General features: G+C 35.7%; 12 protein-coding genes, 1 long non-coding RNA gene, 1 other non-coding gene and 2 pseudogenes across 27 annotated transcripts; 5 read left to right on the top strand and 11 right to left on the bottom strand.

Annotated features, from left to right (window-relative positions):
* Nucleotides 1-307: 307 nt before the first annotated feature.
* On the bottom strand, nt 308-1,367 carry LOC125199549 (uncharacterized; annotated as a pseudogene).
* Nucleotides 1,368-9,058: 7,691 nt separating this feature from the next.
* Nucleotides 9,059-10,612, bottom strand: LOC125210982 (1-aminocyclopropane-1-carboxylate oxidase homolog 1-like). The gene is made up of 2 exons (XM_048110682.2): nt 9,772-10,612; nt 9,059-9,381 (listed from the first exon to the last, which is right to left on the bottom strand). Exons 1-2 carry the CDS (start codon nt 10,594-10,596, stop codon nt 9,130-9,132), a joined length of 1,077 nt encoding a protein of 358 aa, XP_047966639.1. The 5' UTR covers nt 10,597-10,612; the 3' UTR covers nt 9,059-9,129.
* A 13,686-nt stretch (nt 10,613-24,298) lies between these two features.
* Nucleotides 24,299-36,219, bottom strand: NRPA2 (nuclear RNA polymerase A2). The gene is made up of 27 exons (XM_048098206.2): nt 35,857-36,219; nt 35,557-35,636; nt 35,347-35,466; nt 34,833-34,912; nt 34,686-34,749; nt 34,533-34,603; nt 33,996-34,073; nt 33,875-33,920; nt 32,980-33,160; nt 32,848-32,900; nt 32,550-32,623; nt 32,286-32,403; nt 31,410-31,497; nt 30,824-30,939; nt 29,830-29,957; nt 29,635-29,714; nt 29,060-29,298; nt 28,705-28,869; nt 28,396-28,560; nt 28,229-28,303; nt 27,166-27,269; nt 27,018-27,093; nt 26,044-26,172; nt 25,824-25,964; nt 25,383-25,595; nt 25,050-25,298; nt 24,299-24,961 (listed from the first exon to the last, which is right to left on the bottom strand). The coding sequence occupies exons 1-27, from the start codon at nt 36,071-36,073 to the stop codon at nt 24,557-24,559; spliced, it is 3,555 nt and encodes a 1,184-aa protein (XP_047954163.1). The 5' UTR covers nt 36,074-36,219; the 3' UTR covers nt 24,299-24,556.
* Nucleotides 36,220-41,097: 4,878 nt separating this feature from the next.
* Nucleotides 41,098-42,797, top strand: LOC148932866 (uncharacterized). Of its 2 annotated transcripts, XR_016135354.1 has the most exons (3): nt 41,098-41,470; nt 42,033-42,248; nt 42,507-42,797. It is a non-coding gene; the product is annotated as an uncharacterized LOC148932866 (long non-coding RNA). The 2 variants fall into 2 exon arrangements; XR_016135353.1 differs by having other exon boundaries at nt 42,033-42,797.
* A 1,940-nt stretch (nt 42,798-44,737) lies between these two features.
* Nucleotides 44,738-44,810, top strand: TRNAA-UGC (transfer RNA alanine (anticodon UGC)). Its single transcript has one exon. It is a non-coding gene; the product is annotated as a tRNA-Ala (tRNA).
* Nucleotides 44,811-44,968: 158 nt separating this feature from the next.
* On the top strand, nt 44,969-48,266 carry LOC125201730 (uncharacterized). Its single transcript, XM_048099965.2, has 6 exons — nt 44,969-45,185; nt 45,503-45,711; nt 46,448-46,528; nt 46,888-47,127; nt 47,586-47,663; nt 47,749-48,266. Exons 1-6 carry the CDS (start codon nt 45,071-45,073, stop codon nt 47,992-47,994), a joined length of 969 nt encoding a protein of 322 aa, XP_047955922.1. The 5' UTR covers nt 44,969-45,070; the 3' UTR covers nt 47,995-48,266.
* A 4,034-nt stretch (nt 48,267-52,300) lies between these two features.
* SDG25 (SET domain protein 25) lies at nt 52,301-61,728 on the top strand. 7 transcript variants are annotated; one of them, XM_048098330.2, is made up of 17 exons: nt 52,301-52,410; nt 52,499-53,036; nt 53,120-53,239; nt 53,664-54,368; nt 54,467-54,757; nt 54,936-55,475; nt 55,565-55,967; nt 56,062-56,154; nt 56,297-56,715; nt 56,793-56,915; nt 57,259-57,339; nt 57,806-57,859; nt 57,956-58,107; nt 58,758-58,904; nt 59,291-59,917; nt 60,056-60,117; nt 61,343-61,728. In XM_048098330.2, exons 2-14 carry the CDS (start codon nt 52,686-52,688, stop codon nt 58,777-58,779), a joined length of 3,354 nt encoding a protein of 1,117 aa, XP_047954287.1. In that variant the 5' UTR covers nt 52,301-52,410; nt 52,499-52,685; the 3' UTR covers nt 58,780-58,904; nt 59,291-59,917; nt 60,056-60,117; nt 61,343-61,728. The 7 variants fall into 7 exon arrangements, with proteins under 7 accessions (XP_047954287.1, XP_047954293.1, XP_088921506.1 ...); XM_048098331.2 differs by having other exon boundaries at nt 52,334-53,036; nt 59,291-59,506; nt 59,788-59,917; XM_089065379.1 differs by having other exon boundaries at nt 52,334-53,036.
* Nucleotides 61,729-62,080: 352 nt separating this feature from the next.
* On the bottom strand, nt 62,081-67,233 carry LOC125202404 (tRNAse Z TRZ4, mitochondrial-like; annotated as a pseudogene). Its single transcript, XR_016135800.1, has 12 exons — nt 66,651-67,233; nt 65,460-65,549; nt 65,330-65,374; nt 65,186-65,240; nt 65,017-65,060; nt 64,511-64,939; nt 64,151-64,419; nt 63,899-64,042; nt 63,784-63,807; nt 63,286-63,649; nt 62,672-63,203; nt 62,081-62,430 (listed from the first exon to the last, which is right to left on the bottom strand). The product of XR_016135800.1 is annotated as a tRNAse Z TRZ4, mitochondrial-like (transcript).
* A 1,197-nt stretch (nt 67,234-68,430) lies between these two features.
* On the bottom strand, nt 68,431-70,761 carry LOC125196949 (protein FAR1-RELATED SEQUENCE 3-like). Of its 3 annotated transcripts, XM_089066213.1 has the most exons (4): nt 70,411-70,761; nt 69,868-70,298; nt 69,174-69,775; nt 68,431-69,083 (listed from the first exon to the last, which is right to left on the bottom strand). In XM_089066213.1, exons 3-4 carry the CDS (start codon nt 69,666-69,668, stop codon nt 68,934-68,936), a joined length of 645 nt encoding a protein of 214 aa, XP_088922339.1. In that variant the 5' UTR covers nt 69,669-69,775; nt 69,868-70,298; nt 70,411-70,761; the 3' UTR covers nt 68,431-68,933. The 3 variants fall into 3 exon arrangements, with proteins under 3 accessions (XP_088922339.1, XP_088922338.1, XP_047951611.1); XM_089066212.1 differs by having other exon boundaries at nt 69,868-70,761; XM_048095654.2 differs by lacking the exons at nt 69,868-70,298; nt 70,411-70,761 and having other exon boundaries at nt 69,174-69,849.
* A 3,979-nt stretch (nt 70,762-74,740) lies between these two features.
* Nucleotides 74,741-75,703, bottom strand: LOC125199559 (protein FAR1-RELATED SEQUENCE 5-like). Its single transcript, XM_089065264.1, has 2 exons — nt 75,356-75,703; nt 74,741-75,271 (listed from the first exon to the last, which is right to left on the bottom strand). Exons 1-2 carry the CDS (start codon nt 75,701-75,703, stop codon nt 74,741-74,743), a joined length of 879 nt encoding a protein of 292 aa, XP_088921390.1.
* A 7,292-nt stretch (nt 75,704-82,995) lies between these two features.
* On the top strand, nt 82,996-91,149 carry LOC125202458 (uncharacterized). The gene is made up of 26 exons (XM_089065948.1): nt 82,996-83,287; nt 83,362-83,523; nt 83,657-83,822; nt 83,906-84,022; nt 84,098-84,216; nt 84,338-84,494; nt 84,710-84,777; nt 85,674-85,772; nt 85,857-85,972; nt 86,489-86,663; nt 86,759-86,869; nt 86,999-87,077; nt 87,161-87,304; nt 87,393-87,506; nt 88,250-88,371; nt 88,439-88,521; nt 88,601-88,725; nt 88,803-88,917; nt 88,993-89,130; nt 89,541-89,637; nt 89,719-89,844; nt 90,016-90,108; nt 90,197-90,302; nt 90,388-90,530; nt 90,611-90,688; nt 90,754-91,149. Exons 1-26 carry the CDS (start codon nt 83,126-83,128, stop codon nt 90,877-90,879), a joined length of 3,141 nt encoding a protein of 1,046 aa, XP_088922074.1. The 5' UTR covers nt 82,996-83,125; the 3' UTR covers nt 90,880-91,149.
* Nucleotides 91,150-95,849: 4,700 nt separating this feature from the next.
* LOC125200974 (histone deacetylase 19) lies at nt 95,850-100,152 on the bottom strand. The gene is made up of 7 exons (XM_048098827.2): nt 100,028-100,152; nt 98,980-99,513; nt 97,953-98,393; nt 97,311-97,541; nt 96,604-96,674; nt 96,465-96,522; nt 95,850-96,251 (listed from the first exon to the last, which is right to left on the bottom strand). Exons 2-7 carry the CDS (start codon nt 99,505-99,507, stop codon nt 96,186-96,188), a joined length of 1,395 nt encoding a protein of 464 aa, XP_047954784.1. The 5' UTR covers nt 99,508-99,513; nt 100,028-100,152; the 3' UTR covers nt 95,850-96,185.
* A 119-nt stretch (nt 100,153-100,271) lies between these two features.
* On the bottom strand, nt 100,272-107,467 carry LOC125201641 (uncharacterized). Of its 4 annotated transcripts, none has more exons than XM_048099836.2 (13): nt 107,292-107,467; nt 106,881-107,152; nt 106,135-106,327; nt 105,973-106,047; nt 105,017-105,123; nt 104,325-104,379; nt 103,218-103,277; nt 103,063-103,137; nt 102,111-102,260; nt 101,977-102,031; nt 101,357-101,479; nt 100,635-100,801; nt 100,272-100,539 (listed from the first exon to the last, which is right to left on the bottom strand). In XM_048099836.2, exons 2-13 carry the CDS (start codon nt 106,910-106,912, stop codon nt 100,516-100,518), a joined length of 1,116 nt encoding a protein of 371 aa, XP_047955793.1. In that variant the 5' UTR covers nt 106,913-107,152; nt 107,292-107,467; the 3' UTR covers nt 100,272-100,515. The 4 variants fall into 4 exon arrangements, with proteins under 4 accessions (XP_047955793.1, XP_047955791.1, XP_088919906.1 ...); XM_048099834.2 differs by having other exon boundaries at nt 100,635-100,867; nt 107,292-107,465; XM_089063780.1 differs by having other exon boundaries at nt 100,635-100,867; nt 106,881-107,221; nt 107,292-107,465.
* A 5,388-nt stretch (nt 107,468-112,855) lies between these two features.
* Nucleotides 112,856-114,840, bottom strand: LOC125209704 (protein PHLOEM PROTEIN 2-LIKE A10-like). Its single transcript, XM_048109291.2, has one exon. It carries the CDS (start codon nt 114,351-114,353, stop codon nt 113,148-113,150), a length of 1,206 nt encoding a protein of 401 aa, XP_047965248.1. The 5' UTR covers nt 114,354-114,840; the 3' UTR covers nt 112,856-113,147.
* Nucleotides 114,841-115,152: 312 nt separating this feature from the next.
* LOC125202627 (uncharacterized) lies at nt 115,153-118,561 on the bottom strand. Its single transcript, XM_048101069.2, has 3 exons — nt 117,867-118,561; nt 116,717-116,904; nt 115,153-116,173 (listed from the first exon to the last, which is right to left on the bottom strand). Exons 1-3 carry the CDS (start codon nt 118,492-118,494, stop codon nt 115,640-115,642), a joined length of 1,350 nt encoding a protein of 449 aa, XP_047957026.1. The 5' UTR covers nt 118,495-118,561; the 3' UTR covers nt 115,153-115,639.
* Nucleotides 118,562-119,468: 907 nt separating this feature from the next.
* On the bottom strand, nt 119,469-121,499 carry LOC125215269 (alpha/beta-Hydrolases superfamily protein). Its single transcript, XM_048116643.2, has 2 exons — nt 121,033-121,499; nt 119,469-120,478 (listed from the first exon to the last, which is right to left on the bottom strand). The coding sequence occupies exons 1-2, from the start codon at nt 121,425-121,427 to the stop codon at nt 119,551-119,553; spliced, it is 1,323 nt and encodes a 440-aa protein (XP_047972600.1). The 5' UTR covers nt 121,428-121,499; the 3' UTR covers nt 119,469-119,550.
* Between the last annotated feature and the right edge of the window lie 7,183 nt (nt 121,500-128,682).

Here is a 128,682-nt window from a genome sequence, read left to right on the forward strand (position 1 = left end):
GTGAAATTTATATCGAAAACTTTAGTGTGGGAAATTTGCACAGTATGAAAAGTTGGTGATTTTTAAGACCACTTTTAAAGGTTGTGGGAAAACTTTAGTGTATGTTTTTTGATGTTCCACGTAGGTGAAATTTATATCGAAAAGTGGGAAATTTGCACAGTATGAAAAATTGGTGATTTTTAAGATCACTTTTAAATGCGGTGGAAAATACTAATTTTTAGTGAAAATTCATGATTTTCTAAACAATTTTCCTAAATTTTTAGTGTACAAATATAATCATCATTATTACTAATGCTATGCTAATTACTTACAAGCAAGTATTGAATCTCTTACTCAAAATGGAGAGGCCTCCTGTTAATGACGTTATGTAATCCATATCATCCCATGATGTCTTTATGCTCTCATAGCAACTTAGGCTAGCCTCCTACATCAATTCAAGAATGAATAAATGAATGCAATCATCAACGTAAAATTGGTAAAATATGAATTACCTTGAAGTCTTTGGTGACGACGGAGAAATACCCATCTTCAACTATATCGTCGAAGTACAAGACCGGAGCTCATGAAGCTAGTGCGCCGAGAGCTATGTATGGGTATTTAAGGCGAAACCAAGTTGCTAGCACTGAAATTCAACAACAAATAATTATACAAAGCACACTAATAATTATATATATAAATGTATATATTTAAAACCATATTCACTTACTTCCGCCATATGATCCTCCGAAGACAATGATTGGAGAATCATGTTGCTGAAAATTCGTTCTTGACGTGTAATAAAAGTTAAGCGTAGTCGGCTAACACTTGAGCCGAATTAAAGTACCAGCGCGTTGTTTCATTTCGCAAGGCCTCATCCATCGTTCTAAATGGAGTTGATTCTACATAATATCGGTGCTGCAAAATATAATCACATTATCAAATGGAGTATTTGTTATCAGTATATATAATATATAATAAAGTGTGAGTAACAAAGAATGGAAACATGGAGTATTAATTACCTCTATAAAAATAGAGAGAGCCTAGAAACGAGGGGCATCATCATTGATGATGCCAATGGAGTTGATGCCGGAGGCATCGAGTGGCTGCTCGGCACCAAGATACGCAAAAATGTGGCGGCTCGAATTCGGACCGCCCCAATATTTGGTGTTGACAAAATATTTTTGGTTGAAGGTATTATAGCTTAAGGGTGCAAAATTGAAATGATTAAGTGATTGTGCGTAGTAATAGAGGTCAAAACCATCTATTGAGCTAAGCACACTCACTTGATGGGGGAGAGAAAGCCTAGGGACGTAGGGTGAGGTTCAGATAACATGAAGGGAGAAGGGAAGAATGAGGAGAAAAATGAGTGATGATTGAAATGAATTCATGGCTCTTAGTATGGATGGTTGTAATGATTAATGACTAGTGATTACACTACTTATAGCTCTCAAATATTCTGTTTGCTATTGTAGTAAGGTTATTACATTGCACAAGCAATGGTTTGTGAGTAGTTAAAATGGTATATGTGTGCATGCTTGAATTAATTGGAGAGACAAAGCAAATGTACGTACTTAGGTAATTTGGTCACATTATGCGAAAGCAAAAGTCCACAACTGAAAAAATATTCTTCTTGATGTCATTAGATAGAATGGAAAAAATTAAAATGAGATTGAAATTAGAGAAAAGTGAATAAAATGTGACATGGAGTAGTTCAATATAAACAAAAATATAGAGTATATCTTATAATAGGCCGTGTTTTCCAACGTCAAAATGATTAACATGTTTCTTAATAGGGCCATCTCTTCATATTTTCTTTAAAAATGAGATCACGTTTGTGAAAGTGGGTGAGTTTGCATGAGAAGAAAGTGATTGTCTTATTTATCCCTAACTTTAAAAATGAAATCAAAGTGTAACCATTCTTTGCAAATAAATTCAATGACTCCCCCGTGATAGAGATGTATACACCTAGTAAGTAATCTAGGTATTCCCTTCTATACAAATAAAATATTCTCAAAGTTGAAAAACAAACCACATGCAAAAAGAGTATAACATCACAAAATTGATTGTGATTCCCATAAGCCCTTATGATAATATAATAATATAGTAGTAGAATTTTTGACAATACACTATTAATTCAAACACTAAGACTATGTGATTAGCTTTTTCTTCTCATCTAAAAAAAGTAATAGTAGTATTTTATACTATGACCTTTCATAAAATTTTGGTATTTCCCACAATCTTTAAAGATGGTCTTAAAAAATATCAAATTTTCAAATTGTGTGAATTTTCCACACTAAAATTTGTGGCATAAATTTCAGCTACGTGTAATAGTCGGAGCTATATTCCATCTTGTTGGGATCATGAAACTGATGATAATATGGATGTTCTAGAATTAGTGTCAGCATTCCATGTAGACAAAACTTATGCCAAAAACTTTAGCGTGGGAAATCCGCACGATTCAAAAAGTTGGTGATTTTTAAGAAGACCACTTTTAAAGTTGGTGATTTTTAAGACCACTTTTAAAGGTTGGGGAAATTGGTCAAAAAAACCATGAACTTTCACAAAAATTAGGTATTTTCCACAACCTTAAAAGTGGTATTAAAATTACCAAGTTTTTATATTGTGCGAATTTCTCACATTAAAGTTTCAAGAATAAATTTTGCTTGCGTGGAATATAAAAAAACCTACGTGTAATAGTTGGAGTTATATTCCATGTTGTTGGGATCAGGAAACTGATGATAATATGGATGGCGTTCCTCGTAGCCAAAACTTATGCCAAAATGTTTAGTGTGGGAAATCCGCACGACTCAAAACATAGTAGTTTTTAAGATCACTTTTAATAGTTGTGGGAAATCTCAAACTTTTGTGAAAGTTAATAATTTTTCTGGCCAATTTCCTAAAATTATAGTATTTCTAGACATTAAAATTATAGTATTTCTAGACATTAAATAGTGTGGATGAGTTAAAGCAAATTTTGGTCCGTATGTAAGCGAACGCGGCTCAATATAACTACCCACAACAATAAGTGTGCGAAGAATGTGCCAAGCGATCGACGACGCTCCCACCGGGACTGATTCTATCGGCCGAATTTCCGCCGGCTACTTCGCTATCACCAGAGACATTGCGTGCTATTATAAAGAAATGGTCGATTATCAACTTGGAGAAATTCATCCAAAATTGTGACAGATCTTATGGTATTTCACCTACACCTCATTGGATCACAACTTACTATGGGGCTCATGTGAGTACTTGTTTATTTTTGCATTAGTTTGATAAAAATTGAAATTTATTTTAGTAGTATAAGGTAAAATTAATAGTTGTATTATTTATCATTTGCTGGAAATCAAATTGGTTCTTAAGCAATTTGGAAGCAATATAATTTATCGGTCCTCAAAATATAGACTAGCTTTACTATTTTTGGTCGTTCTCGAAAATTAGACAAAATTTTAATATGGTAAGTTTTTAACCAACTACACACCACTAATAATATGGACCCTACAATCCACTAACATTATTTCACTCATTTTTCCTTCTTTTTCTTACTTTATTAATTGCACATTAAAACTCATTTTATTTACAATTTTATCTATTTTTCTCCATTAATTACTTTATGGTTTGATAGATGAAAGTGTGCTCGAAGACATAAACGAGAGTATCGTTGCAGTCACTTCGGTCAACGGTACGTCTACAAAGAAAAAGAAAAGAATGAACTTATTTTGGGCTTCTCAAAGTTTGGGCTGCAACTAAAAAGAATGAACTTGTTTTGGGCTTCTCAGAGTGGCTTCATTTAATGGTATAATTGGGCTAGATGGAGTAGGCCCAATTATTAGATTTTGTTCCAAGTACTTGTAAACATTATTTTTATTTTTCCATTAACGATATCCATTGCACACATCAATTTCTTACTAACACGATTTTGGGGCTAAGAATTGCATATTGTTTCAAGTAAAAATACTACTAGTACTATTACTAATTAAGTTATAAACAAAATGTAACACAAATTTAAATTTTGTAAGTATATTTACAAAGTAACCATTGACACGAGATTAATTACCCGATATATAAAGATGAGAAAGTAGATCAAGACAATAAAATGTAATACTAATAGTACTATTTTTAGTTCTAGACAAGTAAAAAAATCATAAAGTCATATTTGATAGGGTAGATAATTTCTACGTCTTGAAATTATTTTATCTAAAATGTGTTCTTATCATATTTTACTATATCTACACGGGCGGCGACAAAACTCTACCTAGTGGGACCCCAACAAATGATGTGCATTATCTTTTCGGCCTTCTCAGCTTCCCTTGCTCTTCTCATAGCATAATCCTCATGCTCGGAATCAGGTTTTCTCGTACTCTCGCCGTAAACCCATCTAGCACGGCCGGCATCGGCTGATTCCCAAGCAGAGATCGACGGCGGAGAAGAAGTGATGCTGCTGGCGGATGCTGCCGCCATGTTATTCCTCTTCAACATTTTGAGCAAACTTAGCATATTTAAAGAGATTATGAGTGAAGAAAGTCTTTTTGATATTTGCAGTTGTAGTTGAATTGTGTGGAAGAAGAAGAAGGTGCATTTATATAGCTATGACACCCACTAAACAATTCTTGAGAAATGACATGAAAAACATGTTAGGGCACATATCATTTTTTTTAATCTACTATAACTATATAAGTACACCGAGTGAAATAATTTATGCTACAAACCAATCATATGCCAATCATATTAAAACATATACTTACTTTATTAAGAGAATGGAACCAAAAACACGTTATGACTAGTAAACATTTGACTGTTTTACCAGTCTTCCACTAACTATTTCTTAAACAATTCTTTACAAATTCTTAAAGAAATTAAATGTAGAACATGTTAGGTCACGTATTCGTTTGGCCATTTTTCATAGCTATCACTTCTACTAAACAATTCTTCAGAGTGAAATTAAAATCACGTTGCGATAGTTAATGGATCCCGGTTAATGTACATCTCGTAGGTAAAATAACAAAATGAGTAGCTATGAAGATTAAATCATTTGTATTTTTTGACTAGTTATTAAATTGAGTAATTTTTATGATTTTTAATTACAATCACAATAAAACTCAAATCGTCTTATGAAATGAATTACGCATATCATGATACTGCAATTAATTATTAAAATAATATTTTATCAACAAAATTACACTTAGATTGTCATTCGTCAATGTAAATAAAACCGAGGAACAACAGAATTACACTTGGTCATCAATTTGAAAAAAAGTCGTGGAACTTATATTACATTTAATTTAATTGGGTTTTTTGAAGATTAATATATATGGACAAAATGGTTAAGCAACCAAAAGTTGACTTATTACCCATGTCATAAACTTACTTACATTCAGAAGCAATCAATAAAAAATTAATCAATCATTTGGCATGAAATATAAGTAAACACAAGAGTGATAAAAATATCATGCCCACAATTATAGTGATTCATATTAAAAGAACACACCATTTTGTCATGAATCATGATCTGGTTCAAAACATTACAATTTATAATTTTAAATGCTAAACATTAAACTGGTTAGTTTTTATCCTAAAAGTGATTTTATTAGAATTTCATTTATGGGATGATTTGAACCCACTTTGACCCGATATCGAAACAAACAGATAAAATTTTGAAAAAAAATATATTAATTTGGTTTGATCTAAAACAGACACAAATTTTAAGAAACAAATTAAATACTCTTAAATCATGGTATTTTTCTCACCCTTACTTTCATTAGGTAGGGTTTAGGTGAATATATAGATAAGTCTTGAAAGAATCATTTATTGACAAACTAATCAACAATTCACCCGGTATTTTTTATCCTTATAGTTTTATTATAGTAGTAGTAATAAAATGTAGATAGGATGTAATTTAAAAATTGACTATTTGAGAAGAGGAAGTAGATCGCCCCATTTTATTAATTGCGTGATCCATTTGGGACAGTAGAAATAAACCCTGTCTTTCAAGGCTTTATACCAATTTGATAGAGAAGAAACTTATCTTTTGACACTTAAAGAGCTTGGGTTACAAGTTGGTGCCTCAATTTTCCCTTCTCCCAAGGCCTGAGTTGAGATGTATTAGAAAGTGAGCGAGAGATATGAAGACACACGGAGTCAGAAAGTTTGAACTTGATAGACCGATATTTAGTTTTGCGCGTGTTTTATTGTGGTTTCTTCCATCCTCTTACTTTTCCTTTTGCCTTTGTTTGTTGAGGGCTGTTGAGTCTAGGGTTGTTTTTGCATTTTTGGTTATTTGGTGAGTGTGTTGGTTTTTTTGGTTGCTGACATGTTTTGTAAATAGGTTGCTAAATAGCTTTCGTGTTGTTCTTTAGTCTTTTCTTCTGTAGTGAGTTTTATATGGACCTGATTGTTGACTTTTTTTTTTCATTTAAGCCTGTTTAAAATTAAAAAATAATAAAAATAAATGCAACTGACTAAATCCACTCACGATACTACTGTATTAATCTTGCAAAGGTTATCTAAAACTCTGAAAACAAATCGAAATTTGTAGTACTCCGTACTATTAAAATTCATAGCATAGTATTTAGGTTATTATAACAAAATGTAACAAAAAATTTTAATTTAAAAAGGTATGCTTACAAAGTTATCGCTGACACGAGATTAATTATGCTTACAATAAAATGGGTTAGCAATTAATTAGCTAACTATTGCTAATCCAACTAACTACTTTCAAATCGTAGTTGCAGGATGAATGCGAGTGAAATCAAGATGATGAAAAGCATTATGGATGGAACCCTCATTGTACTAGTTGGGGTTTTAATTTTTCTTTATGGCGTAGCCATAATATATAGAAATTGGCTATATATAACCTTGGCAAAAAAAAATTAACATGTTTATGAGTAGTAAATTAAAAGGCTAACTAAACCAACTTTCAATATTTTATGATTCTCCTCCCAACTCTTATATTTTTTATTTGAGTACATGAATTCTGAGTTTTTCAGAAAATGTCAAAAGATTGTGTATTTTAAAATCTAAATATATGAAATAATTCATAGAACTCTATCTAGTGGGGCCCCAACAAATGATGTGCATAATCTTCTCGGCCTTCTCAGCTTCCCTTGTTGTTCTCATTGCACTATCCTCGTGCTCGGGATTAGATTTTCGTGTGCTCTCCGTGCCACCGCCGTAAACCCATCTAGCACGGCCGGCATCGGCCGATTCCCAGGCGGAGATCGACGGTGGAGAAGGAGTGATGATTGCCATGTTATTCCACTTCAACATATTGAGCAAACTTATCATATTTAAAGAGATTACGAGTGAAGATCAAAATTTAGGTTTCACTCCTTTTGCTATTTGCAATTGTAATAGAATTGTGTGGAAGAAGAGGTATATTTATATAGCTATGACACCCACTTGACATTTTTAAAAATAATAAACCAAAAGCATGATGGGAAAAATATCATATTTTTTAACTAGTGTAATAATTGTGCTACAAGCCAATCATATTGAAACAGAAATTTATTAAAACTTAAAAGAATGAAATGGAAAGCACGTTATGACATGTATCCCTTTGACTGTTTTCTTAAAAAAAATGCAATGACAAACACGTTGCGATAAATATTTATAACTACCATCGAGCATAGGAAGATGCCAGGATGACAAAATAAGCTATGATTTTATTTTATTTTATTTCGAATTAGCAATCACATGTACAATCAGTACATATGACATACCATATGATTTAAATTTATAATGCTTTCCTAAATAAGCTACGTATATCATTAATTAATTGCAAAATGCCATATCAACATAATTACACTTTTATACTCAATTTAAAAAAACATCAAGGAACTTATTTTATTAGTATTTGGATTAAGATTAATTAATATCTAGACAAAATGGAGAAGCAACCCAAAGTTGACTGATCAAGATGCACATTATAAACTTCTGTTGCAAAACAAGGTTTGTATTATATTCTTCTAATAAATAGCAATCAACAAAAAAATTAATTTATCAACAAAATTACACTTACATTTGGAATTTTTTGGTACCATGAGATTAATAATGTCACTAACTTTGTGATTATGGACTAGAGATGCCACAACCAAGGGCTGTCTCAGCAAATCAATACTGAATTGCTCCTTATCGTCGGAGACAGAAGGAAGGATTTTGTGATTAAAAGCCTCATCTCTAGTCAGAAGGCGGGTTTTGTGGGGCTTGTGGAGAGCACAAGGAATTGAAGGAATACAAAGTAAAATAGAAAAGAGATAATAAAGTAAGAAAGAAATGTTTTAGTTTTTACTAAAGGGAACTAGTCTACTATTATAAAAGTTTGAAATGAAAAAATGACTAGTTACTTGGAACCAAGAAAGTACAATATTATTCTACTACTAATAAATATGCATTCTGGAGCAATCATTAAAAAACTGATTAATCATTTGACATGAAATATTGGGAAAAACAAGAAAGATAAAAGTTGCTTTCATGCCCATAAATACATTTATTCGTATTAAAAGAAAATGCCAAGTTGTCTTATTTAAAAACTCAACAATAATTTTTAGCAAAATCAATGTCAGATTAATATGTTTACATCTTTTTTCTGAAAGTTCATCAATGAACACTACGAATTGACGATCATGACTTATTCTGTTATTCATATTCATCTCTTATAGTAACATTTAAAACAAATGTACTTGATTTTAATGTAAGTATATTGTTATTTTGTCTCATCATATTTGCGAATTCTCTAAAATGTTCCAATCCATAAACAAAAAGTACCGAACATATCAATTTTAGGTTAAGAAAAGTGCCGATTTTCACTGAACATAGTTTTTGTTACAAATGTGCCGATTTTTTTTCACACTTTCAAGCATTGGAAAACCATTTAAAGTCCACATTTTCAAGTGCATGCATTACTAAGGATATATGCAATTCTCTATAAAATTCTTGGTTGAGGATTGAAGAGAGAGATCAAATGGATGAATTAGTTTGTGTTTACTGTTAATTAGCGTGCAGTTATAATGTTGTTCCTTTCAAAAATATAATTGGGATAGGTATTGATTCATTATATGAAAAGAAGATAACATACTCGAATACATTAAAAAGCCAACAATATATTGGTACAAGAAGCAAATGAGGCAAAAGCCAACGTAGTAAAACATTTGATGATTAAATCTTGAAATGAGGCAAAGCCGATGCAACATCTTCTCCTTTAATCTTGTAGTATTCAATGTAGTCAGTGAACATAACGTTTTTGTATATAGCCGGATTCTCATCGGACACAAGCTCTTTGATCGGACCAAATGGCTTTGTCATTGCACTTGTGCTCGGAGAGAAGAAGCACCCCACCGAGATCCTCGGCCCCACCCGTTGTGCTAACGCTCTGTGCTCCACGCTTTTGAACTTGTCATTGCTAATAATCTACATTTACATATATAGGGTTTTGATCAATTCAAAACTAGATCTTAATACAAAAATGCTGAACAAAATCATATGTAGAGCATTTTTATGTCATTGTTTGTATATTATTAGGTATTTTAATAAATGTGATCTAAAATGAGCTAAAAATGACAACAAACCCAAAATTTATAAAATGATCTAAAACTTATTAATAATGACCTTTGGTATTTTTGGTTAATTATTGACCATTAGATCATTTAGTCCTAGGGCCAAGATTTGGACTACGTTTCTTTGATTAGATGCATTCATGTGTTAATTATATATTTTGCAATTAAATTCAAAGAACAATTATTTAAATGTCAATAAAGTACTAGCGGTAATATCCATATTCCAGTAACTCATTCCACTAACCTGCATGAAATCGCCAATGTTGGCGACGAGGGCCCCACGCACCGGCGGCACATCCACCCACCGTCCACCATGGCGGACCTGGAGGCCGCCGGTGGAGTCTTGCAAGAGTAAATTGAGGAAGACCGCGTCGGTGTGCCTCGGGGTCCCGAAGGTCTTGTGGGGCTCGGGGCAGACCGGGTAGTAGAGGCACGGGAGCGCCTGGCTCTTCATGCACTCCATCCCGGACAGATACCCGGCCGGAAGCCCCAGCGCCTCCGACAAGAGCTCCGCCACCGTCTCCCTCACCACGATCATGTGGTCCACGTACTCCACCACCTCCCTCCGGCAGGCGAGAGGGATGAGGCGCGGGTCGAGGTGGTCGTCGGTGAAGGCGCAGGTGAGGATGTCCCTCCACGAGGCCGGGTCGCCCTCGCGGAGGGCGCTGTTGCTGTTGAACCTCACGGGCATCCGCCTGTCCAGGCTGTAGAGCGGCTTCTTCTCCTCCGCGGGGAGCTCGTGGAACCGCCGCGCTCCTTCCAGCACGGCGTCCATTTTCTCCTGCGGGATGCCATGGTTCACGATGCGGAAGAATCCCCATTCCCCGGCGGCCCGGCGGATCTCCTCCACCACCTCCGGCCGCCGGTAACGGAGCCCATCGAAGTCGATTGTGGGGAGCTCCGGCTGCTGCTCGGCGGTGGGGCTGCTCTCGAAACTCTGCGGCGGGTGGACGAAGAGGCGGGGAAGCTTTGTTATGCCGGCGTCGACGAGGCCCTTCACGCCGGATTTCGCTTCGTCGAATTCCTTCACTGCTTTGGCCCAGTCGAAGGCATTCATCGAAACCACCATTTTTCTTTGCTAATTAGTTGAGTGTGTTGTGCTATGCTAGGTGTGATAATAATCCTGAACTGTGCATCTATATATAGTTACACATTTACCTCAAGGGTTGTGGTTAAATGGTATTGATATTTGACTTTGGGTATGAATACGGCACACCCTCTAAATAATTAGGGCACGTAATTTTGTAATCTGAATACAATCTGTCCTTCGTTTTCTGTCCGTGGACGTAGCCAACACATGAAAAGTTGGTGAACCGCGTAAATTTCGTTTCTCTTTATATTTCTATTTGTCTCGATTATACAATTGCTCTATTGTATCGTAGCAGAAAATGAGTAGAAAAACATACTAGGAGAATATCACGAGCCCTATTTTTATTAGTTTTATAATAGTAAAATAAAATATGCTCGTATGAGATAATAGAATGTGAGATATATGTATTATTAAAAATAACAAAAGGTAAATGAGACACGAACACTTATTGAACGGACGTTAAAAGAAAATTTAAGGTACTTAATTATGGACATGGACGGAGAGTAAGTTTCTAGAATCGGCAGTGAATGCTCTTATTATAAACCAAATCAATATGGAGTATAAATTATTCTTTTTTATAGTCGACAAAGTACTGTCCACTCAATGCAATATTTCCTCTCTAATCAAACAATTTTTTATTTGAATCATCTCATTTGTCTAATCTTTTGCATGAATAGAGTTTTAATTCGATTGGCTTCAACAATTACACATATTCCCTCTATCCGTCCACGATTAAGTGATATAAATTAATTCAGCTAGACATAATTATAGACGAACTAAAATGAAAACTTGAAACACTTAATCGAAGGAAGTATATTTAAGGCTATAACACCATGGTAATTAGGAGTAGGGAAATGAATATTATGGTGTATATCGGGTATCACGTAATTGGATATTGTATATCACCCAAATAATCTGATTGGTGACCTAAATAAAGATTATTAAAAGAATGAAAATAAATCACATTAGGAGACGTATAATTTGCACACTTTTCATTACACTATTATTTCCACCAAAAAAAGTTCTGGAAACATTAAATATAAAACGGTTAGGGCACGTATACCCTCTGGTCATTTTTCACATGCTCTTACTTCCACTAAAGAAATCTTAAAACATTTTTTTAAAAAATACATTAGGACACGTATCCTTTCATAACTCCTACCTCTACTAAACAATTCTTTACACATTACATAAAAAATACGTTAGGACAGGCGATAACTAATAATCATAGTCCCAATATCGATATTTTGAGATTTGCTTTCTACAATAATGGTTGTTTTTTATAACAAATATATATGGATACGAAATGATCCTCCCACGTTTTCGATTGTACGACTCACCAAATTATTTATCATTATTATATTATTCTTATAGTAACATTTTTTTTCATTCATAAGATATTAAAATTTAAAATTCGTGTCACTTCACACCTATAATTAAGTATATTCTGTTGGGATGGATGAACTATTATTACTTTTGCTAAACAATTCTGAAGAAATTCCTAAAATATTGAAATAAAAAGCCTATGAAGAGACGTATATATATAATATATTCCTTATGAAAATTTTCATAACTATACCTTTTTTAGGAAACCACGTTAGTGCAAGTGATAGTATGTGTTAATTATAAAACTGTCGAAATTAATTCCTTACTATATTGACATTATTAATGACCAAGTTGTGTAGTAAAAAGTTTAGGTTTCAACTTTCTCCAGTAGTAGTAGAATTGTGTGGAAGAAGGTGTATTTATATAGCTATGACTAATTCTACTAAGATTAGGATGCATTTTTATCCTACCCAGTCAGAGATAAAAGAAGCTACTATGATTTATTTTTATTTTATTTTAGATTACCAATCACATATACATAATTACATACTAATGATATAACATACCATATGATTTTTATTTATAGTGTTTTACTAACTAATCAACGTATATCATACTATTAATTAATTTGAATACTATTATCGAGGAATTTATTTTATAGTATCTGGATTTTAATATTAAATAATATAGACGGGCAACCCAAAGTTGACTTAACAACCCATGTCATAAACTTATGTTCCAACGTGATTTGTATTAGTACACTATTATTCTACTAATAAATATACATTTTGATGCAATCAATAAAAAATTGATTAATCGGCATGGTATAATATGTATTAGTAAAAAACCAAGAGCTAGAGTAATTGTTTTCATGTCCATAAATACAGCTATGCTTATTAAAAGAACATACATTAAAGTTAAACAAAAGGTTGTCGTAGTTAAAAATTCAATAATAGTAGTAATTTTTAACAAAATCAATCTCTGATTAATAAGTTCAGACCTTTTTCTGAAAGTTCATCAGTGAGCACTGAGAATTTGTGATCGATCGGTTTTCATATTCATCTCCTATGATTGATTTTAATGTAAATTATTATATTGTCTCGACATATTTGCGAATACTCTAAAATGTCCCAATACTTCTAGCATTAGAAAGTAAAAACCATTTGAATAATATACTCTATTAGGCATGGTTTAGGTGAATATAGAGATAAGTATTAAAATAATCATTTAGTCACAAACTGATCAACAACTCGCCCAATATTTTTTTTTATCCTTGTAGTTTTATAGTAATATAGTAATATGTAGAAAGCATGTTATTTAAAATGCGACTATTTGAGAAGAGGAAACAGGTCACCCCATTTTATGTGATCGCATGATCTATTTGGGACATCTATAATAAATATATAAAATAGGAGTTTTGGGAATATTCACAAGATGGCCATTATAAAATTTTGTAATATTAATGAAAAAAAATGGCTTTAATTAATTTATGTAAAATTAAACATGGGACAAGTGGAGTTTTGGGATGTAATATTAATGAAAAAAAACAGCTTTGATTAATTTATGTAAAATTAAACGTGGGACGTGAGTGGGTCATGGGGAGTCTTTGCCTCTTCACCTCTTTTGTAACTGCCATTCCATTACCATAATTTTGTGGTGCAAGGTATATTAATTTTATGCAATTGTCCGTCATGGTTTACTACAACATGGTGGCCATTGCACCAAATATCGATCGAAACGTGGCGAGTGAAATTTCGAAATGTGGACATCTTCTTCTGACCCCAAATCCATGGAACTAGTCTGGAAAGACATAACCCTCGCCCCCTCCGATCTCAACCTCCGACCACAATATATTTTTGCGATGGAAGAATTGTCATGTACACATGGAAGTAGGAGATAGCTCTGGAATTTCAATAATTTTCGTAAGCAAGTAAGCAATAAAGAAGGAAGAGGACTTTCCTATCCTATTTGTGAATAGGTGTTGTTGTCAGTTTGTAGTAAAAAAAAGAAGACGAAGTGGAGATTCTACAAATCATAAATATGGAGAAGTGATTTTTTTTGTTTTGTTATTGTCTTAATTGGGAAGCAAATGGCTGGAAGAGGGGAAGTGAAATGATTTTTGGAAATCAATATATATTGAAAGTTTCATTGTTCAATTACAACATATTTGTGAATCCATTTTCAATGGTTAATATTCCATTTTCAATGGTTAGTTTCTTTTAATCGAGGAAATGTTAAAGTGCATTTTAATCTTAAAGTGGAAAACATTTTTTTGAATTGCATTATGGCGCTATTAATATCATACACCTTTTATATCATGATCTTTCTGGGCAGAAGTGAATCTACATTATGCCTAGGTAGGGCATTTGCCCCTCCTCATTTTCCAAACACATGTATGTATATTACCTATTATAAATTTTATTTCATTCAATCTCTTACTAAATGCCCCTCCTCAAATTCTCAAAATTCCTTCATATAAAAATTTGCCCCCCTCTCTACAAATCAATAATCTAGCAAAGGTTATTATTGATTCAAAACTAAAACTCTGAAAACAAATCGATTTTTAGAATTATTAAAAGCAGTGTTTTAGAAACCGGACCGGACCGGCCGGTTCAACCGCTAACCGGCAGGTAGTCCGGTCCGGTTCACCTCTAAAAACCACTAGCACATTGAATCGCCGCGAACTGGTGGAACCATCCGGTCAAACCGGTCCGACCGGAAACTGGTTTTTCACTTTTTCAAAATAATTTTTCTAAAATTTGTTGTTGCTAGGGCTTGAATACATGACATCCACTCTAAATACCAATTCCTTTACCACTCCACCACATGATCATTTTGTAATATTATGAACATTAATTATTCTTATATATTAAATCTGGAATTTTTTTCCACTGAAACTAATAATTTATTTTAATTTTATATAATTTTAAGAAATTATTAATTATAATATATTTCTTATATTTAAATTATACTTTTACAATCACTAATATTTTACAATATAGGAGTTTGAAGAGTTTAATACTAGTTTATAATATTGTGTATTATAATTTCTTATTGTATTTAAACTTAACGTCATTAAAATTATAATATACTAATACAAGACTTGTTTTCTATAATAATACTATTAAATGTATAACACTATAATATTTATTGATAAAATATTTAATTAAATCTTATTATTTATTACTAAATAAACATATATATATATATAGGGTCTTGTTAGGTTGAGATTATTTAGCTAAATTGAGAAATGAGATGTAATATGGGCCACTAATCCACAAGATTAACAAAATGTCAACAAATACCACATTATGTCAACAAGGGGGTATAATTGTATTTTCATTAAATTGTGTTTGAAATCATTTTCTAAAATCCTCTCTAAAATTCTAGCTACAAAGTCTTCAAATCTTCAACATTCATATCTTCAAATCTTCAAATCTTCAACATTCAAATCTTCAAATCTTCAACATTCATATCTTCAAATCTTCAAATCTTCAACATTCAAATGTGCAAATCTTCGAATCTTCAAATCTTCAACATTCAAATCTTCAAATCTTCAAATCTTCAACATTCAAATGTTCAAATCTTTGAATCTTCAAATCTTCAACATTCAAATCTTCAAATCTTCAACATTCAATAAAATAACACTTATAATTCACATATCAATACCGAGAATATCGAATGTCAACAACTCGTATTAAAATGTCAATAACTAACAAATAACACTTACAATTCACATATCAATACCGAGAATATCGAATGTCAACAACACGTATTAAAATGTCAACAACTAAAAAACAACACTTACAATTCACATATCAATACCGAGAATATCGAATGTCAACAACTCGTATTAAAATGTCAACAACTAACAAATAACACTTACTATTCACATGTCAATATCGAGAATATCGAATGTCAACAACTCGTATTAAAATGTCAACAACTAACAAATAACACTTATAATTCACATATCAATAGCGAGAATATCGAATGTCAACAACTCATATTAAAATGTCAACAACTAACAAATAACACTTAGGGTTAGTTTGGTTTGCCATATAGTGTTACTCCTGAAAAGGGATGGACTCATTAAAAAATGTGCTTTATTGAATCAGCCTCTTATCAGCCTATTGTTTGGTTTGTAATATTGCATTTCATGAGGCTGCCAAATTGGAAATTGAAATGACTTAATTACCCATTCAACTTTCTGCTATTGACAAAAATATCCCTGTTTGCCCTAATTTATATTTGGAGATATACCCAGCTTCAATTCAGATTGGAATTGCGCCGCACCCTCCTTCACTGGGTTGTCTGCGCTGCACACACCACCTTCCCAACCGTTCAAGGTGAGTTCTATATAAAATCTCCATTATCTCTGCTTGCAACTGGGGCCTCATTGAAATATCGATTATTTGCAGTCGCCGATTTGAAATGTATGTTGGTCTGTTAAAATGACAAGATCGATATTGATCAATTTGTTCTTGTTTTACTGATTGCAAACTTTCTCTAGTATCATTTTTGTATATATGTTATGTTTGTCTGTGATTCAGTGTTGCTTTGTAGATGTGGTGGAAAAATGTTGATCTTTAGTTCTGCAGAGTTTTGTTCACTGTTTATACTTGCATTCTGCAGAGTTTAGTTCTGTTCTTACATGCTATTGAACTTCATTTATTAGATGCCTAGATAAATGAAGAAATGATTTCAAAGGTGTGTGTAACTATTCTTGAAACAGATTTGAGGATTTCAAAGCTTAAATATGATTGGTTTCAGTAGCATTTGCTTCCAGTCATTTGTAATTGTTAATTCAAATCAAATAGATCCCCAATTACATCTGACTAAATATGATTTATTTAGGTAGTATTTAGCTTTTCATATATGCAAAGTGTAGGTACTCCAATGATTTTTATTTGTCCAAATACATCTGACTACATTCGTTCTTCATTGTTTCAGCAAGATGTCTGGATTACATCAGTCTGTGGCTTTGGGAGACAACAGTCGGGGTACTCGAAGTAAGGATTCAGCATTAGCCTACTTTGTTAGCCAATGTTTTTTAGTTTCTTAAATTTTCCTCAGCATCCGTTGACTCCATTATCATTTGTGTATGCATTGTATGTCTCCTTTCAGTGGTGAATGCCTGTCTTGGCCGCCGCCGACACAAGCCCAAGGGTGACCGCACACGCCGGAGCTGGACTGAACGGGAGGAGGAAACGCTAGTTGTCTGGTTGAAGGAGATCTCTGTCACCGGATGGAAAATTGACAATGGATTCCGGGCAGGCTATCTCACACAGCTTGAAAATGCAATGAAGCAGCAGTTTCCGAACACAGACATAAAGGGCACTTCGCACATCAACTCCAAATTAACCGCTTGGAAGAAGTTATACAATCGTTGGTATGAATGCTTGATCGCAGTGGAGTGGGCTTCAACATCGACTACAAGATAGATTGTGATGACCATCAGTGGGAGCAGATTGTTAAGGTGTGAATATATTGCATTTATTACATTCTATATTGCTTGCAATTTCTATATGTACTTTGACGTGTAGTTTGTTTATGCATAGGCTGATCCTAATGCACGTTTGATGAGGGACAAGAGTTGGCCGTATTTCGAGCATTGGCAAGTAATTTTTGGCAAAGACCGTGCTGATGGTACGTTTTCAGAGGAGCTGACGGACGCGGCCAACACTCTCTCCAGTCGTAACATTGTGCGCTCCTCACCAGCCATGGAATATGGCTCCTCGATGGGACTGGAGGATGAGAATCCCTTTGTGACTCCCACTGGGTCTGTGCCTCCCGAAGGTGTGCCTCCCGAAGGTGTGGCTGACAGTACTGGGCAGAGTACTCAGCGAACAGGATCTTCAATGGGAACTGGGAAGAAGCGCAAGAACGATGATAGCATTGACGGCTTGGTAGAGATGCTTGCCAAGATGCAAGAAGATACAAATGCTAGGCTCGACTGTCTCTCTCTTCGAATTGGCTATGAATTTGATTTGAGCAAGGCGCGGAAGGAAGTGTATGAGGTCCTTGGCCGTCTCCCTCTGACTCGAGATCAGAAGTTCGATGTTGGTGAAGTCATCCTCGAGAAGGTTCAACGTCTTGACTTCTTCCTTGGGATGCCAGAGGAGGACAGGTTTGCTTATGCGATCCGCCTCCTCGCAAAGTATGGATAGGTAAATTGCAAGTGATCCCATGCATCGGAGGGAGCTCTGTATTTTGCTTTTTACCCTCCATTCGGCATCTAACCCATTTGAACACTATTATGTGATGTTTTATTCTGGAACAAGTTGGTTGTCTGCACAAACTTTAAGTAGTAGTTATTATTTTTTTATGGGTATGACCAGTCATGGGATATGTCTAATTTAGGTGGAGTGTTGGTAGTTATTGAACTAATCCTCTAGAAGGTGCTATATTTTGTAAACTATTGAACAACTTATGTTCGAAGATATGGAGTTAGTTTCGGATCATCTTGCTCTATTACTTTGTTTTGCATTCATACATGCTCTCTTTTTACTTGCATCATCAACATATTCACTGTCTTATTTTGTATTCATACTCACCTTGATCTAATTAAATTTTTTGTCTTCAATGTTTCACTGATATTAACATATATAGAAACATTTTGTAGAAAGTCAGACTACTTTCATTTATTTGTTTACTTATTTATTTATTGCTAACACAAGAAATCAGTAACATAACATAAAAATGTACTAAATTTATGGAAGATATATTACTTGTTGATAGTGCTGCGAATTATTGCTTGATTTAAACTGTTTTAAATATTTCAGTATTTTGATATATATTAATCCTCTACTATATTTTAAAGCATTATAATTATTACGTTTGAATTTTTAGATTTTTTGCTCCTTGCCATTTAATTTTTTTATCATATCACTCTATCTTCTTAAAGTATTTTAATTATTATATAATGCATTTAATTTCAAACTTTTCGGTTTCTAATGCATTAATGTTTTTTAATTTGATCTATTTTTTAAAATTTAAAATTAATAGAAACATACAAGAATTAAAATAAATTGTCAATAATAGGGCTTGAGCTTGGTCTTTGGGTTTGAGCAAAAGATAACCATCTCAATACAAATTCATAGCACATAAGAAACGAAATACAAATCACACACACCACAAGTGGTGTCTTCTGGCAACAAACCTAGAAACTACAACACACAACAAACATATAATGATAAACCACTCTTAATTTCAGCTAACAAACCTACGGTGATAGTTCTTCATTAGGTACATGCATCCAATTTACTTGAAGTTGTTTCTCCACCATTGGTTTGGGCTATTGGACCCACAAGAGCTGCCACGAGGAGATGCAGCCGGGTTGAAAGGTTTTGAACGCGACTTCGAGCGGTCAGAAGACGAAGCCTTCCCCTTCAGATCACTTTTATTTCGTGGAGCTAGAAAAACATGATCACTTTCATTGCCAGACTCATTATCCAAATTTTGGTACGCATCAGCAAACAATTTGCGTCTTGGGGGTGCTACATTGTGAAGAATCGGGGAGCACACGGATTCACTTGCCGCTCCGGGTGGGTCATACTCCCCACCCCTAGGACTCGGTGGATATTCTTGACCAACAATGCGATTTACTACAAAAGCGGTAAGTAATAACATAATTTTAAGATCCAATCGGTTTTTGAAATTCAAAAGAACGAACCTTGGACCAAATTAAAAAACGAAAGCACCTATCTCCGTCGAATTTCGACCAACTGTGCTCGATTAGTAGCTTCTAGGGTTTCAAACGTAAGCTCGATAATCAAGCTCACCAATCTCTGCAGATTTTCGACCACTTCACTCTTCTCCTCGCAGCCTCTAGGGTTCCAACTTCTCTCTTGGTAGTTTGTGGAAAAGATCGACTTTGCAGCGTGAATGGGAACAGATAAGAGAGGGTAAAGTGAATTTGGTTTACTAAATGGACTACTGTTCAAACCCCTTTTGGCTATCGGAGGTTTTTACGCAGATATGTAAAATGTGCATTTCAGCATTTTTTGAGTGGGCCTTCACCAATTTGCCGGGTCAGACAGTTTTGTTATATTGCAAACCAAACGTAACTTATTCACATTTAAAATCACCTAAATGCCATTATATGGCAAACCAAACGGACTGTTATAATTCACATATCAATGGCGAGAATATCGAATGTCAACAACAAACATTATTTATGTCAACTACAATGTCAACAACAAACTTTATTTATGTCAACTACGATGTCAACAACAACTTTATTTATGTCAACTATTATGTCAACAACAAATATTTTCATGTCAACGACGTATATTATTTATGTCAACAGCAATGTTTTACTTATAATTCATGTCAACAATAATGTTTTACATATAATTTATGTCAACAACATTTTTCATAAAATTTATACCAACGATCTATATAATTCATGTCAACAACAAACGTTATTATGTAAACGAGCTATATAATTCATGTAAAAAATAAACATTTTCATGTCAACAACTTATATAATTTATGTCAACAATACTATTTTAGGCAATATCACAAACACCTTATCTACACAACTCAAAAATTCCAGCAACATAATCGAATTAAAAACTGCATCCATATATTTCACAAATTTCATCGTACAATTAAACACACGCAAATTTAAATCTACAAATATTGACAAACACCAAACCCAGCATGGCTTCGAACAAATACACAAAAAATACAACCTAAACTCAACCCTTCTCACCATCACCCACAGCTCCATCTCATCCACAACTCCCACACCTTCCACAACATGACTCTCCACATCTTTCTCCACCACCAATCCCACTATTTCTATTCAATTTTTACAGTGAACAAACACTTCATTTTATTGCTCAACATATGAACACAACAATCACTTATTATCTCTTTGCATCATCAACAATCATATACACAATAATTAATGTCAACCACAAATATTTTCATGTCAACAACCTATATTATTTATGTCAACAACAACGTTTTACGTATAATTCATATCAACAACAATGTTTTACATATAATTCATATGTCAACAACATTTTTCATAAAATTTGTGTCAACGACTTATATAATTCATGTCAACAACAAACGTTATTATGTCAACGAGCAAATGCAAGTGATTTACGAAGCAGATTTGAGAGGCATAAATCGAATTAAATAAAAAATTGCAAGATCTGTGCTGAAGTCGCGAGATAAAAGCGAAATTCAGCATTGAAATGAGCAAAAATCAGTATTTTTAGATTTTTTCCCAAATGTTCAAGCATTTTGATAAAAACAGCGAAAATCGTGAAGATGAACCTCAAAATAGTCGACTTTTACACAGAGCTCCGGCGAAAAAACAGAGGTAGCAATTTCTCTCACTAAAAATCAGTTCACATCCAACACAATTGATAATGCAAAGCTTAATACCTCCAAATCCATACTCGAATCAACAATTAAGCTTCCGGCGAAGCGACGGCGTGAGAAGCGAAGCTGTTCGGAGCTTCGTACAGCAGGAGCGGCGAAGCGCGGTGAACAGCGGCAGCGTTAAACCGGGCGCGAGAGAGAGAGAGGGCTTGTCTGGAGGCGTCGAGGATTTTCCTTTGATTGTATTTCGAGGATTTCCATCGGATTGGATCCGGCGGAGCTGGATTTGTCGCCAGAATTCGGCCACCTCGCCTCCTCCTCTTTCCGCCACCGTCCACATCATGATCCTCCGCCTTCGCCGCGCCGATCTCTATCTCCAGTTTCGCCTTCTCCGCATCGTCTTCTCCGAGCTTCGATTTCAGCTCGCAGATATGCTCAATTCAACACAAATTCAAAAATTGAAGCTCAGTTTTCCCTGCCGCCGTCCAGATCCTGATCGTCCGCCTCCGCCGCGCCGATCTTGATCTCCAGTTTCGCCTTCTCCGCATCGTCTTCTCCGAGCTTCGATTTCAGCTCGCGGATCTGCTCAATTCAACACAAATTCAAAAACTGAAGCTAAGGTTCGTGAGATTGAGATCTTCGTGTAATTGAGAAGAGGATGAATCTAAACCCCTTTCCTAACTAAAACATGGAATTACTATTCTACCCTTTCATAATAAATTAATCTAAAATTATTTTTTATGTGGCAAAATCTGGACCACTCATTTAATAAAAATGAGTGGCTGATATTGCATCTCATTTCTCAATTAGCATAAAAAATCTCAATTGATCACAATCCTATATATATATATATATATATAAACAGTATTCCGGTTCAACCGGTTCGACCAGTGAACCAGTAACGACGCCAGTTCGCCGGCCGATCCGATTTTTAAAACATCGATTAAAAGTCAGCATAGTATTTAAGTTATTAACAAAATGTAACACAAATTTAAATTTTGTAAGTATGCTTACAAAGTACTACCTCTGTCCCTGAAAATTTGATACATTTTACCATTTCGGTCCGTCCCTGAAAATTTGATACACTTCACTTTTATCATTTTTGGTAGTGGACCCCATATTCCACTAACTTATTCTTACTCACATTTTATTATAAAACTAATACTTTAAAAGTAGGACCCACATCCCACCAACTTTTTCAACTCACTTTCCATTACATTTCTTAAAACTCGTGTCGGGTCAAAGTGTAGCAAATTTTGGGGGACGGAGGTAGTATAATTAAGTAACCATTGACACTAAATTAATTACCCGATGTATAAAGATGAGAAAGTGGTCAAGACAATAAATGGGCTTGCAATAAATTAGCTATTGCTAATCCAATTAACTACTACCTCCGTCCACGATTAAGAGTTTCATTTCTAAATGGCGCGAGTTTTAAAAAATGTTAAGAAAAGTGGGTGGAAGAAAGTCAGTGGAATAGAGGTCTCACTTGTATATATTATTTTAAATGATATGTGAGTGCAATGAGTTAGTGGAATGTGGGTCTCTTTACCATTTATGGTAATTATGAACCGGGACTCTTATTCGTGGACAGGCCAAAATGGAAAAACGGGATTCTTATTCGTGGACGGAGAGAGTACTAGTTAGTGTGTTAACACACTTTTATTTATTTTACTTTATGGCGTGGCCATAATATATAGACAATGGCTATATATAACCTTGACAAAAAAAATTAACATGTTTATGATTGAGTAGTGAATTAAAAGGCTATATGTCGTTACACGAACTTTCAGTATTTTCTGATTTTTTTTCTCCAAATTTATGTATTTTAAAATCTAAATATAGTATAAAATAAAACTCTATCTAGTGGGACCCCAACAAATAACGTGCATAATCTTCTCGGCCTTCTCAGCTTCCCTTGCTCTTCTCGTTGCACAATCCTCATGCTCGGGATGAGATATCCTTGTGCTCTCCGCACCACCGCTGTAAACCCATCTAGCACGGCCAGCATCGGCGGATTCCCAGGCGGAGATCGACGGTGGAGAAGGAGTGATGATTGCCATGTTATTCCTCTTCAACATATTGAGCAAACTTAGCATATTTAAAGAGATTATGAGTGAAGATCAAAGTTTAGCTTCACCCCTTTTGCTATTTGCAGTTGTAGTAGAATTGAGTGGAAGAAGAGGTGTATTTATATAGCTAATTAATGCCACAAGCCAATCATTGTGAAACACAGATTTATTAAAAGAATGAAATGGAAAACACGTTATGACAATATGTATCCCTTTTGACTGTTTTCATAATTAATTATTACTTCCACTAACCAATTATTGTAAATTCTTAAAAAATGAAATGAAAAACACGTTGGGATTACTATTAGATTACTAAGGAACTAGCCAGGAAGATAACATAAGCTATGATTTGATATTATTTATTTTGAATTACCAATCACATGTACATCAGTACATATAACATACCATATGATTTGAATATATAATGATTCACTACATAAGCTACAATTAATTAAAAAAAGCCATACCAACAAGTAGTCAATTTAAAATTATCGAGGAAATTATTTTATACTACTATTTGGATTTAGGAGGTACCATGGGATTAAATAATATCTAGACAAAATGGATAAGCAACCCAAAGTTGACTTTTCAAGAATCAAGATGCACATTGTAAACTTCTGTTGCAAGACGTGGTTTGTATTATTAGTAAACCCACGAGATAAAAATTATCACTTGAATATCTTTTCTCTAATCAAGAAGCTATAATCCTAAATCATGTTAATACACTCTAGTCATATTATCATAAAAAAATTCATTTTTATTACTCATTCATTTAATTTAATGAGGTTATTAATTAAACTGTTAGTACATATCAAGTTAAGAATGTAAGGGAGCTAGCAACACTACAGACTTTCTAGATCCATACGCATTTAGCATGTAAGAACATTCATGATCAACTATCTTACAATTATCACCAGAAAAAATTAATGATTCAAGAATAATTCATCAGAATAAAACTAAACATAATGAACTCAGAGTTTACAATGTTACACTAAAAATCTGGACCTCATTACAGATCAGGACATACTGAATTGAGAATCCAGAACAAAATCGACAATGAGGCAAGCAAGGTTGAAGCAGAAAAAATGCTCATCTATTCTACACACTGCATCGTCTTCCTGCCATCATCGAACGGTGTAATAATACTGTTTCCAGGGAACATTAGGTTGCCCCGAAGCACTTGTGTCTTAAGCTCCGGCTCAGTTACTTAGTTCAAGAGTCATTTTGATGTTCATGCCTGCCAATTCCGCAGCTAAATATCTGAAGACGTAAGGCATGGCAACGGTCTCCATGCCCTTACTAGTCTTGCAGGAAACACACGTAACCTTTTTCGGAGCCTTGCTAGGCAGCCTCATACCAATCATTTCACGCACTTTTTTCTGATCCGACTGGATTAGTGATGTCGTCAGGATGCTTCCACAAATGGAGCACACGTCAGCAATGTGATAGTCGGAACTCTTGTGGAGCCTGTCGTGTAACAGGTATGCAGCACCGTGTGCTAGAAGGGAATCACGTTCCATTTCCCCAAAACGCACACCACCACCACGCTTCCTTCCTTTGATAGGTTGTCTCGTCACCTGGTCAATTTTTCCTGTGGAACGAACCTGAGAAAAAACAAATACGACATGACATTTGAGAACCGAGCCAGTAGGAAATATGCAACTGATTGTGCTCCGAGAGAGAACTTCATACCTGAAATTTATCGGAAACCATGTGACGGAGACGCTGATAATATACAGGCCCAATAAATATTTCGCATGTCAGCTCCGTCCCATAAACGCCACTGTACAGTACCTCCAGCCCGTGGTGATTAAACCCACGTTTAACCAATTGCGAACCAAGCTCATCTATAAGTGAACTGTCAGATTCTGACCCGTCAGACTTCTTCATTGAGCTCGAAAAAGGTGTAGCATCCACAAAATTTCCGTCCAAGGCGCCTCCCTACAACCACACACGATCACATACTCTAAAGTCAGGCCAAGTCTGCTGATATCGAACATCAGATGCCTCACTACGTGCACATACCTTAGCAGCAATTGATTCTAAAAGCATAGCAATTGTCATCCGAGAAGGAAATGCGTGAGGATTGATGATAAGATCTGGCCTCATTCCGGTGGCTCCAGAGAAAGGCATGTCAGTATCCTGCCAAAGCTGAGAGCAAACACCCTTTTGGCCGTGTCTGCTGCTAAATTTATCACCAATAACTGGATTTCTCGGGTGCCTAAAACGAATGTTTGCCTGCATAAAGAATGAGCAAACAGTTATCAGAGTAATACCTGTACAAGCTTACCATAAGGAATACTACTAGTAGGCAGATATGAGGATTTTCAAACAGTAACAAGTGATATGTTAAAATTTAGAGATAAAAACTGAACATGATATTTCAACAAAATGTATCCAACCTTTATCTGAAGATATATTAAGAAACAAAGAATATTTTATAAGTCGAAATTGCGTACTACTTACCTTTTGCAAGTGTTTTTTGTTTTTTGAATCAACAGCAACATAGTCCACATATGCGTGATCTGAACCTTTTAACTTATTAGTTGATACTGAACTTGTAACTTCGTTATAAACGCTACAATATGGATCACCAGGACCTATGCTCTGAAATTACAAAAAACTTATGTAAGATTCAATTAGTTAGCTGAGAAACTTAAAGGAAACACATCTATACACTATCTACCTGCCCAACAAATGGTAGACCATCAGAGTCAATAAACTGATGACTTGATTTATCCACATTGCTTCTCCCAAATGATCTTTGGAAGCGATCTCCCCTGAACTTATCTTCAGCCAAGTCAACTGTTTCTGTCTGCAATGAAGTTATCGTAAATGTCAGCAGCAAACTCCTCCTAGCTAAATGTGCTATGCAATCTTCACCATCGGTACATACACAATCTGAATTTTATGCAGCACAATTTCTAAAGCAATGACTTAGTGTGACACATCAGATCTATATGAACTAGTAACCACTCACTATTTCTAAAAGAATATTGGCAGTGGACTACAGAAGCAACCCCTTCATCTTTCATATGAATTGCTATTTAATTCTTTTATTTTAAGGATGATTTATTAACACATTATAATCTTTTTTAGTTGACATTTTTTTAATAGAGTCCTGGGGTTTACGTTGATTCTATCTTACTTCACAATTGTGCCTTGTCAGCTCATTCAGTGTAGAAAAGTTTAATCAACCTCGAGCCTCGCGACTAAACATAAATTACATTCTCAAAATATTTTGGCATGTGAAAGTAGCAAGAAAACATCAAATCCATACAACACGACGATTTTCAATGGGCAAAGACACCTACTCAAATAACATGATAGCCTATTCAAAATTGTTAACTCTTTCCATCCATGCCTTTCTATTTATTTGATTGGATAAACAGAAACTATAGTGGCAGCATGGAGGGCTTGAGCCTCATACCTTTGGCATGTCTTTCTGTGGCTGAACCAACTCACTTGCACAAAACAATTGTTCCATCTCTACCTTTGTTAGAGATTAACGATAAACTAAATGCTCTCAAAACACAGAAAAATAGTGGTTCTCTGAACTCTATTAAGCATTTTTGTAGGTGATTCTAAAAGATATCCTATTCAAACTAAGATATTAACATATTGCATTTCAGTAAATAAAATGATAAAGTCTAGGTAGACCTGGTATATGTATCCACGGAACATGCCACGATCCACAGATGACTTATTTAAAACCATTGCATCCTCCATGTCATATCTGAAATAAAGAAGATATTAAATGAAACCATATTCTAATAGGTGGTCCGGAAAAGAAGAAACAATATTTTACCCGGAATATGCTAAAACTGCTACAATTGCATTAGTTCCAAGTGGACAGTCATCGATATTGTACTTTTCATATGTCTTTGTCCGCACAATTGGTGTTTGTGGGGTCTGTAAAAAAAGAAATTCACAATTACAGTAGAAAGTGAAACTTAAGCATTGAGATGCATTTTCACCTACCATACTTCCACAACAGTAATATAGAATAAGTGAACTCCTTAGGCAAGAAGGCTCAATTTATTAAAAATTAAATTAAATTAACTTGCACAAGTTATTCAACAAAGTTTCTCAATTACAACTTAAAATAAAAATATTTGGGAAAATACCAAACTTTGTGTGACATCCATAGACATCATTCCATGTCCTAAAAAGGAATGATTGAGAAAATACCCCAACATTTAACCCAAATATGTGGCATAAACCATATTAGAGTAAGAAATTAATACAAAGAAAAAACTTCCTGATTAGTTAATGGACCATAATATTAGGATTGATGGAGTGACAGAATGATAATTCCGCTGCACATTTGCGAAGGAGTTCTTGCTTGTTTAAGCCATTAGCTATATTCTATACACTAATTCACAACCACGATAATAGGGCAAAGATCTTAATAGCGCATTTCCAGTTTCTTTGAATTCATTCTCAGCAGTTCTAGAAAGTAAAACCAATTGCAGAATATATAAAACGCTTCCCGGCCAAAGAAGAATTCCGAATTATGTATAAAAATGGATTGAGATTCATAGTTGCTGAAACTCTCAAGTGCTCGACCTTGCAAATGGGCTACCTGATCACTCTGCTAACTACTATACTTTGAAAATGCATATATACTTCAGAGGCACCAAAAATATTCAAATTTTATGCTAAACAAAGTTGGGTCAACCACAACAGCCATTTTGTAAACATCTATTTCTAGAATTAAACTAATATACAATTGAATTCAATGTAACCAGGATCACCAAAAATGTTCAAATATAAGACATAAAACCCTTTCATAAGTTAAGGATAACAGGAAAGCACATGGAAGAATTCACAGCCACCAATTTGGAGGGCATGAAAGAACAAGGGCTAACCTGAAGATGATACAGCTTTTGATCAGCTCGAGCATTTAGAGATTGACAAGAAAAACCCATTGTTTGTTTTGCCATCTGTTCAAGTTATTGAAAAGTTTAAAAATGCAAACTTTGCATGGGGAAAGGGAAAGATATTAATCCTCGTCCAAAATGAAGAGATGAAAAACCTGGCACTGGTACATATTACGAGGACTCTGATTGTGGTCAGACCAAGGTGTAAGATTTCCAACAACACTCAATATTCCAGTTGGATGAATTTCAGCATGAGTTGCAGGAAAAACATCCTTCCTTCCACCATTTCCTCCATCAGGACAACTTATTTCCATGTAAACCTAGACAAGCACACGAACATGTTATAGCTTGCAAAATCTTGATAGAGGATACTGCGGATAAAGAAGAAAATTTAAGTTTCAGCCTATTCATGTATCACAGAGATACAGACAGGCAATGCAATGTCACAAAGAGCTTCTACCCACCTGCTCAAAGGGACCTATGAGCTCAATATTATTGCTCTTTTCAGAAGGTATTTGGAGATTCTGCACTGGACGAACAAATCTAGATGCAGATGTGAACAGGTATAAGCCAGGGTAAGCCCCACCCATGCTCAAAGGAACATAACCAACCTCAAGATCTTCAGGTATCTGCAACATTTTAAAGAATAAAATGGTGCAATTCAAAATAAAACAGATAGATCAGGAAAAATTATGAACCCACGGTGAAAGGAACATAATCAACATCAGGATCTTAATTTATCTGCAACATTTTAAAGAATAAAATGGTGCAATTCAAAACAAAACAAAATAGATCAGGAAAAAATTATGAATAACTCACCTCTGAAGCTTCTGCCTTGAACCTCCGCATATGGGAGACAGCCTTTTCTATTATATTAGAAGCAATAGAACCCACTACACGACCATCTAGAAGAACAGGAAGTACTTCAGGAGGGCCAGCTAGCAGAAGCTTCGGCAATGCTGGAGTCATTCCAATGCTTACCAAAACTTTTGATATTGACTTCCGGATTTCTAGGAAGTCTTTTAATTTCCCTTTTGAATCATAATATGAAGTTAACCCTGCCAAAGAGTAATATATGCCATCACATTCAATTTATTTCCACAGAAGAATCACTAAAGTAGTAAGCCTATAAAACTCATTCGTAAGCAATCTTGTATCGTAAATTCTAAATTTTTGCCGATTGGTTGTCTTTGTTCCTATCTGCTGTGACTGTCATTAGACTAATTACAGAATAGTTTCTTAGAAACATAGTAATGGCAATTCTGGAACTAATTAAATCTTCATATACTTCTACTAATAAAATTCCAGTATGTTTTACCGTCCAATTCACTGAGTGGAAGGAATAACTCTTAATAACCCCCAGATGAAAATATAAATTTAAAGTGAGTACTTACGGCAAGAAGAAGTCATATGGTTCAGCAACCCACATGGCTCACCATCGGGTGTGTGAACAGGACACATAAAGCCCCAAGATCTGCACCGTACATATATCATTAAGTAGGAAACAGATAAAACGACATGAAGAGACGAAGAACATGCAAAGAAACTATATCCACAGAATCTCCAAGTAATAAGGTACTAGAGCATACTCAGGCAACAACTTCCGAACACTTGTTGTACGAAGCCCAGCAAATGCAGCACCCCGATGAACAGCTCGAAAGTGTGAAATGAAACGCAGATAGTTTAATCTCTCAGCCATAACTGTCATCCCAGCTCTCTGCAAGTAGCAACCGAGAATAGAACAAAGACCAACAGAAAATTAGTAATATTTCATGGAGTTAAGAATCAATAAAATAATCAGAGTAAGGTGACATCTAGTGCCCCATAGTCAAATAGAAGGTGGGAATTTGTGTCACTTAGAGATTCCCACCAGTACAAGCCATATGTAACGTAACAAAGATATATAATCTGATCTAAAATGCAGCCTCAAAAGCAAAATTTTAGACAAAAGAGGCTGGTGTAAAGCTTAATGAAGTTAGAGATACTCCAGGTTCTACACTATGTTCTAAGTAATAGTAGTTCATACAAGAGATAAGTATAACCAAGGAAGCATACAATGTATCAATGTGATTTTACAGTGGTATGGTTCTTATTCTCTATAGCCTAGAAATTGCACAAGACATTTTTAGCATGCTTATGATAATAAAAACACCAAAAGTTTGATAGATACTAGTACATATGACGTTCAGAATCTTAAGATAATAAATTAATCATGTATCCTTTCAAATCAAAACAATCAACTTACCAATTATTAATCTTATTCCCCATTTCTATTGCGAAGATATGTGGTACTTATCTTATCTGGCATGGTAAACTATATTATCTATAAATATTCAGCATGTGTTATGTGTGAAACATTTGAAAGAAAAGACTGTTATTTCAACAAGTAGATTACAAGAGTTTGCTTATATTTTCCAGTAGTTTAGGGGTAAATTACGAATTTATATTGAAAGAATATGATACTCAAATAACAATCACAAGATATATTTTAAGATGAAATGGTATATGAATACATTCCAAATGTTTTTAATGCGCATAAGTTGTGACTTAATACAATAATGGAGGGTCCTGTTGCTTCTGTACCTGCTGTAAATCTAGACCTGATTGTGTGTTCAACCTTCCAGTCTTCAGCAAATTTTCAATAGCTGCCCCAATTTGCTTCGGACCACTTTTATCAATGACTTTCCTAGCATCTGCCACTGCCATTAACATATTCAAAGCACATAAAATGTCAGGACAACAACGTATATTACAATTCTTAATATATCCTCAAGCTCTGAGCACAAGACACCATAAGAGTTCAAATGACAATAGCAGATAATTTCCAGATAATCATTGACAATTTTTGACTGATCAGCATATTACACAGAAGTTTCAAAACAGTGCAATGACATCATCACCACTCTATTCGTGGAAAATCTGTTATCCATTTTATTCCCATAAAGTTTACTACGGAAATGTAATTGTTTGTAGCAAATCTAACATCCATGTTGAATTTGCAAAATTGGTCAAAGACCATGATTTATCTGGCAATTAACCCCTTATAAAAAGCCTACAAGGAAGTTTTATCATCTGTACAAATGTAATGCTACATATCTATAAAACTACAGATACCACACAACAAAATCAAAAGGACACCAAGCTAAATTATATGGGAAGTGTAGCATACCACTGCTTAATTCAAATTTTTTGTCGTCTTTGTCTACTTCATCTTGTAGTAATCGTTTTGCCCTCAGTAACCAGTCTTGTAATTTTTCCTGTACGAATTACGATACCGAAATAATGATACCCTAAGAAACACCCAGGACACCAGAAAGATGCTAGAGAAATCAACAGAACAAATATTCTGAGACAGTGGATGAAATTTCTTTATAATGTTACAGCAAATAAGCCAATTAAGTAACAACACACTGTGTCAAGATCAATTTAACCAACTGTTTAGAAACACTCATTTTCTGCTTTAAGAAGGACGAAGAGGATAAGATAACAGTTACATATTACCAATATGAAGCTTCTTAGGAAATAAAGGCAGTGACAAAATTACAATTCCAGGGTACTTGCCTAGTACCAATTACAACTCAATTAAAGTTATACACCGTATTAAATACAGAATCGATAGAGGATAACAACAAGGGATTTATTTTATACTGTTTTGACTTATCAGGGTTGTCTGCTCATCCATAAAGAATGAGCATATCCTGCAACAGGTTCACAACTCAAGGCACATGTGAATGAAAGTTCATGAGTGAACATGAATATTTTCAAGAACAGTTCATCGCTCATACTAGGAGTACTACTATGGCATCCATGACAATTCGATTCACAGAGCAGTTCGACACATTCTTTCTCTGAGGAATGATATTATGATAATAGTCCTCTTTTTAGTTTTTACAGTTGGAATTGTAACATGTGGTCCTATATAACCAGTGATACATCAACAATTACATAGAAAGTGAACTTAAGGATGGAGTAAAACTAAACCAGATGGATATTGAAGTTATCCAGAAAATAATGTATCCATGGGTACTAAAAAACAGAGTTTTACCTTGAGATAAATAGTTATTAGGTGGCCAGGCAGTAGAACCTCATGGTGTTGTAAAGAATCAGGGTTGTCTGGTACTGATGTGTGGTCAACCAGAGAAAACAATTTCTGCAGCATTAAACTAAATTGAAAAATGAATCAGCAAGAAAATGTCGTGTGAGCCTATATAAATGTGGAATAGCCAAATAAGTAAAAACAAGACAGCAGATTATCTAAAAATCTGTCCATGTGAAAAACTAGAATGAGGTGAAAACAAGAGACACTAACATGAGTAGATTGAACTTGTCAATATTGTCATCTAGATGGACAAATATGTAATCTCTTAACACAGCATCCGCAACCTGCAAAACCAAGGCAGGCACGACTGAGAAGTGGACTTGTACACTCTTTATATTATATTTACAGATTTATAGAAGGGGTGCGAGCAGCTTGATAGCATATTTGGATACATGATTTTCTGAGTCTAATATGAAAGGTTTTTATTGCATGAGATATGTTATTTGATCAACTTTGTATCCTTTAGTGAGAGCAGTAAAAACAATTGCCATAGAAGAGATGAACTTACATCAGAGTAGCTTTGTTTTTCCAGTCCCACCATAACAGCCTGGAAATGCTCACCTGATAATATAAAAGCGTTAGAACACAAATGCAATAAGCTCATGTGGAACGCAAACAGGGTGTAGTTATCGCTCAGTACCAATATGTTGTAGACACTGAGTGCGAGTATAGAGTTTGAAATTCCGAAGCTCATTCAAAATAATTTGTGCTCTTTCACCAATGAGTTGAGTGCCAACAGATCCCTTTCCTCGGTCATACTTTTCATTGTAGCTGGATGTTATACTCGCAAAGATTTCAAGATCAGTCGTCTCTGTCAGAGCCTACATAGAGCAGAATGTGAGGAAAACAGAAGCAGTAGCAACGATTTGCCTATAAACTTTCCAAGAGCCTCCGAGTCCATGTATTAAGATTAACCAACAGATCTCATGCTTTAATAATTTCACAACAATTTACATCTGGCCTAAATATAAATCGTCTTGCACTGCACCCTAATTTCACTCCCGCAGTGTTCCTACACTAATCCATTATCCTTTTACCTAGTCTCTGATTTCCTAAACTAGCCTATAGAGGTATCATAGCTTGCATAAAAGCCAAATCAATAGTTGATTTTCAACCTTAGGACCAGAATCAAAACTTCGTACTGAAACATAGTGCAGAGTACATAGGCATGAGTCATGGCAAGCATTATGAGAAAGTTCTCTCATTTTGAGTTACAAATCCAATATTTATCTAAATCAGAAACAATATTTATTCAAATGGTTCTTTTATTCCATTCAATCTAAAATGACCAGTTGACCACCATACTGCAGGAATGATAATCAATAAAATGATTCTTTACCAAATTACTTACTCCATAGTCATTAGTCAATCATTTACAAACAGTACGAGCTGAAAGTTATCCACCAATGAATAGAAAACCAATGACATGTATAAGTTTACACTTATTTGTAACACATAATACGACAGGTACAGTGAAACTTCAAGAGCAAATCAGAATAATAAAAGCCCCAAAAGAGACAAGAAATGCACATTACCATTAATATGATTCCAACAGGAAGCAAATACTCCCTCCCTTGTATCCTAGCAAATAAAACAACGTTAGACTTTCATAATTTCACCATATGAGAAAATTTCACTAAGTACTGAAGTTCTCACCAGAACCCAAGCCTTGCACTCCCACTATTAAGGTAGTATAGTTTAACTGAAACGGCAGACTGGTCTTCTCTAACACATCTGAACGTTATAAAGAATACCAAAAAATATCAGAGTTCAAAAGAACTATACATAGGACAATAGATTTGCGACTGGAAAAGTATCAGGAAGTCTTCATAGAAGTTTAGAAAAACAATGAGCATGTGAATTTGAAGAACAACAGTAAGCATGTATCTACCGTACCCAGATAAGATGGAACACAAACAGATATTACCTTTTTTCATTTGGCATAATAAAAGCTAATAACATGCCTACCACAACCCCAAATATAGCTATGAGATAGACCAATGAGGCTGTCGACTAAAAGCTACACAAATTTCAAGCATCAAGTTCTGACATATATGATGGTCGATAGAAAGGGAAAGAACAAAAAATGACAAAGCATCATACAAAACCCCACTACATCTACTAAATCAGATTCCTAAACATGCACCTTGAAGCAATAACAAATTAAAACAGTCAGATAGAAAGGAAAAGAACCTTATGACTACTGCTTTATCTGTATAACCTTCACGCCGTTCACGAAAAGAATTCCGCACCATGCTCGTTGGCTATGCAAAATTACAAGAAGGTGAATAGACAGTAAAAAATCTACAGCAACGTACACTTAGGGAATAGGAGGATTTTACTTACATAATTTCTCTTTGGGAGTACCACAAGACGAATAACTCTCTCAAGTCCATTCAGGATAAAGTATCTGAAGAAAACACAATCATACGGTAAAGAGGTTAAATCATGTCCAGAACTTAAAAGATTCATTTAAAGGGGCAGCATACTTACCCTCCCATTTCTGAAGGCTCTTCTTTGAGTGAAACCAATTTCTTGGGAGTTTCTGCCGCCCTAAGATGACATTTTTTGGACTACACAAAAGCAAAAGTGTTGTGTCAAGTTTAGAAGCCTAAACAAATTCAATGAGAGCTCATACCTAGAGATCAAACCAATTTACATGCCTTGCTCTTAAGGAGTATCACACTATATCTTAGAGATAATCACCTATTTTTATTACTTTCTGTTTAAATCATCTCTTTCATTAAGTCTCTAATTTTAGAGGATTGAGGGAGTACTACTATTCAAACCATCTTTTACGTAATTTGTATCAACAACTTCTATGAGTATGGTCAAACAAGGTAATACTACATAGAGTTTCTCTCTTCTAAGAGTATTTTTCAAATAAGGATCAATACTAGTTAAAAACAAAAGATAATTTAATGTAAACTCAAGTTATAATATAGAGCTTAACACACATAAAACATCCCCAATTTAAGATTGGGCATCAAGTTATCATATCAATTACCTTTAACATGATAGGAAACTGCCCAAGATTAATTTGATCTCTTATGACTCCTCCATCACCGTACTGAAAATTCAAATTCGCCATGAATGTCCCAGAATACGAGAGTTTTGCTTGCCTACACTGCTCCAGCCACACACAGATATAGCATTAGCCTCTGGCATAGGGTTTGATTGGATATAGATACCAAAGCGTAACAATAACAATGCATACCTCAAAAGGATATAATGGATCTGTCATAACTTTAGAAAACTCCTTTTGAGGATTATATATTTCCGGATCAGAGAGCCAAAGTATGTCGGGGTTAAGAATCAACCAATAAAGATCAAAACTTGAACTATAGCAAAGCATAGTAAGCTCAAAACATGACCAAGAAAACAATTTTCCACCTCAAGCTACAATTTTTATGTCATATTTAATCAGAGAAAAGAAAAGCAACCAAAAATCAATCCCAAACTAGAAAACTCAACTAAAATTCAACGGAATTTGATTATAAATCAATCAAAAGGATATTTCTAAGCTTGAGCTTGGTTGCAGGATCGAGGACTTCGACGGGTTTGACGTTCTGCATCATGACATAGAGGCCTTGCTGAAGCATATAGTCGAATGATTCAATATGGTGGCGGAAAATATCGCGTAGAGCTTCATAGTCCTTCTCCTCCGCCAGGTGCGGCCGCCTTACAGCCTTTCCGACCTTGTCTTCTTCGTTAACTCCCGTGCTCGCACCCATTGGCGGCGTTGGAGGAGCTTCAAGTATTAAATAATTTGGATGGAGAAGGAGGGGGAAGAGACAGAGGAGTTGGAGAAGTCCGGCGCCGGAGAGCAATTTGCGAGGGAGAAAGGGAGAAGGAGGCGCTGGAGAATTTGTAAGGGTTTAACGCAATTCTCCATTAATATAGGAGTAGTATTTATTTGGTTTTTATTTGTTTTTATTATATTGTTGTTTTACCTTTATACATGAACAAATAATTATAAATAATACTGACATAAAATAGTCTCGGGAATATTTTTTTTCTAATTTTGTTAACTTTACATCTATAATATCGATACTCTCCTTTTTAGTGTGTTGCACACCGTGATATTCAATAATATAGAGTATTGATTTATTTTTGAAATATAATGAGATTGAAAGATAATTAATCCTTTTTCACTTATCTTTCCCTTAGTATAATTATTCACTAGGAGTAGTCTATAGTACTCCCGCCAGGAGTAAAAACTTAGTAGTCAATCCTCGTCAAAGTGTCAATCCTATTTGGTATGCTCCACTAATAGAAATTTGACAACTGGAAAATACATATAGTCATGTTTCCAACTAGATATATAAACAATGGAAACATTAAATTATATGGAAAGTTTCTTTAAATTCCATGTATAATAAATAAATACACTACATATGAAAGAGATATTCATTATTCTATTTATTTAAATAATTAATCATCATCACAATTATTGTAAGTCATTTTATACTTAAATATACATGACCTAGACAATAATCATGAAAATTGATTAAATATTGGAATATATAGTAGTGTTAACATAAATACGGAAAACGATCACGTCACCGTTTTAGATTTTAGGTGATTACTTTTTTTTCTCTTTATTTATATATACAAAAGTTTAGATAAATAAAACATGTAATTATAACTGCAAGTTTATTAGCGTTGAATACTTATAAATTAAATTAAAATATAAAGAATTATGAAGTGTATAAATTAAATTAATTATATGACTAATTATATAACGTATTTTTTTGTTTAATATTTTCATTGCACATTGATTGCATGAATATTATATACTGAGTGCTATGTTAAATTATAAAAATAATTATATAATAATAAGATGATCTAAAAATTAATACTAGTACATTTTATCCTTTTCAATATACAATCAAAAAATTCCATAAATAACATTTAAATTTAAAATTATAAAAAACTAAAACTACTATAGTAAAAGTGATAGTGATCCCCAATTAAAAAATTTAATTTTATCAAAGTTAATTGATAATAGTTAATACCTGAAATGTCACCATGGTTTCATAATAAAATAAAACAAATAATGTTCTAATATAAAACTACCATTTTTGTATATTTATGTATAAAATGACTTGACAATAATTGTGATGATGATTAATTATTTAAATAAATATAATAATGAATATCTCTTTCATATGTAGTGTATTTATTATACATGGAATCTAAAGAAACTTTCCATATAATTTAATGTTTTCATTATTTATATATCTTGTTGGAAACATGATTATATGTATTTTCCACTTGTCAAATCTCTATTAGCAGGGCATACCAAATAGGATTGACACCGTGGTGAGGATTGACCACTAAATTTTTACTCCTCCCGCCGGCTCCCAGTATTAAATATTGACAGATTTTCAAAAATATAATAAAAAGTATATTTATAAAAGTTAGTGGAATGTAGATCTTATATTATTAATTTTATACTCTATCCATAACAATTTTAGTCCATTTCACAAGAATATGCACTTTTTTTATTTTGGAACTCTTTTTTATTCTACTGAGAGGAGTTTATTCTCCATAACAATACTTTAATTACTTTTCCTTTTTATCTCCCTTTCACTTTTTCAATTGTGCAACTCGTGCTCAACCCTTAGTGCATATTATTGTGAGGCGGGAGAGTAATGAAATATAGTAAGTGGAATGTGAGTCCATTAACAAAAGTAGCAAAAAATAATAGTGTCAATTAATTGAAGATGGACGAAAAAATATTTGGTGGTAATTAATAGGGGACGTAAGGAGTAATTAATTGTACAGGGCCCAAGCCCAACTGAAGTCATCTTCCCCAATTTTATGTCTCTCATTCTCACAACTAGTGCTATGCACTGGTCATGTGATTTTCATTATTAAAGAATAGTAATAATTTTAGAAAGTGTGACATAAATAAGAATAATATCATATGTAATTTTAGAGAATAAAAAATATAATTCTCAAGTTACATTCTAAGTAAAGCATTTTGTATTCTGCATTAGATTTTATATTTTATGAGTTGAGAGGAGAAGGATAATGTATGAGATATGATATAGTGGAGATAATGATAGTTACATTATAAAAAAAACGATAATTAGGGTAAGAAATCCAATCCCTGACCCCCACCCTAAAAAAAGAAAAAAAAATTGTATCGCTTACAATGGAGCAGAGGGAGTAAATACTACTAATTCTTTATTCTCTTTGTCTCATTAAAAATGAAACGTTTTTCTTTTTTAGTTGTCTCATTAAAAAAGAAACGTTTCCTAAAATAGGTGTTCCTTATTGAGTTTTTCCTTATTACACTTAAAATTATTAATTAAATTACACTAATTACTCAATTCTTAATTTACGGTTCAAAAAGAAAATGTGCGAGTAGCATGGGATGGAAGGAGTACAATAATTGTGTTATCATTATAGTACTCCCTCCGTCCCGTTTAAGATGACACGTTTTCCTTTTTAGTTTGTCCCAACTAAGATGACACATTTCCTTTTTTGGTAACTTTCTTTCTCCAATTAATACACTCAACCACTTTTTCTCACTCATATTAAAATATCTATTTTTCTTTATCTCTCTACTTTAATACTTACACACACCTTCTCTCTCTCCAATTAAACACTTTAACCAATAACCACTGGCGGACCCAGTAACAAGAGAGGGAGGGCTTAAGCCCCTACCCAAAAGATTTTTTTTTGTATTTTTCTACTTATAAAATTTTCGAAATCATGGAAAACTAAGTTTAGCCCTCACTAAATTAACGCTGCAGAAGGTTAAATCGTTGAAAACTGAAGGATGATAGGGGCTGATTTGAAAATCTTAGAATTGCAGATATAACAACAAGAAATGATTTTGGGTGTCTTAAGGAAGAAGATGATGCAGGCCCTATAAAAATATCATTATTTCAATTATTATTGGTCTCGGCAAACGTGATATAGAGATATAAAGGCTATTATTGGTTTTCCAATTAATTCTTTATTTAGTTTAGCATTGGAAACTTTTTTTTAGGCTCTGACTTTTATAGTTAGTATTTTCAATTTTCCAATTCTTTCTTTGCTCAGTTTAAAACCAAAGTGCAGATTTGAGAACACCAAAATGAATGTGTAAATATGAACTATTTCATTATTTTGATTAGGTATAACCACATTTGTTGATTAGTAATTTTTCGAAAAATATGAAGGAATATTTTGAATCAAATCCACTTTTTAAGAAAAAAAAATCACTTTTTAAGGATGCATGGTGTATTTGCTAAAATTAACAAAAATGAAATGATATATGTATATAAGTCATTTCAAAATAAAAAGTGAAAAGTATATTTTGATTATGTAAAAAATTTAGTAAAGCTCCTATCGAAAAAAATTCCTGCGTCTGCCACTGCCAATAACTCCTAAAATCCCGTGTCGGCTAAGCAATGTGTCATCTTAGCCGGGACGGAGTGAGTAATAATTATATTGCTTACAAAATAATGAAGATTAAGTAATACAATTACATTACTACGTGAAGTAGTGGAAATGAATTCTAAGTTTTAATAAAATAAAAATTGGAACTAAGCATTGTTGGATTTTTTGGCCTGATTAGCCCCAAACCCGAAGGGTTAGAGACGGAAATTGCAACCTGTCAGAATAACCCAACAACCCGAGCGGGTTGGCCCGATTGACATTCCTATTTTCGATATTAGACTGAGATAAAAATACTAAAGTAGATCTTTGAAAAACAATATCTTGGGGTGAGCATTCGGGTTTCGGTTTGATTTTTTGCCAAACCGAACCAAAACCAGAATAAAACCGAAAAAAAACATATATATAATATAAAATTAATAATATATATAATATATATTAGGGGAGTCATCAATTGCTAACTCATAATTTAATTGCTAACTACAACTAATTTAAGACCATAGGATTTTAGAAAACTTGTGGTCTACAATTTGCCAAGTGTAATTTCCGGTTTTATTAATTAAATCAAAAAAGATAAAAAAAAAACTAACAAATTAGGGTTCTGGATGAAAATGTCAATATAGTGCTTCGAAAATATCAACACAATGTTTTGAAAATGTTAACACAATGCTTTGAGAATGTTAACACATTGCTTATATTGACATTCTTCATGTAATATAATTTATTAAATTAATAAATATAATAGAGGATTAAAACATTGATCTCTACGACAATTACAAAGAGAGCTAATATATTCTAAGAACATATAGGATTGAATAGTATTGCCATCACATCGAATAATTAATCTACGCTCTATAGTATTCAATTTTGATTTAATTAAAACTTCTTTTATCTTATTTAAATAAATACTACTACTAATTATTAGTTTATGTTTTCATAAAAAATATTTATTTCTTATGTAATGTTAAAGCACTAATACGTTTTAACAAAGAAATTACATAATTTGTGCATGATAAAGTAATTATGTATATTATCCTAGTGGGTAATCAAATGCTAACTAATTCCCAATCCAGAACCCAAAATTTCAATATTATGTTGGAAATTTCTCAATATATAGATATAACTTTATCAACATAATATGTAAATTTAAATCTCAACACAAAGATATAATTTTATCAACACAAATCTATTGAGAAAGTTTTGTCTTTGTATTGATAATTTTAATACATAATATTGAGATAGTTCTAGGTTCTAGATTAGAATGTTGATTTAATTTTAACGCGACCCTATTATCCCAAGCCTAATGAATTAAAACCCATATAAGAATCATTACTTAGTGTATTATGTTACAGCCCAACTCATAACCCTAAAAATACTAACCTTTTAAAGGAGAACACATAAAAAATTCATCTCCAATCCAATCGGCGCCTCCTAACCTAGTCAACACACCGCCGCCACGTCTATCTTACTCCATCTCCGATTCAACCTGTCTTGCTAGCACTCTCAATTCGGCCATCTCCAGTCTCGCCGACCTTCCCAAGACGATCCTCTGCCTCCCGACGCCACACTGTCAACGGCCCCATCCGCATGCAACCCAGAAACGCTCTTCTCTACCACTGTCAACGCCCCCATCACACCGTCCCGACTAAGATCTCGGCAGCACTCCGGCTCACCGTCGCATATATGGATCCGTGCCCGTTTCCTGACCTATTCTTTCGACAATTTTTCTTACTCAGGTTCGGTTCGGAATTATTACCTTTTGCATACTTGGCTTGTTCAATTCTATTTTGACTAAGAGTAATGCCAATATGTTACTTGTTCAATTTCTAAATCCAGTTTCATGCTGTAATCTTCAATTATTTGTAAATGGCAATGTCTGATACAATTTCCAGTTGAGCTTGAATTTGGGCTTTCATCAAATCAGTCAATACAACAAATTTCGTCCAAGACGAAGAATTTATTAAAGAAAATAAGCTTATTTACCTCTTCACTTTATTCTCCATTTTTAGTTGTATTCAAAGTTGAATTTATGCTGCATTTTCCTTGTGAAACTGCATCTTTTTCTCTTCTACTCCTTTGTGCAAAAGATTTTTAATACTATATTCTTTTCAGCTTTTCGACATCAAGAATGAATTCTTCTCCTCCCTTGTTGTCTGAAATGATTTTAACTTTACTCCTTTATGCTTTTTCACTGCAATTCTTCAACTGGCTGAGAAGATGTTGTAGCAAAGCCAAGTATATGCACACTGTTTTCTTTGAAAATTAGAAAAATACTAATGCCATTCTCCTTTTTTGCAGTCTAACAGATCTTAGGACTCATGAAGAATGAGTTTATCCAGTGAAGAAAAATGGATACGACACAAATAATAGTATAATAATATTAAATAATAAAGACAACAAAAAAAAAACTGAAAAAAATAGCCAAAATCGGATACAAATGCAAGGGAGAAGCAGAAGTATGTAATTTTGGAGAAGAGAGTGAAATGGACATGGAAAACTAATTGATGGTGATAGGTATTTGTAGAAAAACTTAGTGCCTTTGGCTCTGTTTTTAAATTTTAATCAAATAGTCACAGTTTTCTAAAATAAAAAACTTTCACAATAACCCAAAAATAAAAGCTTTCACAATAACCCATGCCATGCTCTGTCTTCTGGCGTGCGAGTAAATTTTTATTACTATCAACAGTTTTCCCGCCAAAAAGGGCATAAGTGGTATTTCTAAAAAGTTTCACAAAACTGTCTCTTTATATATTGATAGATTTTGCATCGCAGACAATGGGTGACGGCATCCATGAGCCATGGCGATGTGACTGATCTGGCACCGAGTCAAGAGAATAATTCTGGAGGCTGTGGGGTCAGGGACGGCAGTGGGGTTGGCCGACGCCACCTCCCTCCACGCTAGAGGTATATTCCTCCAAATCTAGACTCAAAAGATTCATTCAGAATTAAAGATTACTGACAATTTTTTTTTTGACCTGATTTTGGATATATATGTAATAATTATTTTTGCTCTCTTATTTTTATATACGAGAATTATAATAATGTTTTGAAATTTTTATTGTAGATTGTTGACAAGGACTTTATTATTACCAAATTCATCTACTATAACAAAAGGAACTCATAATTTACATTAAAATAAGAATAGATTAATAAAATGTGCATCCCTCATGTGTTACATTGATTCTTAGTTAGATTTCATCTGTTAGATGTCATATTTTTCTTTCTATATAATAGTACATTATTTTTTTTAATAAATAGTAATACAACCAATTACGTTTTATATCTCTCTCCAATATTACTCCAACTACTTTGTTCACCTTACAAGATGCTAAACAATAGAAAGTCATAACAATATAATGACTTATGCGTGGTGTTTGATCATACAAAAAATACTACGCATTTAGCTCAATAATTTTGTACCGCCATACTTTATGAAAGGATATGCGAGGTGGTATTCTGATTTTAATTTCTTAGATTTTAAATTCTTAATTTTGTATGAAAAGGGGCATTAATATACTCGTAACATTTTGTCAGAAGTATCTTGTTGTTATTTCAAATACTCGTGTGGTCGACCACAAACATATAGTATATCATCCCTTTAATTGATGTCGTAAGATAACATACTAAAATGTCAAATACACACACCATTATTGGATCTTCAATCAAAACTGATGGAATATTGAGTAGAAAATTGTCTCCATTTTCTTTCTAAATCTGTATTTTTGAAGATCCATTTATGAAGTGTGTATCATGTTTTATAATTGTGAAAGGGATTTACCCTAATTCTTTGCCAACCAGTTTGCAGTGATAGATGGTTTTCTGAAAATACGTATAAACTAGAAAGAAAAAGAAAAAAAAAACGAAATCTAACTAAGTAGCAATTGACATGAGATTATACAAACTACAACTCCGAAATTTATGATAGTATTAAAAGTCATAATTGAGCATACTAAGTCATAAAGAAATTGACACAAATTTAAATTTTGTAAGTAAGATTGCAAAGTAGCAATTGACACTAGATTATCCAATCGAAAAATCATAAAGTGTTCAAGGAAGAAACTGACATAATAAATCAAAACCTAGTTAGCAATTAGTTATTGCTAATCCAGTTAACCACATTAATTCAATTCTATTTAAGAACTAAGTAATGCTAGAAAAATTGATCCCACCATTAAAGTTGAAGAGGCTTTGAGACTTGTACCCCACGAGCACCGGTGGTAATAGCACCAGTACCACTTATTCGGCGGCATCGGCGGCAACGGCGGATTAACAACTTGCATAGGCGGTGGCTCGCAGCCTCGGCCCATGACAGGTGGCAGCGGCGGCGGCAAACCGTAGCCGGGGGATGAAAGTGAGGGGTGGAATATTAGTGAAACCATGGTGATGAAAAGCATGATGGGATAAACCCTCATTGTGTTAGGGTTTTAAGTTGTAACACACCTTTCAAAATTAGGGTGAGGTAGAAATTGAAATTTGAGACTATAAATAACCTTGGCACAAAAATTAACATGTTTATGAATATGCTTAATTTGATGATTTGTTAAATAATTTTTTTTGGTCTTATAAGTTTTATGGTAATATGCCAAACTTAATTAAAAGACAGTTATGGAAATTATTGGAGTGAAAAAAGTTACTAAACGGCGTTGCATTAGTTTGTTAGTGAAGTAAATAAAAAAAATATTTAGTTTCCGTATCAATTAGTCATCTATGTTAGTAGAAGATTGATTACCATCGAGACCTCTTTGATATACGTACCTCAAATTAAAGTAGTAACAAATTAAACCGGCTCTCAATGTAATGAGAAAATTAACATTGTTACAAATAATGATTGGTTTTTTATATTTTTAAGTAATAAGAGCATGAAATTACATGATAATTATAAAAACATTTTCCTTTTATTCAATAAATCGATGTTCGAGTCAAGGTAAATGAAAAATTACTCATATTGATAATTTGTAAAATAAACTTGCTATATAAGTGTAATTTCTGGTAATACAACCAAAGGGGATGTAGCTCAAATGGTAGAGCGCTCGCTTTGCATGCGAGAGGCACGGGGTTCGATCCCCCGCATCTCCACATTTTTTAAAAATTTATAAATTTTATATTAGTAGTAATATTGTGAAATTAATTTTTAAATATTCTTTCGTCAATAAAGTTGCTCTAAAAAATTTACGCACTAACATTTTCCCGCCAATTCGAAATTCAGTGATAGTCATTCCATTAATCACGCATCTTAGTATTAAAAATAAAACAATTCTCTGCAAGTGAATATCTGTCTTCCAATTTCCTCAGCGAGAAGGAGAAGAAGCCATTTCTGTACTCATCGTTAAAGAAAAATGGCGCCGCTGAGTTGGCGGCACCATACCCTAATACAGTCGCTGCTGTCGCGTGGCCCGCTCAACGAAGACGATTTCTTCTCTATTTTCTCGCAACTCACTGTCAAAAATTCAGGTTAAATATGTGGAGTATTTTCTTCGCTTATTATTTTGTTAGATTCAGCTCTCTCTCTCTCTAGAATATTACACCGTGATTGATGATAAACTTGAAGGATTTTCCTAGGGTTTCGGAGTATTTTTTAATTTTACTCAGTCTGAGAATTTCGTATCGGTATACTGAATTACACTTTCCTGTTAGTGCAAGTTTGCCGCTTGTTTATGAATCTGCTTGAGCTGCTGAGAATGTTGAATTTTACTTGATTTGGGGGAATATGTTTACCTTCTGACTTGAATTTCAGAATAGTGAAAAATTTCATCTTATGTTGTTGTTAGGGTCACGGCAGCAACAAGAGCGGAAACTGTTCAATGAGTTTCTCAGGAAGATAAATGCAGAGTTGAGCTTTGTGCAGTTGGAACTGCGAGCATGCCGGAACCAGTATGATGGCCATGTGTATTACGGCGTTGTCAACAATGTCGAGGATGACCAGTCCAAGCTTGGGACAAAGTACACAGTTCCTCAGATTGCTTTCTACAAAGGCATTGTAAGCTTCTTTATGTTTTTCGTTTCCTTGTTCATGCTTTCGGAATACTGTATGGACATTCAGCTGTAATTTGTTCTATCGAGGCTTGAAAATCACTGTCAAAAAATAGAAGTAAGGGATATGACAAAGTGACTAGATATTAGTATTCGAGAAAGCCGGGAGGATTGCGGTGCACATTTTCTTATGAGAATTTGCTGTTGATGGGCTGAACAGTTATAGTACTTCATTGGATAGCTTTTCTTAGTTTGTGTGTCATATAAGATGGCGGCATTAACACTCACCCCAAGTTTATCACAGACATTGACAAATCATCCTTGAGCCTTGATAGAATGTGGGATATATTTTCCTTGAGGATGTACATAACAATATTAATGATAATGGCCTTTTACATAAGTGAAGCAAGTTTAGTTACTTTGTTATAGCCGACATATGTGTCTGTGATTTGTTGCAGTGAACCACCAACCATGAAAAACAATTTCGAATCATGTACTAATAAACTTGTAATATGAGCTACAATTTCGAAATTTGTTCTGCTTCTGATGGATTTACTATTTCATAGTTATCTTAGAATATTAGGTGGATAATGCTGTAATATAATTTTCCTATGTTTGTGAATTGGCTCTTTATCTGCAACATATTTTACTATATATTCATATATGCTAAATTTGCATACCTACAATGAAATTGAGCGTTTTCCTTTGTGTCGTGCTTGGATTTTATTGGAAATTGATATTAGGTTGAAGCTATTATACACGATGCTGAAGGTGAAGGCTGCATTTTCAATACAGCTGCTCTATACATAAGGCTAGAAACACAGGTTTGTGTCTTGACGCCTACCCTTTTTTGTTATAAGGATGACTTGATATCTTGAGGAGCAAGTTCCTGTCAGCCATCCCTGTTCTTGTTCCAAGTATTTGTTAATTGTTTGTTGAAATATGATTACAATTAGAGCAGGAGAGCGAAGTCCAAGATATAGGGCAAATAAATTTTGAAATATAGAAACCTTGCTTCCTCATCAATTATTGACTGGATGAATATGATTACATCATGCATACATCTGGGATTGAACTCAGAACAAGATTCTGAATAATATCGTAATTTATTTAATTATGTTTTTCCCATAATTAATTTTTAAATATAAGTACCATCTATTGGCAATTTCTTGTATAACTGCAGGTTCATGGGGCAAACGATTCCCAATCTCAGGGAGTTGCTAGCCAGATCCCCCCTGCATTTAAGAATTTCTCCATGGCACAAAAGGAAAAAACTTTAGATCAACTAGTGAATGACCAGTGGCTTTGCTCAATGCCAGAAGGAAAAATTGGTATTGGAGTTAGATCATTTCTAGATCTGCGTAGTTGGTTTCGGACTAATGAGGTTCCTGCATGTGAAGTTTGCAATGAGGCTGCCATCAAGGTACCCTGATTTACATCTATTCTTCCTCCATTTTTATCAGTTAATTGATATGGATCATGCACTTAAAATTTTGGATCACTATGCAGATGTCTTCTGTTTCATAGTTTACATAAATGTTGGATATATATAAATCTCTTTAGCTATTTTGAACTATTACTGTAAAACAAACTATGCATTAGCTCATAAACATCATAAATCATCATTTTTCCTTTTTCTGGGAGACCGGTCATTGGTATGTTAAGGTTTACAGAAACTCAGCAAGGCTCTTGATTATATGGGCTGATATGTTCTCTTTGGAAGGTCAGAACTTGTCTTATTAGACACCAACACTCCGTGTAACAACCTTTATTACTGGATTAATCACAAAGTCTTGAGAGCCCGTCTTACCAAATTATATAGTAGTACTTACTTGCTTTTGCATTTGAAAATGATATCTCCGCACTGTTTACCATGAGCAGGCTCAACTTTGCCCCAATGAAGCTTGTAACGTCCGACTTCATTCCTACTGTCTGCAAAAGAAATTCTCTGGACAAAGGGTACCAAGATATCTCGTACTACTATATTTGCATCAACAATATTGTTGCTGAGGCTGTGAATTAATGCATGAACGGCGCTTTTCAGGTCGAAAGAGTTTGCTCGGGTTGTGGCACGCAGTTGCAAGGCTCAACAGTTAAAGAAGAGCTCATAGAAGAAATAAGCAATGCAAATGGTTCTTCTCAGAGACGTGCAGAATCTTCTAGAAAGAGGAGACGTAGACCAATTCAGGAAGCTAGTGCTGACATTGACACCGCAGGAGATGATTCTCCTCCTATGTCGAAACCAAAAAGAGCGACTAGAAGCTCTGCTCGGCTCAGTGCTGGTGAATGAGGATGCTGCCTATTTTTTGACTACTTTCCCCATATAGAACTAGTTCTGTGTGGTGCTGAAAGTTAATACAGTCTTCTGTAAATGTTTTATTTCCTTTTGAATCCTGTAAATGGTAGCCCGGTAGATTTCGTGGTATGGGCTCATTCGGCCCGACCCATTTGACATCACTAGCTCGAACTGGCGCCTCGAGTTTCATGTAGATCATCAGCGAACTTCGCTTCTAGAACCTTTCAAGTATCATTGAAGATTGCATCTCTTAGCTGGTAAAATAACTTTTTACAAATTAAGTAGTACTAGTAATTAACCACACGAGGTTGGCTGAAGTCTTTACAAACTTTTTTTTTCTTCAATGTTAAAATCAATTGAAATTATAGTAAGGGAATCAATTAGAAGACTATTAGCAATCTATTTGATGAAATAAGTAGTTTTAAATTTTGTTAACTGTAAGTTCATGTACTCCCTATATATAAGTACATGAAAACAAAATTGTTAGTTTAAGTTTATATTTTCATTTCAAATAATCTATACAATATATAAAAAGGGGAGTTTTGGAAAAATTTACAAGATTGTCATTTAAATTAAAAATTAAATTAAATTAAATTAAATGTATATAATTTAAAGGTTATTAAATATGTGATTAAATGGAGTGAGTGGGAGGTTTTACTATGAGTGGAGTGAGTGGGAGGTTTTACTCCATTTCTTAATTTTACTCATATAATTTGCATCGTTTTTGTGATTTAATTCACCGGTTTTGGTGATTGTGATTATTTTGTATATGATTTCTAAGGTACAGATCACTCTTTGTTGACATTAGACCAGCGAAAATTGTTCCAATTTTGTGTTATTTGTTGTTGATATTAGTTCTTCACCGAATATTGATTGCAGGTTCCTATATGGAGTTTAATTTTAGAAATCTTAGATGTATTGATCATCGAAGTAGGTTTTTTAAATTTCTGATTTGTTTGCGGTTTTAGTTTTGCTATGATGCTGTTGTGATGTTGTGATGATGTATTTATTCTCTACCTCACCATCTTGTTCTAAATGCAATTCAACTACTTGTAACTCAGTACAAGATAATTGGATAAATTCAGTCTGAATTATTTTTATGCTAAAATTACAAATTCGACTGATTATATAAATTGGACCCCATCTAAAAAAATTACCATTGATTATTGAGACTACAAAAAGAATTTGTTTATGTTGGCTTCTCAGCTACAGTTATTCCTCATGTTGATGGTGTTTTTTCTACACTTAATATTTTTATGTTTTTTGGCTTCAGGTGCTTCTGGGAGATGGGCTGGAAAATCGAGTTTAGTTCTTCGTTTCGTGAAAGGTCTTTGAGTGGCTATGATGGTACATTGTCAGTTAATTCTTTTCGATTGTTGTTCATTATTGATAAAGTAAGGTGACGTTGATGAATCTGGAAGTAGGGATGCCTAATCTACTTATACATTTTTTTCATTCTGTAGGCGTCCTTTGATCGGGCTAAAAAATGGGTCGAGGAGCTCAAGGCACAAGGTAGATAACAGTTGTAATGCAAATTTGACATTTGCTATTTCCTTTTATTTTCTGTAGCCCATTTAAATGTTGTGTTTGAGAGTGAAAACTGAACTATGAATGATGCTAAGAAGTCACGACTCATTTGTATTGTTAGCTGAAGAAAGTAATAGGAGTTGTTGGGGTTACGTTGCTTTAGACCATCTCCAACCGTACACCAAAACTCATTTTTGGTTTAGATAATTTCTCCAACCATACACCAAATTCAAACTCATTTTTGGGTTTTTCGATGGAATAACACTAAATTTGGTGTTTACTCCAAAATTTTGTTAGAGAAATACAAAAAATGGTATAAACTTAAAGATGGTGTAAATGGTTAGAGTAAAACTATTTTTTGGTGTGACATATACTCAAAAATGGGTTTGAGTTTGGCGTAAATGGTTGGAGATAGCATTAGAATGCTATAAGTTTTTAGTTTTTATTTTTATTTATTTTTCTTTTTGGAGACAAAAGTGTTGCTTAAGAAGAAATGGATATTGAATGGAAATTAAAACTCATTTTGTTGATTCGTGACAAGAGTTATTTCGCAGAGGATAGACAAGCAGCTGACCTCCCGATGTAAAAGGGTGATCTCGTGCCACAGTGCCCACTAGCCACTGCTCTCCCCTTCATCGACTCGAAAACTAAAAACTTAAATAGACGACAAGAGTCTTAGATGTCCATCTTATTGATTTTAATTTTAAAATTAATGTAGTATATAAAGAAGTTTCTAAATTAATTTGCAATTATTCATTATGTTTAATTTTTTATTGTGATATATTTTTATCTTCCTACCCCATGATTTAATGTTTAAACATTATATTATACAATTTGTTTCAAATTTATTATGCTTCAATGTTTTTGTTAGACTTTTTATTCTCATATAACATATTGTTCATTGTTAATATTGTTTCTAATTTTATTTAATTAATTTAAAATTAAAAATTAATATTTTAAAAATATATTAATACTAATACATATGGAATTTGTGAATGAGGTATTGAATAAACTACTAGGAGCATCATCAACGCCGGACTTCCGCTGGGCATCGGACCGCCGTCCCCGACGTCCGCGGCGGAAGTCCACCATTGTGCGAGGAAGAGGGGCGGACGGACGTCCCGTGTGGACACGGGAGTTCCGCGGGTATCTCGCAACGTCCGATAAATTATTATTATTATTATTATTATTATTATTATTTTCAAAGTCTATATATACGACTCGTTCAACTTCACTTCATTCGCACCACTTGTGTTAACAAGTTTCTATCTCTCTCTATATACATTTCTTTTGGCAAAATATGTTGCATTACGATAGTGATTCCCCCGTCACGAGCGAGTCACAAATGCAGAATATTTCCTCCTCGTGTATTCCATCTCGATTTGGGGGAAATGCCAGCGGAAGTGCACCGATGTCCGCGATGATGCCCGGAATGTCGACGATGATGCAGTAACCCCAGATGAGGGGGGATGATGTCTGGGTATCAATATGCCCGGGATGATGCCCGGGTACTACAATATGCCCGGGATGATGACGAACCAGATGCAACAGATGCCCCAAATGCAACAGGTGCCGGTGGATGATGCCCCAAATACAACCGGAGGGGGGGGGGGGGGGGATGCCCCAGCTGCAACAGGGAACCACTGCTGTTGCGGGAGGGAGCAGACAGAGTGTCCCTCAACCACACGGGGACAATGTCTATCGTCCCTATTGTGCAGTGATTCTCTCGTCCGCACTTCGCTGAAGACTCGTACTGCCTCGGAGACTCAGTTCCTGGACTCCGAGTTGTTATCTATTTATGATTTGGGGATCTCTCTGCGGAATACGCCAGCCACGCAGCCAACAGCGCCACTGGCGAGGACCCGGAGGCCGGGGAAGAGCAAGGCCACTACCTCGCGTGCAGCGACCGATAGTGGGGCGGAGGAGGAGGTAGGCGGCAGGAGAAAGAGGACTGTCTGGAAGGTTAAGGAGTGCGTCGCGCTGGCAAAGGCATGGATCAGTGTAGTCGAGGATCCATACGTCTCGGCCAACCAGGTCATCGACAGAATGTGGTACCGCATTAGCCAAAGCTACCTCAAATGGAAACCGGCCAACGGGAAGGCTCACGATGCACATGTCCAATCGGAAGTTCCTTCGCAGATCACTCCCCAACTGACCAATCTCGCCGAACCGCAGATGACGCAGTTCATGATTGAAACAATGGAGAAATGGCATGCAGCGACGGATCCCATGTAAAAGCGGATGTTGAAGGATGAGATCGACACTATGAGGAGAAATCTGAGGTTGCCACTCATGCCCGATGCCGACACCACAACCGCCGAAGGGGAGGACGAGTCTGATGCCGGGGAATGAGACGAGGGAACAATTTGTCGAAGCTTGGGTTTTTTTTTTGTTGGTTAAGTTTTTTTTAATAATTATGTATTTTTAAAAAATAAATTAGTTGCATTTTCTCCGTATTCGTGCCGAAATTTTAATACCGTACATTGTTTAATTCCGTAAATTATTTAATTGGGTGCATTTGTGATTTTTTTTTATTGCGGGAAGGCTATGGGATGTCCTCCATTGTGCAGGGAAGATTATGGGATGTCCTTATGACGTGGCAGTGCTGAGAAGGCTATAGGATGTCCTTGATGACATGGTAGAAGGTGTTTTTGGGAAGTCCGCCGATAAGGCTATGGGAAGTCCGCACCAACTGGGGATGCTCTACTGTTCCATCATAAAATAAAAATGTAATTTACTATTAAAAAATTATCTTAATTCATGGGTATATAAAAAAAATTTCAGCTGTGTTGGTAGCCCTAGATTTCTCTCTCCCTCTCTCTTCTCTCTCTCGATTTGTTACCTAGCTTCCTTCGCAGCTCAATTCTGCATTCTGTAACGGAGGTAAGCTTTTTACTCCACCCCTCTCCAATCTCATGAATCGAGAAGAATATAAATTGAAATTATCTAATTAAGGATTTCCTATTTCAAGTGATAATCAATCAAACGGACAGCTACTCGATTGAATCAGTTACGGTTTCGATAGCGTTGGAGCTTGAGGTGATTCATTGTTAAAAGCCAACATCTTGTGAGGAAGGGGGCGAATAATGGAAACAAACTCCACAAATTGCAGTTTTGTAGTTATCGTAGATTATTATCCGTCTTAAATTGGGGCCACGATGAGTAGTGAATTGAATTCGAATGGGGACAGCGCCCTAGTTTCGGGAGTTCACGATGCTGCCGCCGCATATGTGAGCGGGTGGATGTATGTGAATCAAAGCGGGCAGATGTGTGGCCCTTATATTCAGCAACAGTTATACGAGGGTATAAGTTCTGGTTTCTTACCAGGGGAGCTCCCCGTTTATCCGATTGTCAACGGGAATATCCTCAATGCAGTGCCCCTCTGCTACTTTAACCAATTCCCCGACCACGTTGCCACTGGTTTTGTCTACTTGAACGCGAAGGAGTCTACGAGTGATGCCCACGGCTCCATCCCGAGCAACAGTGATGCAGATGAAAGCTTCCCTTTGGTATGTGTGGAAAGAGATGAAGAATTAGGTTGTTAAGCATTGAGATAGTAAATTGTTGACATGTTTTATTTTTCTGCTGAAAGACAGGAGATGATGAGTCTTCTTGGCTGTTTGAGGATGGTGAGGGTAAAAGACAGGGACCACACTCGCTTAATGAGCTTTATTCCTGGCGTGAGTATGGATATATGCACGATTCTGTGATGGTAACTAACTACGATCTTCATATTGGAATAATTTGTAGTTACTCCTGGTGCCAGTATACATACATTAGAGCGTCCTATTATGATCTTATTTACTCATCCGAAATGAAAGATAGTTCATTTCAAAGCACATTAAATAGGGTTATATTGTGGAAAATTAACACTTAATTTGAGTTAAGTGGACTTTAATTTTGGGATGGTCAAAAAAGAAGAGTGGAATATGTTTTTTAGGACAGAGAAGGGAACTATTATGGAAAAAGAGTATTAGGGAGGAAAGCAGCCAATATATTGTGGACCGGTAATAACACTGATTATTGTATATATATATGTATCCTCAAATGTGTATTTGGCGCTTTCCCTTTTTTATGAGTAATCTTAGCTGCTGTGTCATCATTTTTTTTGTCACTCTCATGGTATGCGTTTGCAGGTGTATCATACTGAAAATAAAGTTAAACCCTTGAATTTGGCAACATTGCTGAACACTTGGAGAAAAGCTAGGATTGGAGGAGCTGTCACCACGTATGATAATAATGATGAAGGAACTGGCTTAGCACTGAACTTGGTGTCTGAGATTTCTGATGAAGTTTGTTCACATCTTCACTCAGGAATTATGAAAACAGCCCGCAAAGTTTTACTTGATGAGATAGTTATGTCCATAGTTTCTGATTCTATTGCCATGAAGAGAACTCAGAAAAATCCTAAGATTGTACCAGTCATTGAATCTGTGAAATCTGTTTCTTCAGATGGAAGAGTGTTAGAAACTCACATGCCAAAGAAAAATGAGTGGCAGCCTGAAAACCCTGTCGAGAAGGACCATGCCATTTGGGATGAAGTAGAAGTAGAGCATACTGTTGATAGTGAAAGATGTAATGGTGGTGACACCATGAAACCTCCTCCTAGCATGAAATCAATTGGTAGTTTTGAAAACTTTTGTGCTGCACATGCAGTTGTTAGCAGGACGCTTTTTTATTCTTGCCTGGAAGTCATGTGGAATGCCATCTGTTATGATCCTGTAGCTGACTTTACATCTTCTTGGCGAAGGAAAAGGCGCTGGTATGATCCTGGTTATGTTGCTAGACAACGCTTTCACAAAGAATTCTCCCAGCCAATTGAGAAGCTACCAGCCGACTCTGTATGTATTGATATTTTTCACATCTTTTTGTTTGAAGTCCTTGTAATATGTATTTTTCTAAAATTTGATTTATTTTCTGACGGCTAGTACACAAACAGGACTCCTCTAGCTCTGAGGTAGATTGCCCTCCAGGTTTTGGACCAGAAAGAATTTCCGTGGATATAGAAGCAAAATCACCATCAGTTTCACAGCATTCTGAAAGAGAGGAATCTTCTAATAAGATACTGTCCCATAATACTTCTTATGATGAAATTGGAGCCATCTTGGAATACGTAATGAATGATCTTCACTCTTCCTCAAAGTTGTCATTAGAACATCACTTTGAAAGACTTGTGGATGAGGAAGTGAATAAAGTAATTGATTTTCCTCAAAATAGTCCAATTGATGAGGTAATTTTATTGAAGCACTGTCCTCTGAGTCACACATACGTGCATGTGCGCACAACAATCGTCTGTGCACCCACCAATTCTTTAGAAAAAAACATTCTCATGGTGCTTTGTTTTGTTCTTTCTTGATATGTATATACTATGTAATCATATTTTAATCTGTATAACCAAATCCTGGCAGGTTGCTTTCTGCTCGTCACCTACATGGTCAGATGACCACCTGGGTTCAGCTCAAACTAAAAAGTATCCATTGCCTCAAACTGTTGCTCTCAGTCATGAGGTTATCATGCCCAAGGTTGCATTTCAGAAACTGCTTATACATTCAGATGATCCAACTAATATTGAAGTAGATGAATTGTGCCCATGTCTATCTGAAGAAGATAGAGTAATAAATGGTCCACTAGACATTTCCAGGGTGCAATTTCAGCATTTGCCTGTACATCTTGAAAATGCTAGCAATGTAGCAGTTAGTGATGAATTGCGGCCACCTAAATCTGAGGAATTGACCGAACATTGTGCTTTATCACCAATTTCTCAAGTAAATGCGTCAAAAGTAGACGAGCACACAAGGAGAACCTCTTTGCAGGTAGCACTAATGATAAGCCGGTTAAGAATATATGACTCTGTCATGAGAACATGGAGACCTTCGTATTCTAATGATTTCATTGAAAAAGCTATAACAGTGGCATGTTCTTTGAGAAGTCATGAATTAGGAAACAATGTAAGTTTCACAGTTCCAGATTATTGAATTTCTTAAGTTAATTGAACAGGCAAATCTGTTTGCTTAATGTATTTATTTTGCTCTATCAGGGATCTGCTGATTGCATGGATATAGAAAAATCTTATGGTGCTGGGAGATTCTCTGAAGCAACGTTACTAACTGGAAAATATGTATATTCTCGGAGGAGTAAATTGGGTTGTAAAAAGTCAGAACCATTTTTCAAGGCTCTGATTAAGGGAGAAGATCGCCATCCAAAACTGGCACCGAAAAAGTCAAAGAAAAGTAGCACACATAAAAAAGTTGTTCAGGCTGCACAAGTTGACACTATAGTTCCCAATTTAGAGAAAAAGGCCTCAAAACCTGACACTGCTGTTCCTCATTTAGAGAAAAAGGACTCAAAACCTGACACTACTGTTAGTAGACGTCGGGTAAAGGGATCAGCCCGTCATATTCGCAGACAGGTGTCCGATAAAGTTATTTCTCCGCTTCAAGGTATCCTACTATATTTTATTCTCAAGTCTTAGAGCTGGTGCTAAAGGTGTTTGATGATCTCTTCATGAATGCTTACAAAATTATTTGTTTGAAGATCTTTCAGGCAATAAGACAGAGATTCCATCCCTTTCTACTAAGGACCACTCTAACCTTGAGCAGATTACAAGTGCCTCAAAAGTACCAAAATGTTGGTCTCATAACTCAATCCTGTTAGATTTCTTTATTTTCCTCAAATTTCAGATCTATAAAATTAAATCAAGTTGTTGAGCAGTAGTCCATTAATAAAACGTTTGTGCTATAAGTAATCTGACTTTGGTTCTTCCATGCAGCAAATAAGCTCTCAAAACTTAAAAGGAAGAGTCTGAATAATCATTCACAACATTCTCGACCTGGTAAGGTCCAGAAACTAGCAAATGGCACTCCAAAAGAAGCCATGCCTAAACAAGTTGAGGGGCACCAGACTAAGAGAATTAAGACTAGGACGCCGAGACCTTGTCCACAGTCTGATGGCTGTGCACGGACATCCATAAATGGGTGGGAATGGCGTAAATGGGCTTCTGAGGCTAGTCCAGCTGAAAGGGCTCGTGTAAGAGGAAATCATATCCGTTCTCTCTATATTAGTTCTGAATGTAATGGAAATCATTCATCCAGTGTTAAGGGACTTTCTGCAAGAACAAACAGGGCCAAGTTGCGCAACCTTCTTGCTGCTGCAGAGGGTGCTGATCTTCTTAAAGCAACACAGTTGAAGGTAATTCGAGCATTAATATTTGTGGTATTTCCTGAGCCCTTGTATAAATCAATAATTAATGATTTTCCTGGGCCCAGGCGAGGAAGAAACGGTTACGTTTCCAACGAAGTAAGATACATGACTGGGGTCTTGTTGCACTGGAGCCAATTGAGGCAGAGGACTTTGTTATTGAATATGTTGGAGAACTTATTCGCCGTAGTGTAAGATTTCCACTTTTTCTCTTGTTAATGGGCGTGTCAATAGGTCTTCCTTTAAGTTACATGTTATGGTAAAGGTTCATGAAGATGTTAGCAACTTAAAGACAGATCTTGAATTTATTTGGAAATTAGCTTTTTCTTTGAGTTGATTGTACCACTGACGAGAACACTTACTACTGTGATTAGTTTTCAACCTAAGTCCAAAGTTTGGGTTGTGAAAAGTGCACTACGGCACCATTAGAATGTGGAAAGTATAAAATGTCTCTGGAATCTGTCGTCATTTCAGTCCAACTGTCCAAGTCAATTTTTCTTTGTATTAACACCTTTCTCTTACTTGACTCTCTAGATATCTGACATACGAGAGCGCCAATATGAAAAGATGGGAATTGGGAGCAGTTATCTTTTCAGATTAGATGACGGATATGTGGTAATTTACATATTAATATTTGAATTCGCTTAGCTTAACACCATAATTCTGATAAACATTTGACCGCATATGTGCTAATTATGGTTCTTTGGTTATCCCTTCATTCTTTATCATAGATTTTTGACAACACACTTCATTAGTTTATTCTCTAATGTAACTATTACTTCACGCCATTGTCATATTGATTTCTGAGATTGTCATTTTACCTTGTCCAGTTTTTCCCTTTCATATTCATGTTCCCTCATTTCATGTTATGGTGAATTGATCTGTTAGGGGCTCTTCCTTTGTTGTTCAGTTAGTTCCTGTCAATGTTTGCTAGTTTTCCTTCTTACCTGCACTGGTTAATTGCTTAGTATTAATCTCTACATATGAAATGTCTCAAGTAGAATGTCATGATACTAGTGTCCCAGTATGGTGAGATGAGAAGTCACAGAGAGAAATATCACTAGATGCATTTTACTTGCAGGTTGATGCCACCAAACGTGGAGGGATTGCTAGATTTATAAACCATTCTTGTGAGGTAACTTTTGCTAAAGGTTATAAATATGTTGCATTGAGTCACTAGTGTGACGGAGTCACCCTAAATGAGACAGCATTGGTATTTTGTTGATCTCAGCCTAATTGCTATACAAAGGTCATAAGTGTGGAGGGGCAGAAAAAGATCTTTATATACTCAAAGCGTCATATCACTACTGGCGAAGAACTCACATACAATTACAAGTTTCCATTAGAGGAGAAAAAGATACCTTGCAACTGTGGTTCTAAAAGGTAAGATAGTATACAAATTAGTACTAATTACTGTATTTATAGGCTTCTATCCTTACACTGTTCTACCATCACACTCAAATATTTGCATCATTGAGCATGACTGGGGAGTTTAACTTTACTTTAACATATCCAGATAAAACTGAAGTGTATTGATATTTGTAATTTGTTCGGACCTGTTTTCTGTATTTTAATTTATAAGCAAACTTCTCAAAAACAGGTTTTGTTATTAGTTGTCTTGTTATGATGGTGCTACTTATTTGGTGGGAAGGCATGTTTGACTTGTTTAATTTATCATTGTTCTCAAGGTTGAAATCCAAGATGTATTAGAATTATGCCATCCTGTTACAATGTCATTATCTCTTGATGTTCTGATAAGCTACATGTGATTTATTAAATCCACTTCTCTGCTAACTAGACCTCCTTACGTATAAGACTTGATTATTTGTATGAATGTATTGATAAGCTAATATCTTGAAAGCTCTGCCATAATTAGGTTTTAGCAAATAGTGTTATTTTGGATTCTAAAGGGCTGCTAGCTCTAATTCATATTTTCTGTTCTAAATAACTGATCTGTGTCTGCTGCTAATATTTGTTTACCTGTTATACAATGGCATCTCTGCTAACTGGCCTGCTAATGGTTCATCTTGTAGGTGCCGTGGCTCATTGAATTGATGCTGGATTGAATATTTTACTGGTGTGTTGTAACCATCAATGACTGGAATAACTTTGACAGTCTTCGCTTACTTGGGGCTATCCCAACTGTAACTAGTGGTGGCATTTACTTCGGGAAAGTCTTGGTAATTTCTGAGTCTCTTTAACTATTTTGAATTCACTAGCTCATGCCCTTATTCATCACAGGTAGAATGAACCAAAGTTGTAGTTCAGCTCCTTTACCTTTGATTGCTTGTTTCCTGCATGTGATGAGGGATTATCATCCACGAACTGCAATATTTGTTTGTTGTTCAAATTGGGAGGAACATGCATTGTAAAATTGGGCAACAGTTCGTAATTTAGATAAGCCCACTGACCTCTTTTTCTCGAGGAGCTACAGACTAAACTCATTTCATCCACCCCATTTCTTCAGAGATATTCTGATATATAATTAACCAAAAACGGTCAACTTCTGGTCAAGTATCTTCCATGGATTTAGAGATGGTTGATCCTACTTATTTGCTCTTTTCAGGTCATGAACTGCTTCAGCAAGGATTACTCGAGTTGTGTTCCAGGTCTCCATTTGCGTCGGTAGTCAAAAATGATGATCACTACCAACTCAACCCATGTGATTATTCTTGTAGATATCTTGCAGATGAGTTTCTCCTCTCAAGAACTGAAAATTTGTTGTTCTTTTCATTTCTTTCCGCAACAGTTTTGGGATCCAATGCCTTGTACAAAGATACTGGTAAATTTTCAAATATTCCATAACTTATACAAAGTATTTTTTTGGTAAAAGTTTGATTATATTCTGCTATATATGGGCAGTTGTGCTACATAATGCTAACAAAATTTCTAATATATCTGTTGAAACAGAAAAGATAGTCTGAAATTATACAAATCAAGTAAATTGCCTGTTTTTATCAGCTCATTCCCCTATCAATCTCTTGCATAATATTTCTCAAAGAATTTCAGTCACTAAGTGCAAGATCTTTGTATGACTAGTGACTCCCTTTTTTCTATGGATAGTTGAAATTTGCATGAGTCCAGCCACTCTTCAATTTTGACATTTTCCCTCGGAGTTACAGATGAAGAAACTGATACCAAGAGTCCGGCCAATTTCATACCGTAGGCTACTTGCGATGAATTGACACATTTGGTAATTTTCAAATATAATTTTGTCGTTGCGAATCTTGATCATAGAGGCTAATATACCCAGTAGCGTTTTGGTTGGTTTAAAGAGAGTGCGAATCCCAATTACTGTTCCTTTAAAGTTTTTCGGTTTGGTACTGCGCAGGGAGAAAGAAGTAGTCCGCTTACATGCGCAACTCCTAGCAGATTTTTTGTCAAGACGTGCTGGTACGTCTCTTTCTACTTCTATAAGATAATTTACATGCCAAATGATGCATTTTAAATTAAGGGTTTAAGAGTTTTTCGGGTCTAGGTTTCGGAGTTGCTTTGAAAGAGGGAATGGGGTAGTGTGTCTAGTGTGATAAGAGAACTTAATATACGTAGAATAACTATTAGTTTACCCTCAATAGACTTGAGTTATCAAATATCGTCGTTGGTTTATTGGGTTAGTTTAGTATTCAACCTATTTCATGCTCTTTCAAGAGAATGGATTTTACAATTGTTTCTTACCTCTTTGGTCACATTATTATCCAACAAAGATAAACACGAGCGGTCTAATAATTTATGCAAGTGGAAAAATTGTATTGTTAACTAATTTCAACCCAATTTTTTTTTTATGAAATCTTATGATCTCTGCCCATCATCTACTTTTGCTTGTTGTTTTCAATATGTTCAGACACGCTCATTTTGTAACTAATCTACATTTCATGAAGGAAAAACAGCTCTTTGATTATTTCTTCCTTCTGTAAGGGCGTATGAGAGATATAGGCTACAAATCCCAAACTCCCTTATCCCAACTTAACAAAATAGATGGAATTTTGGAAATAAATAAATTCAGATATAAACATTTATAAAAGCATTGTGAGTAATATTGCAAAGTAGCTGGATTACGACAATCTCAGAAAGTACTCAATTTACTATAGCAAAGACGAATAATATCCATTCTTTTAACGTATAAAAAATACTCACTTTCATGAAAACACAATGAGAATGTAGTAATGAGGGATAATTAGGTAGCTTCATTAAATTTTCGTGAAGGCTTAATACGTCTATTAACACAAAGTGTGTAGTTTTACAGTATGTTTTTCTAAGAGGAAGTACCATTTGTCCTTTTTCTTATGTATTTCTAAGAATCTGTATCATTTGTCTTTTTCTTACACACGTACTAAAATTGTTCTTTTTTTATCATCTTTCTTTATTAAATAACCATATCAAGGTAACTTGAATGAATGTTACACTAAATTTAATGAATGGGACATTGGTTTTAGGAAAAAAAAAGTATCTTAGGCCAACAATTTCTTTTTCTTTTTGTCATACTAATTGTTTGTGCTTCTTCATTCAGTAAATCTGAGTGTGCAACCATTAATTCAAATCTTGGATGAATAAGTTTGTATATTCATCAACAAATATAATATTATATTTTTCATGTTCTCAACTATGAATTGATCTACAGGGCTATCCATCAAATGCTTCAAAACTTGACTATGAAAATACTATATTTTCTCAAAGAACATAAATCATCACCCTCAATAGAGTCAGTTTACATGAGATGATAGTTGGACTAATCGTAAAATGGAGAAATTTGATTCATCGATGACTTGTGCCCGACCTTAGCTCAACTGGGAGAGTGAGGAATGAATCGCTGCATCAGGACTTGCCACCTGATGTTGCTGCATCCTTGGGTTGCCGGTTCGAATCCGGCAGGTCGGAAAAGTTTTCCATATCATACTGCATTTGCAAATTATCTCTATGTATAATATCACCCTTGTAGTAGTAACTTTCTACCAACAAAAAGAAGCAAAGTGATTTGAATTTGACAGTGAATTTCAGTTAGCCGTATTTAGCATCTTTTAAAATCAAGATATGAGTATATTTTCTTTTGGCAATAAAAAACAAAAAATTCCAAACTCTAGGCTTTGATTATGTATTGTTTTGGCTACAATGCAGAAAGGAGACGCTGAGTGTTCTTTTAATCTACCTGAGATTAACAAATTTTCATATTATAAAACAATAAGACAGTATAGCATTTACTCTTATTTATATTAGGTACTTTTCGAAAATTATTTGATATTATGAGATTTTGGCCGAATCAATTACATATTATAAATAATAACGGCTCCAAAATCAATTTTTTTTTGAAACCAATGTATTTACATATTGCACTAATGAAAAAAGGTTAAAGATACCAAAGTGAAATGAAAAAACAGTGGCTTCATTAAATTAAAAAAATAAGTGCGGTATCTAAGCTCACACATCTTCAGAGTCATCAACAGTCATTTCACCTCTAAACAAAACTGAGAGATATGGCAGCACTCTTGGCAGTGCATGAACATCCGCTAAGTTGACACTCATCATGTCGAACACGACGCACGTTTTGTGCATATGCACTTCATCGAACACCGGGATCTTCGGGTATCTCTGGCTGAAATTAGTCAGAATGATCCTATACGCGCCTGCAGAATTCCCCATTTCCACTGCCTCCATTGTCGTGCTGTGTTTCTTAGACACCGCCTCGTCCATCATCCCGTCTTCGAAGGACGCCTGCAAATGGGAGTCAATAAAATGGTGAACCGAGATCACAGAGAGACTGGTGTGCACCGTACATCCAGATGCTCGATACATCTATCTTAACTAATAATTAGAGATTAATGTGCACCGTACATCCAGATGCACGGTGCATCTATCTTAACTAATTTCTAATTAGAGACTAATGTGCACCGTACATTCGGATGTACATAAGTATTTGCCATGTAGAAGTAATAGTAGTAGTGTCATGACTTGCCTCGTGAATGAGCACGGTCGCACGGCGGGCAGCCCAAACAAATTTCGGGCAGGGTCTGGTGTCGCCTGAGTAGACGACTTTCCACCCGGGAATGGTTTTACCAGCACTGTTGATCCTGCTCGCAGCCTGCAGCACGACGCCATAAGCTCCAGGACAATGAACGACGGAGAAGCTCACCAGCGCTTCTAATCCAAGTTCTCCGAGAATCTTGCACAGAGATGAATCGACGCCCTTGCTCGTGTGATTGGTCGGTTTCCCTTCATTCAAATCAAAAGCCTCCAATGCATCCTCAGTTGTATGAGAGCAGTCGAGAAACCGCATGTCCAGATCCTCGAGCTTCTGGTAGGCACTCAGAAACCAATTGAGTTGATACGGGCCAACGACGAGGGCCGGCTCGTGTGGTAATCCCTTCAACAGATCACGTCGTCGAGCAAGGATACTTGCAAGGCCCGTGTGGTGATCAGCGTGGATGTGCGAAATCCAGATGCATTTCAAACCTTTTATAGCTTCGTCCGCACCTTGGACTCCGAATCTGCAACATATCAATGACACGGGGTAAGAGAGACGATCCGGGATGAAAAATCTCGAATGCAGAAAAGGGGTGCACTGTTGACCTTCTCTTTAGCTGTCCCAAGCTTCCTTCACCACAATCTAAGAGTATGCTTCCTTTGGAAAATAAATTGATGAAAATCGAACTAACGTTTCGATACTTAGAGGGTTGCGAAGAACCGGTACCAAGAAGAACAATCTCCATGTCTTCTCTGGTTATATCTTCGAGACAGCTAGGGACAGCATCTTCGAGCAACCATGGTTCCTCGCTCACACTCGCACAATCCGACAATAAACGGGTCACATTCTCGGAGGCGTCTCTAGCCTCCGGAATTTCTGACAATAGCTCTTGAATGATCTCGGAATGAGATGTTAGTTTCGGTATACTGATCTGTCGAGCCCCATATTCGCGTAGGGACGCAGATGAAACTACATATATAGCAAGGGTACAGAGCCATCATCAACAAGTAGAAATGAGCTATAATTGCTTCACTTTATATGGCAAAAATCATCTATCCGGGCGCAAGAAAAAAAAAGGGTGTCGTCGTAGAGATTTCGCATACCTTGAGAAGATTCTCAGCCGAAATCTGTTTGAATAGAATCGAGATAACGAGTAAAAAACAAAGAATCGTGTAATTAGGAAACCATCGCATGATTTGAAAATATTGTCATGCGTACCTCATGTGATGCCTCTGTCTCAGATGGTAAATCCATGTTCGGCAGTGTCAGCAAACCAGAGACGGGAAACACTGAGGGCTCAAATAGTTAAGACGAGCTGCGAGTCTAGCACTAGCTTTCAAAATCGGCACCTGTATATTTTTCCTGCAGAGAGGAATGCATCAGCTCCAAGAGATCAAACACGAAGAAGCAGTCGAAAAAGCAACAAAAATCCAGAAAGTCGGGAAAGATTCAATTTTTAGAGAAACCAACATTTCATGTCCTGCCATTATATGCTCAGCTGCTCCGAATTTTGACATCCATGTTCAATAATCATCTGTCCGAGCGACGCTCAGAGGAGTCAGATGAATTACGCAATTCACAATCTTGGAACCCTCTATTACCTCGTGCGCTGCATCTACAGAATACGGGGCGAGGGATTGCACGGTCAGCAGATCCCAGAAATGCGACAATGTTGGGCAGTCGACCAAAAGGACAATAGGCCCAGGAACAGACGGACCCATTACGTCACTTGGATGTACCTGAACATCACACCACATGGGGCACGAGGCTGAAATATGAAGAAGATTGAAAGCAGAAAACTAAAAAATACAAGCTATAAGCAATATCTACCATAATATCTTGACTATCCGACATTACAGGATTCCCACCTTGCAGCGCGCTGTATTTTGGGCCGGGTCTTAATCCGAGAGCAGCGGCCCTTTTAGGATCAAATTTTCCCTTAATCTCTGGCAATTCACAAATATAAATAACAGAGAGATCACCCGGCTTCGTCACATTTTTAATAGGCTCAGGAGAACTTGGTTTGTCAGAATTTTCCCCATGCGACACTTCTTCATAATTCGGTCTCAAGAGTACTGCGGATATTCTGATCACTTTTTCGTCGATCAGAACAAAAGGATTATTGAAGCTCTGCAGCACCATACTCGGCGATCCAAGTGATGGCCCAAAGCTATGCGAATTAACCATGGCAGCCTTGGGGATGAACGATTTCATAGCATCAAGCAAATATTCAAAATCAGAGGGGCCCCACATCTTGACCTTTGGCACAAGAACAATTACAGTTAAATCTTCACAGTCACGATTAAACTAAGTTAAATACAAGAAATAATACTTACAGGCATTACTTTGTCTCCCATGCCTGCCCGGGTCAATAAGAGACCTGTAGTGAAAGAGTAAACGTCGTAACTTCCAGCAACACGATGGTTCTATCACGGAAAGTAGTTGGAGTGGAATCACATGTATCTGTACAATCGTTCTCCACATAATACGAAATACGGTGGTTACCTGGAAGTCCACCAGCTGTTTCTGAGCAGACACGTGAGAGAAATATGTGATCAATCTGGAGAAATTTGACACATAAAGAAGTATAACAATCTGTAGAATTGCTAAAAAGAGAACAAGCTACGTAAATGTTTATTCAAAAGATACCTTCGACAATGTGATCTTATGCTCGGTGCAGAAGCGTTGAAGTCCCTGTAAAGAAGTATAAGATACATGGGAATTATTTAAGAAACCATTATGCAATACAAGAATTTAAACAAGATTGAGGTAAGCTCACTTCTCCAGCATTAAATATAAATCTTTGCTGTTGAAGAAACAGCAGGACTGCTGGGGATGTGTCTTGTGTATCCATTCCAGTTCCAAGGATCTGCAAGATAAATGGACAAATTGATCGATATGAAAGCATACTATTTATCAAAAAAAGTGAACAACGTAGACCATACTATTAAATCTAATTGCACCGTAAAAGAAGGAAAAGGACACACAAAAGTAAAAACGTATGGCTGAAGTATAATATAATGTAAATGCATTAAACGAGAAAATTAAATTGTCCTTCTCCATGACTAGCTCATCCGAGTTAACACATTTTGCTCTCTTGTTGACCTTCAGTTTGTACAAAAGACAGGGGCACCTTCCTCCCAAGTGCAAAAACTGGGAAAAAAACTTCAAATCTCGTTCATATACCGTAATGTCCATTCTCTCCCACATCACAGCTACTTGTTCTTTTCGGCTGCAAAGATACATCTAATAGATTGAGAGAACCAACATCTCAAAGAGTGTAAAATTCGGTGCTCATTGGGAGCATGACAGTTATATATACCGATTTCCTTACTATAGCTTAATTAATGATTCTTATGCATGTATTTAAGCATTCCTTGGCATCGGAAGAGCTAAAAGCAACAAAATCTTAGCACATATACAACTAAATATAGTACTGAACAATTTTTTTTATCTCTTGAGTCCTCGATTTGTCCCACTTTCCCCGATCAATTTTCATATTGCAACAGCCTCAAACCTCCACGGATGTATCCATGATGGAGCACCAGAAACCAAAAGTTATGGCTAATATACACGGTTACACGCTCAAATAAGCCAACAGAAAGATACTATGTCTTTCCACTATATGTGCAATTTTAACAATCCATAGCTGCAAAAAAGAGGATATACTCGAACGAACAAAATCCTAGTCAAATTTTTAGCAATCTTAACTAGCCTGTCTCTGCATTAAACTTTAAACTAGATTAAAGATAATGAGAATACCTACTGCATATGCAAACTAATCATCATTGAAACACAAGAAACATGTCGACTTTCACTCCAATAAAGTGATGATAAAACATAAATTAAGTCCATTAGCAAAAGCAATCAACATTTTATCCAAGCAACAAACAGAAATACCACAGAAAGAAACAAAATCCGAATCAAGATAAAATGAAATAAAGCAAAGAAACAAACGATTTGCTTTTACCTGCACATAAGCAATGGTATTGGTATTACCAGGATTGAGCGGCTGCTTTTTCGGCCTATCGCTCTCATCCCTTCCTTGAGCCCTCTTGCTATTTCTTTTTCCCTCCTCCATCGCCAAGATTCCGCCTTTTTCACTGCCACCGTTCATCTTCTTAGTGGTCTCTCTTAAACCACTTTTGTTCCTGCTAAATTGCCGTGAAGCTGACAGATGGGCGGACCCAGTAGGAAGGGAGGGAGGGCTTAAGCCCCTACCCAAATATTTTTTTTTGTATTTTTTCTATTTATAAAATTTTTGAAATCTTAAAATATGTAGCTCAGCCCTCACCAAATTAATGCTACTGAAGATTAAATGCTTGGAAATTGAAGGATAAAAGGGGCTGAAAATTGAAAATTCTTAAATTGCTAAGTAAACAGTTAGAAACGGTTTGGGTGTTTTAAGGAAGAAGATGACGCAGGCTGATAAAAAAGAATAATATTATCATTATTACAGTAATCTTTTTAAGTGTTAAGTTTCTCGGCAAGATCGTGCAACACTATCCATGGAACCGGATCCTCTGCTGTGATTAAATCACAGCAGGTGCTGTGGTAAAAAACGCCGTTGTATCCTTCTATTAAAATAATGCAATTTATTTAGTTTTTAAATCTCTCCAAATCGGCCAACAAACCAAAAACGTGTATCCCTCCAAATCTGCCAAGTAGATACGCTTCTTCCAATATCAACTATATCAATTGCCGATTTCTTTCTTCTATTTATTCATGGACATAAATTGTATATATTTTGCATTCCCTGTCCTTGTAGTTGTAGATGATTGAATGCATCAAAATATTTTTTTCCAAAATTTTGCTGAAGAACACCCATCAATTGCTCGATGAAATAACTAAGAGAGAATATACTTATTGTGAATTGAGTTGGGATATTGAAAACTTGCTGCTGTATTCAAAATCTAAATTTTGATCTTAGCAACTTAAAATTTACTCATATATCTTGCTTTGTATCTGATAATTGTTTGATGAGTATAAAATAGTTTTGATAGCTTATGCATTATAAATAAGATTGGCTACATATGCTTAGCAGTAAGTTTTCGATGAGCATAAATTGCTTTGACAGATTTGCATTGTAGTTAATATTTGCTGATATAGTTAGTATTAGTTCAATTTTTTATCCTTAAAGGCAACAACAAAGATGGCTACGGCAAGGATAAAAATCAAACTAAAAATAATTAGTTAAAAACATCTCAATGATCTCGGTCTCCATCTCCATCTCGATATTGATAATTACCACTAGATGTACCTTCGGAGCTCTATATAGTGCTGCAAGACATATAAATCAAATACACATATATTATTAAATCTTGAGTTATAAGTGTTAGAGTTGAATCAACAAAGTGGTGTATACTAAGAACAAAATATACATTTCAAAAAGGGAGAAAGCAATGTACATAGAACAAAAAATAATACCATATCGGAGTTGAGCATGTTGATCCATCAAAATATGTTCCATTGGCAGCATATAATGTTTGATCTATTGGTGCCTACAAAAAAAAAAGATAAATTACAACCAATTGCACCAGAAACTTTGTACTATAAATAGTTAGAGCATCTCCAATGGTACTTCGGCCAGAAATCGGCCAGAAATCGGCCACTGCTACGTCAGCTGCACTAAAAATCCACCTGCCACATCAGATTTAGGCCAGCCGCAGTAAAAATAATTCAAAAAATACTACATTTACGGAATTAAAATCACAATACGGAATTAAATTTACGACATATATACGGGAAAAATTCGTTAATTTTATTTAAATAAAAAAAATTACATTAACTAAAAATAAAAAAAATTACATAATAAAAAAAAATTCGGGCTTCCACACACGAGCCACCGCCCCACTCTACTCCTCACTAATTTATTAAAAAAATACATAAAAAAATGTTAGTATGCCTTGAATCTGTTATAGTTTGCCGCTAGCCGAACGGGGGTCTATTGGGCCCAGTTGTTGTTGTCCATCGTTAGATGTTGCTCTTGTACAGAAATTTAGAGAGAGAGAAAATCGCGTTTATATAGATTTAAAAAATAAATAATAAAAAAATTGAAAATCGGCGCTGGCCGATCGCTGGCCGATTGGCACGCCACAATGGCGGCCAGCGCATCGGCTAGCGCCGGTCGATCGGCCAGCGGACGCCGATATTTTGGCCGATTTAGCGCTGGCCGACTCCAATGGTTCGGCTAGCCGATCGGCCAGCGTAACGAATCGGCTAGCCGGTCACTAGCCGACCATTGGAGATGCTCTTATACCAGTAATAATTCAGTGAAACTCAAATGATCTGAAGTCCTTTCGGGCCACGGACGAGGTGCTGGAATTGCCGGATTTTCGGGGCACGCACGAGGTGCTGGAACTACCGAACAAGAAACATGCAATGTACCTCGTGCTCCAACAACCTACAATTAAAGTAAAATTTATATTTAATAAAATTATTTTCCAAACACATAACAGTATATACCTTTACTTTATGGTTTGTGTATATATACCTTTACTTTATGGTTTGTTTTTCTTTGTTTTGACTGAAGTTCTACCCAACTCTTCAATCGTTTCGAACCTTTTGCACCAATTTTTTTCTTGAATCCTCTTGATGCCATTAGAGAAGAGACCGTTGAAGAGGTATTCACATTGTCACTATATTCTTGATCTTTTTCTGCTAAACGCATTTCCATTACCTTTTTATATAGATCCGACATTGTTTCATTCACCAAGGTAAAAGTGGATTGATGGATAGAAGCTTCATTAGCCAACCTTATAAGAACTTGACATAGTCTTCGATACCGCTCAGTACTTTGTAATTTAGAATCTTCTTCAACTTCATTACCAATAAGGTCATGGACTACACCAGTTCTAGCTTCTCTTGTCCACCTTTTAAGAATATAATTCTCAGGAAGCAACTTCACGTCTAACACATCAAACACTTTCACAGAGTGACAACATATTAATCCAACCATCTCAAACCTTCGACAACTACAATGAATCATCTTTGTATTGGGATAATATGTCACCCTCCATTCCCTATCGTGATCGTTTAGTCCAATAACATACTCAAATGATGATCCCGATTCATCTTTATGCTTGATGTATGCAGCTGCAAACATGATAAACTCATTCTGGAATAAATCAAAAACTGATGGAGTATAGATCTTAGAAAGTTGTCTTAATATAGGAGAGCTCTCTAACCTCAATCTGGGTAACTTTTGGTGTGCCTCAAAATCACACTTCAGTTCATTGTACCGTTTATCCTCCACAACCCGCTCAAAATTCTTAAAAAATCGAGCAATGTTTAAGTTGGGCATCGTACAATTCTTGATACTAGAATTGATGCTCTCACTAAGTTGTGTGCTTCTCATACCAAGTTGTTGGAAAGAAATCAATTAGTGAAGTAGCAATCAAGAAAAGAAACGTGTGATTTGGAGAATAATTGCAGGAGAATCCTTACCATGTTTAGCTATAGTTTTACCTATTAAAGGACATGTAAATCAGTGTGTAAAACATACAAGAAAATGAATAGAAATCTCCTCCTTTTATCATGGCATCAGAGCAAGGGCTCAGAAAAGAATTCATCCTAGCCTGAAAATACCAAAATCTCGGCCAAAAGGCTTCAACCAAACCTGCATCACAGAATGTCAGACGACGAAGAGAAACCAAACCTCCACGATTCGAGGTTAAAGATGAGTAAAACTGTTACTTTAGCAGTTAGACTCAACAAGAAAAATTACCCACTTTGGAAGAAACTAATGAAGATCGCGATTGTCGACAGACGGCTCAAACCTGACAAATCCAAACTGTGGTGTACCAACTGTCAACGAACGAGACACACCAAGGAAAATTGCTTCCTTATAGTCGGGTTCCCGGAATGGTGGGATGAAGGGCAAAAGGCGAAAGCATGACTCGCCGTTGGAATCGGAGAAGGAGGTGGCTTATTCCATGACACGGTCGGCAACCGAGAGGCTGCCAATACCCGAGGGAGATCGGGCGACGCCACTCAACAGCAGGGCGGCGGCGGCGGCGGCAGGCGAGGCGGCGAGTCGGACCAGCGGATTGGAGAAGCTGCATTCGCTGAACGGAGGGGGATCGGAGGTAACGGTGGATTAGGGATTGGCTCCCCTAATCCCCAATTTAATAATGTGAAGTTGCTGCATGATCCTTCAAATTTGCAAGTGTTAGAAAAAAGACCCCATTATGTGAAGAATTATGAGGCTAGTCCCTGCATTATTAATTTTATGCATAATAGTCCTAGAATTTTGCAAATAGGTCCCCAGCCTCATAAAATCCGAATAACTACCCCTATATTGCCTCCAAAGTCTTTTTTAAGCCCGAACCGTTTTGCACCCTTGGAAAAAAATCTCTATAGCATGTATGGCCCAGAGTAAAACTGAACAAAGGAAAGGGGATGGATATTTGATTGCGGAGCCACAGATACAATGTCGTATGATAAAAATGATTTTTCTGCATTTACTGAGGCTACAAAGAATTCGATACAGACTGCAGATGGGGAATTGACTGTTGTTAGTGGGAGTGGGACCATTGAGATTTCTCCCACCTTAAAACTCTCCAATTGCCTTTATGTGCCAAAATTGTCTCATAAACTCATGTCCATTAGCCATGTTACTAAAGAGCTAAATTGAACTCTATTGATGCACCCAAATTTTTGTGTATTACAGGATATCAGGACGAGGAGGATAATTGGGCGTGGCACTGAGCGTCAAGGCCTTTACTATGTGGATGAGATTACTCAACAAGGTGGCACCGCGATGCTTGCTCACAGATCTGCTGATAGAGAAGCTTGGTTGTGGCACCGTCGAATGGGGCATCCATCATCGGGTTATTTAAAAATTTTGTTTCCTAAGTTTTCTAAGTTTGAGAATATTACTTGTGAGTCGTGTGTTTTAGCCAAAAATCATAGACAATCCTTTAAATCTAGTGATACTCGAGTTAAGGATATTTTTTCCTTAGTACATGCTGATGTGTGGGGCCCAGCGTCCATTTCTGGTGATCATGGTTTAAAGTATTTTTTGATTTTTGTTGATGATTGCACTAGATTAACATGGGTATATTTTTTGAAAAATAAATCTGAGGTTTTCGAAAAATTTACCATCTTTTTTACTATGATTCAGACCCAGTTTCAAACCTCTATCAAAATTCTTAGGTCTGATAATGGTAGAGAATTTGTTAATAAGGAGATGACAAATTTTTTCCGGAGTAAAGGATTGGTTCATCAAACGAATTGCCCCTATACCCCCGAACAAAATGGAGTAGCAGAACAAAAAAATAGACTGATTTTGGAAATGACTCGGGCTTTGTTTTTTGACTCAAATGTTCCAAAGTTTCTTTGGCCAGAAGCGGTAGCCACTGCAGTTTATTTAATAAATCGTCTACCTACAAAAATCTTAGGTATGAAAACTCCTTTGCAAATCCTTTCAGCCTCAACAAATATTCCTGAACCCCTGACTATTCCTCTGATAATCTTTGGTTGCTCTGTTTACGTCCATGTTCCCAAGCATGAAAGAAGTAAATTCTCTGCATGTGCTATTAAATGCGTCTTTATGGGATATGGGTTAAATCAGAAAGGGTACAGGTGTTACCATCCGTCTTCTAGGAAGATTATTACAACCATGAACTGTAACTTCTTAGAAAGTGAGTATTTCTATCACAACCACATTCGGGGTCAGGGGGAGAGTGTTCCAAGTCAGGGGGAGAGTGTTCGACCCCTCCATTGGGTTGCGCTACAATTAGGTAACTCTGAAGTGGAGCCAACAGAGCAAGCTAGTGTCATCGCCGAGCAGATCACGTCCGCTGTGGAGCCTCCTCGGTCACCATTGCCTGAACATCCTCCTTCAGTGATATGTGAGGTAATTCCCGAATCTAGCTCGCATGATACAGTTATTAGCTCTAACCAACCTGGTGCAGAAGAAGAGGAAAATGCAACAATTGATGGTGATACTGGGCGGTATATCATGCCAAATAGAAGCACCCGCGGGGTGCCTCCTAAAAGATACATTCCAGACAGAATCGGTTCAAGGAGTCGGTACCCTATGGCAAATCTGGCGAAAGCAAACTTGACTGAAATGGCCAGGGCATTTGAAGCTGCTCTTTATGAAGAAGAAGAGCTGCCTCGAACGGCAGAAGAAGCTATGAAAATTGCCCACTGGAGGGAGGCAATGTTAGTAGAGATGCGGGCCCTGATAAAAAACAAGACATGGGAAGTGTGCTTAAAACCAGATGGAGCCAAGACTGTAGGTTGTAGATGGGTCTTTACTATCAAAAGGAGGCCAGATGGATCAATTGAACGGTATAAGGCGAGATTGGTAGCCAAGGGATACACTCAGACATATGGAGTCGACTATGCTGAGACTTTCTCCCCAGTGGCAAGAATGAGTACTATTCGAGTACTATTTTCCATAGCAGCAAACAGGGAGTGGCCACTACACCAATTTGATGTGACAAATGCTTTTTTACATGGGGAGCTATCCAAACCAATCTACATGGAGCCACCGCCTGGCTTCTCGGGCGACTTCAAAGGAGGGAAGGTGTGCAAACTCAAGAAGACATTGTATGGGCTAAAGCAATCTCCTAGGGCATGGTTTGGGAGGTTCACTGAGGTAATGAAGAAGTATGGGTACAAGCAAAGCAACTCCGATCACACATTGTTCCTAAAAAGGAGAGAAGGGAAAATTACATGCTTGATCATTTATGTAGATGATATGATTCTCACAGGGGATGATGATGATGAGATCAAACAGTTGAAGAAGAATCTCTTTGCAGAATTCCAAATGAAGGACCTTGGCCTACTCAAATACTTTCTGGGAATTGAAGTACTAAGGTCGAAGAAGGGAATCTTTATCAGCCAAAGGAAATATGTACTTGATCTATTGGCAGAAACTGGAATGCTAGACTGCAAACCAGCTGATACTCCTATGGCACAGAATCACGGTTTGAAAATAGTCGAAGGAGCCGAGTCTACTCATCACACGAGATACCAGCGTCTGGTTGGGAAATTAATCTACTTGTCCCATACCAGACCTGATGTTGCATATGCTGCTGGAGTGGTCAGCCAGTTCATGCACGCACCTCAAGTAGCTCACTGGGAGGCAGCTCTTAGGATTGTAAGGTACTTAAAGGGGACGCCAGGACATGGAGTGATGTTCGAGAATCATGGACATTTGGAGATCCACGGTTTCACAGACGCTGACTGGGCAGGAAATCCAAATGACAGAAAATCAACTGCAGGGTACTTCACCTTTGTTGGAGGTAATCTTGTTACATGGCGAAGTAAGAAGCAAAAGGTTGTTGCCTTATCTAGTGCAGAAGCTGAGTTTCGAGGAATCAAGAGTGGTTTGACTGAGATTTTATGGCTGAAGAAGCTAATGACAGAGCTAAGCCTAAAATCACAAAAATCGTGCAAGTTGTTCTGTGATAACAAAGCGGCGATTAGCATATTTGAAAACCCTGTTCAGCACGATAGGACAAAACACGTCGAGGTGGATAGACACTTCATCAAAGACAACATAGAAGCTAAAATAGTAGAGCTCCCGTTTGTGAGGTCCGAAGACCAGCTGGCCGATATTCTGACTAAGGCTGTGGATTCAAGAAGCTTCCGCGAAGTACTAAGCAAGTTAAGAATGGGTGACCCCATTACTTAACTTGAGGGGGAGTGTTGGAAAGAAATCAATTAGTGAAGTAGCAATCAAGAAAAGAAACGTGTGATTTGGAGAATAATTGCAGGAGAATCCTTACCATGTTTAGCTATAGTTTTACCTATTAAAGGACACAGTGTGTAAAACATACAAGAAAATGAATAGAAATCTCCTCCTTTTATCACAAGTGTGAAGGCTTTTATGTAGCATCGGGCCCATTTTTCCTTCACACTGTACATATGCTTCAACCATGTATTGTCTTGAAGACTAAAATGTGTCAATAAGTTGCTCCAAGCCTCCTCAAAATCGGTTTCATCCTCAAAGCCATACATACACCTCTTAAAATTTGTCAAGAAACACGATCCTTCCTTCATAAGGTTTCCCAGATGTTTGATTCCATTTTGCATTAAATGCCATCATAATCCATGAAATGTCTCTGGCATTACCTCATGCAAGGCTTTTCCCATAGCTTGATCCTGGTCAGTGAAGACGGTGAGAGGCCTTTTGTGTTTGTGTCCATCTAAAAATGTTTCAAACAGCCATTTGAATGATGCTGTTGTTTCATCGTACAAAAATGCTGCGCCAAAAATGACAGCTTTTCTATGATGATTGAAACCCGAGAATACGGCAAGTGGTCTATTATCACGATTTGTATAGTATGTCGTATCCAATGACACAACATCACCAAAGTACTCATAATCAATCAACATTCTTGCATCTGCCCAAAAAACATTAGTTATTTGCTCTTCCATATCCATTTGGTTCACATGGTAAAATGATGGATTTTTAGATAACTGATCTTGAAAGTATCTCATCAAACAACCAACTTCTCCATACACCATGCTTCTTTGTCTCTTAGATCGAAGATAATTCTTAGCGTCTAAGATAGTGTAACCAATCCCATCTCTTCCTCCAGCGTGTCTAGTCATCAAATCAAAAGATGATTTCTAATTGAGCCCAACATCATCAGCTAAATCAATCTCATGTGCTTGAACTTCAGTAATGCGGCGTTGAGAAGATAACATATGTACTGTCTCGGGAAGGTGGAGGGGATGATTATGCTCTTCCTTAAACTCATTTACTTTATATATACCCTTCACATAGGTCACCCCCAACCTTACTTGGCAATTTGTTCGAGTCTCAAGTCGAGGATTAATCGTCAAAGAATCCCTTTTGTCCTCTTTACGAACACCTTCCTTACAACAAACATATTTATATGATGTTATTCGACCAGTTTTTTTGCATTTGTTAAAGTAATGTTTTCGAACTCCGAAGCCAACTTTTCCCCCATATTGAACCCAAAACATCCAAGCATCATCTAAGCTATCAAATTTCATATCGATTCTAGGCTTGAAATCAGAATCAGAGCTCATATTCATCGGTTTGGAAAACTCTGTTGCAACCACTAAAACATGAAAATATTAGATGATATGCAATGAGAAATTTTTATTCAGATAGAAACATCAATAATAATATATGCGAGATTAACTTTTGCTTCTTCAACTTCAATACAAATTCTAACTCTTTTAACCTATCTCACTTTCTCTTGGAATTAAATGGTGGAAAAAGCAACATTGGTTAGCTACTTTCAATATTTGGCAAGATCAAATAACAAGTTAAAAATATTCATGGACTTGTTATAATGGTTCGTTATATTCATAAAGGAAAGCAATAATCCCACAAAGTCTTAGGCATAAAAAATAATTAAATACCATCTATTCATAAAAAGAAACAGGATTAACAAATATTAGATGAATCACACTACATTCATTAGAAAAAAAATTCATACCTTGAGATAACAGAGAAGAGTGATTAATTTTTTCCACAACCGGCGTAAAAGAAATAGAAGCAGATTAGAAAGAAGATGAAGAGATTATTTTTTTGTTTCCGGTGTACGCAAAGAGAAAAAGGAGGGAAAAGAAATATTTGGCTATTGATATATTGGATTCGGTTCCTACACATTTTTGGTTTGTTGGCCGATTTGGAGAGATTTAAAAACTAAATAAATTGCATTATTTTAATAGAAGGATACGACGGCGTTTTTTACCACAGCATTGGTTTGTTGGCCGATTTGGAGAGATTTAAAAACTAAATAAATTGCATTATTTTAATAGAAGGATACGACAGCGTTTTTTACCACAGCACGCCCTGCTGTGATTTAATCACAGCAGAGGATCCGGTTCCGTACTATCCATTAGTTTTAAAAACTAACTTTCTATTTTTTTAATTTTAATTCTTTATTTCATTTTCTATATTGGAACCTTTAATTCTTTTTAGGCGCTATTTTTCTTTTAATAATCAATATTTTTAATTCATTCTTTTTATTCAGTTTTAATTAAATTATGCAATTTTTTATGTCATTCTTTACTAACATTCAAGGATAAGAAAAAGAATGTGTAAATATGAATTGTTTCATACTTTTGATTAGGTATTAGCTAATTAGTTTCTTGCAACAAAAAAAATATTTATGAATTTCCATAGATTTTATAATTGTGATTTTTTATAATATGCTATTACTCTGCATATATTTTACTATGTGCTTTCTTTTACCTCTGGAATTTTTGAAAAATATAAAGAAAAGCTAGCGAAATTTTTTGGAACCAGTCTAGTTTTTTAGAATGCACGGTCTATTTACCAAATATAATAAAAATGAAATGGAATATAATAGAAAAGTACAAATATAATAATAAGCAAATGTATGTTTTAAAGTAACAAACACACACATATATATAATGTACAAAATACTATATCCGTCTCCCCATTATGTGTACAACATTTTGGTTCGTCCTTATTAATTGTTCCACTTCATCTTTACTACTTTTGGTCATATACCCCAAATTCTACTAACTAATTTCTCTCACATACAATTAATATTTTCAACTCACTTTACTTTACATTTTTTTAAAACCCGTGTCACATCAAAGTGAGACATTTATTAATTGGGAAATGAAGAAATTATTAACTAATGGAGCACCTACTGGAAAAAATTCCTGCGTCCGCCACTTGAAGCTGTGTTGTGTCTTTGGATAGGAGAAGGTAGCGAAGAGGGACTGGGGATTTGCCATTCCTGAGGTGGGTTTTGAGCGAAAAGGGGAAATATGCGGAAAGGGAAGTCAAGTGACGCAAACGGCGGGGTAATTACAATCTACTCGTAAAATATTGAGTACAAAATATTTTAAGTTAACAAATATTAAATTTTTGATTAGTGTTGTAAATTAGTATATTCCGTCTAATAATCACTAATCTCGTTTCTTTTTCATCTTTTCATCGTTTCAATTCATAACATTAATTACTTGCTTGTATTTACCAAACTGTACAGAGCTAAGCTTGGAAATGGTGCAGAAGAAGAAATGTGGGAATTATAAGCTTGTGGTTGTGGTGTTGTTTCATTTTTCTATTGGGATTGTTAAATTGTTATGCTTTTTCCTTCAAACTAGTTGCTGAGATTATTATTTTGATCTGGTATAAATCCATTCTGCCAGTTTCATCTTGTTAATTATTCCAAGTATTAAATTAAATCTAGAATAAAAAGTTTGATTTTGACCATGAAAAAGCTTTGACATTCAATTGCCAATATGTTTCTTTCAGAAAATCCGAAAAATGAGTTTCGAAATCTACAGCTTAAATGAGCAAAAGAATAGAAAATCAAAAAAACTTTTGAAAATAAAGATTACTTTTGCTTATGTAAAAATAATTGGGATAACAATATTCTTCTAGAAAATCCGAAAAATAAGTTTCCAAATATAAGCAAAATTGAAAAAAATACGTATGGAAATAGAATTAATTTTGTAAGCGAGCGAACCTAAAAACGTGGATAAAAAGAAGGGTTATCCTTCCTTCGTCCCATAACAATATGAACTTTAGGATTAGTACGGGTTTTAATGTAAAAATTGGTAAAGTAGGAGAGATGCAGAAGGAAAAAGTGATTGGAGTATTGTTACTGGAGAATGGGACCTACCTTATAAGAGATAAAAACTTTACAAAAACCATCAGGAAATCGATCATTTTGATGATGATCTCAGTTCCCCTGTAGCCGAAAGAAGAGGCAATTCGTCAAAAAAAAATTTATAAACCAAATTATAATTTTCATAAACAGTATCAAAATGTGAGAGACAGGAGATGATATGGGTCATGTCATGTCACATTATCCCATCATTTCAAGTGTGCATTGAACATAATTTGTTAACATAGATAAATTAATTCATGGTTCCTTTGCAAATATAGTGTGCATAAGTTGGTTCGGTAAAATTTCTGCCCATCAAATATATATTTCCCCCATCAAACCTTAATTATATATAGTCGACTGTATAAACTATTTGTCACCCAATTAAGTTAAGTTCATTCATTTTGTAGGTTCATTTAATATTTATGAACTAGTATTGATTTGTGTCATCAAAAAGCCATCTAACAAGTAAATTGCAAGTGATCGATTTGTGAGAGTTATATTTTGATTGGAATATTGCAATGTTGTTAAGAGTATAAGTGACGTGGTCAAAGAGCAAACAAGTCCACCAAATTACATCAAAGAGGCCCAAGGCCCAACACGAAAGGAGATGTAAGATACACTCCATTAGTCCATCTATCCATGAAAAATAATCTCATTTTAATATTGTCATATATCCACGACATATAGTCTCATTGCTAAAAATAGAAAACGTATCTCTTTTATTTTACTAATTTTTTCTCATCTTTCATATTTTAGCTATTTTTCTGCTGCTCTATTGCTTCATCTAATCAAATATCAAAGGTATTTTTCCCTACGACTACTTGCCTCAGTTTTTTAAAATGTTTTTTCTCTATTTGGGAACTTTCCCTCCATATAGATATATTTATCCACACAATCTCATGTGGTATATAAGTGCTGAGGGGTTATGCGAACCAATTGGAAAAAAAAAATTGGATGAGGTTGCAGATGGAGTGAAGACTATAGAATCCTTTATGTTCGATAACCTAGGAAAGCTTGCTAAGAGTTATCATCTTCTTCTATATGAATTTGATCCGTTATCTTGGTTTTTAAATGAAAAATGTCGTGTGCATTCTTGCTGGCAGCACTTGTTGTAAGAAAGAAGCTAGTAAAATCAAGTTCTTGCATGTTTTACAAAGTTGCGACGAAGTTATGATAGACCAACGTCGGGTGTGTGCCCATTTCAACACTTTATTTGCCATCAAAGAAGTGTATGATTCAATAAAAAGTGATTGTTCATCCACTTTACGTTCTCTCCTTTGCTATGGTCCTCTCCATCCTTATCCATTGCCAATACATATGATAGATTTCAAGTTGCCCAGGGTACTAAATGCTATTAGTGTTCGATATTATCATATTCCACCTGAAATTCTAAAACTAGTTTGTCTGAAGTATCTTTCTCTAACTTGCAACAAAGAGCTCCCTGTATCAATATCCAACCTTTTACACCTTCAATTCTTGAGCATCGATTCATATGTGCACGTTATAAAGCGTGGAGTTCTGCCATATATGCCAATGGAAATATGGAACATGCAAAACCTACAACATCTTCAAGTCACAGCAAGAGAATTACCAACCCCGATTTCTGATTCTAATGCTATGTTGGGAAAAGTCTCTTATATTTTAGGCGTAGGTACAAAGAGTTGCACTGTAGAAATTCTTAAAAGAATCCCGAATTTAAGGCTTCTAACCATTATTAGTGTTAGGAAGCCTTATGATGAAGACGATGCTAGCAACTCATTAAGTGGCTTGGCTAATATCTCAGAGGAACTCCAGAATTTGATCTATCTTGAATACGATGTAGTGTACCCAGATATGAAGTGGAAGAGTATGATTCCTCTTTCAATGTTCCCATCAAGTCTTCAAGTATTGAGGTTGGGTGGATTAGGGTATCATTGGCAGTATATGAACGACATTGGTTTGATGCTACCAAATCTTATTATCCTCGGGATAGAACATTATGCCTTCCGAGGCCCAAAGTGGGACATAGAATCGAGCTGTTTTTTGAAACTTGAGTCACTTATAATTGAAGACACCGATTTGGTGCAATTGAGAGCTAAACATGGGAGCCTCCCAAGGCTTAAGCTCCTAAGCATACGACATTGCTACAAATTAAAACATCTCGATTGGTTGTGTTGTAACTCAGAGGAAACACCTGTAATTGAATTGGTAGATTGCAATCCCTTAGTTTATGCATCTGCCGAGGAAAAATTATCAGAATATCACTTTGAAATTCGTGGCCACCGTTCTTATGAGTGATGAGAAGTGGTTCACAGGTTAGCCTTCTTACTTTTTATTTTTAGTTTAATTGGTTTATTTTCTATCTCAAATGCATGTGCTTGTGATTTACACTTACATGTTTTTCTTATACACAGTGTTTCAGGCAAATGGGAGAACCAAATGCTTCAGATGTCGCATTATCCTATCTTTTCAAGTGTGTTTCCATGTTGTTGGATTTTGTTGAGAATTGTGAAACTAGAATGTTGAATTATGTTTGTAACCAACACTATTGTCAGCTTGAATTTCTCCTAAAACATTGCTTGCTTTTTTCCCATATTCAATACTCTTTCTGCTTTATGCATGATTTTCACTTTGTTTTGATTGTATATTGAATTAGTTGATGCTTTTTTGTTATATTTGATGAAAAATTTGAAATTGTAACAGCCTAGAATTTACTTATTCTTGATTAGATATTAATTTGTGTAATTAGAGTCTTGGCCGTATAGAAATAGAATTAATTTTGTAATGGAAAATGTACCAATGCGAGCGAACCCAAAAACGTGGATAAAAAGAAGGGTTATCCTCTCTCCTTCCCATAACAATATGGACTTTAGGTTAGTACGGAAATTTGACAAAAGTGAAAGATGGCTATTTTTGTGGGACGACTCAAAATGGAAAAAAGAAAACTGTTGTTATGGGACGGAAGGAGTCCAACGCTTTGATTATTTCAATTTCAATTTATGCCTCCACAACAAAACCATAAGGAAATCGATCATCGATGATGATATCAGCCCCATGCAGCCGAAAGAAGAGACAATTCTTAAACAAAATATATAAACCAAATTATAATTTTCATAAAGCGTGGCTAAACCGATCAAAATGTGAGAGGCAGGAGATGATATGTTGTACTACTAGTGTAAAGCAGAGAATGTTTAATGGGCAAAATTTTAATTCTAGGGTTCAGTTTAACATGGATTGGGTCCATAAACACTTTTTCATGGTTTAATATAGTTAATAGTGTAGGGTTTAGTTAGGGCAATCTAGGAATTAATAAATTACATTAATATTATCACTCAAACTTCATTAATATCTCAGATTTTCAGCAAAAACATCAGAGGTGGAATCAAACTTTGAAATGCTATCTGAGTTCAAATAAATACGATCATCCAAATTTAATACTCCATCCCTCCGCTAATAGAAATCCTTTTATATTCTGCACAAATTTTAAAAAATATTCAGAAAAATAGGTGGAAAAAATACTAAAATATGGTCACTAGCAGATGTGAATGCCAACTGCGGTATCGGACTTATGTTGTACGACAGGGTTAACATATGTAATACTCCCTCTATCCACGAAAAATATAGTACATTTGTCATTTTTTGTTGTCCACGAAAAATAAGACACTTTCAAAAAATGAAAGTTTTCAACCACTTCTCTCTTACTTTTTTCTCTTCTTTCTTACTAATAATATGAACCCCACATTCCACTAACACTACTTCTCTCTTACTTTTTCCCTTTCCCTCTTACTTTTTTCCATTCTCCCTTACTTTACCAATTCTACATTAAAACCCGTATCATTCACAAAGTGCCTTATTTTTCGTGGACGGAGGAAGTACTATATGTCGTTTTTCAAATTGCTGGGTTCCATGGGCACACCACTCACAAGTGTAGGTCCGGCACTATACTTGTTTATAATAGTATTAGTTTTAAATGAAATATGAATGAAATAAATTAGTGGAATGTGGGCCTTTTACTATTTATAGTAAAGATGGAACATCTTTTTAGGTCCATGAACTTTGCCAAAGTATCATTTTAAGTCCGTGAACCTTAAAAATATCATTTTAAGTATGTCAACTATAAGGTAATATCATTTGAGGTGTTTTGAACTTTTTCCGGACGAAAATGCCTTTAAGACCACTCCTTTTGCGTTAGAGACCTATAGTCCAACAATTTTTAACGACAAATTTTTATATTTAAATTCAATTTGGATGGTAATTGATCTCCATTATGAAATTCATATAAATAATACTCCGAATGACAATCCAAATTAATAGTAGCTTTAATTTCAAAACAAATAAACTAAATATGATTCACAAATCACCTATGGTAAGTTCTTAAAGTGCAGTTTAGATTGAAAAAATAAAATAAAAGTATCATATCCCAATTCACTATTCCTAAATAATTGGTCATCTAATAATTGAAAAATTAACACATACGAGTACTATTTTTTAAGGAAAATTTTAATTATATTTAAATTCAATTTGGATGGTAATTGAATTAAATAGTAGTAAAAAAATTGTTGGACTCTAGGTTTTTGACACAAAATGAGTGGCGGAAGAATTGTCCAAATTATCCTTTGAAAGTCTTAAGGGCATTTTCGTTCGAAAAAAATTTCAAAATACCTCAAATGATATTAACTTGTAGTTGGCGGACCTAAAATGATATTTCCAAAGCTCACGACGACCTGAAACCTTGTTAACCGAACGCCGCGACTACATTTCAAAACCAATGTTCTTCATCGTTCTGTTTTTCCCTCGCAAAACAGACAGAAATTGGCTTTGAATGCTAAGGTGAAGCGGGATTTACTAAGGATTGTCGAGTTGGTTGGTATTGGCAATGGCTTCCGCAGCAGAAATCAACGAAAGCGCCACCAATTTGAAGCTTAGAGAGCTGCTGAAGGAGGTGCAGCTCGATTACTCTCCACAAAACACCTCAATCGTAGACGGCGTCGTTTCAGCCATCAGAGATGCCGTTGGTAGCATCCCCGACGGCCTTCCGGTAACATTCTCTCTGCTGCTTCGTTCAATTTAGTGACGCTTCTATTATTTTTACTTTTAACAAATTTGAATTAGGTCACAGCAAATGTTGCACCGAGCTTTGTTCGAGACGTCGGCGCTGATAAAGTCGATTTCAAGTTCAGGAAGCCGAAATCTGTAGAGATTGGAGGGAGTTATTCGTTTCAATGCGTCGCGAGGCCAGATGTTAGCGTCGATCTTTTTCTTCGCCTGCCTAAGGTTATTAAATTCAATTTTTTCTCCACAATTAGGCAATTTTAGTCTCTTTGAGCTCTAGGAAATTTTTAATTAATTTTAGTCTCTTGAAAACAGTTATGCAGTCATTGAATTTTTTTTTTATGTTTATTGATAGGAATGCTTCCATGAGAAAGACTATCTAAACTACCGTTACCATGCGAAAAGATTTCTTTACCTTTGTATAATCAAGGAGCATTTGAAGTCGTCTCCTCTCGTCAAAGGTGTAGAATGGTCGGCTTTGCATAATGAGGCACGCAAGCCTGTATTGGTTGTTTATCCAGGTATGAACACCTGAGTATATTTTATTTATGCTTTCATTATGGTTATTGATTACTAACGAATCACTAGCATGTCAATCGTTCAGCTGTACAACTATCGAACAATATAGCATTTTCTGTGAAAATAATTCCAACCGCACCCTCTCTTTTCGCCTTCTCAAAATTGAGCTTTGAGAGGAACAATATTCGCTCCCTGAATCAAGGTACTATAGCTGTGAAAAGTTTCTACTTTATTTAAATGGTCAATCATAAATTTGTGAAATCCTTTCGTTTAACAGCAACCCCGAAGTACAACAACAGTATTCTGGAGGACATGTTTATTGAGGAAAATGCAGAGTTCATTAAAAGAACTTTTAAAGGATGCAAGGAATTGGGGGAGGCATTGATCCTTTTGAAAGTATGATAAGCTGATAATGTTATGAATTACTGTAACTTTTCCATTCTATTTTTTTTTCTCTCGTTCTTTAGTGATGGAATATTTTTTAAGCATGGCCATTGTATTTTTGTGTGATATGTAGGTTTGGGCTCGGAAGGCTTCTCTGTATGTCCATGACTGCCTTAGTGGATTCATGATAACTGTTATTATGGCGTACCTCCTAACAAAGTCTGGCAAAAATAGCATCAGTAGTTCGATGAATGCAGTGCAGATATTGCGCATCACTCTGGATTTCATTGGTATATCAAATATTACTTTTGGCTACCTTATATTAATACATATGTAATTTTTAATAAGTAATGCAAATGTCCTGCCTATTAGCATGAAAACATTAGCCGAGAATTTCCAGATTCCTTCGTTGGCATATGATATTCATATGACTACTGCAGGTGCAGACTTAACCAAATATTGTGCATTTTAAAGCATTTAATAACTGCCTTTGTGTTATTTGCAGCCAATTCCAAAGTATGGGATGGTGGACTTTTCTTTCAACCTGAAGGTGAGAGAAATGTTTCAAATAAGGTATTATGCTTAATCTCAATTGCTACTAATCACTTTACTTGAATCCATACTACACGGTATTTTCATACTGCCAGTTATCATTTTTGTTCGGATCTATCTCTAGTCATGCAACTTTGTGCTAAATCCTGTAGAATTACTAGTTAGAAGTATGAAATACTCCTAGACATGTAGAGCGCCTAACAAACCATTTGAACTTTAAATTTATGAGAAATCTGTGCAAATTTTACTTGTTGTAGAAGTGGCTATATGCAGTTAGGGTGTAAGTAAAATGTTTTTGCAAAAATTTGTGACCACTATCTTTGTTGTGAAGCTATTATTATGTGGAGGATGCTTCTTGTTTGTAATTCAATATGATATTGTTTCCTCTGTCCTTTAAAATTCCTATAGCTTCGGATCCTATACTTATTATGCAGTGTACCTAAGAGGGAAGAAGAGTGAGGATGCTAGAAATTAGCTGGTACATAGAACAGAGAGAAAGAAAAAAGCAAACAGGAAAGAAATCAAATGACATATGAAGAGATAAACAAAAGATAAATTCTCCTCCAAGGAGGCTGTTCCGCTGAATAGACCAACTCAAAATATATTTTTGGACAATAAAAAACATGGGAACATAATCCCTATTTTTAAACATCTACTATCAAACTCCCAACTGAAATAGGACCCCTAACTCGACTCTTTACTCTAATGGATATAGATAAAAGCTATTTCTAATAAACTACTAACTCCTTAAAGCAATAAACAAAGATAACAACTAAAATATAAGCTGTAGGGAATATCTATAGGAAACAATCCCTATCTGTCCCTGCTACTAATACTAGACGATATGTATTTTAAGAAGTGTTGTCCTTGCTTTCACTTCCTCATTTTAGTAGTCCAATTCTTCTTTGGATTTGCAGGAGAGGAAGACACAGTTGCAGTCATTTCCAGTTATGATCTGTGATCCATGTGGCAACTATAATGCGGCCTTCCGAATGTCACCTAGTGGTTTCCAAGAGGTACCTTCATTTTGTGATTAAATCTGTGTTTGGCATATCCATGTCATGTTTGCTAACATAAGAGATCTTTAAATTTGTATTTAGCTACGTGATGAGGCTGCTGTAGCGCTAAGCTGCATGGATAAATGTGAGTATGAAGGTTTTGATGAGATTTTCATGACCAATATTGATTATCCTGCCAAATATGACTATTGCATAAGGTAATTTTTTGAAACCCATACATGTATGGTGGGTGTGTTTTCTTTGTGTAAATGTGCTGGTTTGGATCTTTTGATTTTTTTTTTTAATTCAGATATTAAACAATTACAACGCACAATTTTTCCAATTGTCAAACAGCTGCCATGTTATATTAGCATTTACTATTTAGTACTGTTAAACCAGGTGCTATCTGTTTGTGCAAGAAAGCAGAATGCTAAGTTGTCATTTTTTCAAATAGTATATTCTTTTGGACAAGTGTTGGCTTATATTATGTCAAAGATTCAAAGATAAAGAGGCAAATTCAGACAGCATAATCATCTCATACCTGAAGCTGCAAATTAATAACTAGGCATCAAACAGCTTTGGGTGAAAAACTAGCATCATTGTGGTTAGAGTAGAATGTAGATAGGGTCATTCATATGCAATATTGCTTTTTGATTATGATGTAAACATTGATGAAAATTCACATCTAACCTAATTATTATTAGTTTGATGAAAATTCACCTGTAACCTTTTAGGTTGAATTTAAAGGACAACCATGATTTCCATGTTTCCGGATATTGCTTGGATGATGAATGTTGGAGGTCTTATGAGCAGAGGGTATTGTGTGTCATTGATCAAGCCCTGAGAGGAAGAACCAAGCTCATTAGAGTGTTCTGGAGAAATGCTTCTTCCGATTGTAATTTTGAGAATGTATGGTTCTGATTAATTATTACTTGAGATACTTCAGTTATTGTGCCTAAAGGATATGACTCATTCAAACTTGGTTTGATTGCTTAAACATTTAGGGTTTATCTATGCTTGATGGTGAACCTTTATTTGTTGGGATCGCAATTGGATCTGTGGAGGAAGCCTTCAAACAGGCTGTTCTGGGTCCGAGTCCTGAAGAAAAAGATAAGGTGGTGCACAATTCCTTACATCATTTTTATTCTCTGTGGTCACTTTATGTCATTGTTGTGGTAGGATAGCATGTATATATTCTTTTTCAACTCAACTCGTTTCCTCACCTGATATTTATGTTTAAATAGGCTTTGGAATTTAGAAATTTCTGGGGGGATAAATCTACACTTAGATGGTTCCGTGATGGTAAAATTGCAGAAGTTGCAGGTAAGGAATTATGTCACATATTTGGCTGATTTGGAGTACTGATGATAATAAAATGACATTCTCATGCATATCCTTGATTTCAGTATGGGAGCACGAAGCATGGGAAAAACATCTTATCATAAAGGAAATCTGTGAGCATGTTCTTATGCGGCATCTTTCCCTTCCAAAACAAAATATAATTACGATTGTAGATCAACTTGATTTTGTACTTCGCCACGGCAACAAAGGTATAGTGTTGCCTTCCTTAGTTTTTTTCTAATGGTTTTTAGAAGCTTGAAGACAGTAAAATCATTGAAAACTGTAATATATTTTCAGATCCTGTATCCCACGCTGGAAGTTTAATGAAGGCTTATGATGACCTGTCGAAGCATCTGCGACTTCTTGATAACATTCCCCTAAGGATATCTAGTGTACAGCCTCTAGATTCAGGTTCTTGTCCTGATTTATGTCCCTAACCCATGTTGGGATTCTATCATGTTCCATGCTTGTCAAAGATCTTTATTATAATAGAGATAAATTGAATATCAACAAATTTTCCCCTGATTTAATGTCCCCAACCCCATGTTATGCTTCTCTCACATGATTACATGCTTGCCAAAAATACATTTTTTCTGAAATATAGAGATTAAGTTACAATACCCAAGTAAAAAACTAGAGTATTTCCTTTTTGCTGAGTAGTATCTGCGAGTCCTCTAATCCCAGCTTACCATGGTCAAGAAAGCTTCTTAGGTTATGTATTCCGAAATATCCCCAACTCTATTTTGTATTGCACATGGAAGGAAGCCCTTAGCTTAGCAACATATTGCAATTTTTACTTCTAAACAATTATCACCCCCCCTAGAGTATAGATTCCAGCTTTGCCAAACAAGGAGCCCATCCTTTTTGGTTTCTTGAGTGGATATACTGGTGAAGTTGGTGCTTTCTGATCCAATTCTGTAGTGTAAACATTAGTCCAATGGCGTATTTAGTTTTCTGAAACTTGCAGTGGTAGCATTTAAAAAATGAAAAAAGGAAAGAAATTGAAATGAAAAAAGAAATTTCAAGTAATTAACCATCTATATATCTGATCTCTCTCCCTCTTCTCCTTGTAACTCATTCCATATCTGTTCCTTAGAGAGCATTCCACTACTACTCTGTTCCTAAAAATTGCTTTGTGCTTACATTTATTACAGCATTTAGGTTGACATCAGTCTTCCCCCCTGTTCCACACCCATTAGCAAATAAGGAAATCGCTAGAATAAAGCTGGAAAAGCATACTGCAACATGTGTACAGCCGTTAGAAGTTATGATTCAGGCAAGAAAAGTTTATTTATGTCTAGGTTTCTTATGCATCAACTTTTTTGACATTGATTTCATTATAGCTGGAAGGTTCTGGAAATTGGCCTATGGATGAGAAAGCTATGGAGAAGACCAAGACTGCTTTCCTTCTCAGAATTGCAGAAAGGTTGTATTGGTATTATTGATTTGATTTCTGTCACTATACCAGAATGTATGACTAAGTTATCCGATGAACTGCATGACAGCCTTCACTCGAAGTTTGGGATAACATGCGCAGCTACAGAGGATGATGTAGATATTTTTGTGTCTGGGTATGCATTTCGTCTCAAGATTTTGCACGAGAGAGGTTTAAGCTTGGTGAAAAAACTTGGTAATAGATCCTTTTATCCTGATCAATTGCTACATTTTGGGTGTTTGAATGTTCTTCAACTATTTTTTTATTTGTAGGTGGCCAGACGAAGCATGTACTATCAGCCGATAAAAAACTTTTCCTTCGTAGTCAACATTCTAGCATGATTGATGGATTACGAGGCCGTTATCCAATTTATGGGCCTATTGTCAGGTAAATTTTTTCCCTACCCCCTCCCTCCCAGTCTTTTATATTTACACACGTGTAATCTTTCCTCTCCATTTGTAGGCTTGCGAAACGGTGGGTGTCTGCACATCTATTTTCGAACTCATTACCTGAAGAGGCTATTGAGCTTTTGGCTGCACACTTGTTTTTGAAGCCTTTACCATTCAGACCCCCATGCTCCAGGATAACTGGATTTCTGAGGTTGATTTTCTCTTTCATAACATGGAACACATTTCACATTTTCTTGGATGCGGTTTGAATTATTTGCCCACTCCTTGCTTCACTGGATTTGCTTATAGCTTCCATAGGTAGTTGGACCTTTTGATAGTCTAGAATTTGATGCGGTTAGTTGAACTTGCCTAATAAACTTACAAAACTTGATGTTATAGTCTCTAAGAAGGAAAAGATTTGGGAAACTGGCTTCGAAAGGAACATGTGCCCTTCATCATTTGTAACATGAAGAATACTTTGTCTGCTGTTTGGAGCAGTTGTTACATCATTTGCATTCTTAAGTAGTTGGATATCTGTACCACTGTTTTTCAGCTCTTTTATATTCTTTGACTTTCAGTTAATTGTTTTAATCCGAATCTGATGATTTTATTTTTCTGCAGATTCCTACGTTTGTTGTCAGAGTACGATTGGAGTTTTTCTCCTTTAATTGTGGACATCAATGGCGATTTAACTCCTGATGATGGCAAAGAAATCAATGTAACTACTGCAATTATAATTTATTATCATATGTTCTCATTTCTGGAGAATTTTTTGTTGATACATCTTATCTTTGTTCAGGAATCTTTCATTTCAAACAGAAAACAATACGAAGGGAATATGCATAATGCTAAGCCTGCTATGTTTCTGGCTACTAGTTACGACAAGGAATCTGAAGCTTGGACCATGCAATCGCCTACAGTAGCAGTTAGTAGCTCTACAAACTCTATTTTATTTGCAATTAGAATTTTCTACACAGTTGATTTTTATTTATGTATTTGGTATTGGCAATACGATGGTTAGATAAACCATATATGATTGGGTATTTGAAGTTGAAATCTTGATTGTCTTCGAAATTGTCATTATTTGATGTGCCAGGAGCTTAAGAGATTGGCCGCTTATGCAACCAGCAGTGCAAATTCTTTGACCAACGTTGTTATGAAGAATCAACTCGATGCATATGGATGGGAAGTGAGTGCATCGTCCCATACTATTTTCTCCTTTGTTTTACTTTTTTCGTGATGGATAGATATAAATATGCATTTTGGTTTTCTTGCAGCGCCTTTTCTGCACACCTCTGAACAACTACAATGCCGTAGTTCTTCTGCACAGGGATAAACTCCCCTATCCAAACCGTCTTATGTTCCCATCCGAAGTAAAACTAGGTTTGTTGATTGAGGGATCCTGGTATAACATATAGTGAAAAATCTCAATCTGGTTCTGGTTGTAATTGTACGTCACTCTGTGTAGGCAAGCAAGTGATACGAGGGAATGCTGGCAAAGCCTTCCAACCCTTCCTACTGCCGGAAGAGATGAAAAAGAACTTGGGCGAGCTGAAGAACAAGCTGATGGTGGGCTTCGATCCACAAAAATATCTGATCTCCGAAATAGAGGCGAGTAACAAAATTGCTTACATTTTTTTTCTGACTGATGTTACGTCTTTATGACAATGCGTTTTTGTGCCATGATGCAGAGAGAGTTCCCTGGCACGTTTAAGGTTTGGTGTGATTCTCTTGGAGGCGACGCCATTGGTCTTACATGTGGAAATAAGGTACTATGAAATTCTATTAATTCTATTGATAGAAGCAACTTAATCTCTCAACCCAATTCCTGCAGAAGCGCGAAAGAGATGACATTGACGGGGATAAAGATCTATTCGACACACTAAAAGCTGTGGGTGAATTTGGCAAAGGATTCGTGAAGAGCGTACATCTTCTCAAGACCCCAAAAGTAAGCTGTTGAGTTTTTTTTTCACACTAGTCGATCATTTAGTCCTATGAGAGGCGCTGATGAGTAGTCAGAAATCGAGAAGCGCCATTGAAACACCTTCAAGAAGAGGACTCACTCGGTTTATAGACATAGGTTAGAGATGGGATTAATTATGTGTTTGATGAACTCAACTCAGCCTGATGGCAATTTTGGTTTCAATGTTTGATTTATGACTATGTAAAAGATTGTTCAATGTTTTGAAGTGATTTTGATTAAAATCTAATTCCATATTCTTCGAATGCAGTTGATTTAATTTTTAATATAGTTACTTCATACAACCAATGCAATATTTTTAATTTTTACAATAAAAATAAGTTATGTATATAGAGGTGATATAATGCGTGGATTCATTTATATTGCGAAAACAAGAATACTGAAAACAATGTGTTGAACTTATAAAATTACTAAATCACATTTGAATGACCTATATTAATAGAGTGAATTGATGAGAATCAACGGCTCAGAACTAAGAACTTTTGATATTTTTTATTTTTCCTTAAGCTTTGTTTAATACTCACTACATCAACTTTGAGATTTTCTTAATTTTTCCCTAACAAGCATTTTCCAAAAAATTAAAGCTTATGTAGACTATATATGTCATATTACGCAAAATATGGCAAGATAATATGACAAGTTACTTACTTGTAAATACACGAGTTATTATAGGTTTCTACTTTCTAATTTTCTTTAAAATCTTTCAATTCTTATTCTAAATACATGAACTTATATAGTATTTCTTATGATTGATAATACTTATGATTTCTTAGACGGACAATTTCTATATACTTAAATTGTTTTGTGATTTTCTCTAGCTTAAAGCTTTCCTAACATATAGTACTACTTTAATTTCTTGGGCAAATTGTCAAATAAATAAAAATGATAGTCAAATTATGGTCTAATTACACACGTTTCAAGTTTGATATTTTTACAATTATCTCATCCTTCATCTTCATGTGCATCACATGCTAATGCAGCAGCCAGTTTAAAATACGCGTATTTCAAACTCAATCAAATGATGTCGTTTTGTCCAATGTATTTAAATTTTTAATTTTTTTTATATGGATCTTGATTTCTGTCGATGATACATCTCTATTTAGCAAAATGAATCTAAGCTGCAAAATGAATCTAAGCTGCAACAACTACATTGCAGTTGGTTATAGGAATGGATATATTGATATATATAAATGTGTGCATTAGAAATGTTATATGATTTTTGATAGACTACAAATGTATTTTGAAAACATCCATGAATTCAGTTGAACAAAACAGGATTATCGAAAGTGATTCCACATTTGTCAATGAACTGTTGGAATATAAAATAGTATATGTTTGGAGAAGTAATTTAGTTTGGAGAAAATATTAGACAAAAGAATGAGTGGAATATATGAGAAATAGTTTAGGAAGGTAATATAATGTGGGGTAAAACTCTCTATTTCAAACTTCTTTCAACTTATGAAAAATGGTACAACTATTTCATATTTATAGGCATTTATTTCATATTCTAGAATTCTCTACTAGATACTTTAATATTTTATATCCAAATTTTTCTCATAAAAATCTAGATATTTTACTAGGAATTCTACTAAAATATCTAAATATTTCTACTATAATATCTTATTCTCCCACTTAATCCCAGATAATTCTATAATATTTAGATATTCGTATATTCTATTACAAAAATCAAGTTTATTTATTTTAATTCCAAGATCCCCTAAACTTGATTTGTCATTCCAAACAATGTCCTAATCTTGATAAAGTTTTCATGCTTGAGTGGCTTTGTGAAAATGTAAGCAACTCATGAATCTCCTGATTCACAACACATTCTCTGATGTAATGGAAGCGGGTGTCGATGTGCTTACTGCGGTTGTGAAACACTGGATTTTTGGATAGCGCAATGGCGAACTTGTAATCCATACAAATAGTTGTTGGCTCCTTTTCTGGCCACTCAAGCTCTAATACTAAACTCCTAAACTAAATTGTATGACAAACACTGAAAGTGGCAGCCACATATTCGGTTTCACAGGTTGATAATGTGATATTCGGCTTCACAGGTTGATAATGTGACAATGTGCTGCTTCTTAGACATCCAAGTGAAGGCAGTGTCTCCGATACACATATCTATAGCCACTTGTACTCTTTCATTATCAGTGTTAGTCACTATCACTCCACTTGTACTCTTTCGATTCGGTTATCAGTGATATCACTCCACTTATACTCTTTCGGTTCGGTTATCAGTGTCAGTCACTATCTCTGTAGCCAGAATAATAAAACAAGATTACTATCTTAAATAAATAAATCAACAAAATGGATTTATTTTGTAATAAAAAAATGTACCCATAAACAATGGATAAAAAGAAGATGGGTTATCGAAAGCTTGATTGAATTTAAATTTATGTCTCCAATTTATAAAGTGCTGAATTTGAATTTTAGGGTTTTTGTTTGGTATGGGCTGGGCCCAATTTGCATTAATTAAAAATACACACAGCCAGGTTCACCAATCTTGATGAAATTACATTTTAGTTACAGAATTAATAAGATATCACACGCCACAAAATATAATTTAGCGGTCACATGCTAAAAATAGAAAATATCTCATTATATTATTTTATTCACTTTTTTTTAACTTGGAGGAGTGTCCGGTGTGCAAGACTGCATCAGGAATTAAATTTATAGTGTGTTTAGTTCACGAGATTCAACCCTACAACTCAATCCTAGATAAATAATCATGGGATAATTAGTCATAGCTAACCCCCTATGACTAAAATAATCTCACAATTCAATCCTAGATAATATCTTGGAACCTAACACCACATATGTACATTATTAATTTTGTATTATTAAAATCTGTTGTACTATTAAAATCAGTGTCCTTTACCAACAAGACTATTTTTAATATGCATATATGTACTAATACTATCAGTCTCACGAGCTATCAAATTTCATTTAAGAACGAAATATGAAAAATTAGACGTTCTTGTTTTGTCCAAATGTTCTAAATAGTTGCCTCATCAGCGCGTAGTTTACTGGAAAATGATATAATAGGATAATTGTGAAAAATTTAAATTTATTTTCAGATTTTAAAAAGTGTAGGACGAATTAGAATGTGACCATAATTTCTTTGATTAAGTGCAAAAACATTTACTAAAAATCTAAAATATGATTAAGAAGGTATAAATAAAAAGATACTCGACCTAATAAAAATTAAAAAAATGCATAAAAAGATAGGTGATCTAATTAAATTGTGATTAGAGGTAACGATTTTGGATATAACATGTTGACATAGTGTGACGGAATGTACAAGGATTGAGATTGCACCTTAGGAATGAAACCTTAAGACCTGTAATGTACCATAGAATTAGAGCCAGACCTTTTACTTTATATGTTGGTGTATTAGAAATAATAATATTTCTACATTCCGAAGATGGTCATTGTATTTTTTTTACTCAATCCTAAGGGATTATTAGGTTATTTGGGGGTCCAAAGGAATCAACTGTAGAGCCCCTCCCAAAATCTGCCCATGGGCATTTTTTATATATAAAGATGATCAACAATGGTCCCTATCTACTATCCTTGTGATGACTCGAACCCCTCCTATTAATTGGAGGAAAAACGTCTTACCAACAGAACTGCGCTTCAATATTGTCGGACCAACTGAGTCGCGCTTCATTGTCGGACTTAATATTTAGATGATGTCAGCAGTACTCTGTTGTGCACTTGGCAATACAAGTTTGACATGGGCATGATAACTGCTACACTAGAGGTGCATCCTTACCGATCGTCTCATACTAGGTTATGGTCCTCTCAATTGTCTAACACCCTCGCCAGTCATGGAACAAATGAAAAAGGAAAGAATTCAAATTGATTGATAGATTTCTCGAAACAAACGAAGGGTAAAACCCACGGCTAGTAAACACACATACACACATCAAGTCGGATCCCTCTATTACAATATCTGTACAAAATCTCTTATTACATCTACAAAATATCGCCACGCGTAAACTAATACACGAAAAGCTACAATAGAGGATCCAATTTGCATGCTTGAAGAGGACAAAACCCGAAGAATGTGCATTCAAGTTAGTAGTAGCCCTATACACTCTTTTTGGAGAAACAAAAGTCTCAATGTGCCTCAAAATACTTTCAATTTGAATGGTTGCGATTAGGAGTGAAATGCAATTCGAACTGAGATTTGGCTTGTTCTCCTTCAACATTGAATCTTCGTATTTTTGTTCTGAGTAATAATTTTAAAATGCATGAGGAAATCGACCACAATTATACATTTAAAACTTTGTTATTTACAAGTTTATCTATTTTTTTGGGGTAGAAGTACTTAAATAACCATACCAAGGTTGCATGGATAGAAGTACTTAAACACTGAAATTTTATAATCTTTTGTGTCTCTTCATTTAGTAAACCTGAGGTCAATTCAAATATTGCATGAACAATTAGTACGCAATTGTGCTCGTCTATAAAATGCTTCGAAACATGACCTATGAAAATACATCGAAGTTAAATGAGTCACCACCTCAATAATGTTATTCTATTATATAAGTGATATTAGTTGAGATTATCATAGATTGGAGAAATCTGATTCGTAGTCGACTTGTGGAGTACACAGCGTTTGACTTTCGGCTTTAATCTGATTTTTTTTGCCAGAATATTTTGAAGCTAATAATGAAACCTTGAATATTTTTCACAATTATCCAAAGATTTAAAACATTTCCATATAAAATGCTGAAACAATGAGAAAAAAACCAAATTTTTACCCTTAACTTTCTAGGTACTTTTCGGAAATTATTTGATATTATGTGGAATTATTTCTCAGATTTGTAAAATACTATATCAATTCTACCTACATCGAATCTCAGCCCCTCCAAAATCCTCGATCAAATACAGCACTAAAAATGTAGTTTTAAGAGTGTAGTTGCTGCACCAATAATAAATAATAAGAATTTCTCAGGTTCCAGAATTTTAAATGCTACTACAATACAGCAAACACATCCATATAAAGATCTTACAGTTGGGAACTGTATGGTTGATTACTGAGAGGAGAAATGAATTTTAAACAACCAAACAAAGTAATAACATAGTCATTATCTCAAATGTTTCCTCCTCAGCCAGGATTGCTATGCTTGCATAAATTTACAAGTAATCCTAGCTGTACAGATGCAAATTCATGACAGAATCCCTGATGTGATCTATAACATTACGAAATGAAGCATATCGAGAATTTCACCAAAATCACTTAGTGTGGCATGGACTAGGTAGTGTAATATCTCTTAGGCAAGAGGCTCAGAGCATTTCAGGTCAACTTCCCTATTCGGCTCATCCTCTTTGACCACGTCCTACAACAAGAAAAACAATCATGGATAATTACAGCAAAGTTGTAACATCCCTGATTTTCAAACAAGTAAAAGCAGAAGTTGTGCGGATAGCCGGATATACCTATAAATTATGATGGTAAATTTATATAATCATTACACCTTATCCTACAATTCTGAAGCTACAAAAGCTACTTTTAAGTTTTAAGAAGGATGAATAAGAATAGCATTAAGTACCATATCTTTTGGTTCGGGTTCAGAAAATTCACTCTTCGCTCTGCCTGGTAGAGGCTTCCTGTGCACGAAAGTAATATTCAAAAGCCTTGAGAGTAAAGAAATTATTTTTTTGAAAAGTGCAAAGAGAACAAAAATGTACCGTTCATCATCAAGATCCATGTCAGAATCGGGGTCATATCTCTCGTCCTCTCCATCACGATCTTCTTCCATCTGCATATAAACATGTTAAGAACAGTTTAAATAGAGTCTTAACTTCCAAACATGGAGAACTTCAGATTTTGGTATTTGTTTAGAAGATGGATAAAGGTTACGTTTGTACATCCTCTTATCTTCCATTTTTCTTCTAGGGAAACAAAAACAGAGGTACAATAATCCAAATATCCAATAGAGACATAAAATACTTAAAAATAAACTGTGATTATTAAAATCCTATTTCACAATTAACCCATAGCTTGAAAAGTAAACGGCTAGCAAAGTGGGTAATGACGCAGAAAGAAACTTGGCCTAATAAATCTATTGAACTGCTTAGTTCTATTATGGATGCATTTTAAGGTCAGGAATAGAATTCCAAAAAACAAGTAGTTCATGCTGAAATAAAGATATAAAAGTTGCATATTTCTTTAATTGCATATCCTTCTATTTAGGTGAATCAGATCTTCAATGTCACTATGTCAGTGGAGAGTGACTCAAAGATTGTGCAAGAGAATGCAAACAAGCAAGGAGTGCATCACATTGTATCGGGAGTCGTGGCCAAAACCCAATAAAACATAGACATTTTTTTAGAAATGGTGCATGCCATGTGAATAGCTCAAGTATAAGAAATTAACTAGTGGATGCGAAAGTAACCTCTGGCATTTCACTATCTGGTGGCCGCTCCTGAAATGGGACACTTGGTGCATGCTGAAGGCTCGAGAGATTCTCAAGAAGCTTTGATCTGATCTCTTCCAGTAAATGGCGGGAGTTTTTATTTTCCATGTTACTTGGAGCAACATGTAGAGTATAATCAGGGCCAAAATATTCATAGTACTCATGTTGTGGCATCTTGTCATCAAGTTCCATACCAAGTGCTACACCTGTCTGTAAAATCAAATTTGTCAAGTAGTAAGCATAACAACAGACAGGGGAAGGGAGGTGGAGAGGGGAGTATATATTTAAAAGATCATACATATGAATTTAGAGGAACCATGTAAAAGCCTTCTCATTTTCCAAGAAAATTAAGATGTGGGCCTGGGGATATGGGTCTATGTTACTGGTTCCATTAATGAGAGACACATCTCTACGTTGAAAGTGTACATGTTCACAGTTGACAATTTTCTATAGGAAAAAACTTCTCATAGGGCTTTCTGAAGAAGTACATTGGTTCATACTTAATTTTCATCTAACTTCAAAACAAGTGCTGTTCCTAAATTTGGCATTGGATATCCTACTAGCATGTCTAATCTCAGCTATATACTTAATTTTTACACATGATCTAGAATATTGGGATACCTCATAACACCAGCAACGAGCAACATTACGTATAGTGTAGCCGCCACCACCCAACAACAGTAGAGGCACATTGAATGATCTCATAAACTTCACGCACTCAGCATGACCTTTGATGGAGAGATTAAAGCATCCTAGCCGATCTCCAGACAGAGAGTCTGCCCCGCATTGTAATACTACAGCACCAGGTTTAAAAACCTCCATAACCTTTCCCATTATTGGCTTAAACAGAGACTGATAACTTTCGTCATCAATTCCATCATCCAAGGGAACATTAAGAGAGTAATATTTTCCCTTTCCATATCCAATGTCTCGTACATCGCCTGTACCAGGAAAATAATCACCAAATTTATGAAAAGAAACAGTCATCACCCTGTCTGTAGTGTAAAATGCCTCCTCAACTCCATCACCATGGTGAATATCAATGTCTACATACAGAACACGCTGAAACAATGAAATGAGTTCAATTAAGAAATTAATAAAATGCCAATGCAGAGAATGCAGTACAATTACTGTAATTAACATGGTCCAAACATCCAAATAACCACAGGGCATATCCTGGTGGTTATGCAGCAAAGAAGAAGATTTAAAATTGAAGTACAAAGAGACTGAAGCATCAATATCACCAAAATCTGGCAATTGAAATGTTGGCATCTGGGTCAGCAATAATTTGACATAAATTTGCAAAAACAGAAGTATACTGAAGAAACTAAAAATGGAATCAATCTGTGCAAGATATTTGAAATCAAAGATATAAAATTTAGTCGTAAGAATTAGTCCCTTCTTCATGTTAAGTTCTTTTTTGCAACTTAAAATCAAATCGACTGATTCATACTTAATACTAAGAAAGATTAACTTGTTTCGTTTAGAACACAATTTCAAGATGAATTTTATTGGTGACAAACTGTAGCAAGATAGAGGCACAATAATAGATCAAAAACACATTCTAGTGGTATACTGCTCTAGATATCTGCAATCCAAGAAATCTGTAAATACAAAACAGGAAAGAGGGCATATAAGGAAAACCAACCTCATGAACTTTTAGAAGTTCTAAGATAGCCAACACAATGTCATTCACATAGCAAAAACCAGAAGCCTCGCATTTCTTGGCATGATGCAACCCACCAGCCCAATTCACTGCTATATCACAATGTCCATGATTTAGCTTCACGGCCCCACCAACCGACCCACCCGCATAAGTCTGGCAGAACGAGTAGAGACCGTCAAATACAGGACAGTCTTCGCCAACATTAAACCTCTTCAGCTGCCTGAGCTGCTCCTGTTGCGTCTCCGGTGTGATGCTCCTCAGAAAAGAAATATAATCATCAGCATGAAATCTGCAAAGGTCTTTGTCCCTAGCAGGATTCGGCTTCAGGACGTGCATATGCTGCAACAATCCATAATGTGCGAGAAGCGCGTGCGTCATGCGCATCCTGTGAGGCTTCATCGGGTGACCTTGCCCATAGTAATAGTTCCCGACCTCTGGGTCGTAGAAATAGCTCACTTTCCGTTTGACCCCATCGGCTCCAGAAGGCAGAGAATTGCCTCCGGTATCCATTCACAGCTGAAAAAAAGGGTCACTTTTAATCCTCACCGAACAGAAACTTAAAATAGCAGTAACAATGGCGAGTGAACTAGGTCAATTACGCTAGCGACATGGAAATAATCTATTTAAATTTACAGAAGAACAATTCACTTATCAGTAGCAAAACTGGCTAAAACGTCAATTAAGGGTTTAGTATGTGAAAGGCAAAGCAAAATCTAAGCTCAAATCCAGCTCGAACTCAGACCTATGTTTTCACTAAATTCGCAAATCGTAAATAATTAAGCAAAGGATTAAGCGATAATCTAAAGTAAATCGTGCAAATCAAACTACAGATCAACACAATCTACAAATACTGCAAAAAAATGAATTTAAACGAATAGCGGGAAAGTTTAAGTTCTGAGATTTAAGAAGCTAAATTCATTCCAATGAAAGCTCAACATCAAAAGTAGCTAGTAATCGAAGCAACACGAGCATTAATCACAAGTACTCACCGCGATAAACTAGAGAGAGAGAGTTTACCGAGAGAGTTTACCTGAGATATGAAGAAGGTTCGAGCAGGAAAATTGTTGAATGGGCTCTCCTCGAGGTCTTTATTGTTTAAATTTTCGTTTTATTTCTTTTTTTAAAAAAACAAGAATTTTCTCGTTTTTTTTAAACTATTGAATTTCAGTAAGATATTTTATGAAGTTTGAATATTTTATGAGTGATCTTAAATAGGGTTTTGTTAAAATTGTTTCTCATTCAATATAATCAAACTGCTCACGTACATAGTGAGATAGGGACAAAAACAAATTCAAATATAAATTTACTATCTTTTGAGAAGAAATACAGATATAAATTTGGCTACATATAAAACTAGACATTATTTTTACTAAACAAAAATAGAAAACACTACTGAGAATTCAACTCATTGCAATAACCAAGATACATGTAATTTACACTGAGCCTCAACATTTTCTCTTCCACTACAACAGCCTTTTTTTCCACGAGAAGTGAAAGCTCGAAAACTCGCAACAACAGCTACAAGTTGACAGCCGGACTCCCCTGCATTTCGCGTTGAGGCATAGGTTAGATGTACTGTGAGATCTAATAAAAAAAATATCGATGTTTCGATTTAAAAGGCTTGGTGAACCAGTCACCTTGAATAGGAGATCATGAACAATATTCTCCCATGGCAATGAGATGGACATTAAACAGCACTTGAGGGGTAACATCTCGCCATCCAAGTTGGGAGAGGACGAGGCTGCAGCATAAGCCTGCTTTGCTGCTGTTGATGCCACGGATGCTGCTTTGCGTACAATAGTTCCTAAACCAAGACCCTTTTTAGATATCTGAATCGGTGATTGAGGACCTAAATCCACCTTGCTCTGATCTGTGGAGGACGTGCAAAAATTTAACTTGCTTTCAAGTAATGATGGCAAAATTCACTCTTAAGAATTCAAAATCTGAGCGATTGGAAACCCAGGCAAATAGCAACTATAAACGGATGTAGCGCAAGTATTTGAGGTAACATTGTTGTGTGAGTGGAGCCACACATTTAGGTTATCAGCATTTTCCATGTTCAATCTAAAGATGCAGATTTTGAGAAGGATTAGGTCATGAAACGAAGCCAATTTTGAGAGACTATAGAGGTCATAGTGCAGCAGGAAAGATCGATTATTTTACCAGAGTAACTGCTTCTCTAGTCCAAGGACATGCATGTCCTTTTTATTTAAGCCTCGTCCCAATAGGATGAAGTATTTTAATAAGCAGACAACAACTGAGCACTTTGCAGCATTATACATGCACATAGTTCTGAATTAAACCAAATAAAAGTTTACTGCAACTTTGAAATAAGATGGCATCGCATTTGTTGACTCACCTAGGATTCCAGAGACGGCTACTTCGACTTCACCACGCCCTCCTGGACCTTTCATGAATATCCTGTCAGTTCTGGCAGAGGAATGACCAAGAGACAGAAGGCTCCCAAACCCGGACCTGCCAGCTGGAACAAAGCATATAAGCTGATCAAGACATACTCTAAAGATATGAATATAGCATGCATATTGTAATATACTAATATCCGCAATTTACTTCCTTCTATAAACAAATTTCTGCAACGTGAGAGCTCATGCTTACAGTGAGGATCATTTTGAGTAATCAATCATAGACAAGACTAGGACTACGCATGCTATCAAATTTTGATTATGTAACATAGGAGTATAAGTTTTAATCAAATGGTTAGTAGTGAGAGTGGAGAAAATGGCTTTTAGGGATTTCACATCTGTTTTTGACTAACAAAGGATGTATTCATGTATATCTTAATAGTAACAGATGATCAAACGGAATCAACCACTTTTTTGTGTTTTTAGAATGGGTTTAAGGATTTGTTAGGATATTCCAGTCCTCAAATAGCCATATAAGAAATTTAATTTAAGGAAATGAAGGGTGATATGTAAAGAGAACATATATAGGTACATCTAAAACATCTTAGTAGATTACCATCATATGCCTCTCGAACCATTTGGTAGCTGACAAAACCTGAGAAAAGGGTGATCTTTGGAGAAAAAAGGTTAGTTGTCTGAGGAGGTAGCACTATCCTTGGGAAAACAGTTATTCGCATTTTCTAAAACTACCTTGGAGTTCTTTGTCTTGCCATGACTTGTAACGTTCTCAGGTGAAGAAACCTCTGAATTAGCTTGCTCTGTTTTTCTTTCAATTGGAAATGCTGCCCCGTCATGAGCATTTAGCAACACACAATAACAGTGATCTGGATCAGTCAAGACCTGTGGATTAAAAATATTAGATAGCACTAATAAAGAATATGTATTACAATTACAACTGCCAAAATACGAGGGTAAAGAACTAATAAAGGATTGGTAAAACTGATCCAGTAGGCTAATTTAACAGTGATTTGTTCCCTTTGAAAAGTCTTATGCCATTTTCTGAATATTTCAAAAAATAATAACCACTAATATTATTATTGATGACAAATCATGAAAAAGAGACTCTGAATCAGGCACCAGCAAACTAATTGTGGTGACAGATTGAACAATCAATTAAGCAAATTAGACACACGGTATCAAACACTGCATATATGTATGTATATTAGTAAGGCCCTTCATAGTCATCCCATGCATAGCAATTGAGAGTGCTTTTAAGTTCATGCTCAATAATCCTATATATGAACTATCTTGTTACTACAGAGACAATTAGGGGATTAGTTGGAGTTGCGTGTAAATTATAGACACAGGTATGCTATAATTTTATACAGTAGTGGTCATATATATCACATCTAAACAATAAGCACAATTCTTGCATTCTCCTCTAAAGCTGTACTCCTAAGCATGCAACAGTTTTTGAAACTTTCAACTATAGCTACTTTAGCAGATTCGAAAAGCATATATCAACTTGTTGGGGACAGCCAAGCATAAGTAAAACACAAAGAACATGAAACAACCTTAAGTTAAGGAAATACGCTCACTGGAAATCTCAATACTTTATGGATTTAAAAGCTCAAACACTAAAGAAACAAATGTACAGTACAAATGAAGATGCATGAAGTAGAACCATTAATGAGAAGCTTACCACTGAATCAAAAGTGGAATCAAAATCATCTACTGCAAAACATATATCTGGATATGCAGGTGTTGTTTCTACTTCCTGAATGCACATGTAAGTAACAATGAAGATCAAGAGCAACACAAAAATGAGATATACAGCTTGGTATGAGAAATTCTTGCCTTTCTTGAATCCAAATGAAAATTAATACGACTCGGAGATGCATATACAGTCTTCACAACCTGTTAACATAACATGTTAATTGTTTCCTAGAGGCAAAGGGATTTAAAGAATTATCATACATATTAAAGCTCTAGATCTATTGGAATTTAAACTAAAATAAAACATCCATTGAATCCAAGCAAAGTGACTACTGCTAAATTTCTTAATAAAACAATTACTATTGGGGATACAAAAAGAAACAAGAAAGTGGAGCATAGAGTGCAAAAGGAAGGTCACCCAAATGCTAATGAAGAAGGAACCTGCTTCTTTACTTTCTTGATCCATGGAGCAATAGGACAGAAAGTTTGGCAACAGGAGTTTGTTTGTTCTTATATTTCAAATCTTGGCGTCCATTTGATGACATGTTAAAATTAAAGAAGGTTTAAACCCCAAAGTCTGAGCTATGTGGCTGTGGTCTCAATATGGTCGATCAACAATCATAAGCAATAGAATTGAGCACAGAATCACAACAAACTTTTGAATTGAAAATTTGAGTTTTTATCTCAAAATGGTGGCGTAATTCCATAGTCAATTACACAGCACAGGGCCGTCCATCTGCAAAATTAACATAATGGCAGATTGATCACAGATTCACAGTGGGGTTTGAACCCCTCCTTCAATTTCAACATTCGATGCTGAATCAACATCCGAACTCTCAGTCTAAGTCGAGCACACAGAACCTCATCAGCGGGATGTTGACGTTCAATTACTCTATTATCCTACACCCTATCAATGGATTAAAGGTGATATTATAAATCCTACAACAAGGCATTCCAACAATACCCACATTGTTCTGTATCATACCCAGAATCGGTTGGAATTAGGTAAGATAAATTGCACTCGTTCAATTAACGTGCATGGCAGCGTTAGCCGTCAGTCAGGGGTCTGGCTGCCCCACTTTTAATAGTTTGGGAGGCCAATCGGACCAACAAGACTTTCAGTGCCTAGGTGGGACTCAGAGGGTATACCTCAAGCCCCATCATCTCCAAAACCTCAGGACTACTTCGTGACCAAATTTTAGGGAAATCCCTTTCATACAAACTAGAAAGACATGGATAGCTTGATACCTTATAGATAGGAGACAAAGTTTCGCCCTGTTGATATTGCCGAATGACCTGATGACTAGAAAGGAAAAAGAACACACTAAATTCATTTGAAATTGAAAGATAAATAGTAATTTTCTCTAGAAAATGCATTCCATCACAAGAAATTCTCCCTAGTGCAAGTTAAGTTGTTCAAGCTGGAAAATGGAACAAAGATATAACAGATGCAAGGAACTCCCATGAGAGGTACCCTATATGCTTTATTACTCCCACACTAGCATGTTTAATCAAAACAAACATGTCAAGAATTTGCCTTTATGCACCCTGCACTTTGATCCCTACACTCCAAGTGCATTAAGAGTTTAAGATCTCTCTTAACATTTTATTAATAAGACACAGCCTATCACTTCCAACAATTACCAATCACAATTTGTCTTTATTAATCATACATTTGGGTTGTTCTAAAGAATATACTATCAGTATTAGTGTTGCCTCATTTGTAAATATTCTTAAAATTGGCTATGGGCAGGCATCATTATATTAGCCTCCAAATCTCATGAATGCTTCAATCAATACAGTGCCAAGACCAATATAATCAAATGTTCCAACCAGAAAAAGGATAAGTAACAATGAGGTTTAAAAACAACAAAAAAATATGAGTCTTATCAAACTTTCGTGAATGAAACTTCTTTGAGCATGGAAATATAACAGGTTACCTGCAAATTGCTACAGTCACATTGAAGGAGGTATGAGCAATCAAATTCAGATAAAAAGAACGCCTCCAATCTATATATATTGAACTCCCACCAACTAATTCATCCAACTGCAAGACAAAAGGAATGAGTTGCATCTAATAGAAAGTAAACAAATATCTCAGCATGACACGCAGAGCTGCATACTAAAAAAAAGAAGTAGATAAGAGTTCCAAAACTTAATATAGAACAAGCATGTTCCATTTTCTCTCAGATTCATAAAGCTTAGTAGAACACTGACCATAAGTAAGGAATAAAACACAGTGGAAATTGTGAATGTATTTCGGTAAAACTTTGTTTATTATTCAAAGAACGCCATTCAAAAGGAGAAGGTAGAGGAGAAGGTAGAGGCCACCTAATGCAACACCAGTTACACCACAACACTTTTGTATCAAAAGAGAGTAATATGAAATTTCAATAGATTCTAAATTAACTAGAGTTTTTTATGTCATACAAAGTCATAATTCCAATACAGTGCCATGATGATATGCTTTATAAATTAGCGCAACAAGATGGCCCATCCAGACATTACTTCAAATTAGCATGGAAGAAAATAATATGTCAGCAAAAGAAATAGTTTACCATTAAATAGTTCAGAACAAGGAATGTTTAAGTATTACACATATAATCTTCCATGTTCCCAATGAACATGTGCATGACAGAGAAGAACCACACAATCTCAGTTATAACAATAAGGGCACACCTAGTAAGTGACTTTTTATTTCACATAGAAGTTACAGTGAACAGTCTACGAAGAGTTTCGATGCATGATAGATTATGGGTGCCAATGAAGATTCAGAAAATGCTCCTCTAAATCAACAAACAAAAAAGAAAGAAAATGTAATTCTTCAGTATATAAGAATGAGAGACATATAATGGTTATTTAATGATCGATAAAATGTATATTCTTGTCCAATTACCTCAGGTGCCCACCTGCGTACAAAGTAAGGAGAGTTGCCTTCTACATCACCATTGTGTTTTTGCGACTCCGAATTCTACAAGGATAACTGCACTTAAGCTTCTCTGTTTTTCCATAATATTAACTGAAGAGTGAAGATTGCATTTATAGATGTAACTGCTACCATTTTTCTAACAAAGAATAGAAGATCATCATCCTCACGCCCCCTGGACTCTCTACTGCGAACAAAATACGAGTCAATGATGTTATGCCAGAAGCTAGGGTCCATTTCCAAATCATCTTGTGCCACCTCCTCATCTAATGTGGTTTTTCCTATAGACTTTGAGTGCTTTCTAATAATGCTCAACAGCTCGTGCCTGCCAATTTGCATGATACCCACATAAACATAATGTACCAAAAAAGTGTTCCAGAAAATCTCAATAGGTAACACTATGCAATATATCAAGAGGTTTACATTGATAACAATCTCAACAATGAAATATTATAGAATTAAATTCCAGAATTAAAAAAACTGCATGAATTAGCAACTAAAGAAACTAAGTAGCAATCAGCTGTCAAAGCAGCAGCCTATCTAACCACCTAATCACCTCAAATTTAAACACAAGATCATAATTTTCCTCCTCACATTGGCATATGTAAATATCAAATAAGCAACTAGAGGCGGAAATATCCGATCATCTTAGATTTCCTACAATAAATCAACACTCCAATTGATCGAAATGAATTCCGGAAACAGAAACCTCACAGTTATGATAGAATTACTCAAGCCAAATCCGATCCTCGGAACAATCTTCGCCGACATGATCCGAACAGATATACATTCTTCCAAATTAATCTCTTCAAATTGAATAAAAACGCCCTAATTCAAACAGCAATTCGAGGCAATTAGAACAGCATATGAAATCTCACCGAGGAAGGGTTAGCGATTTATCATCGAACATCTTCACACCAAGCGGAGAAAGCCTTACTCTGAAGCACTGATTTTGACTCCGTTTATATCTAGGAAATTCTGAGGCAAAATCAAATTCCACTCGATTTCACTGCAATCCACGTGTAATGCTTCGTCTACAATAATTGCAGTCACCAGTTGCATAAGAAGGAATGTCTGCCCACCCACTCGGCTTTCGATGAAAATAAGGGGGGCTTGACCCGAAACGGCACCGTTTTTCAGCAAAATCACTCTAAACAGAATCAAATTAAGATGATCAAATTGGCCATCAATACACAGCCTTGTTGTTCAAATTTACCATCTACAGATGCAAAGGCACAAAAAATTAACAATTTTGCGGATTTTCGAAATTTCTTAAGAAAAATCAATACCTGGGGGATCAATTCAATTGTGCGAATTCTCTGAATTTACTGCGGCGTCTAATTAGTTCAATCGGAAGGGTTTGAGAGAGATTTTGAGCCTGATTAAGCTAAATCAATTGTTTTTTGATGGTGATTATGATAATGATACGAGGAAGATGATGATGAATTTTCTATTTCATAACAAATAAGCCATAATAGATACAATTACAGTCGTAATTAATAAAAGTATCTTAAAATACGTACTTTAAGTTAATGAATAATGATACTAGCAATAATCTAGTAATAATAACAATTTGAGTCGACAATAAATTGAAGATTCGAGGCCTTTGTAGGTACAAGGTTCTACGATAAAAAGGAAAATAAACTAGAAGCAAATTACTATCAAAGAAAATCCTAATTTGATCGAAAAAAAAATAATTAATATTTTTCTATCTATATACTCTATTAACTAGGAAATAAATAAATATCAAAACAAAATTACTTAGAGCATCTCTAGCGGTGGACTTCCCGCCGGACGTCCGAACGGCGTGCCGGTCGTCCGCGCGGCGCGGTAGCGAAGGACTCGGACGTCCGCTGCGGAAACCGCATGTCCGCGGCTTTTCGGCGACGTCCGTCGTAACGTCCGCCATTGCATCGCCGACGCGGACGTTCCGATTTTTTTTATATAATAAAAAACTCTGTACGTACTGCTTGTTGCAAACTTTGTATATACGATTTTTTTAAAAACTCTAACGCATGTATTATCATCGGAAATTAAGACATAAAACAAAAACATATCATACCATGTACTTTTTTTGAATAGTTTTTTAGTTCGGAATGGTTTTTTTTGGTGAACCATGTACTTTTTTTAGTTTAAATATGTATGTTTTTTTAAAAAATAAAAACGTTACATTTTCCTCGTATTCATGTCAAAATTTTAATTCCGTAATGTAAATTGCATATTTGTGAATTTGTGAAATTTTTATTGCGGGAAGTCCGCGAGGGAAGTCCTTGGGGATGTCCGTCATTGTGCAGTTGGATGTCTTTATGATGTGGTAGTGCAATAGAAAATCCTTATAACGTGGCAGAATGTATTTTTAGGAAGTCCGACGAGAAGTCCAATGGGACATCCGCATCCTGGCGGATGCTCTTAGCCTCCAAGTCTACAATTTTTTAAATTAATGAGACTTTTAATCCTCTTGGGCTCTATTCCTCACATATCAAATCTTCAATTTTTGGTTCAGTTATATGTAATAAAATTAATGCATCTTACGCTACTTTATTCTTTATCTTGAGTAAATCTCTTGATTTAACATTTGTTTAACTAATCCACAATTTATCCGTGAACATCATGGCTCAACCTTTTGTGACTAGTCCAACTAATATTGACTTGCTATCGTTGTGTTGCATTGAATAATTAACTACCGAAAAAAAAAAGGAATAATTGAAAATGCTTGATAAGCTTTTATCACGATAAGAAGTAGTTGTATGTAATATTGGCATTAAAATGCTCAATATCAACATTTGGATACATTCAAAAAATTGATATGAAAACAATATGATATTTTTCATGCCAGTAATCTCATGCAATTTCAATATATTATACTTATATTCCCACCCGTACAAGCTATCGTAGTTTTATACTTTTATTTATGCAATCATCATGAACTTTAATATTTTCAATTTTCTCATGAGAATGTGATAGGCGGAGGCCAACACACATACCAAATATTTTAACAACGTCATAATTAGAAGCATGCAGCGTCAAACCAACATACTTACAATTAGGAAATCAAAATAGCTTTTCGCATTAAAATTTAAAAAATATTAAAATTCATTATTATTGTGGCTGATTTTCGAAATCATGGGACATACTAAAATTCATAAATTTTTTTCTTATAATTTGCCTTTAGCGAAATAAAAGTATAAAACCATATTTTAATTTTAATTTATTTTATATCAAGCAATTTATTACTATTATTTATGATATTGACACTTAATATCATTGAACTTTCAAAAGGTTGATTTTTTCTCATGAATTTTGAAATTGACAAATAATATCACGAACTTGACCCTGAGTTTGTTATTTCCCATCAGTGAAAAAATTCTGGTTATATTAATAGATTGAAGAACAAATTTGGAGGGTGTGCTTCAAGAAAAACTATTATCAAAGATCGAAAATCTTGAAACTCTCGAAGTTGTTGTCGAGAAATTACGAAAAATATGAGAGTATTATTTACCGGAATTTTTCACTGGTGGGAAATAACAAACCCAAGGTAAATAAAGTTCGTGATATTATTTGCCAATTTCAAAGTTCGTTAGAAAAACTCAACTTTTTTAAAATTCCATGATATGCCAATATCCCTTATTATTTGAATCATACTTTTATTATTACTTTAAAATAAATTCATGTCAACAAATCATACTACTCCCCCGTTCCATAGTAGTAGAATCATTTTGTTATTTTGGTACGTTCCATAATAGTGGGGTCAACGTACCATAGTAGTGAGGTCATTTCCATTATTAGTAAAAGTCAACACATTTCTTCTCACTTACTTTACTATCATTAATTTATTCTCTCCTTACCTTTTCTATTTCCTACTTTATTCTTCTTTTACTTAATCCACTTAACACAGCTTTTCTTACCTACTATTTCTTTCTTTTACTTAATTTACATAACACAATTTTTCTTAATCTCCGTGCTGAAAAAAAATGTCTCTTCTTAATCTCCGTGCCAAAAAGAAATGTCTCCCACTGCTATATAATCGACTAATTTACAAATTTTAATCGCATCACGCGTGAGATTGAGTATTGATTACAAATCTATGATCAAATTCCACCTTTAGATCCCTTCACCATCTATTAGTAATTAATTAATTACAAACAAAACCAAATCATTATCAAAACTTCAAAACCCTCTCTCTCTCTCTCTCTCTGCATTTCCATTACTTATTCAATCCAAATTCCAAACTCCTCCCACTCCTCTCCGCCCAATCCACCATGGCAGCCTCCACCTCCGCCGCGCCGCGGTCCGCCCGGCCGCACTCCGGCTGCGCGAAGCTCGACGGCGTCGCCATGTGGCTGGTAAACGGCATCACCGGCGCCTTCTTCGCCTCGCTCGAGAGATGCTCCTGCATCCGAATCTCCACCTACGAAGACGATTTCGCCGACGAATCGAATCCGCTCATCTTCGCCGGCGCCGATTGCAGAGGCGACGGCGATGGGAGAAGGATTAGGCGGAGGATCGTAGGCAAAGGTAAAAAGGCGAGAGGTTTTGATTGATTTCTTAAATTAATTATATAAGTAAGATGGAAATTCACATCTTCAACTGTTTTTCAATCCCTTTTTTTTGGTGGGTTTTGCTTTGTGAAAATTGAGATATCGAATATATATGTTGGAATATCATACTCCTTATTAATTAACTTAATTGAAATGTGTGATTTTCTTTTTAATGCGATTTAATTTGTTAATTGCGTGATTATATTATTGATTTTTATAGCAATAAATTCAATTTTAGGTGACAATTTTGCATGTGATTGTGATTTATTTGTGTATTTACAATGCGATCATTTTCATAGATGAATGTTGCAAACATGGTGGTCCATGTAGCACAATCATATTATTAAAATGGGCACAAATATATATTATCGAATCAAATATTACAAGTTTTAACTATTAACACGCGTTTAATAAGACATAATTAACGAATCAAAGATTTTGTTCTCTTTTTACTAAATAATAATTGCTCCATAATGTGGAAAATAGGGATTCGAGATGCATGATTAAATATTACTCCTACTAGTTTATCTCTCTATTTTCTCTCCAAATAACGATAAACATACATAAATTACAGGTACATAATCAACCAATTTTATTTGAAAGATTTTATTATAAATTCGTGTATATGATTTCAAGTTTGATTTAAGATAATTTTGCATATATCTCATCCCAAATTAATATATGCATTAAATTTGAAAAGGCCAATCTTTTTCCTAAATTATTGCAAAAGAGTTAATATGTAACACATTAATCTATTATAAATTAATGAATATATTATGAACTAATTTCGAACCTTTTCTAAAAGATTATTGAAATATTTGGATCTAGGAATAGCACCGTTATACTTTCATTGATTATATAAAATACACAACTTTCTAACTCACAAATAATATCACTAATACCGTTTAATTAAGCAATATATCACATAACCGAACTTTTAGTCCGTGACCAAGTAATTTATATTACTAATAAACAAAAATAGCTTGGAAAATATTATAATTAGATCATCTCTTACTAAAAGCAACAAAGTTTTTAAATGTCACGATCGAATAAGATCTTGTCACAAATTATTTCATTATTAGTCATATATCGACTTAACAAACTCAAAGATTCTCATCTTTAAAGTCAAATCCAATCATGTTTATTACACATTAGTAGAATTATTTATAATTATATGCTCTCACTTATGCTAGAAAGCCACATAGTAAGGCATCTAAATTTAACTAGGCATTATCATTTAAGACAGCTCAAAAGTGAATAAACATTATTATTGATCTTAACTTTATATTTCTAGCACATCATGTCTCCCTATTATCATCATGTCTCTCCCAATTTATTTTGTCAAAAAAGTAGCAAAAGTTAAAATCCAATGTTACACTAAAGTAACTTCAGGCCATTAGCATATATTTTAAAATGTTATGAATTAATGATGATGTTTTTATCGTAATAATATCACTCCCTTGTTGTGTTAGCTTTTATATTAAAGTAAATTAATTACCACATCAAGGGGAAATAATCCATTTAGGCAAATATGAAAAGTTGACACTACTTAGGTAAATATATTATAAAATTGCATATGAAAATAAAGTAGTAGTAGTTATTAATATTATCACGACATATATTATATATAGATGTATAAAAAGAATATATGTTTTTCTATGAATTTTTACTAGTTGTGAGGTGGGAGTTGCATGTGCGAAACTATGGCCAATAATTGGACATGCATGTGTAGTGTATTTATTTAACTTGGACACAAAGAAAAAGACATACTAAATGTATGTAATAATCTTGAATGCATTCACATCGTAATAATCTATGGTCTCAGTCTCTCATTCATAGGGCCAAAACTAATAAATAAAAATAAAAATTATGGTATCAAATATTAAATTTTGATTACGATTGGTAGCCAAAAGAAAATTCGGTTGGCAAATGGCAAACCCGGAATAATTACATAATTAAAATTCTAAAATTATATTATAAAAGAAAGTGAACGTGGTATTAGCTGCCAACGGTCGATCAAAAGCAGAAACAGACTTTTTTTAATATTTCAATTTTTCAAAAAAAAAAACACGTTAAAAAATAAATGGATTTTTTTACTAATCGTACGTCATCCGCACGTGAAGCATGTGTGATGCCAATTGATTATGTTTGTCAAGTGGCGTGCACACAAAGGGGAAGGCAAATGATGCACACGTCCGTGTTTTTTACACCTTTTGCCCTCCCCATGTGCTCCACAGTGCGCGAAATTTGCACACCGGTGATAATGCCCTAATTAGAGATTGTAGGTAAAAGGGAAAGACTCAGCATCAAATATCTAGATAAATGTTCAACATATTTAGAGAATTTAGTATAAGTGGTCATCAAATATTCTGTACAAATTCATGTCCACTAACAGTATAAGGCACTTCAAAATGTAAATAGATTCTACAATGTACACAATAGATGAATGAATTCATAAAACATACTCCTACAACTTGTATATGGAATTGCCTTCTCACACAGCCATTATGGAAAACAAGAAGTTTCCCAACTTCCCGAGACGCTGAGGCAGACGGCCGCATCTGCAGAGCAAGATGATCGCGTTATGAAATCAAGAACGCGGTCACATTAAGCAGGCACCAAAGCCCTACTGTTGCCTAGGATATGCAGAAACAGTGAGAGGCAAATGGTGAGAATCATGGTTGATTTGGCACCAACGTATCTCACAACTTCGTATCCCCTCTCCACAACCTCCTCACGAACCACACCCGCACTTCTCTTCAAGCCCTCTGACACTTTCCACAAGAAAAACTCAATGACAGATCGCACAGTCTCAAATGTCACTCTCCCGGTGACATCAAGCACAAACTTCCTATTGCTCGGCACAGCCAGTGTCGATGAAACACTGCTGACCCATCCGTTACCAACATAACCATTTTCATCCCTTCTGGGATGAGTTTCGAAGCTTGAAGCTTCACTGGGATCAGTGATTGAACAAGAGGCGCTCGTTCCCTTCTTGGGAGAAGCTGTCAGCACTTGGTGAGAGGTCTTTACAAGAGTTTCTACAGCACCATTACAGAGAGAAACTAAAAACTCGGTCATCTTATTATGATGCTTGGGATTAGTCAAGCCCGAGAACATCTCATCGTAAACATTGACATCCATAGTTTTGTCGAGATAAACTGTAACAGCAGTGCTAACAAAAGTGTTGATGCAATCAGCAACCAACACTCTGCATTTATCATCTGTCACCACACTTAACCACATAGGCAACGACGAGGAACTTGACTTCTCATGCCCATTCTCAGCATTAGCATAAAATCCCAACACCAAATTCCTAGCAAAGCTACCTACAACAACCGAGACAAATCCTTTCCCAGCATCCGACATCACCTTTTCGACAAGCCTATCAGAAAAGCTCGAATCTCCATCTTCTTGGACGTCGCTCACACTATTCTCTACCCTATAACCCCTCAAAACGCCCACTGTCATCGACTGGCAAAGACGAGCTACTGACTCAGAAAACTCTGCAGAGCGAGCAATCTTCGACAACTGCTTCAAACTATTAGGAATCTTGTCCGAATCAGACTCCAAAAACTCCTTTAAATCCCTAGACACAACTGTCATCATCTCAGCTGAATCAGAAACCATTTCAGCCATTGAAACAAGGGATCCTAACAGCTTCAAGATTCTTTTCCTCTTTCTAGCTACAGACGGCATGTGATACACCCTATACACACCGTAGCTCGAAACCCCAATCAATCCCGTTACAATCAACCATTTCTTCCTCCTTTTAGTGAAATCAAAACCCCTTTTCACCAATTCACTATCCATAGATCTTGCAACGAATTAAAACAAACAAACAAACTAAATACGAATGTGAAAGAGAGCAGCGAACCCCAGAGCTCAACGAAATTCAAACACCGGGGTCCAAAGAGAAAGAAATCAAGCTCTTAACCTAAATCGAAAAATTAGGAGAGCAATTGCATATAACAAGCTCTCTGATTGGGCTGATAATTACTCTCAGAAACCCCCAAAAAATTGCAACTTGATAGTATAAATCCCCCTATTCGCACGTAATTGATGTGTATACGTTAAATCGAGAGAAATGGGGGATGGGTTTCGATCATCACACGCACCTGCGAGAGAGAACGGTAGAGTCGTAGAGATATGTGGAAGTCAAAAAGTGTGGTGAGGGAGAAAAGGGAGGGAAAATCAATGGAAAAAAGGGGCGTAATTTTAATTTTAGGGATTCAGATTGATGATGGTCATGGTTGGTTGGATTCCATATGTCACGTGCTTCTGCGATCAGGATCACGTGATCAATTTTATTTATTTATTCACCGAAATATTAACAGGATATTAGTCTCTCTCATTATGACATGTTTGGTTGTTAAGATTTGGTTCTCTGTTTTTGTGGTGGCTATATAATTGGATAATTATAAAGTGAATACGTGTAGCTGATTCATCTCCAAATTGGATGATTATATTGATTATGTGTAGCTGATTATTATCGAAGGTCGTCTTCTACTTGATTATTCAAAATATATATTTTTCGTTGTTTCAAATAGTGATTGATAGGAGGTTAATATAAAATTTGGATGAATTTGAAGATACCATAAAACTAGTTGGATAATTCATCTAATATATGGTGGCTCTGAATATTACAACCAACCAAATTAATTTTTTCTTGTCATGTTTACATCCAAACGCCTGTAGTTTGAAATCTTACATTTGAAACTATAGTTGTGTAATACTAACAAATTCGAAAGGCTAAAGCCAAATGCAGCTTTTCAAGAGATCAAATAACAGATAAACAAGAAAAAAAAACATTTCTGCTCACTGCTTGTAGTGAACTTTACAGTATAGTAAATCTGAGATCATCAAATTTTTTACCTCAGCTGTGATCTCATTGAGTGCAGCGAGCCAACTTCAGCAGCTAGGGGTTCGAGGATGGTCTTAATAGCAAATCTTGCACGACCAAGCATAATCAAGTGACTCGTGACTCCTTCAATTTGGAAAACCAGTACATGAGTGATCCGTGCAAGGACTGAGAAAGACTGGTACGAATTCCACTCATGTCCCCTGATCTCTAGCACGATCTCCCCTGGCAGATCGACTCATGGAGTTTTGGTCGTTTTATTCCTTTCTATGGATGATGTTTTGTATTTATAGGGCAGAGTGGAGTCGTCGTCCTCCAGATCACTAAATGATATATCTTCTTCATTCAAGGTAAGTGAGGTGCCGGTATACCCAATTAAGTCTGAGTCATCCTTGAGCCAGTCATCGTCGTCCTCCTCACCATCAACAATGACAACTGGCACACGAATTCCAATGGAAGAACCCACAACAATCTCCTTATCCAGAAGTGTGGGTGGTGGATCTTCCTTGATAACAGACTTGTCAACAAACTCAATTTCGTCAAGTACACGCTTCTCAATCTCATGCTCAACGGTTATTTGATGTGTTGAAGATTCAGAAGCCGACCTCCAGTCGTCATTTCCATACTGAACGTCATCATAAGTGCAGACAACATTTTCACGGGGTGAATCTGTGCTACTTTTGGATTGGAAACTACTTATTCCTGACCAATAGGAGTCCCCTTTAGTTTGCTTTTGTAGCTCGTGCATCCACATGGCTCTCGCTTGCACAAGCTGCAAATGAATATTACAAATAAGGCAAACTAATTGCATTCAATCAGTTCAATTATACAGAACATTTTAGGCTTTATCTGCAATAAGACCTTGACACTATTCACCAACAAAACCAACTTTAACTTCCATAGTTAATGGGACATGTAGGAACTAGGAAGAATACAAAAGAGAGTGAAAATTGAGACAAACAAGCCATCTGCTTCAAGTGAGAACCAGCAGTACATTAAGCAGGCAAGAAGTGCTTCAAATTTTGACAGGACAAGAGAACAATAGAAGAATCATAGGAGTATATCATTTGTGCTTAAATAATTTGAAAGGACAAGAAAACAATAGAACCACAAAATTCTCATTCTGTATCACTTCCACAAAGTCAGTAAAGATATGATGTCATGCTCATTCTCAAAGTAATTTCGAAGCCAATTCAAATCCAGTAATGTTTTGTGCTTATGTAATCATTCTAGCATCTTGCAATTTTGTCGAGAGAACCAAACTACTCATACCTGAATGCACACTAATGCTCTTTATACATTAATAACAACTGACCTGTGGCGAAGACAGCAGGTTACGATCATGTTTATTCAACCTTGAGTGCAGAAGAACGAAGTAGACCATCCAAAAGTAGCCAGCACCCATATGGACTGGACAAAGCTCAAATCTGAGAGCAGCTAATCTCGGTGCTAAATGTTCAATAGCCAATAGATGCTTGTACTGGTCCTCTGATATATCAAAATCTGTATAAGACAAAAAGAAAGCCATAAACATATTGATTTACGGATATTTTTACATTTAGTTATAATAGCTGTAAGTGCATCCGTTGACCAAACACAATCAAGACTCCCATTCCAGCTTAAAATAGGAAGTAATGAGTAGCAATCATGAATGAAACACATGTATCCATGCCTTCTGTGTGTAAGCATTCATATATTCAATTCTTTTCATAGACATGCTCACCAGTAGATTATGTTGCAAGAGGATATATACGACCCTTATACTCTGTTAGTCTGTAATACTAAGACACAGATAAAATGTGCTAACATTGTGTGTAAGCATCCATATAATCAGCCTTTCAACACTATTCTTCTATTTATTTACTCTATGCAGCATCCCTATATCAGGTTCAGTCCTACAAGGTAAGCTCAATATACTGAGCTTGCTCCATATTTGTCCTGAAGCATTCATATAATCAGCCTTTAAACACTATTCTTCTATTTATTTACTGTATGCAGCATCTCTACATCAGGTTCAGTCCTAAAAGGTAAGCTCAATATACTGAGCTTGCTCCATATTTGTCCTTGTCAGGTGCATTCTCTTCTAAAAGATCAAACCTATTTCCGAAGATAAACTCTGAAAGCTATATGATAACCTCTAAGCATTGCAAAAAGGCCATGTTCCCCAGATAAACATAGAAGCAAGCTTGTCCAGACCAAAGAATAAATATTGGGGATTATCTAAAAATTGTCTTGCTAATGTTTTGAACTGTTAACAAACAACGCCTCAAACTAGTATACAGCATACACAGATAGTCCAACTTTCTCATTCTATCAGACATCCACAATCAATTCAATTCTACACGAAGTAATAAGCAATGCTAAAAACATAGCCAGAGTAAACAATGATGGAAAAGCTCAAATTGAAATCATTGAATTTCATAATTAATCAACATAATGAAGCTCGCAAAATTAAGTTTCTTTACCATCAAATTCCTCTTCCTCAATTGGGAAATCCAACCAAGTTTCTGGATGATGCGCGATGTTCCTCGCAAAAGCCAACACTTCCTCAGTAACCCCTACTGCATCCTCTAAAATATCTGCATCGTCATCCTTCGATGGAGAAAAATCTGCAGATTCCCCTAATTCACCAGACTCTCTCTCATCATACTCCAACATTTCTCCTCCTCCTTTTTCTTCTCCCTCATCCTCGTCACCATTAACCGAACCTGCCGGATCAGATTTCGATTGTATGCTCGATCTATAAATCAACGGCGGCGGAGGGGGAGGCGGCGGCGGAGGAGCGAGAAAAGAAGCAACGCCCCAAAATTGACGCGTGAAACTCTCTCGCAATTCCGATAAATCCTCTTTCACTCCACGGCGATCGCAATCGCCGTCAGAATCATCGTGATTGTCACTGGCGCCGCCTTCAGTATCCGATCGGCGATCCTCAATTGATAAGGCGGAGTCGCGAGGCTGATCCTCACGGAGCACGGCGTCGCCCGCAGTGGAGCTGTCTACGGGCTCCCTGGCCTCGTCCACCGCCGCCGCTGAACCTTCTTCTTCGCCGTCGAGGCGGAGACTGTCGGCGATGGAGCGAGCCAGCCAAGCCATGTTCTGTTCCTACGACGTCGTTTTTCGTGATTTTGATTTTCAAAGTTGTGTGCGTTTTCTCGCGCAAGGTGAAAGCATAATAAAGAAATGTTACTTTCAATGATTATGTTCTTTCTATTTTTATTAAAAAAATTACTCGTATGAGTTAAATCATAATTATTGATTAACTGAATATATTTTATATTATGCAAATTAAAATCATACTTTTATTGTAATTTATAATTGTATTATGAGATTATAATAGTCATTGTGACAATTATTTTGTTTTTTCATTTTTATCTGCTTTATACCCATAATGTGACTTCAATATTTTGATAGTTTTAAAAAAAAATTAAATCTCTAGTTGATTTTGAGTTAGTGAATGTTAATTCAAAAATTCACATTAATAACTAAGTGTAGTCTCAAGTTATAAATGATAACATGAACATTTTCATTCACAAAGAAAAGAGTTACTACCATATTTCGTACTGTGAATGAACGTTTTTAAGAATAATTTTAAAATTTGAATGATAGCCTTAAAACTCCTACTATCAATTAACCCAAATTAATTTCTAATTATTTACTCTTATAAATAATAGTCTAAAAATCCTCATTTATTATGGGTAGTTTTGAATCATAAACCGGATGAAATAGTAAGAATAGATATAGTTTAAAATTTATTACACTTGTTAAATTCATTCTCTCAATTTGGACAATTGTAAGTCCATCATTCATTCTTTAGAATTTATAGAGAATAATACTGTATCCTTTTTAAGGCCCACATATTTAGTAAGTAGCCTATGCATTAGCTCAGCTGCATTTGCAGTTTAAAGATCAAGATAGGTGGGAAAATTTACTAATTTATTTTCTCTCCATTATTGTTCTAATAACTCATTGAATATGTTTGGTTTTAATAACATAATTCAAAATCTTTTGAATTGATAATTCAAACACTCCACTGGTTGCTTGTATTTTCCATTTTGTTATAAACAATATGCACCGTTAAAAAAGTATTCATTAATATTGTAGACTACTACTATCATACAAAATTCTGCCAACGTGTTTATTGCTCTATAATCATTCGAATTTGATTGAAGAAACCTCACCAATTATTGAAGAAATTTCAGAATTGATTGAAGAAACTTCACCAATTATTGCATCAAGTGCAATTTCATCTTTCAATATAGATGTGTGAGACACACCACCAATCTCTATAACCTTAATTGACTGATTCTTTACCCCACCCCAAGCACTCTGTAGAGCCATCAAGCTGACCATGTTTACCGTGCCGTCGCCGTCGCCATACTCCACCTTTGGCCGCTCGTCCCACCCGCCCTCCCCGTAAAACAACGTCTCCGCCGTCTCCACCCCACTCCCCACCACACACGTGACGGGGACGCCAAATGGCGGGGGCAACCTCTCCACCAGAGGCAAAATGCGCGTCTCATAAGGGCGGGCCCCTTCTGGGAACCCGATATCCCTTAGGAAACGCACAATATCAGCACTCGAGTACGAGGCATTGGGCGTGACCACGATGGGTCGGGCCCCATCAAAAACTGCGGGTGAGGGCATTAACCATAAGTTGCTAGAGGAGCTCCTCTGCTCCTCCCTGACTAGCAAGGGGTCCACTAATGGCACGCCCAGTGTGGTCCCCGATGCAAAAGTAAGCATTTCTTCTACTGATCCGCCCCACGGGGCGGAAAGGGCAATCAGGTGTTTGACTCGTTTGCGCCAAGAGGGCGGGGCCCGGTCGAGGAGGTGGAGGGCGAAGAGGCCGCCTAAGCTGTGCGAGACGAGGATTACCGATCTCCCACCGTTTGAGTCACTTACTGATTCGATTAGGGTTTTGAGGTCGTCGAGGAAATCAGAGGCGACATCGCACGGGTGGCCTTCGGCGGCCAACCCGTAGCGAAAATCGTAGGGTGCGCCGAAGAGAGTTTGGCCGGAAACATAGCCTATTTCTTCCAAGGATTTCACTAGAGGTTCCATATATGATGTTATGTGTCTGAAAATTGGAACATGTACAAAATTAATAAAAATTGCGAGACTTGCTTCACATATATAATCAGATCATACGCATAATCGCATTATGTTATAGGTTATGTATATATACTAGTAATTTGGTGTAAGGTTTTCTAGTAAGTGAGCATGACTTCAATATCACAAAATTCTGAATATTTCAAACATATCATAGAAGCACTAAAAAATCCAAATAGTGGACTATATCATGACATGAATACATTAGGTTACATGTTAATTCAAGAAATCTATTGAGAAACCAATTAGTAATTGAAAGTACATGCTAGAAAATTCGCAAAAATAGATATAATCAAATTAAATTCATTTATTTACATAAATGTCTATTTCAACTTTTCAATTGACATAATTGACCAACTTGTTACCCTTTATTTTCACAATTAATGATCTATATTGAACTTGAGCATCAAAGGCACCCTAGTCAATTTATAACTTATTACTCCATAATTGACCAGTTTTTCACAAAAATCCACAAACCCAAAACCACATCCATGTTGATGAGAGTGTGAAGCTTAAGCTTACTTGAGGTTGGGATCAAGATAGAGAAGGCTCTCAATAGAGCCGAAATCGGGGACTCTCGTCTCAACGCCAGGGGCATTATGGTAATCATCAACATCAGCATCATAGTAAATTTTCATCCTATCACTGAAGCATTTGGTGAAGGGTCGGAGCAGCACACTCGGGTCGAACCATATCCTGAACCACCCGTCCGGGTCCTTCCCCAGTGGGTACCACCGGTTGCACACCAGGCTTGAAGGCTTGTACGCTGACGTCAGCCGGGCTTCGAGCTGGTTCCCGCCCGCGCCCGGTATTAGGACCACCGGGTGCAGCGGCGGCGATGCTGCTGTGCAGCAGGTGTATAGCACCATGGCCAATGAGAGAGCTGCTATTTTTAAGTGTGGATTTTGGGATTTCATGGCTTGTTTTTTTTGTTAAGGGAGAGTGAAGATTATGGGGTTTTTCTATGGGTTTGGATTTGTGGTGTGGAAATCTTCACGTATTCATGGTTGAAGACAAACTTCCACCATTTGTTTTGCTCTTTTTGGGACCGCTACTATTGTGGATAATTAAATTTACCATTTTATATACTATATAGTTTTTCTTAAATATTAGTATGAATTTTGAAAATTTATAATTTGTAATCATAATTCTAGTTCTATGGCTATTAGTACTTTTTCCAAATCTTAAAATTATAGGATCAATTTTGGCAAGTTAGAAAATGGTGCTCTCCGAAATTGCAAAATCTGGTCAAATTCAGGTCTATCCAACTATTTTGGAAATCAGGAGAACAAACCCGATGATGTTATTATTTGTCGTGGGAGTATGGAGTTGGTGGCGTTAGCAGAAGAGATGGATACACGCCCTACTTTACCACATAAGCATTGCAAAGCATTTTTTCTTGCTAGGATATACTCCCTCCGTCTACAATTTAAAGAGCCTTTTTTGACTCGGCACAAATTAGAAATTATTAATTTTGTGAAGAAAGTAAAAGGAGAAAGTGAGTGGAATGTGAGACTCATTTAAGTAGTATTAGTTTTATACTCCTTCCGTCCCATTGTAGATGTCACACTTTCCTTTTTAGTTTGTCCCACAAAATATGTCACATTTTCTCTTTCGTAAAAAAGTTCCTTCTCACATCAATTATAAAATTATATTTTCTCTCACCACTTAACACACAAAATAACACCTTTTAAAATCATATGTCATTTTTCCAAGTGTGACATCTACTATGGGACGGAGGAAGCATTAGATTACAAGTATAAAAGGTTGGTGAAATGTGAGGTTTGCATCCTAAAAGTGGAATAAAGTAAATGGTTCTATAAATAGTGAACAAATTAAAAAGACAAAAAAACTCTTTAGATGGCGAAGAAAAGGAGTATTTATTAAATCAAACTCAGGCTTTAAACTCGAGTTTCCCAAACTCAGGATTACCAAATTCAGAAATTAAAAATTAAATAAATCAGGAGCCTAAAAATTAATGCATAAAGAAATCCCTTCTTGAATTGGGACTTGAAGTTTTTCATTTTGTTCGTTAGTTTGGATTTGATTCGCTCTGCAGGTTGATTAGGCCCAATTAATTAGTTATAAGTTGGGCCTAAAATATGGCCCCATTAATTGGTCATATGTTGGGCTGAATTCCAGATAATGTCTATGTAATGACTAATGAACATGTGCTTCATTCGTACACGACGAATAGACTCGATAGAAATAATAAGATTTTTAATAAAAAATTTGTAAGATATGAGAGAAAATTAAATACCCACTTTGTTCCATTTAAAATGAAACGTTTTTCTTTTTGATTTGTCCCATTAAAAATAAAACGTTTTTCAATATGAAAATAACACTTTTTCTACTTTTTCTTCTTTCTTACTTTATTCTCTCTTCACTAACTCACAAAACAACATTATATAAAATCTCGTGTCGAAAAACAAATGTTACATATTTAATGGGACGGAAGGAGTACAATATAAGAGTAAAACTAATATAATTTCATCTCATTCAATTAAAATACTAACAAGTACTCTGTTTGGTTTAGTTATAACAACAAGAATCATGATCTTTGCGTGAGAAAAGAATTTCCATTTTTTTCGGCACATTTAATGTAACTTATAGATCAATATTAAAGTCACTAATTGTTAAAGTGTTTCTTAATTAAATAAAAAACTTATAGAGCTAGTGGGATAATTCATATTTGTACGCCATTCTCAATTTTTACGTTAAATAATTTCGTTAGATGGTATATACACACATACATAACACATTCCCCATCAAATTTTTCCTGTCACAAATTAATAAAATGTGATATTTTCAATTGATAATAATCAACTCACTCCCCCTCCCCATCTTGTTTATACTTAAATGACTACTCTTAATTTTATACCAAACATAATGAATGAAATTTATCACTTGTTTGTATTTAAATGAATAGTCTTAATTTTCTACCAAACAACTTGATGTATTGAATTCATCACATAATCCACTTTTATTTTAGTATTAATGACTGCGTTTAATGTGTAGTTGCGTACAACAACTTGCGTGAACAAAATTAAATTTTGACGATGGAATAGTAAAAATAATGTTTGGTAGATTTAAAATAAAATAAAAGCGAGGGCAAGTTAAACAAATGCGTTTTAAATACAACTATGTACTGTACATATTCATAGAGTAGGATAATGAAAGACCTAGTGGTATTTGTTCCAAAAAATATATCCTAGTCACATCCAATGAATTGTGTATTTTATTTCGTTATATGCTAGTCACGCTACACATTATTTGAGTACGTGAGCACATTTAGTCAACACAAGTATTTTCTTATATTCATAAAGAAATAAATTAGGTTTAAATTTTCACATAATTTGTAAGTTTTAACCATGAAATAGATTATGAGGTATTTGTTTAATTAATAACTCATTCAAAAATGACAGTAGTAATTTGTTGATGTTGACTATGAGTCAAAGAGTCGATGAACCTAAGAATGTTGTTGGATATTGGACTCCTTGCTTTGGGCTTCTATTATTATTTGGTTGGGCTGCTATTATTGTTGAGCCCATAAGATTAATTATTGGCCCAAATCGAGCCTGGCCCGTTTACTTATCCAGAATGGCTGGATGTGTGACACCTGGCTACTCCACGCGGATCATGGCTCACAGCCGTTGGATGAGTGTTGTGTTTGTTAAGTGAGAGAGACCGGTTAGTCTTCTCTGTATTCGGAACTCTCTCTCTCTCTCTCTCTCTCTTGTTCCAGAAACCGTCTTCATCTCTCTCCCTTCTCTCTAAGATTCCGGCGAACCTAGCCGGAGTTCTCCTTCGAGCTTTCAGTTCCACCGATGATTCTCAGTTCCTAAGAGTTCTACCGGTGTAGATTGAGTGTTAGGCAACTTCTTCGGTTTCCTTCTCTTTCTAGGGTTTGGTCTTTAGTCTGTGACCAATCCCGAAGTGCTTGGAGTGTGTGGTGAGGGGTCTTGTGTTCTTGACTGTATTCTGGGGTTGTGTGGGTGAGTCCGCGTGTGAGACAGCCGTGGTGTGCGTTGGCCGGTGAGATCTAGGGTTCCACTGATCTCTGGTTTGAGTTCGTTCAACGGTGCTCTCCTTTGTGACTTGCTGTGAGGATTGGGGAGGTCTGAGGCCTAGTGCAGTCACTGCTGTGACCTAAGCCACTTGTGGCCCGATTCTCTGACCTAGTCTCTTTTGTGTTTAGATCCTTCGGGATCAATCTCTTGTGTGACTAATCCAGCTACTAAGTGTGCAGGTACAACCAGAAAAGATGGACTCTCAAGAACTAAGGAGTTCTTAAGCTTAGTCTAGGGTTTCTGTTTGTAACATTGTACTTAGTGTGTAATCAAGATACCACGGTTGTATTTGGCTTGTACCTCTGAGATTAGCCATCTCAGAACCAATCAATAAAAGAGGTCCCGGTAATTAGCGAATCCCGAGTGGTCTGATCCCTACAGTGGTATCAGAGCCACGGGGGGATCACTTGGGCGCGCCGGGTCGCAAATTAAGGAGGTGGGCTCGTCAGAGTAAAGCTCGGCCTCCGGTATAGGCCCTGAGGTAAGACGGTTACACCTTAACGAAGGGTAACCGCTCTGGTAAATTGGCTAAACCTCTCTTTTCTGCTTTCTTAGAACCATAGGCTTGGGCTTTTGTTGCTGGTAGTAACCGCTGGCCGCGGTCTAGGCTCTGTGCTCTTGTCTTCTTGCATGATCTTGGTGCTTATAGCTTTCTTTTCTTCCGCTGCTTGCTTGTCTTTCTTTTCTTACTCAAGGTGTGTATCTCAGAGCTCTGTTTCTGTGTCTTGAGTAAATTACCTATCCACCCTGTGCCTTAACCGCCTTGAGTGACCCCCTGCGCCCCCATATATTGGGTGATTGTGAACTGGGAAATCCTCTTGCCGGGGTACACGTGACAGATAGGGAGGAACTCACCTAGACTTGATCTTTGTGTGTCTGGGATCACCTTGAGTTGTGTTGCCTGTGTGCGTGCTTGCTGCTAGCTGCATCTGTGATTATTGCATGAAAAATCTCTGCATCTTTGTTCCTAGTGGATTCTTTGACTATTATTTGTTTAAATCCACTATCTGTGAAAGCAGAGTTGCTTGCTTTGCCCTTGGAGTGTTGAGTTCTTTTGTGTGTGTTAAAATCTTTCTCAAAATGACTCAGCCAGTTGGCATTGTCCCCTTCAATGGGAAAAATGATTTTGTTATATGGAAACAAAAGGTTAAATATGTTCTGATTCAGCAAAAGGTTTTCAAAGCCATTGAAGGGGTCCTTCCTGAAAATATGTCTGCTGAGAAAAAGGCTGAAATGAATGAGTTTAGCTAGGTCTTCAATTATCCTCAACCTCTCTGACTCTGTGATTAGAAAGGTTGGGGCTATTGAATCTGCCAGTGAGATGTGGGCTAAGCTGGATACTCTCTATACTGAAACTTCTATGTCCTCCAGGATGTATCTCCTAGAAAAGCTTTTTAAATTTAAATTGGATCTTTCAAAGGACATAGATGATAATATTGATACTTTTCAAAAATTGGTCCAGGACATCAAAAGGTCTGGAGATAAAACCATTGATGAGTATACCAGCATAGCTCTCATGAATGCTATCCCTGATACTTATGGTGATGTTAAGGCAGCTATAAAGTATGGAAGGGATAGTGCCCCTCTAGACATAATAATCAGTTCTTTAAAGTCAAAAGAATTGGAGCTTAAAGAAAACTTTAACTCTAAATCTTCTCAAACTAAGGCTTTGAATGTGAGAGGGAGGTCTAAATCTAGAGGGGATGGCAGTAATTCCTCTGGGAATGGTAAGAAGTCAAACAGAGGCAGGTCTAGGTCTAAAAGTAAAGACCCTAAGTTTAAAAGAAAATGTTTTAATTGTGGGGAGGTGGGTCATTACAAGGCAGAATGTACCAGACCCAAGAAAGGTAAGAATCCAAATGGTAATAATCAGTTGGAGGTTGTTGCTAATCTGGCCAGGGATGATGGTGCAGATGGTGTGTGTTTCATGAACCATGATGTTTTTTCTGTAAACTCTGCCTCTGAGTGTTTCTTTACTAAAAATGACTGGCTAATTGATTCAGGATGCACTTTTCACATATGTCCTTTCAAAGATTCCTTTACTTCTCTCAAACCTGTGGAAAATGCTTTTGTGTCCATGGCTATTGACAAGAAGTGTAAAATCCTTGGCATTGGTACTGTGCTTTTAAAGTTTGAGAATGGATACTTGCTGCCTTTGAAAAATGTGAGATATGTGCCTGATCTGAACTATAATCTGTTGTCTTGCTCTTGTCTTGAATCTGAGGGTTTTGAGGGTAAGTGGGAGCAGGGTATTATGAAGATCTGTCAGGGTGTGCTATGCCTGTTTAAAGCTGTGAAAAAGTGTAATCTGTATGTGTGTACTGCTAAGCCTCTAACTAGTTATGATCATAGTGTAAATCTGGTTAAAATGGATAAGGCTTTACTGTGGCATAATAGACTTGGGCACATGAGTCAGAAGGGGTTAAAACTTTTGAAAAATTCTGAAATGTTGAGTGAGTTGGATTTCAAAAATGAGCTCCCCTTTTGTGAAACTTGTGTGATGGGAAAACATCACAGGGTGTCTTTTCCCACCCCTGTGACTGAAAATGTTAGTCAAGCTGTCTTAGAGTACTTGCATATGGATGTTTGGGGCCCTGCCTCTGTTACTACCCACTCTGGATCTGTGTATTTCTTATCCATTGTGGATGATTTTTCAAGAAAAGTTTGGTGTTTTCTCTTAAAACAAAAGTCTGATGTTTTTTAAATCTTTTCAAATTGGAGAGTTTTAATTGAAAATCAAACTGGAAAATGTATCAAGACCATTAGGACAGATAATGGCCTTGAGTTTTGCAATGCTCAAATGAATTCTTTGTGTCAAAGATCTGGGATTAGGAGACATAAAACTACTCCTTACACCCCTCAGCAAAATGGTGTTGCTGAGAGGATGAATAGGACTTTACTTGAAAAGGTTAGGTGTCTCTTGTCCAAAAGTGGTTTGTCCAAAAAATTTTGGGGTGAAGCTCTTTACACTGTTTGTTATTTGATAAATAGATCCCCTTCTGTTCCTCTTAAGGGCAGATGCCCTGAGCATGTTTTTACTGGTAGAAAACCCAATCTGTCACACCTCCGGTTCTTCGGAAGAATCCACTTACGTCTCTCTTCTTCGTTTTTGGCTCGCAATAAAGCTAGGGTCCTGATCGAGAAAGTACTAGTCCTATCTATCCACCTTTCCAGACACAATATCTTGAGTACCTATGATAAGCTTTTATTCATTCAAAAACTGACAAGTTAGACCCAAGGTCTAGGAAGGGTGTTTTTGTTGGCTATCCAGATGGCATTAAGGGTTATAGGGTGTGGGTTAGGGATGAACCTGGTTTCAAGGTTGTGGTCAGTAGGGATGTTATCTTCAATGAAGATGACTTCCCCTGTGGTGTCCCCAGGTCCCCTGCTTCTCCATCCTCAGATGGTGAACCTCTTAGTGAGGTGGAGCAATCTGAGGAGTGGCCCTTAAGTGAGGTGGAGTCCCAGGGCAGTGATGCTTCCACTGAGGTGGAGCAGGTGTGGAACTCTTCCCCTATCAACCCAGATCCTATACCCCCTGAGCCTCTAGAAAACCAAGACCCTGACCATGAAAATGTTTTTGATGGTGAGCCACAACCCAGTAATAATCCAGATTTACACAATTATCAGTTAACTATGGATAGAGCAAGAAGGGTTGGTAAAGTCCCTGATAGATTTGGTTCATTTGTGAATTTAGTTGCCCTAGCTTTTAATGTGTTTGAATCTGATGGAAATGAGCCTCAAACCTTTAAGCAGGCTCAAAAGTCCAAGTACTGGGATTTATGGTTTAAAGCTATGCAAGAGGAAATCCACTCTCTATTTGTCAATAATACTTGGATCCTTGTGCCTCTGCCCCCTGGTGCCTCTGTAGTTGATTGCAGGTGGCTGTTTAAATTGAAAGATGAGATTGAGGGGTTGAGGTACAAGGCTAGGTTGGTTGCCAAAGGTTTTACTCAGCAAGAGGGGATTGATTATACAGAAATTTTTGCTCCTGTGGTTAAGTTTACTACTGTAAGAGTGATGTTTGTCTTATGTGCTCATTTTAATTGGGAATTAAAGTAAATGGATGTCAAAACTACTTTTCTTCATGGTGAATTGGATA

Source organism: Salvia hispanica, chromosome 2 (assembly GCF_029641045.1).
Source record: "Salvia hispanica isolate PSC_SH4W2 chromosome 2, Shi_PSC_v1, whole genome shotgun sequence".
In the NCBI taxonomy this organism is placed as follows: Eukaryota; Viridiplantae; Streptophyta; class Magnoliopsida; order Lamiales; family Lamiaceae; genus Salvia; species Salvia hispanica.

Excerpts from the sequence above, each read along its gene's own strand:
- LOC125201641 (XM_048099834.2), bottom strand. The coding sequence starts at position 106,912 with ATGTTCGATGATAAATCGCTAACCCTTCCTCG. Across the intron at positions 103,138-103,217 it reads TTCATTTGGATTCAAGAAAG|GAAGTAGAAACAACACCTGC; the intron begins GCAAGAATTTCT and ends ATGTGCATTCAG. Across the intron at positions 101,480-101,976 it reads GGTTCGAGAGGCATATGATG|CTGGCAGGTCCGGGTTTGGG; the intron begins GTAATCTACTAA and ends GCTTTGTTCCAG.
- LOC125202458 (XM_089065948.1), top strand. The coding sequence starts at position 83,126 with ATGGCTTCCGCAGCAGAAATCAACGAAAGCGCCACCAATTTGAAGCTT. Across the intron at positions 84,778-85,673 it reads AGAGAAATGTTTCAAATAAG|GAGAGGAAGACACAGTTGCA; the intron begins GTATTATGCTTA and ends TTGGATTTGCAG. Across the intron at positions 89,845-90,015 it reads TGCAATCGCCTACAGTAGCA|GAGCTTAAGAGATTGGCCGC; the intron begins GTTAGTAGCTCT and ends TTGATGTGCCAG.
- LOC125196949 (XM_048095654.2), bottom strand. The coding sequence starts at position 69,785 with ATGTTTGCAGCTGCATACATCAAGCATAAAGATGAATCGGGATCATCA. Across the intron at positions 69,084-69,173 it reads AAACAAACCATAAAGTAAAG|GTTGTTGGAGCACGAGGTAC; the intron begins GTATATATACAC and ends CTTTAATTGTAG.
- LOC125215269 (XM_048116643.2), bottom strand. The coding sequence starts at position 121,427 with ATGAAATCCCAAAATCCACACTTAAAAATAGCAGCTCTCTCATTGGCC. Across the intron at positions 120,479-121,032 it reads TATCTTGATCCCAACCTCAA|ACACATAACATCATATATGG; the intron begins GTAAGCTTAAGC and ends TCCAATTTTCAG.
- NRPA2 (XM_048098206.2), bottom strand. The coding sequence starts at position 36,073 with ATGGGTGCGAGCACGGGAGTTAACGAAGAAGACAAGGTCGGAAAGGCT. Across the intron at positions 29,299-29,634 it reads CCATATGACTTCTTCTTGCC|GGTTAACTTCATATTATGAT; the intron begins GTAAGTACTCAC and ends ACTCTTTGGCAG. Across the intron at positions 27,270-28,228 it reads AAAAGCTGTATCATCTTCAG|ACCCCACAAACACCAATTGT; the intron begins GTTAGCCCTTGT and ends CTTTTTTTACAG.
- LOC125209704 (XM_048109291.2), bottom strand. The coding sequence starts at position 114,353 with ATGGATAGTGAATTGGTGAAAAGGGGTTTTGATTTCACTAAAAGGAGG.
- LOC125199559 (XM_089065264.1), bottom strand. The coding sequence starts at position 75,703 with ATGAATATGAGCTCTGATTCTGATTTCAAGCCTAGAATCGATATGAAA. Across the intron at positions 75,272-75,355 it reads CCCTCCACCTTCCCGAGACA|AAATCATCTTTTGATTTGAT; the intron begins GTACATATGTTA and ends GGGCTCAATTAG.
- SDG25 (XM_048098330.2), top strand. The coding sequence starts at position 52,686 with ATGAGTAGTGAATTGAATTCGAATGGGGACAGCGCCCTAGTTTCGGGA. Across the intron at positions 53,240-53,663 it reads ATATGCACGATTCTGTGATG|GTGTATCATACTGAAAATAA; the intron begins GTAACTAACTAC and ends ATGCGTTTGCAG. Across the intron at positions 55,476-55,564 it reads GTCATGAATTAGGAAACAAT|GGATCTGCTGATTGCATGGA; the intron begins GTAAGTTTCACA and ends TTGCTCTATCAG.
- LOC125200974 (XM_048098827.2), bottom strand. The coding sequence starts at position 99,507 with ATGGATACCGGAGGCAATTCTCTGCCTTCTGGAGCCGATGGGGTCAAA. Across the intron at positions 98,394-98,979 it reads AACTTCTAAAAGTTCATGAG|CGTGTTCTGTATGTAGACAT; the intron begins GTTGGTTTTCCT and ends TCATTGTTTCAG. Across the intron at positions 96,252-96,464 it reads AACCCGAACCAAAAGATATG|GACGTGGTCAAAGAGGATGA; the intron begins GTACTTAATGCT and ends TTCTTGTTGTAG.
- LOC125210982 (XM_048110682.2), bottom strand. The coding sequence starts at position 10,596 with ATGGTGGTTTCGATGAATGCCTTCGACTGGGCCAAAGCAGTGAAGGAA. Across the intron at positions 9,382-9,771 it reads ACATTGGCGATTTCATGCAG|ATTATTAGCAATGACAAGTT; the intron begins GTTAGTGGAATG and ends ATGTAAATGTAG.
- LOC125201730 (XM_048099965.2), top strand. The coding sequence starts at position 45,071 with ATGGCGCCGCTGAGTTGGCGGCACCATACCCTAATACAGTCGCTGCTG. Across the intron at positions 45,712-46,447 it reads TTGCTTTCTACAAAGGCATT|GTTGAAGCTATTATACACGA; the intron begins GTAAGCTTCTTT and ends AATTGATATTAG. Across the intron at positions 47,128-47,585 it reads GCAATGAGGCTGCCATCAAG|GCTCAACTTTGCCCCAATGA; the intron begins GTACCCTGATTT and ends TACCATGAGCAG.
- LOC125202627 (XM_048101069.2), bottom strand. The coding sequence starts at position 118,494 with ATGGCTTGGCTGGCTCGCTCCATCGCCGACAGTCTCCGCCTCGACGGC. Across the intron at positions 116,905-117,866 it reads TGAGGAAGAGGAATTTGATG|ATTTTGATATATCAGAGGAC; the intron begins GTAAAGAAACTT and ends TGTCTTATACAG. Across the intron at positions 116,174-116,716 it reads ACCTGCTGTCTTCGCCACAG|CTTGTGCAAGCGAGAGCCAT; the intron begins GTCAGTTGTTAT and ends ATTCATTTGCAG.